This window comes from Vicugna pacos, chromosome 18 (genome assembly GCF_048564905.1).
Source record: "Vicugna pacos chromosome 18, VicPac4, whole genome shotgun sequence".
Taxonomy (NCBI): domain Eukaryota; kingdom Metazoa; phylum Chordata; class Mammalia; order Artiodactyla; family Camelidae; genus Vicugna; species Vicugna pacos.
This window is the reverse complement of record NC_133004.1, coordinates 38307542-38429841: the sequence shown is the minus strand read 5'-3', so window position 1 is coordinate 38429841 and position 122300 is coordinate 38307542. Positions and strand designations below refer to the sequence as shown.

Below are 122300 nucleotides of genomic sequence, written 5' to 3'. Positions count from 1 at the left end.
ACACTGGACACCCTTGGGGTCCAGCCCAGACCACCTGCCCTACCCTGGCGGTACAGGCCAGGCCCATTGCTCCACTTCCTTGAGCCTCAATTTCTGGACTAGGGCGTCCCCACAGCAGCCCTGGATCGATTTTCCTAACCTTTCCATATTGAGATAATGTCGGACATACAGAAGAATTGCAGATGGGATCCCATACACCCTTCACCAGATTTTCCTCACCCCTTGTCCGACCACAGGACGATGATCCAAGCTAGAACACTGACACAAGGAGGGTACCATGGACTCAAGTACAGGCTTAATTTGGAATTCACCAGTATTTCCTCTAAATGTCTATTTTCTGTTCCTGGATCCCAGCCAGGGTCAACCTTGGCATGGATGTGTCCCGCCCCCTTCACCTCCTCCAGCCTGCAGTTTCTCAGCCTTTTCTGGTCTTTCATGACCTTGACACATCTGAAGAGCACTGAATGGCTATCTTATCCAATGTCCTCCAGTTTGGTCCATCTGGTGTTTTCTCATGATAGACAGAGCCCGAAGGTGGTGTGTCCTCTCGGTGCACCGTATCCATGGTACCTGATTTCATGTGTCTCTTATTACCAGTGATGCTTGACCTTGACCACTTGGTTAAGATGATGTGTGCCAGGATTCTCCACTGTCAAATTCCTCTTTTCCCCCCGTTTTAATTCATAACAATTTTGGAGGAGATATTTTGAGATTATGCAAATATCCAATTTCCCCTTAAACGTTCACCACTGATTTCTGCATCCGTGCACTGGAGCTTGCTTGGTGGGGGGGTGATTAAGTTTAGGAGGAGGTACTGGGGATTGAACCCAGGACCTCATGCATGCTAAGCGTGTGCTCTACCACTGAGCTGTACCCTCCTCCTACTTTGATAGTCTAATAGTGGTTGTCTAGTTCTCTCATTCTGTCTCCATTTTTCAACTGGAATTCTTCTGTAAGGAAGAGTTGTCTCTTCTTCCCCGTTTATTTATCTATCCAGCTATTTACTTATTTCACTCGCGATTCATAGATATTTATTCCATACTTTGGGTTATTATCCAATGCAATCATTTACTTTGTTATTTACGTTGTCCTACACCTCGCCATTGGAAGTACCTTCAGTTGGGTCCCTGTCCGTTTGACATGCCCGCATCCTTTTGTTTTGTGAGCACTTTCTTACTTTCTACAATATGCTCCAAACTCATCTTTTATGTTTCCCGCTACAGCCCTAGAATCAGCCACTAAAGCACAAAAAAACCAAAGGGAGAAAAACAGATCAATTGGATTTCACCAATTTAGATCTTTTTTGCTTCAAAGGATACCCACCAAAGGTGAGAAAAAAATGTTTACAAATCATATACCTGCTAAGGGTCTAGTATCCAGAATACATAAAGAACTCTTTCAACTCAACAATAAAAAAGATGAATACCCCAATTTAAAAGTAGGCACAGGATCCAGATACACATTTATCCAGAGAAGGCGGACAGATGGCCCAGAGTGACATGAAAAGATGCCCAGCGTCTCTTGTCATTAGGGAAATGCAAATCCAGCCCTCAGTGAGATGCCACCCCACACCCACTAGGAGGGCTAAATGAAAAGGCAGACAGTAAAGAGTGTTGATGAGGATGTGGAGAAATGGGAATTCTCATACACTGCTGGTGGGAAGCTGAGAAGGTGCAGCCACTTGGGAAAACAGCTTGGCATTTCCTCAAAATGTTAACTGCAGAGTTACCATATGACCCAGAAATTTTACCCCCCAGTATGTACACTATAGGTTAAAACTCGTCCACACTCACAAACACACACAGAAACCTGTACACAAATGTTCACAGCAGCATTCTTCACAACAGCCAAAAAGTGGCAACAACACAAATGTCCACCAACTGATGAACAGATAAACAAAATGTAGTCTATCCATACAATGGAATATTATTCCACGATAAAAAGGAATGAAGGCAGGAGAGAAGAGGGTATAGCTCAGTGGTGGAGTGTGCGCTTAGCATGCACGTGGTCCTGGGTTCAATCAATAAACAAACAAACAAACAAACAAACATAATTACCTCCCCACCCCCAAGGAAAAAATAAAAAGGATTGAAGTACTGATACAGTGTGAATAAACCTCCAAATCATTATGCTAAGTAAATGAAGCCAGTCAGAAAAGGTCACATAACCTATGATTCCATTTATATGAAATACGTAGAATAAATTTAAAGAAATGGAAAGCAGATTGCTGATTGCCTGGGTCTGAAGGGGAAGAGGAAATGGGGGGAAACTGCTGCATGGATAGAGCAGGGATGGAACTTTCTCGAAACTAGATAGAAGTGGTGGTTGTATAACATCATGAACACACTGACTGTCACTGCCTGCCTCTTTAAAATGATTAATTGCATGTGATATAATTTTCACCTCAATAAATTACTTTTTAAAAAAGAAATATTACATTATAATCATTGCCATGTGTACCAGTAAGATTGTGGGAGGAGTGTGATCTGTTCACATTAACACCAAACTGTATTTGGAATCTTTGTTAAGTAGTGATGTGTGAATATTTTTATTTGTTCAGCTCATTTCAGAGAAAAAAAAAGGTCAATCAGTGCACTTTATCATGTCAACGGGAAAAAAAGGGAAAAGCACCAAGAACTGTTTTAACAACTGCACTAGACTTGGGTGGTGGGGAGGGCTGGACAGGGGGTGAACAAATTTTTTTTTCTTTCAATTCTTTTTTTTTTTTTTTTTCTTACCGCCGCCGCCTCCTGCAGGTCCCTTTCAATTCTAATTGTAAAAAAATCACGTAACATAAAGGTGAACATCTTAACCTTTTTAAAGTATACAGTTGGCAGTATTAAGTAATTCACATTGTTTTGCAACAGATCTCTGGAACTTTTTCATCTTGCCAAACTGAAACTCTATACCTGTTAAATAACTCCATCCCTCTCTCCCCAGCCCCGGGCGCCTACCACCCCTGCCTTCTGTGTCTGTGAGTTTGACTACTTCAGACACCTCGTGTAGGTGGAGTCATGTAGTCTTTGTCCTTCTGTGACTGGCTTATTCCACTTAGTACAATGTCTCCTAGGTTCATCCATGTTACAGCAGGTGACAGAATTCCCTTCCTTTTTAAAGGCTATATAATATTCCATTGTATGGTTAGACCACATTTTCTTTCTTTTTTTCATTTGCCACTACCTATAATTTTCTTTCCCCCCTCCAGCTTTCTTGAGGTATAACTGACAAATTAAAAAGTACATATATGTAAGGAGTACTATGTGATGTTTTGATATACGTAAACATTGTGAAATGATTACCACGATCCACCTCACAGAATCAAGAGCATTGTAAATAAAAAGAAATCTATGCCTAGGCAGGCTACGTTAAATCTGCAGAATGCCAAAGACAAAGACCCAAGCAGGACTCACAGGATATAATCATAACAGCAACTAAGTTTCTCCCAATTTGCCATGAAACCTGTTTAAGTGGGGGTGAGGGGGTAAAATTTCCCACAGGCCCCTCACCTCACCGGGCACTCAAAGGTCAGAGAATACTAAGGTCACTTTGATTGCAAAGATAGTCTCAATTCAGGACTTAAAATATTGGGCACCTGACCACTGTGTCCCCCACATTCAAGGAAGGCATAACAAACTCTCCAAGTGGTTTTCCTAAAGCCCCTCTTACAAGGCTTGAGTTAGGAGAGAGCAAACCCCTCTCACCTGTAAAGTGGGACTTCCTACACAGGTCTCTCCAAGCAGGGGGTCCTCAACCCAAGGTGGGTCTTCCCTGCGGTGGCCATATGCCAATGTCTCAAGACATTTTTGGTGGTCACAACTGGGGGGGATGCTACTGCCATCTAGTGGGTGGAGGCCATGGATGCTGCTAAATCGCCTACAATGCACATAACAGGCCCTCAGAACAATTACTTATCAGTACTGCCAAGGTGGAGAAACACTGCTCTAAAGTAATTCCTAATTTTTTATATTTTATATTCCTGATGGGGGTGAATGGCCTAATAGTTTCTTATAGCTCCTAGGGACCCTCATTTGCCAGCAAGTGGTAGCACCATGCAGTGGCTAAGACCCAGGTTCCACCTCTGACTTGCTAACCCACCTGTGGCCTGGGCAAGGCCTCAGTTTCCTCATCTGTAAAATGGGGAGTACAGTCCCCAGGTGTTGGTGGTCACAAAGAAAATGTTGGAAATTGTGAGTTGGGCAGGGGTGGGGAAGCTTCCTCCTCTGGGTTCCTGCTCCTGTGGGACGTTAATCTTTGGGAAGATTATGTAGAACTTGGAGCAGCAGGGTCTGGGTGTGGGACTGAGCCACTGGGGACCGCAGTGAGGAGCAGGATGTCCTCATGACCTCTCAGCCCGATGCTCACAGACCTGGCCCTTGGGAGAGTGGCTCCTGGGTATGGGCAGAGACCCTGAGCAGGCTTAAGAATGAGACAGTCTGGGTTTGAATTCCAGTTCAACCACTTACCAGGTTTCTGGCCTTCACCAGACCCCGCAACCGCCCTGACCCCCTGTTTTTCCACCTCCTGTATGGTAGGGACAGTGGAGTTATTGTGATGATCAAATGTGACATCCCCTCCCCCCAGCACAGGGACTGTCTCCTGGGGATTGTTGGTCTCGGAACTGGGATTTCTCTTGTCCCACTTCCCCTCTTTGCTCTGCCTGCCCGAGGAGACTTCAGCTGGACCATCTAAGTGGATTGCGAGGTCTTGACTGTCTCCTTCTGAGGGAACTGGAGGTGAAGCTGGAGGGCAGGTGAAACACAAACTCCTGACTCCATGAGGACCCATCAGCCAAGCCAAGCCTGTATTGCTTCCCACTCACCACCAGGTGTCACCCTCGGCTCTCTCACCACTGCGTATCAATCCATCATGGATGGATGCAGAGAGGGAGGCTGAGGCTCAGAGACCAAAGGCACATAGCCACATTCACAAGCCAGAACCAGACTGGTGTCCCAGCTAGTGGTCCTGGAGCTCCCTGCCTCTATGGTCTCCCAGTCTTGGTTCCAGCCTCTGTGTCGTTATCCATCTGGGACAGAGGCAGCTGGGAGTGGGTATTCATTCCATCACCAGAACATCACAGATCAGGGTGACTCATCTCCCCCTCCCACCGTGGTGGCCTCCCCACTCTACAGGACTTTAGGTCCTGATGTGCCCCTTCTGACTCCAGGCTCTACCCTCTCCATGGAGCTGCCTCCTAAGCCTGGAATCTCTGTCCTAAACTTTTTCACTCCCCCGCCACCAACCCCAACTCAGTTCTTTTTCTGGTCCCCTTCCTACTTAGAAAGAGTGGCTGAAAAATGTCTTAAGACAGAAATTTGGGGTCCAGTGTAAATTTTGGAGACAACATGGGATAAGGCAAATAACCAGGAGCCTTAGTTCTAGAATCTTCTCTGGAATCTTGGGCAAAGCTTTCTGCTCTTTCCCTTGGGTGTACCAGCAGAGGGAAGGACTTGCTGCCTCGAAGGCTGCCCGACACCCGTCTAGATGCCCCTTACAGCCTCCTCTTCCAGCCACAGCAGCCACCCTCCCCTCTGACCCACACAGACAACCCTGCTTCCAATTTCCCAGAAGCCTCGAGCCTGAAATTTACCAAGAGCATCTTCATTTTCCCCCATTGCTAGATGTGCCTCACTGGACTTCATTATGTTCATCACTTTTTGTCCTTCATCCTCCACCCCAGTACCCCATCCCCCTTCTCGTGACTCAGCCCTCAGACCCTGGCTGAAACTCCACAGCCTCAGAGAAGTCATTCCCAGTGACCACACACACAGATCCTGTTTTTCTTCCTCTGCACTCTTCCCATCCCTTCATGGCACGAACCACAGTCTGGATTTGTGTACCACCTCTCTCTCCCAGGGGCAGGCACTGTGTGGGGCTCACCTACATCCTGCATGTTTAGCCCAGTCCCTGGCACATTGTAGATGCTCAATAAACAGTTGTCAGGGGCAGGGGGTACAGCTCAAGTGGCAGAGTGCATGCTCAGCATGCACTAGGTCCTAGGTTCAATCCCCAGTACCTCCAATAACAAATCATAAAATAAAACTCAAATTACCTTCCCCTCAAAAAACCCAACAAATAAACCGTTGTCAGATGAACCTATCCCCTGGATGTATGCATCTAAATCTTCAACCTTGCCTTCCTCTTTGCCATTTTCCCTGAGCTCCAAACATGCTCAGGTTTGTCCTCCATTCTAACAAATGTAGCCCATTACCAGTCTCTTAATTGTCCTCGTTTGTTTGTAATCTGAGTTCATTTTCTCTATCTGTAATCTCCAAGCTTTTTGCTGTTGTTTCCTTGAAAAACAGCTTTTCTCTTAGTCCTCTTTACTTTCAAGTTTACTTTCTTGTTTAGAAGGTAAACACCACCGTCTTCATTCTCAATGTCACTTCCTCATCCTCGGTCCTCGTCCTCTTGAAACATCTCTCTTCGTCTCGTGGGTGGTCGTCTGCATCTTCTTAAACTCTTACATCTTTACCTTGCTCGTGTTTAATCTTTTAATCTCAGACTTTAGGCTTTGATCTGCAATCTTAGATCACATTTATTTTGTCACTTTATTTGATTATTTTTTTAAACCTCTTAACTTTCATCTCTCGTTAAGGGTAACTTTGAAGCCCGACTTCCTAGTTTTTCACTTTAATTTTGTATTTGTTGTTTTGTATCATACGTACACATTTATATTTTAAAGTTGTCATCTCAATGGTCCTAGTCTTTTATTTCCATCATCTTAATTTTTTTCATTATTTTAAAACATTCTTGATTTTAAATCTTCTATGGCTTTTGGTTTTCTTCAGTTGAAATCCTTGTTTTTCTCAGGAATTGCTTCTGTTTCATCTTCTAGGCATTCAGTCCTCACTAAACCCTACACAACTTGTGTTCTAGGACTGCCATCGGCCCTGTTTTAAAGCAGGTGAGACCCGAGAGGGTGCGGGGGAGGTGATCAGCCTGCTAATTACTGCTCTAAGAGGGCTCAGACCCACCATCCCAGGTCCTGGCTCTGGGAGATGCTCTGCGCTTTTAGAGACTTTTAGGTCACGACCCATTTCTACAAGTCACCCCACTGGTTTGGGGGCCTGGTGTAGAGCCAGGAAGCCCCAGGGCTCACACCCACTCCTCTACGACAGTAAGGTGTGTTCTTCTTTGTTCTCCTTTTATTTTTTAAACAGCTTTCTTGAGATATAATTCACACATCATACAACTCACCCAGTTAAAATGCAATGGCTTTTTGTATAGTCAGTTGTGTGACCATCATCACAATCAATTTCAGAACATTTTCATCACCCTAGAAAGAAACCCCTTAGCCATCACCCCCTCAAACCTCCACCACTTCCAGGACAACTGTATTTACCTGGTAATGGCAAGCTTTTACCTGTTAGATAAAAATGGATCACATTTTGCTCTGTATATCAGATGCCAAAAATTTTGTAGGGAAATTGTGACCCACAAACCGTCACATCTGGATTTATCTTCTTTTCCTGCCCTTATTTTCCTTAACTTCCTAACCTGTTTTTGTTTTATTTGATCTTTGCAAATGTAACTTGGAAAACCCACATTAGGATTTGATTAGGGTGGCATTGAATTTATGGATTAATTGAGAGAGTATTATCTTCCCACCCATGAATTATTTTCCCATCTCTAAGCATGGTGTACCATTCCATTTGTTTAAGTGTTTTTTAAATTTATGTCCCTAAATTAATTTCACGATGTTATCTATTTAGGTCTTGAGTAACTTTTTACTAAATTTATTCCAAAATACCTTGTATTTGTTTTGGACTATTCAATAAATGATGCTAGGACAATTAGCTGTCCATATGGAAAAAGAATAAAATTGGATTCCCACCTCCCACATAAGCAAAAATCAACTCCAGATGAATTGAAGAATTACATGTGAAAAGTTAAGTTGTGAAACTTTTAGAAGAAAATATAGGATAGGGAATTGGAAAAACCCAAAGCAATAATGGCTTAAGTAAATTCTCTCTTATTTAAGGTCATTTCTATCTCAGGTGTAATAAAGAGGTAGGCAACAAAACAAAACTAAACAAAACCAGAAAAACTGTTATGACTGATTCACAGTGACACCAAGAATTAGGCTTCTAACTTTTGTCCTGCCATAATCAGCATGTTGCTTCCATCCTGAAGTCACTGAAAAGTCCAAAATGACTGCTGGAGCTCCATCCATCATGCCTACATTCTAGATGGCTGAATGAAGAAGGTAAGGCAGGGAAATGTCCCAGAAGTCCCATAAAACATTTTCATTCACATGTCATCAGCCAGATGTCAGTCTAATGGCCACATCCGGTTGGAAAGAAGACTGGGAAATGCAATGAGTCAAGGACATCTGGTAATGACACCAACAGCAAAAGTGTCACAAACGGCATCATGTCCCCCCAACATTACAACTTTGCCACCCACCACCTCCGGCCTGCAGGGCCCTTCCCAATAGGTCTGCCACTTCCCTTTCCTGTCTTCTTGCTCACATTTGGGTCAAGCTGGACAATTCATTATTCCTGACGCTTCCTGCGCTGTCTCCTGCCTCCTGGGTGGCACTCAGGCTTTGTCCTCCTCCTGATCCGTCCTTGCTCCTCTCCCATCATTTAGGTCCAGCTTAGAAGCTAGTGTGTCTCTCTCCCTCACTGTTTTCTCTTCTCTTCTCTCCTCTTCTCTCTCTCATCCCAATAGCCTATTACTTGCCCTCCTCAGAGCATCCATTTAATTGCCCGCTTTTTATTCCTGGATGTTCTGTCTCCTGGCTCCAAGGGGACGCGGATGGTCAGATGTCCTTCCTCTGTGGGTCCCAGGGTCTATCACTGTACCCTGCGTGTAGCAAATGCTCCATAAAATGTTTATGGATTCTCATTTTGCAGACAAGGAGACATGGACCCGAGAAGCAAAGTACTTTCAATTCCAGATGCCTTGTTGAGCACCAGCAGTAAACTCAGCCGTGTCCATGGCAATCCTGGAGTAGGACTTGTCATCCAAAATGAAGAGACAAACTTGATCGCTGCCCTCTGGGAACATCCAGTCCAGCTGCGGAAAGAGTGACCTGTATCAGCACCTGGGGGCTGGCACTCGCTCACGTGTCTAGCGCGTGTGGAGTGTTGGAAGTGCAGGTATTTGGGGATGGCCAGTCCTGTGTGCTCAGATCTGTGCTAAGCTACATGTGGGACTAGGAAGCCGGAAGCCCAGGAACTAAGGGGATTCCCTCCTTGCCCTCAGTGAAGCCGTGGCCATCAAGGAGACCAGAGCATCCTGGTAGGATCAGGTGTCAGTGGGCAACGTGGACAGTCAGGGATGAAGTAGCTCAGAGAAGTGAGAGATCTGGGAAGACTTCTTGGAGGAGGCAAGTTGGGGCTGAGGCCTGGAGAACAATAAGAAAGGGCTTCCTGGCTGCCCCGGCGCTCAGGGACTGTGGATTCCTTGTCTTGCCTCACTTTCCCCTTCATTGTTTTCCTGGGAGGGTCTGATCTCCCCACATTCCCTAGGAGCCTGTAGAGCTCAGGAGACCCTATGGAGTGAGATGCAAGGACTGGGTCTGATTCTGTCATGGAAGCCCTGAGTGATGTTGGGCAAATCCCTCCCTTTGGGTCTCAGTTTCCTCATCTGTTAAATGGGCTCCATCACCCTCATCACCCTCACAAATTTGCCAAAGGGAAAGGAGCCAATTTGTGACTTCTGAGCCCGGAGTGAGCAGAGGTCCTTAGAGGTCACACCACCAGCCCCCTCATTTCACAAAAGGGAAACTGAGTCCCAGAGAGGCAGAGGGTCCACCCAAGCTCACACTGTCAGGCTCAGCAAGTTCCTGTCTGGGACTAAGCTTTCAGGGTGATGGCTATGTGCCCCTCGCTGGCAAAGTGGGGTTCCTCCCAGAGCAAGGGGTCCCCGCTTGTGGAGGGTGTGTTCTCTTCTACGGCACCTTAGAAATGTTAATTGAGGGAAATTACGCAAAGGAGCCCAGATTGGAGATGCTCATTTGAATCTCAACAAGGTTCTATATTAAAAACAGCAGAAGGAAGGAGGTAGCTTTGGGATGGAGGGAGGCAGCTGGCCCTGTGCCCTGGGCAGGTCCAGGCTCCTGGGCCCCTGGTGGAAAGGCCGAGACTCAGAGCCTAAGCAGAGACCCAGCTCTGACAGCCCGGGATCCCCACTGTAGTCCTGCTCCCACTAGTCCCCTTGGCACCCTGGACACCGAAACAGTGATTCTAAGAATCAAATCTGACCACATCACTTGTCTGTATGTAACCTGCTGAGGCTGCCTGTTGCCCCAGGAGAAAGTCCGGCCCACCCCAGCCCTGTGCTCAAGGTCCATCCTGTCTGGTCCCTCAGCCTCATCTCCCACCACGTCTACAGGGCTCCCCAGTACCCCAGCAAAGGGAGCATCCTTCTGATCACCCCAGCCTTGGAGCCTTTGCACAGGCCGCTCCCGCCTCTTGGGACCGTGGTGTCTCCTCTTTTCCACCAGGACAGATAGGTCATCTTCAAGCATCTTCAGCTCAAAGGCACCTTCCCAGGGCGTCCTCGCTAGGCTGGTTGTCTCTGTCTCTGCTCTTCCAGACACTTCTCTGCTAGCACCTGCTCTTGGAATTGATGTGCCTGTGGGTCTAGCCACCCGGGCTACATGCTCCCCAAGGTCAGGGACCACGTTAATTGATGTGCCTGTGGGTCTAGCCACCCAGGCTACATCTCCCCAAGGTCAGGGACCACGTTGGGGGCCTCCCCTGGGCTGGGCCCCACCCAGAGCTGGCTCTTCCATCCTGCACAGAGCACACAAGGGTGTGTGTGTGGAATGACAGCAGGGCTGCCTACCTGTGCCCCGCCACGCACCCCTCCCTCCAGAGCTGGCCAAACAGGCCTGGTTGACTCTGGGTCCCCGACCCCGGCCTGTCCTCAAGGACAGCGGGGGCGGGGGGAGAGAGGATGGAGGCTGGTTATTAATTAAAAAGCAAGTCAGGTGCAGGTCCTGCTTCATTCCAATAAAAACCGTCAAGGGTATTAATTACCAGATCTGGTGATAGGCGCAGTTAGGTTTACCCAGGCCGGGTAAGGATCCCAGTGGTCAGAATGTCAATGAGCACCCGGCCTCCATGGCTTGGGTCAGGACTGAGGAGGGGCTGGGAGCTGACGGGCCCCTCCGGTGGACGGATGGTTACCTCCTGCCGAGCAGTCACCAAGTTCAGGCAGGGCCCTCATGACCGCTTTTATGTGCTTCTGTCATCCTATGCCCTACTACCTCTTGAGACTGCTCCTATTTTTGTCTTCACTTTTCAGCTGGGGCCATTTGGGCACAGAGAGGTTTTGCAACTTGACAAGGTCACACAGCTAGCAAGTGGCTGCTGGGCCTTCACCACAGGGGTGTGAGGACGTAGACAGGCTGGCTCTCATCATCGAAGCAGCCCATCATCACACAACTGGGGAAACCGAGGCAGGAGAGGACGCACTTGCCAAAATCACACTGCTTGTTGGTGGAACATAAGCCATGTCCCCAGATGCTCAGTCCAGGGGTCTCCTCCAGACAGCTAAGTGTGTGTGTCGGGGGGTCCTTGCCAAGAAGGGGCTCCAGATGGGCCAGGGCTTCAGGGCCAAGGTCACCTACCCGTTCGTGCCTCCCTTCACACCTCCCTCCCCCCTCCCTCTGCCACCTGAACCCTCAGCAGCCCAGGTGGGCTGAAACAACCCAGTACTTCTTTGTGTCAGCCCCAGAGGCGGCCTCAGCCCAGCACTAGTCCCAGCGGAATTAAAATAGGCCTGACCTAAATACAAGCACAATGCCAGCACTGAAAATACGGCTGTGTCAGCGGAAACTCCAACTGGTAGGAAACCAGTGCACTTTGGGATGAACGCCCCCCCAGCGGGAAGGAGGCCGGGCGGGCTGTGTGACCACGGACACCGACAGTTCCCTAAAATGTCCCTGAGTGTGACAAAGAGATGGGCAAGAAAGTCATCCTGGGTTACATGCTCCCCCAAGGTCGGGTCCTGGCTGATGTCAAGTTCACAAAGCCGATCAGGCAGCCACGCATCACAACTCTCACCCCAAGGAAACTGAGAACCCAGAGAGGGGAGGTGCCCTGCCAAAGGATGCATAGCTTATGGGCAGCAGAGGTGGGGAGGCAGGTCTCTGGTTTCTGGGAAGGAGGATGTGCTGGGGATAAGGGGACAGTAAACAGGCTCCTGAAACAAAAGTTTGGGCCTGTGACCCAGGAGGACCAGGCTGGAGGTGATGCCTTTGACCAGCCTTGAGGTGGGGGCCCCAGGCAAGCCCCTAGGGTTTCACAGACTCCCTTTGGTCACCAAAAAGACCCAGCCCTGCAGGTGGGCACTGATGATGTGCAAACCGGCAGATGAGCAAACTGTGGTCCGCTTGGCAGGGCCCGCTTCCTGGGCCATCCAGGGCCCCGCACTCAGAAGTGCTCCATGCTCGGATAGATACTCTGCTGTTGTCATCTTGAAATTCTTAATAATTCTATCCTTGAACGTTTGGTTTGTAAGTCCAGCAGGACAAGGAGCATGAGCAGGAACAGACTGGGTACCCAGAACACGTCTGTGTTCTATGCGGTGCCCCTTGGGCACGGAATTCCAGTGGACCCATCCTGAGCAGGTTCAGCGAGACTCGAAGCAAGTACAAGGTGAGCGTGTTGTATCAGCGGGCCACTGACAGCCTCGAGAAGCCCTGGACTTGCTTCAAATGCGGAAAGAAGGCAATGACTTTCTAAGAATCACAAAGGGCCAAGCAACCCTGTCATACCCTTTCTTACTTACTACTTTCTTGCAGTAGCCAACCCCTTATGCTGAAAATGATGACATAGAAGGAAAGGAAAAGAGGGCAATTCAGTTTCTTTTCCTTTTGGTCCTTCCTTACACATCATAAGTCAAAGGTACAGGGAGTTGGTTGAACGTGTGTATCAAAAAGTGACGTTAAAACAGTTGAGTTAGTTTTGTGGCGTGTGTCCACTGTTGGAGTGAGAATGAGACACACAGGCGTGTACGAGGCATGACATAAACTGTAAATTCAGTGATTCCACATGAGTTAAACGTGCTTACGCTGCATTACAACTGGCACCGAGCAATATCAAGATGAATGGTAAAGAATGAAACGGCACAATGCTAATAATTTTACATTTTAAGTTTTCTTTACTTAGAATGACATTCAATAGCAAATTTAAAAAAAAGACCACCATGATAAGCTAAAAGAGAGACTGAGGAAGAAAGGAAAAAGTTTTATGTCTTAGTACCGGTAAGGACACATTTTTCCTGTTTACTGAACAGTGTGTTCCCCACCCCCACCCCCCGCACTCTCATTCTGCAGTCCTGTAGCCGGCCGCAGCCCCGGGGCAGGAGGAGAAGTGTGCCTTGTGTGGTTCTCTTTTTCCTCTTTATCCAGGTCTCTACAAACCTGATGGAGCAGGAGCAGAGTGCTGTGAGCCAACGGGGGCCCAGACGGGCAGCTGACCGAGCAGAGATCAGGGACTCCTTCCTGGAGGCAGTGACGTGAGAGCTGGGCCTGGGGAGGTGAACAGGATGCTGGCAGGCAGGCAGGCAAGCAGCCTTGAGGATGCCCTGTGGTCACCCAACCTCGGCGCCCCGGGGTTCTCTGAGTGCCCGGCTGGCCGTGTACACGTGACCACCTGACCGGCAGCTGCAGACGGCCTTGCACTAGCCCCTCACAAGGCAAGGGAGAAGATGGTGCCCCATGGACGGGGGTCCAGGCGCCTCAGGTCCAGACCCTACCTAGGCCCACCCACCCCTCATTCAGTGAACGCACATCTGTTGTACATCTCCAGGCAGTGTTCCGGGCACAGGACATAGAGCAGGAAACGACACAGACCAGAGTCCTGGATATGTGGGGACAGCTGGCTGGAAGTAACCAAGCGCTTAGAAAGACACAGTCTGGGCTGTTGGTGGTGACAAGAAACTCCTGGTCCGGCAGAGCCTCACGTGGGGCAGGCCTGCACCCGTTGTGTCTTAGAGCAGGGCGTTGCTCTACGGAAGCTTGGGCAGGAGACCCAGATGTCCACAGGTGTGGAGGGGTATCTCTAAGGAGGGTCCAGCTGGCAGGGGGCTGGTGGCCTATAGCTGGCGGCCTCTGAACAAGTTAGAAAGTGGCCCTGCTTTGGGCAGATGCTGTGCCGGACTGCCGAGTGTGACGAGCCGACTGTGGCGGCGACCCTGCACCTCTGAGCCCCCAGTGAGCTGAGCGTGGCCTGGACTTCAGCCCCAGCTCGCCTGCCCATGCCCGTCCAAACACTGAGGCCTGGCTCGGCAGGTCTGGACATCTGGTATGCCTGTCCTGGCAAGTGCCTGGCCTGCCTCCCCCATAGGCTCCCTTGGGGCTGAGGGTTGTGGTGGGGGACACACCTGATGCTCTGGAGCCTCACATGTGCCAGACACAGTGCTGACCGCTTAGATGCACGGAGTCCATTTAGTACTGACTCCCATGGCTCCTCCTTGAGGTGCACAAGCTCCTCACCTGCCATCAGTGAAGTCAGTGATGCACAGAGAGGTGAGGTTATTCGCCCGAAGACACACAGCTAGCAAGGGGCAGTGCTGGGATTGGCACTCTTTTTTTTCTTTTATTTTTGGGATTTGCACTCTTAACCATCAAGCTGAACAACCTCTTTCTCTTGATCTCTTGGTCTCCTTACGTTCTGGCTTAGATGGCCCCTTTTACACCACTTAGGATGAAGCCCAGGGAAATTCATTAGAATGTTAGATAACTCCTCCCGTTTTGAAGAAAAAACTGAGGCTCAGAGAGGGAAAGGGACTTGCCTGCAGTAGCACAGTGACTCCCGACTCCCTGCTCCAGAGCAGAGCGAACAGTCTTGTTCTGTCACCTAAAGGACCCTTTCCTTTTGAGATCTCAAAGGGTCCCTTGGTCCCCAGGGACCTGGCAGGTGAGACCTCAGTGACTGGGCAGTTTGTGTGGAAGGGCAGGTGGAGGCTGAAGTCCCGCCCACACTCAGCTCTCAGGTTTGGGGTGAAGCCCTGGGATGCGACCCACCGTTATGCGGATGCAGAGAGGGAAATTCTGAGGGTGAGACCCTGGCTCCCTGCATCCATGCACCCCCCTCCAACCCTTGTCTCTTGTGCAGCAGGAACACGTGTTTTGCCACAGCTCTGCCTCCCTCGGGGGCCGGAGCTGATGAGTTAGTTGAACGTGTTCTTCTGAATTTGCTGCCTGGATCGCTTTCCCCCTCCTCCCTTATCTAAGCAGCCCAGCCCTGAAGGCACAGCTCCCACAGGTCCCTGACCGCCACCTGAACTTCAGATGGGCCGTTCTCAGTCTGCCCGCTTGCTGTTGAGGCCGAGTACGTTTTCTGTGACCTTGGCCCAGAGCACCAACCTCCTTTTTTTTAACGAACATTGACACAGGTTCAGTGGAATTAACATCTCCGTCTTTGATGCACCCTCTGGGAAGGGTCCACCCTAGAGTTCTGGGCCCAGCGCCTCGTGTGAGGGGATGGTGGAGGGGACAGAGGCAGCTCGGGAAGAGGGAGCCTGCAGGGGCCCCTTCCAGGTGATGGAGACAGGAGTGCTCTGCCTCTTATTTATTTTTCAGGCCACAAAAGCCCCTGTTAAGTGTTGGTCTCGCCTGACCCTGGCAGGAGCCAAGGCAGGGCTGCTAGGCCTGACAGCTGCTGAGTCCCTGGAGGATCTGAGACCGTGACAACTGCCCAGCATCCAACAAGTGCCAAGGACCAGGGTCACCTGGGTCACCTGGGTTTCCAGGTGGGCTTTTCCTGGGCGGGGGCAGGTAAAGTGGGCAGAGGGAGCATCTGGCCTCAGACTCTCTTCTGTGCTCAGCCTAGCTTGCCAAAGGCCTCAGGCTCTGCTGGGCAGGGGTCTGGGGTGAGGGGACAGAAATAGGCCGTCTGTGAGTTTTCCCAGGGCCCTGAGGAGTCTGGGCCCATGGCCTCCATGTACGCTGGCATTCTCTGCTCATTTATTTATTTTCAGAGCAGGAAAGTGGATTTGAAACGCTCCTTCGGAGTGTTTATCCCTCAGGGAATGTCAGGCTCATGAATAATGCAGCATGTTGGGGACTGGGGGCCGAGGCAGGCTCCGTCCTGGCTAAGGAGGCTCCGAGTCGCCACAGAGGGGCCCAGGTCACATCCTCGCTGTGTCCCTTGCAGCTCTGTGACTTTCGGAAGTCTCTCTGAGCCTCAGAGCCACCAGCTATAAAATGGGGTGCTGAACCTCACCCCGCTGCCCAAAGGGCAGCCCACGGGGTGCTGGTCGGTCCTTACCGCCAGCTCGGTCCTCTCGTGGGGCACCGCTGTGCTCGCTCCCAGGCCTCACTCTGGCTCTCAGAGCCCCGTGGTCTAGTCTAACCAGGCACTTAATAGCATCAGAGATGGACGGTCACACCAGCTGAGGGAGGGCCAGGTCCCTCCGAGATCAGCTGGGCTCTGCTCACAGTGGGCGGTTGGGTGGCTGCAGCGGGCACATCCCTGTCCCTGGACGAGCTGGGTGGACTCCCCTAAAGGAGCTATTTTACGTCTGAGGCAGGTTGCAGTTCTTGTTCTCATTCTAACCCTGGGCCTCCAGCCTCACTTCTCCTGGGCAGAAAGGGGGGCCTTTGGATGCCAGAAACGTCCTCTGTCCCCCAGGGACTGTGCTTGGAGCAGTGGCCCTGTCCTGCCCCTAAGCCCTCTGCCAAGACCCCTCAGGCCACCTCTGAGCTCCTGTGGGACTGAGTGGCCAGTCAAACCCAACTAGGGTGTGGGAGGATCACCCTTTCTGCCCTGCCTGGCCTCCCAGGTGGAAGTCACACCATGGCTCTGGAATGCCCTCTGTTGGTTGGGGAGATACCCTGCAGGCTTCTAAATGCTTACTGCTGAGCCTAAAGCAGGAATGACTTAAGGTAGACACGGGGAGGATTACTAGGTGTTAAAATGGATAAGCAAAGGGTTTGGCTAGAAGCTGGGGAGGGACCGTGTCACCCCTTGTGGCCCTCCCATCCTCCACCCCATCCTCAAGCTCTGGGAGGCAGTGACCTCATGCTACTCTCTATCATAATATTTACCAACAGTGCTGCAATTGAGCCAGGCAGCTCGGCAATTATAATCATGTTATCATTATTGCTGATAATTCCGATCATAAGCATAAATTATAAACAGGAGCAGGGCACAGCGGGTAGGCACAGGGAGGCTGGGATATCTCTGGGAGGGTGTGTGTTGGTGCCTCCTGCCCCACTTACCCCCTCCCACCCCGCTCCTGTTTCTGGCCAAGGCCAAATGTCCCCTCCAGAGCCTGGCCCTGGGATACTGGTGACTCCAGATGGCCTTTTCCCACCAGGGTCCCTGGAGGTCCTGGCCACCTCACACCAAGCCTCACTCTGCCTCACAGAAACTATTAAGGTGCAATTATTACAGAGACGGTCGTTCCAAATTGATCTTTCAGTTACTCCACAGCTGCAACCATGGAGACGGCCCCAGCTCAATTACATGCCTCTCTCTGCTCTTGAAAGACTCCAGCAGAGGAGAGCCCGAGGAGGCAGAGAGCAGAGACAACAGAGACAGAGGCGCAAGGGGAGAGAGTCGCAGAGCGTGGGGGGACAAGGGCCGCTGAGACAGAGACGGACAGAAACACAGAGACACAGTGACAGAGAGAAATGACAGAACCCAAGATAGCTGGGAGAGAGAAGGGCACAGGGAGAGACAGGTGACAGAGAGCATCACACAACGGAGCTGATTTAGGCAGAGAGACAGAGTCAGAGAGAGACAGCTGGGATCGGACACGGAGACGGTCCGAGAGAAGGGGAGACAGAGGCCAAGGAAGACACGAGGACACAGAAACAGACCCACGCACAATTTTGCTGGGGAGAACTACATAAAAAGACAGCAATGAACAGATGGAGAGTAACCGAGAGAGAGAGAGAAAACAGAGGCCAGCAGGTCACCTGACAGCAGAGAGATGAGGCCCTTCTCATTCATTCATTTAGCAAATGTTTGTAGAGTCCTACTGTGGCAGCTTGGGCTCCAGGGACCCCAAGGTACACCAGAGCCCCACCCCACGTCTACTCTTATGTGAGTTTAATGGGTAAGTCAGACAAGGATCGAATAGTCACTCACCCAACATAAAATTCCAACTGGAGGGCATGCTCAGAGTTTCTCCCCAACTCTTTCCTCAGGAGCTCTGAGAGCCTTGGTGGGGTGGGTGGCCAGGTCACGATGAGGAAGGAGCTGACCTGGCGGGGCAGGCAGGGCGCTGGGTTTAGAAGGACTGTGTGTGCAAAGGCCCATTTGCATGCGCTGATGCAAAAGCAAAGACTTGGTACCAGGACCTGGACCAGACCTCCCCCTGGGGCATAGGGTGGTATGGAGGGCTGGTGAGGGGCAAGGAGACTCTGTGTGAGAAGTCTTCTCCGGGGGTGAGGGGGTGCAGCAGAAAATCCTGGGGTGGAGACAACTATTTAGCATGTGCTGAGGCCCTGCACCAGTGGGCCCATGACAAAGAGGCCAGAAGGGGCTGTGCTGTCGGTTTACTATCCCCATGGGGCCAGAGGAGCACGGCCTCAGCAGCCCCCATTCCCTCCTCAGACTGAGTTGGGTGCCCCCTCTGGCTCCAGTACCCGAGGCCCCTTCACCGCTGCATACATCATAGCTGCTGGCCCAGCGCTCCCAGAGGCAGGTGTCGGCTGGGTCTGCAGGATGCCCGCTACAGAGAGTACACCTGGGTATGGAATCGGGGTTCTCCACTGCAGGGCTGATCTGGCCCTGTCAGATGCCAGGCCTGGCTGCCGGTCTGGGCATTGGCAGCCTGTGACAGAGGAGCCGACACTGAGTGGCCCGTGGCACAAGGGACAGGGCTGTGGGCCGGAACTGCGTGGCTGAGTGTGGTTAAACCACAGAGGCCCGAGCCTGAACGGCCCTTGGAGAACATGAAGGCCAGTGCTCCCCAAACCTGAATGTGTATCAGAAAGAGCTGGGCACTGGGCTCTAAACTGCAAAGTTCCAGACGTCTCCCCACCAGACCCCTCCAGTATCTGAGTCAACACATCTCCAGGAAAGGTCTGGACCTGCGATTCTAACAAGTCGACTATGTGAGGAAACGGAGGCCCAGGTCCCCCAGTCAGTAGCTGGGCTGAGATGGAAGAGGCTCCCACCTGACCCCCAGTTCCAGCTCATCCACTTGCCGCACCTGGTCCCTGCCCTTTGCCATGCACAGGGCTGGGGCTGAACTCACCGTAGGCCTGGGGATGTGTCAGAAACCCCCTCTGCAGATGAGAAAACTGAGGCTTGGAGCGAAGAAACTACCCAGATGAAGCAGCTGAGTTTCAGTTCTTGCTGTGCTGGACATCTAGCGGGGAGGGGGTGTCTCAGGGACATGTACACACAGTGGAAGGCCCCCTAAAGCTTTCTTACCGACCTTGTTTTCTCCCTGTAGTGTCTGGGGAAGTTGTTTTGAAATGTTTTCACCTCAGTTTTTCCTTTTCTGGCCCTGAAGTTTCGAAATCTTCACAAATTTATAACTAAATTCATTTAACAGAGTGGCTGCCTGGAACTTGCTGGAAAACCAAGCCTGCTGGTTCTTGCTGGGGTTGGGGGTGTAACGGGGTAGGGCTCTGGGCCCAGGTGAGGCTGGAGGGCCAGGACCTGAGAAGCAGGGGCCCCTGGTGGGGGGGTGACAGGAGGGGCAGTGACTTTGTTCCCCCTTTCCCAGCTCCTCCACCTGGGTCACAGAGGACTGGCCACCTCAGTCTCACTTCTGGGTGGGGATGGAATTGTAAAGTTGACTGTATTTCTCTAGGTACCTCCCTGAGCCTGTTTCTTCTGCAGAATGGTCATGATAGATGCTTAGCACCATGCCTGCCTCAGAGTAAGCATTCAGTAAAGGTTAGTTGTTGTTGTTATTGCTATTTTCAATGTCCGTTCTGTGGGGCAGGAAATTGGGGGGATGTGAAATGGTGGGGGAGGGCTTCCCAGAGGAACCAGCAGGTGAAGGAACTTGCAAGGGCAGCTCCAGGACCTCCACTTCTGCTCCCACCCAGAGCAGCACACGGACTGAGTCTCTATATGAGTTTATTGGAAAAAAAGGTTTTGTGACTTTAAAAGGGTTGGAAAATTACCCCACAGACCTGCATTGTCCAATATGTAGACACTAGTTACATATTAAAGTCTGTCTTGCCCAAACTGGGAGATGTTGTAAGTGTGAAATAGACACTGATTTCAAAGACTTAGTACAAGAAAGAGAATGTAAAATATCTCACTTTAAAAACATAGTATTACATTTTGAAATGAACACACTTTGGGTGTGATGGGTTAAATCAAATATATTACTAAAATTATTATTTTACTTTTTAAAAACATTTTATTTATTTAATGGAGGTACTGGGGATTGAACCCAGGACATTGTGCATACTAAACATGGACTCTACCACTGAACTATACCCACCCTCCTTTTTGCTTTTTTAACGTGGATACTAGGAAATTTTAAATTTCCTCCGTGGCGTGCATTTGTGGCTTACATTCGATTTCTGCTGGCTGGCACTGCCGTAGACTCCTTACCAGGGCCAAACCCTGGGGCCTGGGAAGCTGGAGCCGCAGATCTGCCCATGTCATTAACAGAAGACCTCCCTGCATCCAAGTTGTCCGCCCCAGCTTGCCAGGATGCCTGAAATCCCAGTATGAGGGCTTCGTTTTAGGGTTCTGGAAGTCTTGGAAGACTTTCCTTTGCTGATTCAATGCCCCAGTGAGGGAGAAGATTTCAGCCATTAGTTTTCTGGATGAACCAAAAATCTGGGAGGATGGGGCCCAGTAAGGGATGAAAGGAGGCCTGGAGGATGGCCCTTTGTTGGGGGAGGTGGTTGGAAATCTGGGTCACAGACTTGGGACCCCCCCAGCAAGCCCATCTCGTACCCTTTGCCCCTTGGCAGCCCCCACATCACCTGAGCACCCTGGTGGGTAGGGATAACGTGTAACTTCTAGGCTCACAGATTCTATGCTCACCTTGCCTGACCTTGTTTTATGGATCCTGTATGCTATGCTGCCTTGAAAGCACATTTCCAACCATCGAATCTCTTTTCCTTTTAGTTTCTATGATGGAATAGGAGATAAGTTTCTCTGAAGAGAAATAGGAGTAGTTAAATCCCGAAACCATTCAAGTCTCATTTTAAACAGATAAATAGTAATTATCAGATAAAATCGTCTTTCTCAAACTCCAAGGAATGCCAAGGAGATGGTAAAAAAGAACAGACAGCAGGTAGGGGATCAGGAGTCCTGAGGTCCACCCCTGCCACTCACTGCTGGGCTGCTGGGGGTCAGTCCTGGCCCTCTCAGTACTGCGGGCTGCTTACCTGCAAGACAAGGGCATTCGGCTCACCTTTGGTCCTTGCGGTCACATCCCAGACTGCAAAGCCCCAGGTCCCCTCTGGGCTGGCCCCAGTGTTCAGAGAAGGATTACCTTAATGGAGGTGGCTGGGCTGTCCTACCTGTACCCCGGCCCCTGGGGAGTCCTACCTCCAAGGAACAAGGAGCCAGAAGTGGCCCAGAATTGTGGGAAAAGAAATGAAGCACAAGGAGATCAGGGACCCAGGACTCCGCCCAAACCCCAGGGGAGCAGAGGGGCATCCATAAGTGCAGTCCTCTCTGGTGGCCAGTCTGCTGGTCAGAGACCCTGAACCAAGTGCACTGGGCCAGGAAGGAGAGACCAGCTCCTGCCTGGGAGCTCCTGGGCTGATGGGGAACAGGATGACCTGGTGCACACTCACTTCCACAAATGACCCACCGTCCCACATTCTCATCTGTGAAATGGGGACTGACAGGCCCACTTGGTTAAGTGAATGAGGTCTCTCAGAAAGGGCCTTGTAATGGGGGGAGTCCTGTGGCTTTGAGGGAGTTAAGAGGAAGGCAGAGAGAGGTGCCTGTTTCCATATCTGCATAGTAGGAGGGACCCGGCCAGGCCTGGGCCAGGATGGGGCAGGGCCAGTGCAGTTTAGGAGAATTTCTGTAGGCGGAAAGTAGCCACCAGCAAGGACTTCTCAACCAAACTCCCCTCTCAGTTTAGGGAGCCATTGCTGCCCTTCTCAGAAGGAATTGAACTTGAGAGGAATGTGAATGCCCATGACTTTGTCCTTAGAATCCCTACTGCCTCACAAAGAGCTGTTCAAGCAAAGACTCAAGTCTGATTTTACCCTTAGATGAAGCCAACACATTTTTTAAAATGAAAATTACCTTTTATCGAGAACTTCCTATGCACCATTCATGCTGCTAAACATTTCCCTGCATTATATGTCATTTAATCCTCATAGCGCTCTTATGAAGAAAAGACTTTCTTGGCTCTGTTTTACAGAGGGAGAAGCTGAGGCCCAGAGAGGCCAATCGACTTAGCTTAGGACACACAGCTAGTGACAGTGGAGCCAGGTGTCACACCCCAGTCACATGTGGCTGGACATGCCAGGCCAGGGCCTCCTGGTGTATCACACTGCACCCAGTCTCTGCCTGTCTCTGCCTGGGTGAGGTTGGGGTCAGGCTAGCTGTTCCTGCTGGAAGGAGCAGCCCAGAGGCAGGAGGGCACCAGCCACTCCCCACATTCCATTTGGATTTCTGTTGCTTGGGATTCTGCCTGCAGAGGGCAGTCCTGAGCACATACCAGGCCCTAGGGTCCAGAGATTTCTGGCACTCTGCCCTTGGATTTGGGGTCTGGGAAGTATTCTGCCTAGAAACCAACAGCCTAGCTAGCGCTTCCTGGGTTAAGCTTCCCCCAGCTGGGCCCACTGAGGCCATGAGTAACCCCCAAACCTCAGGTACCTGTGCAGATGTAATGGAGGGAACTTGGGTCAGTGGGCAGAACCAGGGCTATGGAGTCGGTCCCAGCAGTGCCACTCACATGCTATATGTCCTTAAGCAAGTCACTTTGCCTCATTATAAAATAAGGCCAGTAGGACTGCCCTTGCAGGTTTTGTGTAAGGAACAGTGATTGTATATGTAGCATGCCTAGTCGACGCTTAATGAGCAGCACTCATCCTCACTGTTACGCAGCAGAGCCATATTGCGGTGGACTGAGGCTGCAGGAGGGAGAAATGGAGGCTCTGTGGGATGAACCGCCTTGCCCACCTCTTACACAGTAGTAAGAGGAAGAGTGAGGGTTTGAATCCACACAGTCAGGTTCCAGACCCTGGCTCTTCCCCTTAGTTTGCTACATTAGGGCCAGAAGAGGGTGGGTGGGGATGTGGTTCTGATAGGGACCCCAAAATGGGGTATTTCAAGGTGTCTCTAAGCCTCCTGGTGGCAAGGGGGATGAAGAGTTATCCCCAAGAAGGCAGGGGCAGCATGGGATGGAGGGAGTGTCAGTGGCCTCACTCCCACTCCGTGCTCTGGCTAATGCCCTCTCTGGGCAAGGCCTTTAGTGGGCACAAAGGCCCCTCGGGGCTTGACCTTGGGCTGGGCACTGTGGACATGGCCTGCCAGGGAGGAGCTCTCAGTCTGGTGGGCTTGCTGGGTGGGGGAGGGGGGAAGACCTGGCCAGCCAAGGTTAGCCTTTACCAAGTGCCCATTGTGCGCTTGGCCAGCAGGACCCCAGTGGGCTTTGCTAGGACCCAGTAGATTCTCAGTCTGGCTCTCTCCATCTAGGCCAGGAGCTCCCTGGGGTCGGGGCTTGCCTGGTCTGTGAACCTGCCCACTGTGTCCAGCATAGCAAGGGCCCAGCACAAGGCTCAGGGCACTGTGGTGAACCACCTTGTGATGAATTAAGATGCGCAGCTTTGGAGAGGCTGGGAAGCGTGCTCCTGATTACGTAGAACCGCAGGAATGGTTGGGCAAGGGGGTGGCAAAAGCCTAGGTCGGGGGATCAGAAGCAGGGCTACCCAGACAAGATGGGACCTGGCGTGTCCAATTGGATCTGAATGTCACTGCCTTCCTTCCTATCCCAGGGGACAAAGGCTGAAAGAGGCACCTGGGCCAAGCCACTGGGAAATAACCTGGTCACGGCCGGGATGACCAGCCGCCCCACTTCATTTTCCCCAGCGCACGCCGAGCCTACGGTGACTCTGGGCCCCGGCGTCTCTGGGGATCCTCCCGGCGCCCGCTGAGTGACCTTGACCCTCGGGCCGGGCTCCTGAGCCCGGGTCTCCCGGACCGAGCCAAGGCTTTCTAATCCGCCCTGCCCAGCGCTGGGGAGGCGGAGGGGCGTCGCAGGCAGCCAGGGGGCGCCGAGGCCGCCCCTCCCGCAGGCCCCCCTGGCGGCGGGAGCTGGGGCGGCGCGCGCTCGGGGCGCGGGGCGCGGGGCGGGGGCGCGGCGCTCCCCCCGCGGTGCCCAGGCCGGGGCGCGGGGCGGGCCGGGCGGGCTAATCCCGTATGTAAATGGCAGCCAATGGAGGGTGGTGTTGCGCGGGGCTGGGATTAGGGCCGGGGCGAATGGCTGGCAATCTTACTGGGATTACAGAACAAAGAGCCTCCCTGCGCTCCCGCTCTCGGCTCCGCTCCCCGCGCCGCGCCCCGCCCTCCGCCGCAGCCCGCGCCGGGGGTGGGGGCCGCCGAGCGCCAGCCCCCCGGCCGGCCCGAGAGCCCCCGCCGGGCCCCCTCCCCGCCCCGCGCCCCGCTCTCCTCCCGCCCGCCCCCTCCGCCTCTCCGCGCCTCCCTCTGCCTCTCCTTCCCCCATTCTCCCGGATTAATTAAGGAGGCAGCGGCAGGAGGCTGAGTCCTGGCCGCGGGCCGGGGCCGGGGCGCCGCTGGCAGGAGCGCTTGGGGATCCTCCAAGGTAGGAGAAACTTTTGCGGGGGGCGGGCGCCCGGGCCATTCTCCCCTCTCCTCCCACCCCAGGGGCCCCCGCCCCTCCCCCTCAAGGTGTTACAGATTCTGGGTCCGGCTTTTGGGTGCCTTGGGAGGCACGTGACTGGGATTATAATTCGGGCCGGGGGAGGGGAGGGACGGCCGCCCCCACCTGCCGGGAGGGGGTGGGAGCTGGGAGCTGTCACCCCTCCTGGCCTTTCCGGAGGTGGGGGACGCCCCGGGCGGGCAGCGGGCGCCCGCAGGCTGCTGCAGTTGGCGAATGAGGTCAGTTGTGCTGCCCAGGCAGCGGGCGCCAATGTGGGAGCGGAGGGGGCTGGGAAGGCGATGGCCCCCGCCCACCAAGCCCCCCCACCTCCGCCTTTTTTGGGCTTGACCGTCTCCTGGCCGGTGCCCCCCACTCACAGGCTGAGTTAAACACAGCTAGTACTGCTCCAGCACAGTGGTTCCTGTTAGGGTCCCTGGGGAGGGGGCTGGCCTGAGTGGTGGCAGCTGAGCCCCTGGTGGAGTGGGGCGGGGGAAGGAGACTCAGAGGATGGCATGAGGGGTCACAGAGGTTTCAGAGGAGCAAGTTGGGGATGTCATGCCTGTGGATGGTCTCTTGAGTTCCTGCAGATGGGTGGGGAGGCCCCTGAAGCTTCCCAGGGTGCTGGATGCCCACTCCCCATCCTGAATCTCTGGAAATGATGGGCTCCCCGGCCCCAGCCTGTGGCCAGGGAGAGGGGCGATGGCCTGGGCCCAGGACAGAGGGGAGCTGTGCAGCTGAGAGTTCCGCCCTCCTGACATTGCGGGAGAGGGCTGAGCTCTAGACTTCTGGCCCTGTGACCCAGGCACCCAGGACCAGAACTGGGGTGGGAGGCACCTGTGTCCCCATCACAGCCCAAGTGAGGGAGCTTAGCATGTCCGGGTCTCCTTGCCGGGCACGTGTGGGAGATGCTGGTCTTGCAAGGAGTACGGTACTGGTGATGTGGGGTTTGGGGCAGGCCTGGACAGCTTCTAGAGGAGTGGGCATTTGCGGAGGCTTCTCTTACTGCTTGTAGCAGAAGGAAGGGGTGGCCTTAAACTGCCCTGATGCCTCAGGCTATCATCTCCCTCTGCATGTTTGGTTGCCCCATTGCTAGATCTGCTGCTCCCCAGTACTGGCCTGGGGCCTCAGGGCTTGGGAGGTGCCTGGGAGCAGCCCATTTATTTCAGCAGCGTCATTCCCAAAGGGAAAGGGCATCGGCATTGATTATTTATTCCGAGTGGGAGGCGGTGGTGTCTGGGAGGCTGGTGGCTGCTGGCAGGAAGGGCTGGGCGCAAGGACAGCAAGGAAGGAGGCGGTCAGGTGGCCGTCAGGAGTGGGGCCCAGGGCGGGGGAAGTAGACTCTGACCTCTTCTGAGCAGAGACCTGCCGACCAAGGGGGCAGGATGTCGGAACCTTCAACCTGCTTTTGAGATGTGGGAAGCTTAAGACCACACCCCATTCGGTACCCTGCTCTGAGGGTGACCTAGAAAGTTGTGGCTCTGACTCAAAGGGTCCCAGAGGACCCCAGCGGAAGAAACGAGGAAGAGTTGGGACTCTGCGGCCAATCGTTGCTGGCTCATTCAAAATGTGGGAGGATGTAGGGCGAAAGGTTGCAAAACTGGGTCTTGAAGATACCATTGTAGGGGCGTGCTTAACCTACTTAAGAAGACTGTTCTCTAGATGCTGGAGGAAGGGTCATTTATTTGCAATGTGCTTCATCTGTTCGTTTAAGGCAGTCTCCCAGAGCTGGCTAGCCTTCTGACACGGTTCCAGTTGTCAGTGTTTGATGCTTGGAAATAGTCTAAGAGGCAGACGTAACAATAGGGGTCTTGAGGCAGCTGTTCCTGCAGCCTCCTTGTCTCCGGCAGCCAAGGCGTCCCCAGTTTGGTAATGGCCTGGTTGTTGGAGACTCCAGGTAAGGATCTCAGAGTGATGTGGTGGTGACTGCATGGGGCTCTCATGTCCTAAGCGTGACCTTGGAACCACAGAGCACATCTCCGGGTCCATCCTCATTCTGGGTTCTGGTTCATGTCCTCTGGCTCTCATCTGCCCACCCACTGCCTCCTGGGCCCACTCTTTGAAACCTCCTAGCTTGCAGTTTTCCTGAATGGCCTTTCCATGTGCTGTTCCTCTTACCTCAAAAGTTCTTCCCACCTGAGGGGGTGGGGGCTTCCTTGAGTGTTCCCACCTGGTTAGGATGTGAGAATAGGGGTTGTGGAATTTGCCTTTTTCCTCTCCTCTTTCAGGGCTTAGCTGGCTGTCATGTCCTCGGGCTGGAAGCCGTCCTAGGAACATCCCCAAGACTGGCCAAGGTGCCACCTTTGTGTCCCCATGACATCCTGTCCTTCCTCTGTCCCAACATTGATCTCACTCAAGAGTTACAGGTCCCAATTGCACTGGGGACAAGGCAGGGACTGAGGCTTGCTTTTGATTCCCTGGTGGGAGGGCTGGTCCCCTAATACGTACTGAGTGAATGAAGTCCTGCTCCAGGGTCCAAATTGCTAAGCAGACGCTCTCCTGCTGTTCCTAGATTCCCATCTCTGGGGCAGGTCTCCCACAATGGTAGGAGTCCCAGGGTCTTTCCCTGAGATTCCTGCCTCCCATCCTCCAGGAGGCTCCTCTCCCCGTTACCCCAGCCTATGTCTTCCCCCCGACCTGAGCCTGGGGCTTTGCTCCCCAAGTGCCCTCCATCTGGCTTCTCTTAGTTGTCTGGCTCTCTCTCCATGATGCCCGGCTGCCAGGGACACAGCCAGGTTCCTTGGCACAGGCCAGGAGCATGTCCCCAGCCCCATGGGGCCTCAAGGGGCATCGAGAACAAGACCTGCAGGGTTAATCCCCAGATCTTGGAGAGCAGAGTGAGACCCAGGGCTCAGGATCTCCTGGGAGGCTGGGGGCCTGTGAGATGTGAACCCTTGGGGATACTGGAAAGGAGTTCCCGGCAGGGATTCACAAGCAAGGGCGGAACATGGGGAGGACTGTTTCATGTGGGAGAAGTGGAGGAGATAAGCCTGCTCCAGAGACAGCAGAATGTCACCCCTTTGGTGACACGGTGACAATGGAGACTTCCGGGTGAGTCTCCAGGGGAGCCGGCTTCGCTAGGCACCCCGGTTCCTCATTTGCAGGGATGTCTGGTTGGGACCATGTCACTGGGGTTGATATTTTGTCATTTCAGACTCAGTGCGGTGGGTTATGACTGATGGCAGCAAAGAGTGAGCCCTGTCCACTTTTGGGGTGAGTTCAGTTTCCTGAATGAGCTGGGTGAGGCTGAGCTTTCTCCAGACGTGGGCTTGGGGTGACTGGTGAGGGGGTGGTGCCGGGCAGGGAGCAGAATCCTCATTCCAAACCCCCTTCTTCTTGGTCCCGAGCTGGGCCTGGCTGACCCAGAGCTATTTGTGTGCCCACCTGTCTCCCTCCTTCAGGACCACTTGCTTCGGGTTGCCGGATTTAGCCAATAAAAATAGGGACACCCAGTTAAATTTGGATTTCAGATAATGCAGTGCTGGGGACATAAATTATACTAAAAATTTACTTGTTTACCTGAAGTTCAGACTGAACTGAGTGGGGGGGGTCTTGTGTTTTATCTGGCAACCCTCCAGCTGCAGCCTGTGGGCAGTGAGACTGTTGGGGGCTGGGGAGGGACTCAGGGTGTGGCTGGGGCCAGGAGTTGGGGTCAGGACTCCGTCTGGAGCGAGTTTGAATCGGACAGCATTGATTCTAATTTCCTCTGTTGGGCTTCCTCCAGTCTGGGGTCCAAGGGGCCAGATCTCCTATTTGGCTTGGGGGGAGGGGAATGGGCCACAAGGCCCTGGTCATTTCCTGGCCTTGGGCCCTCCCGCAACATTCCAGGGGCCTCAGTGCAACACAGGGGCTGGGGGGGGTCCTACCTCAGATGGCATGGCAACGAGGTGGTAATTCCCAGCAACCACGGGACTGTACTCACCTGGCGTCCCTCCAAAGGGGCAGCCCTCAAGCCTGTGCACAACCCAGCAAGGACCCTCCCCTGCCAGGGGTCCTAGAGGCCAGATCTCCAAGCCTCGAAGAGGGAGCGTCAGAGAAATAGCCTCCCAGTGCTCAGGCCTCCCTCTGCAAATCTTGGACTGCAGATCGTAATTTGGCTCTGATAGGGTGTCCCCGACAACTTTCCTGTTCCTCCCAACGTCTCATAATATGACTTATGGACACCAGTGGCACAGAAGACCCTGAACACCAGGGCTTCCCAAACTGGGGATCTTTGAGCACCTGCCATCCGAGTTAGGACCCCTCAGCCCCTGTATTACACTGAGGCCCCTGGATTGTTGCGGGAGGGCCCAAGGCCAGGAAGTTAACAGGGTCTTTTGGCCCATGTCCCCTCCCCTGGTCTGGGCCATGTGCTCATATGTAAAGTGGCGATGATGCCCCCTGTCCTGCCTGAGCCCCAGGGTGGTGCTGTGGTAGGGCTCCCTGGAGGTGTATGTGGGTCACCCTGGTGCAGGTCTGGAGTGAAGACGAGGTGGGAAGCCAGAGGTGAGAGATCCCAGCTGGAGGGCTTGGGGTCCTGGGCAGCTCATAGGTGCCCGGTCAGGTTATGTGGTTGGGGGAGGAGGGCCAGCTGTGAGCTGGGGACAGCTGGGACCATGTCTCTCTCTGGCCTGTGGCTGGAGGAGACCCTTTAGGCTACTCCTCTCCTGGAAGCTTAGGTGGGGCCAGGCCTGCTGCTGGTGGGGTCTCGTAGTGTCTCAAGGTGTGCTTTCTGGCCCTTGGCAGAACTACCATGTGGAGGGGCCTGTATCTGTCCAACCATCCATCCTTCTGTCTGTCACTCCACAAGCTGGTGTGAGACTTACGGAGGCACCAGGTCTGCAGGGTCTCGGGTTCTGGCGTCCAGCTTTAGGCTGGCATGTAGGAAGGGCTCACTTCCGTGCGTTATATATATATTGTCGAAGGATAAACAGTGTCTGGTGACAAGCCTGGGTCTGAAATGTGCCGTCCAAAGAGCTCGACCAATACATGCATTCACATGACCAGAGCCCCTATCAAGACAGAACGTTCCATCCCCGCCAAAGTTCCCTCAGGCCTGTATGCAGCCAGCCCCTCCCCCAGGCCCTGGCAACCACTGGCCCATTCTCTGTCTCTATAGCCTTGCATCCTCCAGAGCATCATGTAAACGCAGTCACACAGTATGCAGCCTGAGTCTAGCTTCTTTCACTCCTCCCAGTGCTTTGTTGAAGCATCAGTTGCTGGTTCCTTTTGGTGGCTGAGTAGTATTCCCCTGCATGGATATGTCACAGAGCTCTGCTGCTTTCCTGGTGGAGAAAGTCAAGGCCTGCCGGTTTGCTGAGCTGTTCTCCGGCTTAGGGCCACCCAGAGGAGGGGGTACCTTTCCTCACATTCACCAAGGCACTGCCTACACCACATCCCCACCCCCAATGAGAGCCGACCCTGAGCCAGGATCGCTGCACGCTTCTGTCCGCAGAGCTGGAATTTCATCCTCCGTTTCTGGTGACTCATACCGACGGTGAGCTCCTGATGAAATTACACCTGCCTGCGGCTGCCCTTAGGACTGCAGTCCTTGCCTGCCACACAGGTGGGCTCCGGAACAATGGATGCTCCAGAGGCAGGGGGCAGGCCTGGAGGGACGGGAGCTGTCTGCCCTGTGGTGTTCACCCACCTCTGTGTGCCCCATTCCCCAGGGAGTCTGGGGGTCCTCAGCAGTAAGGCCCTGGTCTCCGCTTGTGCACCTGTGTAGCTTTAAGTAGAAATTCTGTGTTTTCCTGAAACATGGACAGGACTTCTTTGGGAAGGATATGGAAGGAGGGCAGTCAGGAACATAATTTAGAGTCAAACAGAATGGGGCTGTGTGACCTTAAGTGATTGCTACCACGTCTCTGTGCTTTGGTTTCGCCGTCTGTGAACAGGAGAACGGAGGATCTGGTTTGCAGGGCCAGGGCAAGACTCAGCTGGGGTCGCATGAGCCGCTGGGCTCCCACAGAGCCCTGGAGGGCATGGGGCCCCCGAGGGGGAGGGGGTGGGGGCATTTGGGTCTCCTGCTCCCTGTGTCCCCCTCTGAGCTGCTGTAGGGCCACTTCCCTCCGAGTTACCTGTGAGGGCTGTAAGTAAAAGATTGGGTGACAGACATCTGAGATCGCCTGCTGGCTGTGGCCGGTCTCCTGAGTGTTGTGTGAGCAGCACTGAGATTTCGGTTGGTCACGGAAGCTTCTGGTCAGGCTGATCCCACTCTGCCACCTGCTTGCTGCATGTGGCTTGGATGGCCGCCTGGTCGGCTGCGCCTCAGTTTGACCATCTAGAAAACAGAGGAGCCGCACCTTGTGGGCTCACAAACAGCCGTGCCTGAGTGAAGGGGGACCCAAGAAGAGCTCCTGGGTCCCCCAGAGGTTGTGACTTCCTAAGGAAAGAGAGCACTGTGGGTGACAGCAGGGTGGCCTGCATGAGTGTCTTGAGATTTGGCTTTTTTTTTTTTTTTTTTTTTTGATGGAGGTACTGGGGATTGAACCCAGGACCTCGTGCATGCTAAGCGTGTGCTCTACCACCAAGCTATTTCCCTTCCCCTTCCCAACTTGAGGGTTTGAACTTTGTTTTTTTGTGAGGAAGTAATTGACTTTTCCTGATGAGCCTCCCTACCTCCACGCCTTGGCCCCTTGTCTTCAAAGGCTGGACTTCTGAGTCCCACCCTTGGGCTGTACTCAGTGGAGGGAGTGGCAGGCTAGCCCTGTGCAGATGGGCCCCTGAGTGCTTCTGCCTGGCTCCCTGGAACAGACAGGACCCCTGCCCGCCCACCCACCCACCCAGCTCCAAGGTGGTCCTGGCGGGCTCCAAGGGGGTCTGGTGACTGGGCCTGTCTGGTGTCTCATGTTTATCCAGGAGCTGGTTTTTCAGGTGTGGCGACTTTCAGCAGAGAGGCCCAGCTCGGGAGAGGTAGGCCCTTTGGGAAGGAGCTGGTTGCCCCTGTTCTCCGTGTGTACCCTGGTTTTCAGCTAGGGGTGCAGCCCTCTGAGTGGGTGGGCTAACCACATCCTCCCTCTGATCCTGGTCCATCGCCTGCCCAGGGCCAGTACTACTGAGACACTGTTTTCAACACATCCAAAGGAGAGATGCTCTTGGTTGCCCTGGGTCAGAGGCCCAGTGCCCCTTTTTGGGGGCTGGCTCCTTTGGCTGTCTCAGGGCTTCCCCACTTCCCAGCAGGGGACCCTGAAAAGTATCAGGACCTTTGAAGCCAGACAGACAGAGGTTCCAGTCCCAGTTCTATCGCCGACCTGCTGTGTGGCTTCAGGAAAGCGACTTTACCTTTCTGAGCCTCATGTGAACAAAGGAGCATGGTTCTCCTTGCCTGGCAAGGTTCTTGCAAGGATCCGTGTTTTCATTTGGGGAAAGTTGGTCCCCATCCCAGTGAAGAGTGTTTTCTCAGCTTGTCATAGGACAGTCCCAGAGGCTGGCCCTAGGAGAGCCCCAGGCCTGCCCAGAGAGGACCTGGATGCCATCATTCCCTGCTGTGCTCTTAACCTCCTCTGCCCGTGGAGCATGGGCTGTGCCGTGTCTGAGTTTGTTTCTGCAAGCTAGGAAAACCCCAGGGGTAGAAGCGGTTAGTCCTCTTGGCCCATCCACCTCTCAGACCCTTGGAGCGGGTGATCAGGCATCAGAGATGCCAGGCCCTGCCTTGGTGCTGGGTTACCCAGGGGTGTGGGCCCTGTGGCTGGGTTTTGGAGACAGACTCACTCCCCGGTGGGGGCAGCCTGTAGGAGGTGACTGGAGGACAGGTGGGATTCAGAAGGCTGGGTGGGCACTCTGGGGTGGGGGTTGCAACGGTGTGAGTAAGGTCCAGAGACAGGCAGTGACACTCCAGAAGTAGCAGGGCCTTCCATGGGGACCAACTTGGGGCCTTGTGTTGGGTCCAGGTGAAGACCTTCATCAGATGGCCTCACTCCCAGCCTGGGCATGGCCAGGCCCTGCCTGCTTCAGTGCCAGCCGTGATGCGCTTCACCGTTTTCTAGAATGTACTGTGTTCCGTCTTGCTTCTCCTTCGAACACGTTTTACTGCTCCCTGTCCATTTCATCGGGCCAATTGTTGCAGGCCTCAGCTTGGATGTCATTTCTGTCGGGAAGCCTTCCCTGATGCCCCCTCCTGCGTCCGTGTTGGATGCCCCTCCTTTGCTCCTGCAGCACAGCCCTCGCTGCATTCTGTGTTCCAGCTGCCCTTGAGCTTGTCTGTCGCCCTTTCTTGGGTCAAGGCTGTGCTGCCTTGTCCGTCCATATACCTGCCCCCAGCTCCCTGCCTGGCACAGTGAGCGCCCAGGACAAACTTGTTAAGTGAATTAGAAGCAAGCTGGGTGTTGGGGCATTCGGGGTGGGGCCTTGGAAGGTCAAGGGGCTTTTTCCACCCTTCGATACCAAGTCTCACCAGCTCAACTCCATCCTCCCCAGAGGCAGCCAGAGGATGGTGGGTGATGGTGGTGGTTGGTGGGGGAGCACCATGTCTTCCTGTGGCTGGTGCAACCCACTTTGGGGGGGTTCCCCCTCCATGAAGGGCAGCTGGTGTGTGTGGAGAGAGCACAAGTGTGAAGCCTCAGAATAGTTAACCCCCTGGGCTATGTAGACACACACACTTAAGTGCATACACGTGTGTGTACGTCTGTGGGGTGTTCCAGAAGCTGCTGGCGGTGACTGTGTCCAGTAACTTGACGTTTAGCTGGATCCTGACCACCAGCCTCAGACAAGTCCTGCCCGGTGTGCAGAGCCCCCTCTGGTCCCGGCCGGTGGCACAGGGACAAGTCCATCAGTTAAGAGTGCGTTTGGCTCCAGGTAATAGGAAACCTGAGTACAGAGGCACCAGCAAAGAGGGGTTTACATATTCTGCACAAGAAAAGCCTGTGGGTAGGTCCTCGGAGCCTGGGGTCGGGGCTCAGCGGTACCTTTAGGATTTTATTTTTTCCTCTCTAGCATGTGGATTTTTTTTTTAATTTGAAAACTATGTTCTTTCAAATGTACACTTCAGTGTGTTTTCGTATATTCACAAAGTTGTGCAGTGTTCGCCGAGGTCTAATTTCAGAGCATTTCGTCACCTCCAAAAGAAATCCTGACCCGTTAAGTAGACATACACACACCTCCTGGCAGCCAGTGGGGTCTGTCTTTCAGGATGGCTGACGTGACTTCTGCTTAGGACTGGGGCCCGGGGCTTCTGCAGGGGCACCCTCCTCCCTCCCCGACTCCTGCGCCTCCTGGATGGTGTGCCCCGAACTCTTAGAGCTGAAGGGGCCTCAGAAAATGTTGACTTCTCTTCCTTTTCAGATGTGGAAACTGAGGCCCAGGACTGGGAAGACAGTTGGTTAAGGTCCCAGAGTTAAAAGAATCAAGATCTGAAAGCCACATCTCGTGACTCTTTGTCCAGGGCTCCCTGCCCTCCTGCAGCCACTCTGGTCTGCCTGTTCCGGGAGGCTGGGCGGGCGTATCGAGGCAAAACAGCTGATGGAGACCGCGGTGGATGGGGGCCGTAGGGACGTGGGAGTGATCAGGGCATTGGAAACACCCCAGATGAAGAGAGGGGAAAGTCCGCAGTAGGACATAGTGGCTGTCGATTCTGCTTGGAGGCGGGCGGCTGCTGAGTGGTTGATGGAGTATAGGCTGATGTCTGCTGGGACCAGGCAGGAGAAAGGGGTACCAGTTTCTGCCCAGTGACTCACGTGCAGGCTGCCCATGGCGTCACCTGGGGTAACTCTCAAGCCTCATTACGTGTCCAGGAAAATCCCAGCAGATACAGTCCTTGGGGTCTGTGGAATGGGTCTGATGAGCTGGAAGTACCACCTAAGGGAGAGAGCCTTGGAGGCGGGCAAGTGGGATATCTTGGGTGGTGACGCTCCTAGGCAGGTGGACCCAGTCTCGGTGATGCAGGCCCCACATTTATCTGGTGTAATAATGAGTCACTGCCCGTGTGGGCTGCGTCCACCCTCATGGCGCTGCCCAGAGCTGTCGAGGCTTCCATGAGGATGGGGGATGGAGGGCATGTGGCTGTGGCATGGAGCTGGAGCTGGTTTTTGTCCAGGTGCCTTCTGCCCACCTTGGGAGCCAGTTCAGAGCTTTGTCAACCCCATGAGGAGGGTTTTCCTTCTGAAAGGCTTAGAGGGCTAGGACACCGAGACCCCTCCCTGCTAACATGCACCTCTGCAGGGACAGAACTTTGGAAGGAGTGACTTTCTCATCCCAGGCTTCAGAAAGGGTTTCGCTGGGGGCATGAAACCAGTGCCTCCTTGCTCCCGTCTTCTTGGCTCCGAGCCTGCTGCTGCATTCATGGGGGTCAGACTGGGCGATCCAGAGTCTGGGGTCTACAAGGAGGGCTGGCAGCTCCTAGAATTCTTCTTTGCTGTCTCCACAACTCACTCCAACATCCTGGAAGGCCCGCGATCTTGGCAGTGCAGGACCCTTCCCAGCAACCTCTGCCCTGTTTTTGGTTCAGAAAGTGATATCTCCATGTCTGTGGGGTACCTTCTGGTTGTCAGGACCTATGATGCCTCCAGGAAGCCCACCTTGGGCCTCACTGCAACACCAGAGAGGAGGCCTGGCCCCTGTCCTGAAGCCCCTCGCTCTCTGGAGGGAGGCAGAAAAGATAGTTTGGAATAATGAACCATGGGAGAACTACTCAGCCTTTCTGCAAATACCTGCACGTGAGTCACTGGGCAGTGAGCCGTGTTTGGGGCTGCTTAGGGGACGTGTGTGTCGGGGGAAGTCAGGTGCTTGTTGCTCCTTCTGGCAGACTTTACTTTGAAACTGGCCCCTAAGTCTTCCTGCTGTGTGACCGGGGCAAGTTACTCAGCCTTTCTGAGCATCCATGTGCTTGGAGGGTTGTAGCAGGAGATGAAAAAAGGATGCTAACAGCACAGCACTGGGTGGTCACATATGGCTGCTGATGGCTGTAATGTGACTGAGGCTTCTTGAAAAAGTGGGGTTCAGCCAGGCCCAAGGCCAAGGTGGGATTTGGATAAAAAGGCTCCATTGGGGCCTGGCTCTCACCTCCCACCGCTGCTCTGTGAGGGAAGGGGCAGAGTGTCAGGGATGCCTCTACTAGGGGAGGAGACTGAGACCCAAAGAGGGGAAGCAGGTTGCCCAGCGTCACACAGCCCCAGTAGATGGCAGATTCTCAACTACACGGATCTCCCGAGAGTTGGCCCCATGCACGCGCCTGAGACTGTGGGCTTTTGGTGGGGAGCTGCCCGTCAGCAGTGGTTGGGCCCTAGGGAAGGGATGGCGTAGCCTGGGCTGGGTTCCTCCAGGTCCCCGTCCTGGTGTTGGGAGAGAAAAGCCGGCATGGGTCACTTTATTGAATCCCCTGGCCAGAGCTTTGGGCAAGGCCCGGCTTGTTCCTGGTGGATCAAGGTAGCCAGGCTCACCTTGCCAAAATGAGGGCGGAGGTGGGGGCAATACGTTTGGAGAAGGAAATGGGGTGTGTGCACCAGCCTGAGTGTGCACGGGAGAGGAGGGCCAGGGAGCAGAGCAGGAAGGTGGCCTGGAGTGCTCGCTCTCCCAGAGTGCTGTGTAATGGTGGGCAGGTCACCTCCATGCTGAGCCTCGGTTGTACAGCGTAGGATGGATGACAGTCTGTGTCCTGCCTCCCTCCCAGAGTGCAGGGGCCTCAGAAGTGATAATGTATGAAAGCTGTGAGCAGGGAAGGGGTGATTGGTGTGCCCCTGTGTGGGCCTGTGACTGTCTAGCCACAGAAGAATGCGTGTCATCCCCTGGGGACCTGGCCATTAATGTGAACCAACCCCCTGCTCCTGCAGCAGGGTGGGGATTCACCCCCCCACCCCCAGGATAGACCGTGTGGCCCCCTCTTCCCTGTATGGTGGCGTTCCTTGCCTAGAGCACAGTGGGTCTGCAAAAGATACTTACATATTTATGAAAGGGATGAATGGGGCTTGGGGCACCTGCAGGTGTCAGCCGTGACGTGCGTGCGCACGTGCGAACAGAGAGTACGAGGACAGGGCAGGTGGCAGGTGCAGCTGACAAAGACCTAGTGAATGGACGTGTGAATGGAGATGGTCTCCTCTCATGTGTAGGTCACTATTTATGTAACCTTCGACGCGGGGGAGGGTACAGCTCAGCGGTTGAGTGTGTGCTTAGCATGCACGAGATCCCCAGTACCTCTGTTAAAAAAATGATGTTAAAAATAAATAAATAAATAAACCTAATTACCTCCCCCCTAAAAATATATACGTGTATGTATAACCTTCGACTTCTCTTTCCTTACCTGGGAGCTCTGGGCAGGGACTGGGCCTGATTCACCCCAGTGCTGAGTCTGGGTCTTCGCGGGTGCCGTGAAAATACTCGCACTCGCAATTAATTGGCGTCCCACAGCATCCCTCAGGTGGGTGCAAGGCCGAGGCGGGCGGGCGGGCCCGGGACTGGGACTGAGGAGCCCTTGGAATCGGGAGGGAAGGAGGAGAGGGTCCTGGAGGGTGTGGTGTTGGGATTTACAGGAGCAAGAAGAAATGAGGGGGCAGAGGGCATCTGGGTCGGGGTGGGGCCTGTGGGCAGGCCAGAAATGAGGAAGGGGTGTGAGAGGGACTGTGATGAGCGCTCTGGACTAGATCGGGGCAGGTGTGGAGGCTGAGGAGTGGTCGTGGTGGTCCTTCCATCTGGGGCTGAGAACTTCTAGCCCAAGTTCCCAACCTACAGGTGGGGAAACTGAGGTCCAGAGAGGGCTGGTGCCCAGGCTCCATGCTGTACTTCAGGGTGACCTCTGGAGTTAGAAGCCAGCTTCTTCCCTGGGACCCTTGCCCCCCACCCCTAGTGGCTCCGAGCCCAGGGCACCAGGTTGAGTAGAAACCAGTAACTGGGGCAGTGAGGGAGCGCTGGGCCGGGTTACCAGTTGGGGTGGGGGCCGGGAGCCAGCGCCCGCACCGGGATTAGCTCACCCACAAGTGATTAGCTCTTTTCCGCCCAGCCTTTTCCCGACAAGAAAGGGCCTGATGCTCCTCTTCCACGTCGCTCATCCTTCTGAGAAGTCTGTTTACGTCTGGCGAAGGGGCTCTCAAGAGACACGCTCGCCCCAGGGGCTGGCGCTGCCCCAGTGCTGGCTTCTTCCCACCACCTCCTGACACCCAGCCCCAAGCTCTGCAGATGCCTAAGAACCAAGACATATTTACACACCACGCAGGTGAGCTGCCCAGGGGCAGTCGGGACTGGAGGGCCGGCGGCCAGGGCCCCCTGACGCCCAGCTGAGTGCCAGGCCTGCATTTCTCACCTGGTCCCCCAGCACGTAGGGGGACAGAAGTGTCATTGTGCAGCCAGTCAGGAGAGCCAGGTGAGCTGACCTGGAGTTGATGAGACAGGGTGATGTCAGGGGAGGCAGCGCTCAGCAGGTGATGTCAGTGCAAAGCAGTTGTCACCATCATCGTGACTTCTTTAATGAGCCCGTAGGCTCTCCAGCCCTGAGCCAGATACTTTTCACATGTTATCTCACACGTGGTCCTTGTGTCACTGGTAGCACCATTTTGCTCAGATGGAAGTCACAGGCTGGTGATAGCTAGGTGGACGCCTGATTCCAGCTTCGGTTGACCCCAAAGCCCAGGCGTCTCCCCCGTCCTCATGCCGAGAGGGGCAGAGAGGGCAGTAGGGGGACTCAGGCCAGCTGGATGTAGGTGTGATGAGGTTGAGAGTGCCATGGGGAGGGCCATAGGTGCGCAGGGTGGTGGAGTTTGCCCGAGCTCCCTTTTGCATCTCCCTCGCTCTCAGACTTTTGGTTCCTTTTAGCGACTTGTTCATCCACCCAGCAAGTATTGCAGACTGCCTGCTTGCTGTAGTTCTGGGAGACGGCCTTGAACAAAACAAAATCCCTTCCCCCGTGCATGCACGTCCTGTTAGGGAGGCTGGTGAGACTCCGTCCACCTCCCGGCTGGTCTTGGGTGCCAGCCTCTGCTGTCCTGCACACACACACCTTCCCACCCGATGGAATGAAATGGCCACGGAGTCGGGGCTCTTTGTTGTCCTGGAGTGACAGAGAGCCTGGGCATCGGGGCTCTTAGGACTGGCTCCTGAACTCAGAGGGGCCCATCTGGAAGGACCCAGGAGGCCTGGTCCCTGTGGTGAGACTGTATGTCTCCATCCAATCCCAATGGTTCCGGTTTTCTCATCCTGAAGATTGAAGCCCATTTAAGCCCTCCCACCCCTCCTCTACCTCCTTTCTCACCCAGGCCCTACATCTGCCACGCTCTTCCACTCCTCAGCCCTTTGCATCCCCTCCCCTGGGCCCACCCAGTTTGTTGCCCTGGTCCTTGTGTTCCTCTGGGTTCCTTGGCCAGCCTCCTGACCTCTGACCTCCGCTCTTCTCCCCTCCCCTGATTCCCCCTTTGTCTTCAGTTTCCCTCTGATTTCTCCCACTGTGTTCTCCCTGGACCCTCTAATCCATGATGGGCCTTTGCCCAGACCCCCCCATTAAGCCCCCAGCCCCTGATCACCCACGGGTTACAGGTGACCCTCAGGGTCCCAGGCTTGGCCTCTCAGCCTCCTCTCTTCCAGTCTCCCCACTCTTCCCTGCTGGGCTGGGGGCACCGTCATCCACTCCATCATTGGAACCAGAAACTCAGATGTCACCCCAAGGGCCTCCTGGGAACACCCCCATCCACGCAGTCACAAAGCTCTGCCCTTCTCAGTGATCAAATCTAGCTTCTCCATCCTGCTGCCACCATCTGCCTCAGACCTGGTCATCCCTGGCCCAGACTCTTACGGAAGCTTGGTAACTACTGGTTTGCCATCTCCAGTCCTGTCCCCTATAGTTCACCTGCCAGGACCCCCTAAGCACATCTGCTTCAAACCCATTGGTGGTTCCCATCCCCTAAATGGTGACCTTCTGAGGTCCTGGACCTGGCCCCAGCAGCCACGCCCGTCTCTTGGCCCACTACTTCCTGCCCTGACTTGGCAGTTCCAGCCACACAGAGCCAGGCCGGTTCTCTACTCCATCCACCGCTCTGCTCAGGCTCCACCGAGACACGTGGGCGGTCCTGACTCGTGGTTGGGTTTCCTGGGCAGCGGGTAATTTGGCTCTCCTTCAAATGCGTATTTGCTCAGCATTTTATTCCAAGGAGGTGGGCGCTGCAGGGGGCAGGGCAGGCATCCCCCTTGTAGATGAGCAATGTCTGGGTACTGCTCTCCGGGCTGTGCTCCTCCTCTGCAAACTCCCGCTCCCACGTGATGTGACCCTGGACTCAGCCCGGGTGCCACCTCCTCCAAGGAGCCTTCCCTGATTTTCCCACCTACCATCCCATACTTCTGTGTGTCACGTATTTTTGTCTTTGGCAGAAGTATTATTAACTTACAGTAAAATGCATACATCTTAAGTGTCCAGCATGATGAGTTTTAACCTGTGTATATGCCCATGTAACCGCCACTCAAATCGAGAAGTGTCACAGTGTGTTTTAATCTCTTTTTTTCTAAGAGTCTATTTTATTGTAATTATCCTGTTTCCTCCCAGCCTGGGACACTCTCCGGGTCAGGAGCATCTGCTCTCTGTCCCAGTGCTCTGTGAAACAAAGTGGGATGGTTTTGGTGTGTGTGCGTGGCCATGTCCCCACATGTGTGACCATGAGCTGGGAGTGTATGGCAGTGGCTGTGGGAACTTGTGCATTTTGAGCCTGGCTGGGGCACTGCTGCAAGGCCAGATGCCCCCTCCTCAGCTGGGAGAGGGCCTGATCCCGATCCCCGGCCCAGGGCCTCTGCAGGAGCAGCGGCCCCACCGGGAGAGGCCCCTACCGGCTGGCAGCCTGGAGATTAGTCTCCAAGGCCACGATGCCAGTTGCCATAGGCACGCGGGCCCGAGTCGGGATTGCAATTTCTCATCCTGGTCACGCAGGCGGCGGCTGCCCCGTCCGCCGCCAGGAGCCGGGAGACGGGCTTTAAATAACAGGGAGGAAACCTGATCCCAGGGAGCTGTCTGCCCACCAGAGCCAGGCCTCCCCTCCTGCTGGGACAGGCATGGGGGCAACCCGGACACCTCGTGCTGCCAGCGGCACCCACTCCATCTCCTCTGGGGCGGAGCCTGGGTTTGAGGGTTCCCCTCGTTGACCTGACGCCCAGAGCTCAGGCCCTAGCTCAATCTGAGAAGAGTCAGCCCACCTTCATGACCCCCTCCCCCAGCTGAGAGAGGTCAAGTCCTGCCTTCTAGAATCCAGGGCTTCCCATGGCCAGGCCCCAGCTTCTCCTCCAAGAAGGCAGGAGGCCTCCTTCCTTTTTCCAAGAAGCAGCAAGATGCCCTTTGCCCGAGCCTGGGCTGCTGTCCTGTCCCTGAGGGTTGGGCAGCGTGTGGGTTGGTTATTCTTACATTTTTTTTTTTAAGAAGGAGGTTTCTGTTAATTCTTTCCAAATTGCAAAAGTCATACTTCTTCTCTTAGATCGTTTACAAAATATAGACTAATAGAGGGGAGAAAGTCACTCATGGATCCCGCCCATCAGATGAAACGTCTGGAGTCTCCATCCCCAGCGTTTCCGCCCGTATTTGAGGTTGATCGTCTGTACGATGCTGGTGCCTGTGGGGCACTTGGGTTGCCTGTTGTTTCCCTCTTTTGTGTGTAGCATGTGTCTTTACACATAGAACATGGTTTGGTGAAACACCTTTGTATGTAAGTCTTTGTGTTTTGGGTAATTTTCTCTGGATAAATTGATAAAAGAACTGAGTCAAAGGGTGGGAACTTGGTTAAACCTCTGGAGACGTGTCAAGACAACTTTCTTGTCTGCTTCGTAGCTAGGGATCCCAAACCTGTCTTTTTAAAAGTTTTTATTGAGAGGAAAAAAAGAGCTATTTATTATGAGTCAACAGCTTGGTAAATTTTTAAAGAAACCAAGTCACCCAGGTAAACTACCCAGCTCAAGGCCAGAACGTTCCCAGCCCCCCCAGAAAGCCCCTGCCACCCTCCTGTCTAACCACGGCCCGGCCCTGCCTGTCCACCAGCGTGAGCGCCGTCCTGACTCCTGACAGTGGAGTCTGGCCGGTGTTTGAGACACATAAACTGTATAGTAAGGTGGGGTAAAGAAGACGGTAAAACAAAGTTGTGTCCTAACATGGATGCAGAAGTGAATCTCAGTTTGATGAAAATGCACACCGTGGGGTCTGTCTCCGTTAGGAGTGTGTTCAGTTGCAAGTAACCTGATAAACAGAGACTTAAGAAGAGAGGGGTTTGTTTTGTCCTGTAATGAGAAGTCTGGAGGTGTGCAGCCCAACCCTGGGGCAGCTGCTCAGGGGTTTCAGAGAGACCAGTGCCTTCTGTTCCCTGAGTTTTCCATCTTTTCCAGGTGGTGGCTTTGGTCATCCTGGTCTAAAGGAACTGCAGGCCACCAGGCAGCAGGCGGAAGGGGTTGGGCGGCCCGTGCCTGCTCTGTGGCAGGAGAGAAGAGGGTAGAGTGGGACTTGAGCGGACCAGCTACAGCATCGGCTACAGAACCCTAGATTCTTGCTGTGGGTCGATCACCAAATGGGGTGTTGGAAAGGGAGTGTCGGTCTGTTGTAAAATAGACCAGGAGACAAAAACAAATGGTAAAGATTGACTTACTAGGATGCTTTCAGCTGCCAGGATAAGAAACCTTCGCTGGAAACAGCTTACAAAACATGGGCTTTTATTATCAGGCCTGAAGCCCAGAGCGGGCAGACCCCGGTCAGGAGGGTCCAGGTTCCTCCACAGGTCTGCTCTGCTGGCCTCTGCATGTCGGCCTCACCAGCTGGGCTGGTTCCTCTCCTGGTCCTCTTAGTTGGAGATGTCACATTCAGAACATCTGGATATCCTCGTTTCTGTCCCTTTTTAAGAGCAGGGAAAATGTTGCTAGAAACCTTGTGTCTCAGTGGCAGGAATTGGGTTCCATGCTTCTCCTAAACCCATCCCAGGTGAGGAAATGGGATTGCCTTGGTCTAAGCCTTCAGGCGTCACCAAAATTCTCTGCCCCAAGCACCTGCCTTTAGGTGCCATGACACAATGGGGGCTCTGTCAGCAGGATGGAGGGAGAGGACGTGGGGTCAGAGGTGGGATGGGGATTCGAGTGTCTTGACAACAGTTCCAGGCTGCCTTTCACTGCACTGCAGCCAGCAGAAGACCTCCTCCAGCTGCCCTGCCTGGAGCCTGCCTGGGCAGGTGGGAGTAGAAGTCAGGGCCACTGTCTGCTTCGTTCTCTGCCCACTGCCGTGCTGGGTGGACAGTGCGGGGGCAAGGACTCAGGGCCCTCTTGTAATTCCATCCCCACTGGGAAGCTCCTGGGACAGGAGATCCAGTTGGGGGTAGGGCTGCTGGGGAGAAGCGATGCCCCCTCCCCTCCAGAGGGGAGAAATTTCTTTTTTGTTTGTTCTCTCAAGCTTCTTTTTCAAGAAACACAAGCATATGGCAGGAATGGTGCGGGGGCTGTGTTTGGGTGGTGTGTGCTCTTCCTTTGCCTTTTACGTGGTGATAGTATTTTTTTTCCACCAGCTCCAGGGCCCAGCTGGTACATAGGGCAGTGAGACTTGAGTCAGAGCCACTCCCCGGTATCCGGAAACATCCAGCTCTTTCCACTGGTGGCTCCTGGGGTTTCCCATAGGAAAAAGGATTGGAGAACTTGCCAGCAAACCCAGGCCTGAGCTTTGTAGAGGTCTGAGCTGAGGACTGTGTATCCAGGAGGTTGAGGATGTGGACCAGGATTTGTAGGTGGGGTGTGGTGAGTGAAGGGATCCTGGAATCATTCCTGAGGCTGCTGCAACGAATTACCATAAACCTGGTGCCTGAAAACAACCGAAATTTATTCTCACGGTTCGGGAGGCCAGAACCAAAATCAGTACCACTGGGCCAAAATCAGGGTGTCAGCAGGGCCGTGCTCTCCCTGGAGGCTCTTGGGGAGAATCTGTTCCTTGCCTCTTCCAGCTTCTGGTGGCTGCTGGCATCCTGTGGCTTGTGGCCACATCACTCCGGTCTTCAAGGCTGGCATCTCCCCATCTCTCTCTGCTCTGTCTTCACGTGGCCTTCTGTGCCTGTCAAACGTCCTCTGCTTCCCTGTCAGGATGCAGGTGATGGCATTTAGGGCCCACCCGGATGATCCAGGATCGTCTCCTCATCTCAACGTCATTAGCTTAATCACATCTGCAAAAGTGATTTTTTCCATATACAGTGACACTTCAGGGTCCAGGGATTAAGACGTGAATGTCTTTGGGGGCCTTCTGGGGGCTCCTGCATGTCCTTACGAGCAAATTTGAGCAGCCATTCTTATAGAAGGACTCTCTCATAGTGTAGACCAACTGGGGAGAGACGCATAGACGGAAATTCCTGGCTGGGCCCCTGCTCTCCCATCTCAGCTCTGCCCCACACCAGTGGGGAGCCTTGCACACATGCCTGTGGACACCCCAAACACAGAGCAAAGCTCTGTTCACCCTCCCAAACAGCTGCTCCCTGGGAGCGCACCTGCATGGTCTGCCCTCAGTTACTTGTCACTGCGTAACAGCGCCAAACTTAACAATGTCAGACAGCAGTCGTTTCTCATTTTAATGTCTCGCAGTTTGGGGCGTGACGACTCGGCTAGGTGGTTCTGGCTCAAGGTCTCCTACAGTTGCAGTCAAAAGATGGCTGGGGCTGAGGGTCATCTCAAAGACTTCCTTACTCAGTGGCCTGTGCCACTCGTGATCCACTCAACCTCTTCAGCATGGTGGCTTCAAGACAGCCAGACTGCTGGCGTGTTGGCCGGAGCTGCAAGGGTGAGTGTCTTCAGGAGAGAGATGCCGGGAGAAGCCCAGCACCCTTTGGGACCTGGTCTTGGAGGTCAGGGCAGCACCGAGAATTGTGTTGGTGAGAAGTGAGTGATTGAGGCCCGTATTCAAGGGGATGGGAATTAGATGTCACCATTGGATGGGAGAAGTGTCAAAGAATTTGCCGTCATGTTTAAAGCCACCTCACGTGGACACAGCAGAGAAGAGGCCCCAGAAAGGCAATTTGTTTGCCCAGTGGATTCCAGGGGCCTGAATGCCCAGAAGATGGTCTGAGGCAGACGTGGGTTCTGGGTGGGACATGTCCTTTTAGGCTTGTAGGCTTCTTGCCCCTTGGACCAGGGCTGGAGCAGGACCCTCTGAAATTCAGCCCTAGGCTCTGGGGCCAAGGGAGGGATGGAGCTCAGGGTGTTTCCTACGAGACAGCCCCAGAATCTGACCGTGGTCGGTGTTGAAATGTTAGTTGTCTGCCCTCCCAGCCTCACTGCGGACCTCATGCCACATCGTGCTCGCTAGTGCCTCAGGGCCTTTGCCCATGCCGCCTCCTGTCCAGAGTGCCCCGCTCCTCCCCATCCAGCTTGTTCATGCTTAGTAGGCGTGATCTGGCCTCAGGTCCCAGCTTTGCCACATCCTGGCTCTGGGGCGCTCAAGCCTTGAAATCCTCTGTAAAATGAGAGTGGTTTTGAGAATTAACTGCATCGGGGCCCAGCCAGTCCTGGGCCCCTGGAAAGCAGCCCTGTGGCCCCTTCCCTCCCTCCTCTTGACAACTGCTGTTTTGCCTCTGGCCCCCTTCAGATTCCTCTGCGTGTGGCTCCACACCCAGGGGCTCGTGGTGTGGAGACCAGCACCTGGGCTCCTGCTGTCAGGTGCACAAGCTCTGCCTCCATTCCTGTCTGCTTGCCTCCCACCAGGAGCACAGCCAGCCCACGGGTCTCGTCAGCTACCCAGTGGGCCTGTCCCTGTGCCTGCAGTTCCACCCTTAGCCCCACTCCTCTGAATTAGGGGCCCTGCCCCATGGAGGAGCAAAAAGAGAACAAAGTGTGTGTCAGATGCCCTAAATGTCGTCCTGGCTTTGTCACTCACTTTGAGCAAAAGCATCCTGCCTCTGGATCTTGGTTTTTCCATCCTTAAAATGGGCCAGTCCCCTCCATCCTGCCGTTCCTCAAGGGCAGAGGTCACAGGTGTCAGAGTGCTTTCTTGTAAACAGGCTCTCCCAGGGGAGGCGGACAGGAAGGTGGCTCTTCAGCCTAGGAGAGGAAGGAGGAGCTGGCAATAGAAGCAGGGCAAGGAGCGGGGGAGCGGTGGGTATTGAACCCTTGGATGAAGGGAGCGTCGAGGATAGTGGGCGGGGAAAGAGGTTTTTTTAATGGGCCGAGCTAGGAGGTTTGTCTGCAGCCCTGATTATTTTGCCTGCACACCCTTCCCCCACCTCGTACCCCATCAGCTCCATCCACTTCTGCGGGGCCGTGCAGAGCTGGGGGAGGTCAGGTATCCGCCAGAGGGAACACCTGTCTTCCTGGGCCATGGGCAGCAGTAAGGACAGGCACAAGGACATCTGCCCCTTAGCCTCCCAGCTGGCCTGCAGTGCCCTGTGTGGGATGTTTGGGATTGGAAATCCCAGCCGAAGTGCTGTCTTCTCATCCTTGCCCTGGCTGCAGGGCCGGCTGGAGTGGGCTTTCTGGGCCTGACTCCCGTGGGTGCCTCCCTCCTGGAGGCAGGTCTGCCTTGGGCCGGGGCAGCAGTGACTCAGCTATGAACACAAGCACTAGGCTAATCTCTGGCTCGGGGACCGGGCTGGCCTCCAGCAGAGCTGCCACTGTCTGGGCCAGGAATCCTCAGCAAGTGTGGGAGGCAGGCGGCGGGCAGGAAACGCTGAGCTGCTTGGAAACCAGGGTTGGGATGTCGGAGCTGGAAGCAGCCCCAGAAATCATCTAGACTCCTGACCTGACCGCATGTTGTAATCCGCTGGGAACTGGAAAATACAGTGTCCTGGGCCCAATGCAGACCTGTCACCTCCAGGCTTCTAGGGGACGGGGCCCAGGGAGCTGGGAGCAGGACCAGAGGGTATTGGCAGCAGCTGTGCGGCCTGCCCGCCTCGCTCACAGTTGGGCAGAGCAAGGCTGGAAAGCCGAGTGATGGGGCAGGTGTCACACAGTAGTGTCCCCAAATACTGGGGACCAAGAATCTCCCCTCCAGCTGCCCCAGCTCCACCTTCTGGGGCTTTCAAAAACAAGGTCATCCCCTTTGGTCCCTGCGTGACCTTCAGACACATCAAGAGAGTGGCTTCCTCCCCTTCTGTGATCTCTTGGGTGAAGTGGCTCTGCCTTCTTTGGGACACACCCCGCCCCCTCCTCTGAGGAGCCCCCAAGCCTCTGTCTGATCTTTCACTAAGTGAAGTTGGATATTTCGGACCTGAAGGCAGGACCTAATGTCCATAGCGTTGTCTCCTTGTTGGTGTTTGTCCTTGTTCTTGTTGGCCGAGGGGGGCATTTGGGCTCCTGGTCCTGCTGGCCCTTGTGTCATGGGGAGACCAACCGTCCTGCTTGCCTGGGACTCAGTGGTTTCTGTGCTAAACCCAGAAAGTCCCAGGCAAACCAGGGTGAGTTGGTCGGTCTGGCCAAGTGTCAGCTGTGGATTCCATCAGCTGGTCTTCCTGTTGCTGGCAAGTGTGAGTACAGTCCTCATGGTGCATGTCGATGGGAAAGGACCAGGCATGGGGACAGAGACAGATGGACAGACCTCACCCCATTCCCCACTGGCTGAGGGCCTTGGGTGAGTCTCTATGATGGAGTGATGATGGGGAGGCAGCTCACGTGTGCTGATGCTCTGCCCCGGACACTCTGACAAACGTCGAAGTGGTGCTGATGCTTCAGGTCCTGGGACAATACTAGGGGGAGCACCTGTCCAGACCCCTGTCTGAGCAAGCAGCCTCCCTCCCTTTCAGTGCCTGGACTGTTCCTCCTTTGTGATCCAAGTACATCCAGAGTTGTAATCCCTCATGTTGCTGCTGCTGCTGCTGCTGCTGCTTCCTTTTTTTTTTGAGAGCCAGGCAAGCCGAAAGTTGTCAGACACTCAGCATATAGCTTGTGAACATCCTGGCTCCCACCCGAAGTGGCTGAACATCACACTTGCTATTGGTCCCCCAAATATTTGTTGAATGTCCGTGAAAACCCAAGCAGGTGTTTGAGGCATTGGGAATATGATAAACCCGACAGGCATGGCCCTGGCCTCCAAGAGCCACATTCTAGTTGGGAAGTCTGGCAGGAAGCACGTGAACACATCACTTAAGCCTCTGTGAAGGATACAGAAGAAAAGATGGAGGCGAGTGTGCGAGAGGTGGGGGCTCCTGGTGTGGCTTCTAGGTCAAAGAAGGCACACGGAGGAGCTGGCAGTTGGGCCGAGGCTTGATGGACTGAAGGAGGCAGTGGAAAGAGGTGGGGACCTGGCAGAAGCTTCTGCTCAAGTTTGAGGCCCCAGAAGGGAACATGCGATGTGTTGGAGGGACAGAAAGAGGGCAGTGCTGGAGCCCAGCATAGAGGGGAGAGGGTAGACGGGTCCAGGTCACATGGGGCCTGCAGTGCGGGAAGGTGACATTCTGCCTCCAGTGGGAACCCTTGGAACCTTCTAAGCAGGAGAGCCACATGAGACTGATGTGGCTGCTGTTTGCAGGGGGCCGTGGTGGGGGGATGAATAGGGCAGGGAGGCCCATGAGGAGCTGTTGCCCCAGTGTGGGCGAGCGAGGACAGTGGCTTGGATGGTGAGGCGGCCAGAGGTGGGCAGACTTGGGTGCATTCTGGAGGAGAGCTAGCAGGACCCTCCCCAGGTGCTAGAAGTGAGACGGAAGGGAACCTGGATGAGGCCTCACCATCCACCTGCATCTGAGCCAGAAGCAGGAGCTGTGCTCCATTTGAGTTCCTTGTTAGACACTGAAGAGACGTGAAGAAGGTGGCATCTCAGAAGGGGGAAAGAGAAATGGAGAGTCACCAGGATATGGATGGTATTTAAACCAAGAGATTGCCTCGCAGCGAGGGAGGGAAGAGGAGAGAGCCCAGGACCCTCCTGCGTTCAGTGGTCAGTGCCAGGATGGGGAGTAGCCAGGAGGTGGGAGGGAAGCCAGGTGTGTGGTCCCTGGCAGCCTTGGGAGAAGTGTTTGGGGAGGGAGAGGATGCTCACAGTCTCCCTGTTGTCTCTCAACCGTCATAGGCTTGCTCACCCATGAACCAGGGGGTGAGAGGAAGTGCCTTGTCACTGAGGGCTTCCTGGCCACTTGTGCCCCAGGTCAGGAACCAGCCACCCACTACCTGTGATGTCATTTCTGATATGCTCTCCTGGGTGACACAGCAGCACGGCCTTGCCCGGCCACCTGACCTCGCTTGCCAGTGTGTGACAGCAGTGGCCTCTGTTCTCAGCATCCCCTCCCACCGGGGACTCTCTCCTGTTTGTTCTTGGACACTTGCCTCCTGGTCAACCGCCTGTCATGCTCTATGTTCTCTGTTCTGTGTAGTTTGTTGGTTTTACTGGGTGATTTTCTTCTCTCTCGTGTTTGGATTATAACTAGCACTGACTTACAAATGAGGAAACGAGGCTTAGGTGATTGACCCAGTGTGGTCCTGGCAGCCCTGGTCCTGGGTCTCACCGTGTGCATAGTTCATGGCTCCCGGCTCCCAGCGCAGTGCTCCGGTCCCCCTGTTCCACCTGCAGCAGCTCCAGCCACGTGAACTTGCTCCTGTCTCAGGCCCAGGTGTTTGTGGGAGGGTCTCCTGCCCTCCTACCCAGACATACCCACCTGCCCAGGGCTGAGCCTCCTTGGGCACCGGCTCAGAATAGAGGGTTCTGGGAGCCCAGATGGCCAGGACAAGGAGTCAGGGGTTGGCCCACAGCTCAGCCCCCTCCTCCCTTCCTCCCTGAGTTCCTGGTTTTTTCCTAAATGGATTAGGACCTTTGCCGGAAGGAGCCGGCCGCTGTCTGGGGCAACCCGGAGGCCAGAGCTGGAGTGCTGTCTGGTGCCTCCTGCTTTGCGCTGATTTGATTTGGGCTCCAGCGGCTGGGAGGCTGGCAGCCTGAGGCCTTTCTGGGAATGGCTCGAGGGGCTAGGGAGCAGGGGGTGGCCGAGGGGAGAGGGGCAAGACGTGCCCGGGCAGGCGCACCTCTCAGCTGGTCGGTCACACAGCAGACCTGTGGTTGAGCTTCAGGCCCCTCACTGCTCTTGGTGCATCAGTATGTCCCGTTGCACCCTGCCATACCCTCAGCATCCCTGAACGCTGTGGATTTCAAACGTGTGTAACATTGCAGCCTGGGAGGAGAAATACATTTTATAAACATTTAGAGGTGAACCCCATACACATTTCGGGCAACTGCTGACTTGGCCAGTTGTTAAGATCAATATTTATCTGCAGCCAAATAGCAAACTTGGGCCAGGACGGAGTGCAGAGCTGAGCTCTGGCGCATCCCTTATTCCTTTGAACGTTTCTATAACTGAAGTTGCAGGCTTCTCACCTTGTGTGTGATGCACCCTGATATTTGCTGTTCTGTGTCATCGATTTCTTGATCCACTAAAAGGCCACAGTCAGTGGCTTAGACCACACCGAGCTGGACCCTGGGGGCGCTGCAGCGATAGGCAGACTGGTCCCTGCCCTCACAGAGCTTATGGTCCAGAGCTGTCACCCCCCATGTGCAGGAAGCAGGGAGGACAGGATTCACAGGCTCCCTCTGTTGCCTGCAGCTCTGTTCCCTGCTTCCTCCCTTGAACTGGCCGTCTGGGGCCTGTGCGCAGAGCACTAGAGGGTCTGAGTCCAGGGAGTGAAACTGAGGGTCCCTGCCTCTGCTCTCAATCCCCTCATTTGCTTGGATTGGCGAGGGTCAGCTTCCCCATAGGAAGGCACTGGCACCGGGGCCCCCCCAGACCCGACTCGTAGGGTCAGAAAAGGGAGGGGCCGGATGGATCAAGGACTATGGGAGGCTGACCTTTGTATCTAGTGGGAGCCCAGGCCTGCCTGGGTGATGCGGGGGCAGCAGGCCTGTTCCCTGCCTGGGGCAGCCCTGATATGAGGCCCTGATCTGAGGACACCCCAGCAAGAGGGAGGCTACAGCTCTGTCCTCCAGGAGCCTCATGACGGGGGGGCAAAGTCCTGTCTTGGGGAAATCTTGTCGGAGGTGAAGTGGCTTCTGCTCGGCGATAACTTTCTGCACTTCTAGACTGAGTCCCGACAGCCAGGAAGTAGACTGCAGCTCTGATATCTGGAGCAGCGGCCTCGCCCTGGGAAGCTCGTGGCCTGCTCAGAGCTGGGATGGAGGAGCTCAGGGTGGGAAGGGACGAGAGGTGGGGCCATCAGGGGTGCCTTCCCAGCAGAGATGACAATTAAAAGCTAAGGGGCCAGGGAGGGCACTCGGGTCAGGGAGAATGGAACCAGTGACAGCTAGGGAGCCATGAAGGATGTCAGTGTGTTTGCGGGATGCGGATGCTTAGAGGACCCGGAACATGGGGTGTGGGAGGCGCTGGGGCAAGGGACAAGACAAGAGTCTGGAACCTTGACTATCAAGCTGAGGAGTCAAGAGCTAATGTGGGCAGTAGGGAGCCACGGAGAGTGTGTGAGCAAGGGAGGGCCATGGCCAGTGCAGTGTGCGTGGGGAGAGTTGGCAGTTAGGGCCTGCCAGGCAGAGTGTTCATGGTACTGGGGGTGCAGACCTGGGGAGACATGCCCTGGGGCACGCCCCTCAGTTATCCTGCCGTCTGTGACCACATCTGTACCGGCTGTGTGTAAGCTGCTGCGTGTCCAGGCCCATCAAGGCTCAAATTCCATCATGCATATAAGACTCTTCGGTGAAGAGAAGGCAACCTCTTGATTCCTCCCACCTGGGAGGTATAGGTGGCCCTGGGGGGCTGGGGGTCCAGGCGGGTTCTGGGGTGGAGGGTGGTAGCCGCCATGTGTGGCACATACCCACCTCTGCCTCCTCCCTCCTCCATCCAGTTGACCATGGCCTTGCTGGGGAAGCGCTGTGACGTCCCCACCAACGGCTGCGGGCCTGACCGCTGGAACTCCGCCTTTGCCCGCAAAGATGAGATCATCACCAGCCTCGTGTCTGCCTTAGATTCCATGGTGAGTGCCCCCGCCCGCCCCTGGAAGGGTGGGACACCCACCTCGTTAATCAGATATCAGATGGGATGTCAGAAGCTCAGGTCCCGCCTCTGCCACTCACAGGAGCACCCCCCCGACCCCGACCTGGGCCTCAGTGTCCCCATCTGTTACAGGGCCTCTGCTGACGTTGTGGGTGGGTTGAAGATCAAGTGTATCAAATTCAACCCTGGGCTCTGGCCCTCGTCCCTCACCCCTGCACCCCTTGTCCGCATTTCATCACCTCTTGCAGTTCAAGGCCCGTCCCTGGGATGGTCACAAGTCTCCCTCCCAGCAGATCGCCTGGAGGATAATGTGCGGGCAGTGATTCATGAGAAAGCTGTAATCCCTGTTGTTAAAGCGAGGGCTGTAACTGCATCACTCCTCTGGGACCGTTGCCTGCATACCTAAACCTATAGCAGTTTATCCCAAATGAGAAAATAATAGTAATGTTATTTTCCTCTAGCCTTTTCCTGGGGCCAGTTCTTGTTGGAAGGTAGGCAGGTGTTAAGAAAAAAATCTGTCTGGCATCAGTTGGCTGCACCCCTGCATTTTACTATGGTGACGCTGAACTTCAGAGAGGGCAGTTCCTTGCCTAATGTCACACAGCATGACCAGTTTTTTGGGTTGTTTTTTTTTTTAATGTAATTACCTCTACCCTGCTGTAACTCTTCTTTTTAAAAAAAATTTATTGTGTTTATTTTTTATTGATGTGTAGTTGATTTACAAAATTGCAAAGTGATTCAGTTGTACATATACATATGTATTCTTTCTTTTTCAGGTTCTTTTCCATTATAGGTCACTACAAAATATTGAGTATAGTTCCCTGTGCTATGCAGTGGGTCCTTGTTGTCTATTTTATATGTATATTTGTGTGTATATGTTAATCCCGAACTCTTAATTTACTCCTCCCCGTCCTTTCCTTTTTGGTAACCATAAATTTGTTTTCTATGTCTGTGAGTCTATTTCTGTTTTGTAAATAAGTTCGTTTGTATCATTTTTTTTTAGATTCCACATGTAAGTGTATCGTATGATATTTGTCTTCGTCTGTCTGACTTACTTCACTTAGTATAATAATATCTAGGTCCTTCTATGTTGCTTTAAATGACATTATTTCATTCTTTTTTATGGCCGAGTAGTATCAGTTGTGTGTGTGTGTACACATCACAACTTTTTTATCCAGCCATCTGTCGGTGGACGTTTAGGTTGCTTCCACATCGTGTCTGTTGTAAATAGTGCAGCTGTGACCACCGGGGTGCACGTATCTTTTCAAAGCAGAGTTTTCATCTTTTTCAAATATATGCCGGGGAGTGGGATTGCTGGATCCCATGGCAACTCTGTTTCTAGTTTTTAAAGCACCTCCACTCTGTTGTCCATAGTGGCTGCAGAGTTTCCGTTCGCACCCGCAGTGCAGGAGCTGAGGCCGCCCCCTCTGCAGTATGTGTTGTTTGTAGGCTTTTTGATGATGGCCATTCTGACTGGTGTGAGGTGATGCCTCATTATAGTTTTGATTTACGTTTCTCTAGTAATCAGCGATGTTGAGCATCTTTTCATGTGCCTTTTGGCCATCTGTATGCAGCACAGCCAGTTTTTAAAGTGACCTCCCAGGGGCAGCGTCTCCAGTACCCCAAGGACAAAGGGCCTCCCTCCAAGTTGTTCCTGCCGTTGGCAGCTCAAGGGCTGCTTAGGTGGGGTCTGGGGCGGAGGCAGCAGGCACCCCCTGGGAGGCCGGGTGGGTGCAGCCCCTCCCCTGTGCTTAGTGGCCCTCATGAGGAGGGGGTCCCACGAGCTCAGCCCTGTGCCTACAGCAGTCCCAGCTTGTTGGGGGAGGGGGTCCAGCTGATGCAGGCAGCGATGGCCCATGCCGCAGCCACTAGCCATATGTGACAGTTGACATTTAAATTGTAATTCATGAAAATTGAATAAAATAAACAGTTCGGTTGGGTCTGTCACACTAGCTTCATTTTGAGAGCTCAGTGGCCACATGTGGCTAGTGGCTACAGTGTGGGACACTGCAGAAATAGAACGCGTCCATCACTGCAGAAATTCTAATGGGCAGTTCTGGTCTAGAGGGTGTTTCAGAGGCTCCTGGGAGGAGTCAGTGACCTGTAGCTGTCCTGGTGGCATGAACAAGACAGGCTTTACAGGTTTCCTGAGGGACCCTCATGAGCGACAGTGGCAGTGACTTAACTCCAACCTCCTCCAGGGCTTGGACCAGGGTCCTCAGGCGGTCTCCAGGGAATATGAGGCCAGAGTGCTCTCTGTTCATCACCTCCCTGCCTCCATACCCCTTTCTGGGCCATTCTCATTACCCCCATTCTCTGTGCCTTTGGGTGAGTCCACTCCCTGCTGTGGCCTCAGCTTCTTCAGCTGAGAAGTGACCACGCAGCAGAGGCTTTCCTCCAGTCCTGGTGGCCGCTGCTTGGAAACAGCTGAGTCTCTTTGTCTCATTTGTTTGTTATACAGGGTTGCTGCGGGGAAAAAGAGCAGCAGGGTTTTGTTTTAATCTTAGGGAGCAGGAAATGAACACCACCCCCAGGAGATCACAGGGGACAGGCCTGCTGGCCCTGAGATGTCCCCAGCTTCCTCACCATAGTGACTCTGGGCTGCAGCTGGTACTGGAGGCACAATTATGGCCCAGGGAGGTTGAGGAACTTGTCCTAGATCACACAGCAGCAGAACGGTGATTAGGAACCAGACTTCCCAACTGTCCGCAAAGCACTACCTAACTCAGATTAAAACCAGCATTTATCAGTTGCCAACTGCATGCCATGAGCTTTGCAGGCAGGGTTTTCCTGGTGAACTATGTCACAGGCCTGATGATCTTGGTTGCAGGACTTCCTGTGTAGTGGACCTGCCAGTCTCAACTTGGGCTATGCACCGGCATGAGATGCCGGGGTTTAAAGAGTCTTTCCCACCAACCAGGCCTCATTGAATGCCCACAATAAGCCCATTGCAACCCCGGGAGCTGGGTTGCTTGTCCCCATTCTGCAGATTTGGAAACTGAGGCCCAGAGAAGGGTGTGACTTGCAGGAAGAGGCTGATGTGGGACTGAAGCCTGGATCTGTCTGAGTCTTGGTTCTCCTGGAGCCCGTCCCACCTCCTCATCCAGGACTCGGAGAGAGCCCAGGACAGGATCATCCCTGGAGCTGGGGCCGGGTCTGAGGCAGGAAGCCCACCCCAGAGCAGAAGGACCTGGGAGGAGGGAGGGGCAGAGGCCATGCGTGCCTTTGGCCTCCTTCAGCCCCCTTGCCTTCTTCACCTGACCTTGCCAAGCTCGGGGCGGGGCGTCCTTCATTCCTTCCCACTGCGGATTCTGAGACCCAGAACGCTGGAAGGGCGACCTCCCTCTGGAGCTGCTGGTAGGATTTTGGGCAGCTGGGAGCTCACCTCCCACCCTTTAAAGCTGGCGTTGGTGTCCGCAGTGGGGGACCTGCCTCCAGCTCACGTGCCTGCTCCCCCTGCAGTGCTCAGCGCTTTCCAAGCTGAACGCGGAGGTGGCCTGTGTCGCCGTGCATGATGAGAGTGCCTTCGTGGTCGGCACGGAGAAGGGGAGAATGTTCCTGAACGCACGCAAGGAGCTACAATCAGACTTCCTCAGGTTCTGCCGTGAGTACCCGGGGCTCTGGAGGGTAGGCGCTCTGGCCAATCGCTGGGTCCCTGGTACAACACCAGCTGGCCCTGTGTCAGGGCGACAGTGGGCAGGAGGGGCTGGAACAAGCTTCCCAGCGTGGCATTATCAGGGGCGGCCACAGTCTTTGTGGGAATCACACTGGCTGACCGAACCCTAGGGCAGGCCAGACCCAGCTGCCTCCATCTGCTAATGGATCGAAGGGGACACTGGGGCCCAGTGTTGTGGCCCAGTTCCTGTGCATTCCTGACACAGGGACCAAGTGCACATGTTCAACTAGTACTTACTGAGTGCCTGCTATGTGCAGCGCCCTTTACAGCCTCACTTACCCTGATGTCAGCCCCGTGAGGCTGGCAGTGTCACTGTTACTGTGACAAAATTCTGGAGCTGGCCCTGGTGGCCCGTGGGGACCAAGTGACTGAGGACACGTCCAGCACGTAGGAAAAGCTCTATAAATGCCAACAATTGGGGATGTTGTGATAAACAGAGCCGAGGGCCAGGCCGTGTGCTGGTGCTGTGTACTGTTCCCAGCAGGCTCTGGAAACAGTCATCACCCATTCACAAATGACAAAATGAGACGCGGTGAGTGTAATCGGGGGGACACACAGCTGACGAGTGATAGAGGCAGGATTTGCTCTTTCTGCTGCACCTCTTCAAAATGGGAGATGCAGCCAGGGCACCCCGAGACCCCTGTCAAGGGGTCCTGGTCGCTCCTGGAAAAGACCAGTGCTCTGAGCTGTGAGCCGGGAGCCCTGAGGCAGAGGGGTCGTTCTGAAGCCCCCAACTCTTCCGTGCCACCCCAGCTTTCAGGGCCCCTCGTGGCCTCTGCATTCTCTCCTCCCAGCATCCCTGGCACTCACCCCCCGCTGCACTGTGCTGGAGCGCACATTTGCCAGCTCTGTGTGTGTGTCCCTTCTCACTGCTGCCTCTGCCCCTGCTGTTCCCCAGCCTGGGAGGACCTCACCCCTGCCCTCTGCCTGGCAGATGCCTCCTCAGCCTCCACTCACATCCCTCCTGTCCCAGGCCCCAGCTCTGCCCCTTCACCCCAGCACCCACGCCGTGGCTTCGCCCCACACCACACGGCTTCCTGTGCCCTAAACTTCTGTGTGCCCGGTGCCCCAGCTTGGCAGTAAGCTCCTGGGGGAGGTCAGAACCCAGATTCTACAGAGTTTGGGCCTGGTCCCAGCCCTGAAGGCCCACGCCTGAGTGGCATTTGAGCCCACAGTTTGAGACTCAGCTCTGGAGGTGAAGAGCAGGCCCTGGAGTCAGACGCCTGGGGCCGTGCCCTGGCTCTGCCGCCTGCTGGACCTCAGCCTCCTCATCTGTGAAAAGGGAGGGCAGTGCTAGCCTCCTGCGGGTTGATCTGAGGATTAATCAATACATGGTGAGCACTTAGAACGACGCCTGGCACTTCATTCACACTCAGCCAGCGCCAGCTGCTGTTTTCCTCGGCGTTGTTAGCATCCGCACCAGAGTCCGGGGCCTGGACCCTGGGATCAGCTATTCCTGGGAAGGCTGGCCCCCGCCGCTGGGGCATGTCATTGCTGGGGTCCCGCCGCCTCCCCAGCCGTCCGCCTCTCCCACTCGGCCCTCAGAATCTGTATCCTCTCCAAGGTTGGGCAAGGGCCTGGGCCAGGGAAGGGCGGGCAGTGGCAGGGTCCTGTGGCCCTCTCTCACCAGGCTAGGAGCCAGGCTGGGGCTGGGGAAGGTGCACCTGGCTTCCCAGAGCCAGGCAGAGCTGCTATTTATAGCACCAGGGACTCGGCTGGTTTATTTCAAGCTTCACAGGTCCCCGAGGAGAGCAGACTCCAAGCTGGGAGGGGGCCTCCAGGCCCTCTTCTCATGCACTTTACAAAGCAGTTTCTAGCATCTTCACCACCCAAGGATCCACTGATAACTCCCAGGCCCCCAGCCTGGTCCAGCCTGGCATGAACCTCTCTTTGCAGCCCCTTGGCCTCCAAAGGGGACTTGGGGTCCCCATTGTCTCTCCATTTGGCAGAGCAGAAAACTAGGGCCTCGACTGGTTAAGACAGAGAGGGGTGATGGAACAGAAATTCATTGAACCCCAGTTCTGAGCCAGGCCATCTGGTCTCCCATGAGAGCTCAAAGACTTAAGGCCCAGAGAGGGAAAGGACTTGCCCAAGGTCACACAGTGAGTTAGAGGTGACCAGGGATGAGACCTATGCCCTGTGTTGGGCACTGGGAACTCTGAAATGACCGGCCTTGGCCCTGAGGTAGTTGAGGCAGGGCTTACTCATTAATTCTTCATTCATTCATTCATTTGCACTTCATTTGCAGGGCTTAGCAGGGGGCAGGGACATCCCAGCTCACTGGGCAGATGGTGAGATGGGTACTCACCATGGTCCCACATGCTCTGTGTCCCACAGGAGGGTCCCCATGGAAGGAGCCGGAGGCAGAGCACCCCAAGAAGGTGCCGCGGGGTGAGGGTGGCAGCCGGAGCATCCCGCGGTCTTCCCTGGAACATGGCTCGGACGTGTACCTTCTGCGGAAGATGGTAGAGGAGGTGTTTGATGTTCTTTATAGTAAGATCCTTCCTCATTCCATTTGGGGCCCTCAGGTGGGTGGGAGCCCCAGGCCCAGACCTGCCCAGTTGAGGAGGCCCCCTCTTGCCCCACTACGGGCCCTGGGCAAAACCTCAAGACGTGGGCCTTGTCTCCCCTCTGCCCTGCTCTCCCTCATTCTCTTTCCCCAGGTGTGGATCTGCCACCCCAGCCCCGTTTCCTGAACCACCATCCCTGCCCTGATCCTGCTCACTGCACCTGTCCCCTAGAAATGGCCCAGGCTTGCCCTGGTCTCCTCGCCTCCAGGCCAGCTCTCTGCTGCCCCCACCTGCCCTGTGACCAAGGGCATCTTCCCAAAGCACAAGTCTGACCACAAAGCTCTTCCCTCTACTGCCTTCAGGGGCTCCCCAATGCCCGGGGCATGGCATCAGCCCCTACATAGCCCATCCCCCCCACCCCTCCAGCCACGCTGACCCGCTTCCTGTTCTGTTCACTCTGGCTTCATTTCATACCTCCTCGCCTTTGCTCCTCTGTGCCTTTGGGGCCAGCCTTCCCCTCCTCTGTCTGTGGACACTGCATTGCTATGTAAGGCTCAGCTACAGAAAGCGTGTCCCCCTGAGTGTCTGCCCTGAGTTAGGGCCCCCTCGGGGCACCCACCGTGCCCTGTACCCTCACTAGCCCAGTTGCTCTCCAGGATCTGGGACTGTGCCTGCCCTTTCTGCTGTTACTCGCCTGTAATTCAGGGCCCAGCAACAGCATGTGCTCAGAGGGTGTTTCTTGAATGACTGAGTGAAGGCTAACTGGCCAGCTAAGGAACTTCTTATAGGGAGGGAGATGGGGGCAGGCCTGGCCTCCCTTAGGAAATGTCAGATTGCAGAGTCTCTGGCCTTCACATTCCCTGGGTGACCTCAGGCAGGTCCCTTCTGCTCTCAAGGTCCCACCCCATTATTTCTTTCTTTTCTTTTTTTAATGGAGGTGCTGGAGACTGAACTCTGGACCTCATGCATACTAAGCACGTGCTGTACCACTGGGCTATACCCACCCCTGCACCCCGTTATTTCTGACTTGCTTTATTCCTTTCCCTACCACAGCCTTTGGTTCTGTGCAGCAGAGGTCTGGGAGGAAACCCCTAGATGTCTATGTGTCTAGATGTCAGGAGGAGGAGGCCAAGAGGGGGTGTGGGCCCGGAGGTCCTGGTGGGCACGCTTGCCCCCCTGGGATGGGAGGACCTGTCAAGTCTGGTTGGCTGTGCCACCGCAGACCCTTTTCCCAGCTCACTCTGCCCTGACCCCCGTTGCCTGCTTCGGGCAGAGTCAGAGGTGGCTGTGAGGTGAGGGGCCTCTTTCCGGCTCTAGGTGGGGGCAGCAGATGTACGTGAGCTGAGGCCCTTCGGCCATCCCTCCTCTCGCCCTTTACTCATGCTCCCCATCTTCTCAGCCTGTCTTCTCTCCCTTTTTTGTTTCTTCTCTACTTCTCTCTCCCTTCCCTGCCCTCCTCTCTCATTCTCTTTCTCCCTTCCTCCCTGCGGCTTTTTTCTTGCAGTCTCCCTCCCACCCTTTGTTCTCTCTCTCACCCCTGTCTCTGCTCACCTCCTGCCTGCGGCCCCCGGTCCTGCTTTCCCCTCCCCGCAGATGCCTGGAGAAGAGAATGGTGAGGGAGGCAGGGAACCTTCTCGAAGGGGCAGCCCTGCCCTCGGGTGCCCATAGCGGGGCCTGGTCCGCAGCCCGCATTCATCCCACTCACCGCCCGCAGAGGGTTATTCTACATGAGGTTTGCAGTTGAGGGGCCCGTGGGGTCCAGTTTCCTGGGAACCCAGCACCCCAAGGAGCCCCTACCCTAGCCCGGCTGCCCTCTCATTCTAAGCCCTCTCCTCGACCCCCTCCCCGACAGGCGAGGCCCTGGGCAGGGCCAGCGTGGTGCCGCTGCCCTACGAGAGGCTGCTCAGGGAGCCGGGGCTGCTGGCCGTGCAGGGGCTGCCTGAGGGCCTGGCCTTCCGGAGACCTGCCGAGTATGACCCCAAGGCCCTGATGGCCATCCTGGAGCACAGCCACCGGATCCGCTTCAAGCTCAAGAGGTGAGTGAGGCGGCCAGCCTGGGAGTTGCCCGGGGCCTGGTGGCTGTACCCTGAGGGCCAGGCTGGGCGATGCCCCACTTCCATGCTGGCTTGGCCACTCATGGCCGCCTATCCAGCCGAGGGGAGGGGACTTCAGACCCCCACAGGGGACCCTGCTTGTAAGAGCTCCCAGTCTGCTGATGGAGGTGAGGCAGAAACTCAGTCATAGAGCATGCTCTGGGCCAGGTGTCGAGTCACAGAAGCCTTCCTGGTGGACTTCTGTGTTGCAGAGAGGCTTGGTTGGGGAGAAAATAGCGCCAGCAGCACTCCAGGTACCAGGAACAGCTCATGCCACAGTGTGGAGGCGGGGAGCCACACCGTGTGTGCCGGCTCAGTTTGTAAACCCAGGGTTCCATTAAGGACTGATGGGCAGTGAGGTCGTGGAGGCTAGGCTGGGAGGGTACCGATTGCTGGGGCATCCAGGAAGCCAGCCTGAGGGCTTAAGGTTGCCCAGCAGTGCTCAGGCACCACACCCACTGCACAAGCCAGGAAGAGAGGGGATGCGATAGGAGATGGGAGACAGTCAGAGGTGCTGAAAGGACGTGATTGGTGAACATGGGGCACAGAGGCTGAGGGCCAGGGCGCAGATCCTCCGGTGGCCCAGCTGTGTGGCCCTGAGTATGTCACACCTCTGCCCAGGCCTCCACCCCCACCTGTAAAATGGGGACTAGCTCCTGTCCTGCGTACGTTACAGGCTATCATGTTCTGCAGGGGGAGGACTGCGGAAAGAGATACCACTGGTGGGACAGGTGTACGAAGCCGTCACGTGTCCTCTCCTTCACCCAGGCCGCTCGAGGATGGTGGGCGGGACTCGAAGGCCCTGGTGGAGCTGAATGGTGTCTCCCTGATAACCAAGGGGTCTCGGGACTGTGGCCTGCACAGCCAGGCCCCCAAGGGGCCACCACAGGACCTCGCCCCCACCGCCACCTCCTCTTCTGTGACCAGCTTCCTGTACAACGCCACCCTCCCCAACCACACCGTGAGAGAGCTCAAACAGGAGGTGCCCGCCTGCCCGCTTGCCCCCAGTGACCTGGGCCTCGGCCGGCCCGGGCCTGACCCCAAGGCCCTTGGTGCCCAAGACTTCTCAGACTGCTGTGGTAAGCTGCTGCTGGGACCTCTGAGTCTGGGGGTGGGACAGAGGTCACTCATGTAGGGGCAGCTTCCCAGGGCTAAAGAGGGACGTTGAACTGAGGGGCTGGGGCGGGACAGATGGTGTCCTGACTTAGACCTAGTCAGGTCCTGAGCCTCTACCCAGTCGTCTATGAACAGTGTCCTTGGTTTGGGACAAAGAGTTGCCTGAGGGAACTCCAGAGGAATCTAGGGAGGGAATAGACATGCTAATCAGGTACATGCATTTAATGAGCACCTGCTACATACCCAGTGTGGATTAGGGGTATTGAAAGCGTAAGGAGGAACAGCTGGGTATGGGAAAGACCTGTGTCCGTATCCTGGCCCTTCTGCATAGTGGCTGTGTGTCCCAGAAGAAATCTCTACCTCTCTGAGCCTCAGTTTCCTCATCTGTAAAACAGAGATGCCAGCAGCACCTACCTCACTGGGTTGTTATCATGATTAAATGACAAAGCATGTCAGAAATGCAGTCTCGGGCCCAGCCACAGTCCTGCTGAGTCTGGAGCAGGAGGCCCAGCCACCTGCAAATTGACAGGTCCACCAAGTGGTTCCCGTGTGTGCTCGTTTGAGAACTGCTGTATTAAAGCACCAGTCCTGTGCTTGGCACAGAGTAGGTGTTTATTAAGTTCTACTTGCTGTTGTTACTCTGAGAAGGAGAAAAAAGGACATTTCCCCCCCTCCCCACAGATGTATGGGTTAAGCAGGCGGGTGGGACTTGTCTGCCTAAAACCAGTGTCCCCACCTGGAAGAGGTGAGCTCGGACATCCTGCCCTCCCTCATCTGCCATTTGGAGAGCAGACCCTGCTCAAGAATGTCTCAGGCCTCTGATCAGGGAACTTGCCTTGAGTTCGTGATCATAGGGCTCAGTTCTGGGTTCTCTCTGGTGAGTGAGACTGCTACCCCAAAGCCCCAGCCTGTGCACTCAGGCTGGATCTGGGGAACCCCTCTTGGGGCCCACCTCGAACCTGTACCTTTCTGCTTCCTTGTCCAGGACAGAAGCCCACCGGGCCTGGTGGTCCTCTCATTCAGAACGTCCATGCCTCTAAGCGCATCCTCTTCTCCATCGTCCATGACAAGTCAGGTAGGCCAGTGCCCGCAGCAGCACCCCAACCAGAGTGAGAATCTGGGGCTGGGGTGGTGCTTACTGAAGTGAATATGTATCCACTGGGTCTCTGAAAGGTGGAACAGTACTGCACAAAAGCCTTGTGAGTAGAACCAGAGTGTCATAGTTACATATTGCTGTGTAACAGATTGCCCCAAAATGTAGCTTAAGATGACAAGCCTGTATATCTTACAGTTTCTGAAGGTCAGGAATTCAGGAGCAGCTTAGCTGGGTGGTTCTGGCTCAGGAGCTCTCATGAGGTTGTGATCAAGATGTCACCTGGGGCTGTGATCATCTGAAGGATTGACTGGGGCTGAAGGATCCTCTCCCAGGCTCACTCATGTGGCTGTTGTCAGGCCTTTTCCTTTCTCCATGGGGCTCTACAGGACTGCTTGAATGTCATGGCAGCTGGTTTCCTGAACTTAGTGATCCAGGAGAGAGTAAGGAGGGAGCCACATGTCTCGTAGGACCTAGCCTCAGAAATCAGTCTCTTCTGCCATAGTGACCCATTAGAAGCCAGGAACTTGGTCCAGTTCAGACTCACAGGGAGAGAGAGGAATTAAATTCCACTTCATGAAGGAGCAAATGTCAAGGAAATAATGTGGACAGATTTTTGAAAGTACCACACAGTACTGAGAACAGGAAGATCTGGGATTCATTTATACCAAAAAGGGATGAAATAAGACTTTCCAGCAGTTTTGGAGGTCTCAGCCTCACCCTCAGTGAGACGTTCTTTAAGAAACCTAGTTTTCCAGGATTAGAATGGAGACCTCACACTGCCGCATATCAGGTGTGTCCCTGGCAGGGATGTCCAGGCAGAACAGCACTGTGGGAGGCCATGGTGGGCAAGGGATACAAGCTGAGATAGAACTGCACCAGGTACTAGCTGGGTGATCTCAGGCAAGTTACTCAGTCTTTCTGAGCCTCAGTTTCCCTATCTGCAAAATGGAAATAACATCTATGTTTACAAGTTATCCTGAGGGATTAACTAAGATATATATATATATATATATATATATATATAAAGTACTTACCACAGATAAGCTCTTAATAAGTTAAAGATGTTACTTTTATAATTTTAATAACCAAAGAATCCCTCTAGTTATTAACATTAAATTGAGGCAGAAGCTTTGGTTTTATGAGAGAGGCCAGCAGAGCTGAGGGTGTAAGGGACATCAGCACGGCCAAAGCTGGGTGAGACCCCAGGTGCGCAAGGCATGAGGGTTAGGTTTTGAAGGTCAGGACTCAGCATCTCCCAGCGTCCTGCCGGTCTGGGGCAGGAGAGACCCAGGATGGACCAACTGAGCCTGCACGGTACCGGCTGTCCACGGGGCAGACAGAAGCAAGAGGCAGCCAGGCCGCAGGGGGTCCCTGCTCCGATGGACCCTCACTTGTACCTCCTGTGTTTTGATAGAGAAGTGGGACGCCTTCATAAAAGAAACCGAGGACATCAACACGCTCCGGGAGTGTGTGCAGATCCTGTTTAACAGCAGATATGGTGAGTGGGCGGCGCGGCCCGCGGTGTGGCCCCAGCAGCGCACTGAGCATCTCATTATGTGGCAGTCACTCGTGTTCCCCAACACGGCAGCGGGAGCCATATGCTGGCACCCGCGCGCCGTCAACACGAATGTCATCTCCTGCCTGGGTTGGGGGTGGTTGTGTCAATATTTCCTTCCAGATTCTCCAGGGGGCTGGACTGATGGCAAAGCCCCAGAGGTGGACTCACCTATGGTAGGTGGGCCTGCTGGGGGCAGAGCGTCTGTCTGGGGGACCATCCAGAGGGCCCAGAAAAACGACTCTTGGCCTCGCGTGTCTGCAGGTTTTCCAACACACCACGCTGTTCCCTGCCTCCTCCCCGCTGCCCGGGCTGTACCCCCTGCCCGGCATGTCCTTTGCCTGTTTGGGGGACAAACTCCCACCTGTTCTTCAGGACTCCGTCTGGGCCCCCAGAGCCCTGACGGTTTCCTCTCTGTTACACATCGCACACATGACGCACCTTGCCTGTGTCTGTCCCCGTGAGGGCCAGGACCGCGCTGGCCCCTCTCTGTGTCCCAGGTACCCAGGGCAGAACTCAGAGCACATGTCCCCTCTGCTGCACTCTGAGCAGCAGACACAGGTGGTAACTGGGGCAGGGGTGTCCTCCACGTGGTCCTGCTTCAGCCAAGTGGACAGTGCAGCCACTGGTTGGTTAGAAGACAGGGTCTAAAGCAGACAACCCAGGAGCCCTTCCCACTCAGGGTCCTCAGAACCCCGCGGTGCCCACCTATCACCACGGCTACTCTCGTTGTCTCCTGGGCAGTCCTAGCTCACTCTCACTTGCTCAGACTTTGTTGAGCTTCGTCTGAAAGCCCCGCTCAGCGGTCATATGCAGTGTGGCCCTTGCCTGGGTGGGTGGCTCTCAGTCCCTGGGGAGATGACACAGGTACCTTCAGACCACTCAGCACGCAGGTGTGATGTCGTCGAGTCACACCTGCATCGTGCAGCCCCTCTATGGAGAAGTCCCTCTGCGTGGTGGGGCCACAGGAGGTGGGGGGTGGGAAGTACCACCTGGAGCTGCAGGGACAGAGAGGAGGGTCAGGGACCTCGGGAGCTGCCTTCATGTACGGAGTCAGAAAAGAGCACTGCCCTGGGAGTCCACATCTGCTTGCCGGATGCTCTGGAATTGGCCAGTCTCCTTGCCTAACCTTGGGCTTCTCACCATGACCAGACCAAACCTGTGGGGGTAGGGCTTCCCCACCCTTCCTGCCCTCCCCTTCCCTCTCCCTCCCTCTCCCTCTCATCTCTTTTTTCCTCCTCTTCCTCACCACCCACCGTGCCCTAGCTTAGCTAGGTTTTCCACATCAGGCAACTTTCCAGTTCTCTGTGGCCCCCAGCTGGGGGTCCTACAATTCAATTCAGTTCTAGCACTAACTCCCTGGGGTTAAGCAGACCTGAGTCCACAGGTTAAGGGCTCAGTCCCCCAAGACTGCCCCTTTCTTCAGATGCCAGACTCAGGTAGTGTGTCCCCTGGGTGCCCACACTCTGTCCATCTTGGCTACATATGTATGGTCCCCACAACACCTCCTGGTTTGTCAGTTTGCTATATGGCTCCCAGAACTCAGGGAAACACATTGCCTCTGTTGCCTGTTTATTGTAAAGGATACAGATGAACAGCCAGATGGAAAGGTCCATAGGGCGAGGTCTGGAAGCATCAAGGAACTTCTGCCCCCATGGGGTTTGGGATGTACCACACTCCTGGCACATGGATTCACCAACCCAGAAGCTCTCTGGACCCCTTCGTTTATAGAGTTTTTACGGAGGTTCCGTTTAGTAGATGTGACTGACTTAGCCGTTGGCCGCTGGCGATTAGCGAAGTGTCCAGCCCCTCTCTCCTCCCAGGAGGTGAGGGAGCTGAAGGTTCCAACCCTCTAATCACGTGATTGGTTCCTCTGGCAACCAGCCCCCATCCTCAAGTCTACCTAGGGGCCCGCTGAGAGTCACCTCACTAGCATCAACTCAGGTAGGTTAAAAGGGGCTTTTTATGAATAACAAAAGGCCCCCCCACTTCTCCCACTCTGAAAATGGTGAGAGTTTCAGGCGCTTGGACCAGGAACCAGAGATGAAGACCCTGTATCTCCTTCTTACATCACACTTGCTTTCCTCCCCTCGTTTTCATCCTCACACAGTGACTGGTTCACTCACTTCTCAGTCATGCCTTTTGAGCCACCCACCTTGTGCCAGGCATTCAGACCAACTCTGGCTCAAGGGGCTTCAGCAGATGCCCGAGGATGTGTCTGCGGCAGCACATTGCCGTGTGTAGTAGTGTGCAGGGGTGGGGGCCCTCAGAAAGGGAGGACAGCTCAGGAAGGTGAGGTCTCAGCGGACTTGAGGAATCCGTGGTGGCTTCATGGAGGAGGAGGTGTTCTTTGATCCACCCTGGGGCTGGGGAGGCCTGAGCATGTGGGCTTGGGAGGTTGGGCCAGCCGGGTTAGGGTGGGGCTGGGTGAGGCCCAGTACTGCAGAGGGCGGTCTACACGTGAGTCCTCCCCGCCCCAGGCAGGTGTGAGTTCATGGGCTGCAGGGAGAGGGAAATTGGGGAGGGCTGGCTCTGTCTGCCTTGGGTGGGTTCTGCCCTGGCCATGCAGGCAGTCTTCCAGGCTTTTGTGCATGCTGAATGTTTCCAGGATTCTGAGTTTGTTCCGGAGGTCGGCAGTTGGGCCACCACCAGGGCCAAATCCAGGGAGGAGTGCTGGACTTGGAGTGGTTGAGGCCTTGCCCCTCTTCAGGCCAGAGCTCCCTCTGAGCTGTCACTTCAGCCGTCTTGGCGAGAAGCTGCCCCCCAGAATACTGGGGGGTCCCGGGGTGGGGACGTTGTTGGCAGCCTGAGGCATCCTGCAGACCTCGGCCAAGCAGATCCTCTGCCTAGTTCTGCCCTTTCAGCCACCAACTCTGGGCAAAGGGGCCAGCGGTGGGGCTGGGGTGCAGGTGGAAAAAACAGAAAAGAGATGAGAGGACTTCAGCCTTCAGGGAGCCTCAATGTCTCTGCCCCCTGGGGAGAGGTTGAGGCTACACAGGGGACCCAGGATTGTGCGTGGCGGCTCCATCCTCCCCTGCCCAGTGGGCAGCGCCGGAGGGTGGGTGGGCTGGTGCTTCTGGGCACCGGATCTCCTTGCTGCTGAAAAGACAGGCCTGGCAAACCAGATGACCCTGCGGGGAGATGGATTTATGTAGACTTGAAGAACCTATCGCTCAAGTGCTGGGGCTGCGGGGGGCTGGTGATGCTGGAGGCGGGGCAAGAAATGGTTTGACAGCTGTTGAGATTTCGAGGGTTTAATTAGACAACGAGCTAAGTGTGACTTCACAGTGGGATCTGGCTGCCAAAGCCGCCAACGCAGACCTGGGCCGTATCAACAGAAAAACAATCTTGGCCCGGGCCCCAGGGAGGGCCCAGACGGTGACTCTGCCCTACCCTGGTCTGGGCGTGGCTGCAGGGGCGTCTGGCTCTGGACTGGCCCTTATCCAGACACAGACAGCCTGGGATGGCCCAAGGAGCAAGGCCAGGATGGGGAGGGGCCTGAGGAACAGCGAGGGGATGTGGATCCTGGAAGAGGTTGGAGTGATGAGGCAGCAGTGGGGTGGGCACTGACCCAGCTCACATCCCAGGCCTTGGGGAGAACAGGGACCCATGAAAGTCCCACCGAGCACATAATAGGCGCTCAAGAAGTATTTGCTGAGTGAATGAGCAAAACTGAGAGCTGGGTTCTAAGTAAATGACTGAAATGGCAAAGGACCAAACCTAATGGTCTGGAAGAAAAGAGCGAGTAACCACTTCCAGAGCCTGGATCCTGTCTACGCTGTTGTTGGTAAAGCTGTCAGCTCCCAGCAGGGTCTCAGTTATGTCTCTGATGATTGAGCGGAATGCCGGGCCCCTCCCAGAGGGATAGGGCACTCCTGTACCACTGGAGGTATCTCACCAGGAGCCCCCCTTCAGCCTGGAAGCTTCTCTCAGCTGTTCATTCACTCTCTAATATGCAGGAAGCAGCTACTCTGTGTCCCGCCCTATGTGGGTTCTAGACAGTGAACCCATGCACAGATGAATATGTTTGTAACATCAGGTCATGATAGATGGGGGATGAAGAACAAAGTAGGTGGTCTCGGGACAGATGGAGGGGGCTGTTTTAGGCAGGTGAAGTGACATTTGAGCAGACACTTGAATGGAGAGGGGAAGGGAGGGAAGGAAGTGATCTGGGAGAAGAGTGTTTGAATAGATGGAAGAGCAGGTGCAAAGGCCCTGGAGTGGCTGGGTGCCTGGCATGTTAAGGAAGCAACAAGGAGGCTCGAGATATGGGTGAGCAAGCAGAGGAGTGAAAGGAGGGAGATGAAGTCAAGGGTAACGGGGTCCTGGTCACGTAGGGCTTTGTGGGACTTTGGCCGTCTCTGAGTAAGATGGGAGCCCCATTTTTTAAGGGAGAAGTGACATATTTGGCATTGCAGAAGAATCCCTCTGGGTGCTGCGTGGCCAGAGTGGTGCCTGGGAAGCGGGAGGTGGTTGATAACCAGGCACTGGGGCCCTGCATGTCGCGCAGCCTCCATCCTGCGTTCAGCCTTGCCCTTGCCCTTCCAGCGGAAGCCCTGGGCCTGGACCACATGGTCCCCGTCCCCTACAGGAAGATCGCCTGCGACCCTGAGGCCGTGGAGATTGTGGGCATCCCAGACAAGATCCCCTTCAAGCGCCCCTGTACCTACGGGGTCCCCAAGCTGAAGCGGATCCTGGAGGAGCGGCACAGCATCCACTTTGTCATTAAGAGGTACAGGGTCGGGTATAGGGGCCTGGGCTTGGGGTACCAGGGAGTTAGGGTTGCTGAATCCCCGGCACCCAGAACAGTCCCTGGTATGTGGTAGATGCCCAGTGTGTGTCTGTGGAATGAATGGATGGATGGATGGAAGTGCTTGTCCAAATTTGGACTCATGATATCTGACGTTTTAGAGCTTAGGAAATAAACAGGGTAATGGGAGAGAAAATGGTAGGGAGAGGGGAGACTCGTTTAGAGTGGTCAGGAGGCCTGTGCAAGAAAGCCCCATTGGTTAAACTAGAGCTGAAAGGTTGAGAAAGGCGGCCAGTACTGAGATGGGCAGTGTCTGGGCAGAAGAGTTGGCCTCCATGAGCAGCCCAGACTCCCGGGGGTGCAGGAGGGTGGAGGTTGACTGAGACTGTGGGGTTGTTCTAGGGCCTTGGGAAGGACCTCTGCAGGGTTGCTGGATGCCGGGGTCTGCCAGACCCTCTGGCTGCTGGGGAAGCACGGACGCTAAGGAGCGGAAGTGGGCGACTCGTGGGGAGGCTGCTACGGCCTTGGGCCAGGCCGGCGTGGTAGGTGGAGGGAGAGACGTGGCTAGATTTGTGATAGAATCTGAGCTGTGATGGGGTTTGCTGGTGAGTGGAAGTGGGGAGGAGAGTGGGGAGGTGAGGATCACCCCCATGTTCTGAGTTTATCTCGGAGATGCCAACTAACACAGAGATGGAATTTTCAGAGCCTCAGTTGAGATGTCAGAATCTTGGGAGAGAGGTCTGGGTTAGAGAGAAAAACCTGAGAGTTGGCAGCGTGGGCCAGGAAGGGATCACAAGGCAGGAGAGAAATAGAGGTGAGAAGAGAAAAGGGTCCAGATGGACCTGGGGTCCCCGTGTGAGAGGCTGGGGTGAGGATGAAGAGGGCCGCCAGCTGAGGAGGGTGAGAGTGGCCAGGGAGGTGGGCGGGCATCTCACTGCCACCCAGGGAGTTCACTCTGAAAGTCAGCTCTGACCATGGGGGACTCCCACTCAGAACCCTTCATCACTCCCCAGCTCTCCTCTGTCTTCCTAGCTCTCACTGTGCCCTGGTGTCATGGCTCCCTGGATACCACGGCTCTGGCCTGTCTGCGGCCACTCTGCCTGTTTTCATGCCACTCTGCCTTCCCTCTTGCTTGGCTAACATCCTGCCACCTCACCTGCCTCTAAGCCTTTGCTGTGAAGCCCTTCCCTCTGCCTGGAACTGCTCCCTACCCTCCTTCCCACCTGTCTTCATCTTTCAAGGCTCACTTTTCTGTCTAGAAGCCCTCCCCTGTCCTCACTCAGGAGCTTCCCCCTCTGGTAGCAGGTGGTTTCTTCCCCTCATCGGCACCCCTCACCCACCCTTCGTCACGCTGGTCACTTGCGGCAGTGGGACCACATCTGAGCTGTGTCTTATGCCCTCACAACCCCTACTGAGGGGTCCCACTTAAAGAATCTTTCTGGAGGTGATTTGAAATCATTTGCCCTTCTGTCAGGCAGTACCTACTGTTGTCTAGCTTAAATCTCTCCTGTTGCTGCCTAAGTCCTTTTCCTTCAGTTGATTCTTGGTAGGGAGGTAGGGGGCTTGAGGAGCAGAAAACAGCAGGGGCATCCCAGTGTCCCCTTACATGCCTGACTGTGGTATTTGAGTCTTCACCTGGCTGACCTATCTCCCTCCCTCCAAACTGTAGCTCATTTAATTCTTCACCAGTATTTGCTGAGCACTTCCTGCAGTCCCAGCCCTTCACTAGGTTCTACTGAGGACTTAACAAAACAGCACAGTCCCCACCTGCCCCCAGAGGCTACTGCCAGTCATGGGGGGTGGTTACTCCTGTGATGAGTCCAGGGAGCGTCAAAACAAGTTTCCAGGTGTAGACTCAATGGCATCTGAGCAGTAAGCCTGTAGGACTTCCTGGAGGAGGAGGCTTGGCATCAGGCAGAGTGTGCTTGAAGTCACTCGCTGAATGATATAACTTTGAATAACTAGAGTTGATAACCAGAATCAGTAGCTGAAAGGGCAGAACCAGGAGGAGCACTTCTCTTCTGAGCCTCAGTTTCCTCGTTTTTAAAAATAGGGCAATGATAATTAATACCCCTCCTCAGGTTTTTCTCAGCATAAAATGTGGAGGTGGATGTAACACACCTGACATGTAGTAGATGCTCAGTAAACACGAGTCCTTTTCCTTGGCCTCCTCTCCCTCGGATGTGAAGGAGTAGTTAAGTGCTTCAGTGCTGACAGCCTGGGTTCCAGTCCTGACCCTGCCGGTTCCCAGCTGTGTGTCCTTGGGCAAGTTACATAACTGCTCTGTGCTTAACTTTCCTCATCTATAAAATGAGACTAATGATTGTCCATGCCTCACGGTGCTGATTGGAGACTAAATGGATGTCAGGAAGGTGTTAGAACAGAGGCTGCTCCGTTCTGATTCCCGGTGCATTTTCTGCTGTTCCACATCCCTGCCTCACCAGTAAGACATTTGAGATCGTCCTAGTGGAAGTGAGTCGGGAGGAAAGTGGACTTAGGAAGCAGCCAGGAGGTGGAGCTTCTGCCCCAGCCCAGGTGTCTGTGGGGTGGGGGGAGGTCAGGGTGCTTTTCTACCAAAAAGGGAAGCCCCTCCACAAGCCCATGGGTCTTGTTATTAGTGGAAGAGGGAGGGGCAGAGGAAGCCGGTTTTTCCCAGAATTACTCCCCGTGGCTGCTTCTCAGCCTTGGGGGACCCAGATAGAGCAGTAGGGGAACCGGGGCCTCTCAGAATAAAAGCAGGACATCACGCTTGGGGTCACGCCACCCCAGTGACCCACTCTCTGCCTCCTGTCGCCTCCTGTTTCCTCTGTTTGAGTTTCCTGCTCGGCCCACCTTGGGCACCGTCAGACCCCTTGTCATGAACTCAGACAAACGGACTTCATTTGTCCCTTGTTGCCTCTGCAGCCTGAATTTAGTGACTTAAGGGCTTAGTGACCTAAGCCCTGTCCCCTTGTCCAGCCGCTCCATGACACCCAGGCTCTGCTGCAGGCCCCACAGACCAGCTGCTGGGGGCCACCCTGGTGGGGGGCTGGGAGCACAGAGAGACACCAGCCCTGGAGGTAGGCGGCTGGGTGATCCCAGCCCCCTCACCAACCTTTACTCCATCCTCGTTTTCCTAGAATAAGAATTCCAGGTGTCTTATCAGGATGACTCAGGAGTCCCTGAATGGCCCCTGAGCCTCCAGCCCTCTGGCCTCCGATCCATCCTCTGTGTGCTGATGGAGCGATCTGATGGTGCCATGCCCCTCAGGGGCTCCCCATTGCCCATGGGTTAGAGACTACCTGCCTGAGCACCGCACCGAAGGCTGGTCACCTCCCACGAGACACCTCCAGCTGGCCAGGTGGAGCGCCTAGCCCTCCCCTGGGCCTTTGCCTGGAGAACCTCTCCGCTGTCCCACCTGAGCTCACCATCCCCAGACCCCTACCTGCCTGGGCCCCCTTGGCTCCTGAGACACACATGCGGGGTCCCACATACAACCTTATGTGGCTGCGATCTGGGACAAGCTTGGCTTGTGCCATCGATAGAGAAAACTTCTTGGGAACAGGGCTTGTTGCTGAGACACAGGCGGTGTTGGGTAAAAACCTACTGAACCCTGGTGGGAATGGGGTGTGTCATCCACCAGCTGTGGCCCAGGAGAGCTGAGGGCTGGAAGAGGCCCCCCAGGACATCATGATGGGTAGGTTGGACACTCCAGGACCCCCCAGGGGCTAGCCGATTCCTTCCCTGGCTGTGGAGAAATGGTTTTCGGGATCTGGCTCTTTGTGGTTATTTGGCTGCTCTGGACTGTGCCCTCTCCTGCCCCAATGTGTGGCCAGCCCGGTGCCCAGGTCTGCAGGTGGGACTCAAGTGACCGTCACTGTGGGGACTGGAGGCCAGCTCCCCTCTCACGCCTGTCTCTCCTCTCTCCCCAGGATGTTTGATGAGCGAATTTTCACAGGTATGTGAGGGTACCATGTAGTCCATTGTGAAGCTGCCAAGCTGATGTCCCCGGGAGGACACCGCACCCTAGGGTGGGGAGGGAGCCTGGGTGTGGCTTCTGCATCTCAAAGCAGACACGGGGCCTCCAGCTTCCGGCATAGACAGACTGTCAGACCATCCCCTCCAGACTTGGGGTGCCCTGAACAGGGAGTAATAAAGCTAATGTTTGCTGAATACTGATACGTGATAGGTACTCTTCTAAGCTGTTAGCATATTAATTTTAATTTAATTTAGTTCTCAACAGTCCTATAAAGTCAGTTCTGTTCTTTTCCCTGAAGTCCAGCTAGTGAGCGCTGGCGCCTGGCTGCAAAGCAAAGTAACCGTAGCGTAGGGCCGTAACCAGCAGGCAGCCCGCATCTCAGGAGGAAGAGATGGGCTCTGCCAAGTGCAGCAAAGGCAGCACAGATCTTGGAACGGGACATATGTGGGTCCCAATACCGGCCCTACCTCCCACTAGCTTTGTGAACTTGAGCAGGATCATATGCGCCTCAGTTTCCACATCTGTGAAATGGGGGTGGTAAGAGCACCGTCCTGTGGATTCCTAGGATAACTCAGTGAGAGAACAGTCCCCTGGTACAGCCTTGGGGGAGACTCGGCCCCTTTCTCAAGGGCTCTCTCATCCCCAGTAGCGTACGTGAGGTCAGGATGGTCATTTTTGGCTTCTTCCTCCTGCCCAGTCCTCTCAGGTCTCTGGCATCCTCTGGTACTGGGACCCTTATTCCTTCTCCCAGGGGAGGCATCTCTTCCTAAGACCCCCTTCCTGGCTTGGCTGAACATAGAGGCCAGACCACACCTGAGGGGTGCCCCTAGGAGCTTCCCACGGAGTCCCTTGCCAGGTGCCCGACAGAAAGAGGAGGCTGGGGAGCCTTCACCCCGACCTCCCTGTCCCTCCCCGGCTCTCCCCTCAGGGAACAAGTTTACCAAAGACCCCACGAAGCTGGAGCCAGCCAGCCCACCAGAGGACGCCTCTGCAGAGGTCTCCCGTGCTGCCGTCCTGGACTTGGCTGGGACTGCTCGGTAAGGCCACGGCCCAGCTCTACCCCAGCTCTGGGCTGAGGTGGTGTTACCTGCGGGGAGGAGCAAGGCCTAGGCTGGGCAGAGGATGCTGTGTCCTGCATCTCCCTCCACCTGGATACCCCGCACAGGCACAGGGTCATCCCGCACAGACTCCCATGTGCCTTTCCCCACTGTGGGCCAGGCAGAATCTAAAGGGACCCCGAAAGTCCCTTCGATAGCTCAGCTGGTAGAGCGGAGGACTGTAAAGGGACCCAGAAGAACAGAGACTCCGCCGATTTTTCTCCACCTGGAGGATTTGTCACCCCTGGGGATGTAGCCATGTGGCACCCAGTCTCAGAAGCCTTTCCTGGCACCCAGACTAGGTCAGGCATCTGCCCTGTGTATCCACAAGACCCTGCACTCAGCTCACAGTCTGTTCACTGTGCACTAGTGCCCCCAACCCAGGCTCTGGGCTCCTGGGGACCAGAGATGGGTCGTTTATCCTGGAATCTCCATGTCAAGCCCAGGCCTCCCCTGACAGTGTTCTGTGAATGAACTGACCCATCCATCCCAGGGTCCTGCCCAGCCCACTCCCCAGCCCCCTTCCCAGACCAGCTCACCCCCTCAAGGTTAGTGGTACCTGCAGCTCTCAATCCCCACAACAAGCACTGGTCAAACGCCTGCTGTACTAAGTCATGGAGCTCCCAGGCTGGCAAGACCCAGGCCTCAGGAGCTCCCAGCTGGTGGGCACGGCTGGTGCCTAGAAGTCCTCCCCAGGAGAGGGAGCGGGATCTTGGCTGGGGCAGTCAGGAGACTGCGGTCCTGGAAGATGCTGTACCGGGAATCTTGCTCAGGGGAGTCGTGGAGGCATCCTGGGGAGATGGGAGCAAATGTGGTTAGGGGTGTGTCTGAACTGGCAGCCACCATGGGCCTCTGACTGCCTGGAGGGGCACGGCTGGGGCTAGCGCCATGTCATTTCTTGGCTTCTTCCCACAGGTCAGATAAGAGCAGTCTCTCCGAAGACTGTGGGCCAGGTGAGGAGCGGGACCCCGCTGCCTGTGTCTGGGGCAGGAGGGCTTCCAGCAGCCCCGCCCCGCAGCCTGGGGGAGGAGGCAGGCTCGGATCATGATCTGAGCCTGGAGTACTAAGGAATTTCCTCTGCCCACCCCGTTCCCCACCCCCACCGGCCGCAGATTGTACTGGGAGGTGCAGAGCATGCTGGGAGCTCACTGGAGGCCTGGGAGGGGCAGGTGGGATGTGGGTGGCTTTATAGGGGAGTTAGGAGACCTGGATTCTGGTATCACCACTGCCTCCTCATGTGTCCTTGGCAATGTGGGCCTCAGTTGCTAGGTCTGTACATTGTATCTATGGCCCAGACACCAGGGCTGACATGACTTTTCCTGGTGCTACTGACAAGTCACAGACAGGAGAATGTTCTGGAATGACTCACTCTGCCCGGACAAGCTCACGTCCACACCTGATCAGATCCCTTGTTTCCCCTCACAGGAACCTCTGGGGAGCTGGGTGGGCTGAGGCCCATCAAAATCGAGCCAGAGGATCTGGATATCATTCAGGTCACCGTCCCAGGTAAGGGCTGCCCCCGCTGCCCCTGCCTGAACATGCAGAGATCCAGCAGCTCCCGAAGCAGGACCCCTGGGCCTGCCGCAGCCACCACGGCACCTCCCGGGCTGCCCTGGCCAGGAAGGGCTCTCCAGGCCGCTCTTTCTCTGGTCTGATCATGAAAGCAGTGAGGCCTCAAATGTGCTTTCTGCAGCCATGTCTGCCCTCTGTGCTGGGCATCAGGCCTCAGCCCCAACCCTCCCAGAGTTCCCCCTAGCCTTCACTTCTCTGGCCTGGCTTCCCTGGGATTCGGGAGGCAGAGGTGGGAGCAGGAAAGGTCATTGGAGCAAGATGCTTTGAGTTTGACTCCAGACCTGGAACCCTCTGAGCCTCAGTTTCCACCTCTGTGAAGAGGGGTGTGTGCTTGGCCTCTGGAGGCTCCATGTGGGGTAACCACACGGCTCCAGGCCCCTCCGGCCCCTACTGGCCTCTAGCAGAGCTCATCATTAAGGCTGCCTGCTGAAGTCCAAGGTGCTGCTTCCTTAAGGGTCCTGCTCCGGGGTGTGCTGGGCTGGGGGTCCCTGACACACTGTGACGGGGTGGGGTGGACAGAAGATGCTCTCCTCATTTGGAGCTTTGCCTCCAGACCCTTCCCCGACCTCCGAAGAAATGACAGACTCGATGCCCGGACATCTGCCCTCAGAAGATTCTGGTTACGGGATGGAGATGCTGACTGGTAAGAAGCGGGCAGGGGACCCACCTCCCTGGGATGTGATGGGTTAAGGGGTGGGCCTGGGAGCCCCCTGGCTTTTCTTAGTATTGACTGCCCTGCTCAGAGAAAACCCAGTGTATGCCTGACTCCCCTACTCAGATTGACTTCCTTTCTGAAAACTTGAAATAGGCTTTGAGTTCTATTCTGTATGGTTACTGTGTCTTTCCCAGGACTTGCCGTTTGGATAAATTTGTTAATTTTTTTCAGCAACTATTTATTGAGCACCTGCTGTGTACCAGGTCCCATGGAAAGTACTGGGGTCAGAGCAGTGAACCCAACAGACCAGAGTCCCTGCCCTGGTGGGCTAACATCCCAGTGCAGGGAGACAGACAGTAAGCAAATCAATAAGTAAAACAGCAAGTGAGATGGTGGTAAGTACTGTAGGAGACACCAAGCCAGGAGGGGAGGTGGCGGGCGCCGGAGGGGCCGGTTATTATAGGATTTGAGTGGTCAGAGAGGACCTCACTAAGAAAGTGACACTGGAGCAAAGAGCTGAAGGAGGTGTGGGCGGGAGCCGTGTGGATATCAGGACAGAGCTTTCCAGGCAGAGGGCACGGCATGTACAAAGGCCCTGAGGTGGGCTATGCCCAGGGTGTCCAAAACAAGGAGGAGCGGGGTGGCTGGAGCAGAGTGAAGTGGGAAAGGGAGGTGGTGGGGTGCGTTATGCAGGGTTACACACATTAAAGGAAGGATTAGGGAGTTGACTCTAAGGAGACAGGAACCAGTGGGGGCGGGGGTGGCACAAATGGGAGACATCTTAACTATATTAACTCTGACCGGAAAACAGATTGCAGAGGGCAGGGGATAAAGACAGAAACAGACTCGAGAATAATTTAGGCAAGAGGAGTGGTTAGCAGGTATATAACAGCAGGGAGGATGTGGGGTTCTATGTGTTTTGTTTTTTAAACTACATTTTGGAAATGTTTAAAACCACACCATGTCGAAAAGAATAGTTTCATGAACCTCACACGCCCAACCCAGCTCCAGGCATTATCAGCATACGTTGTTATAGATAAGAAGTAAGAATCATTATACGTAGTTAACGCTTTTTGAAAAGTGAGTCATTATAAAGATAGATTGTATGTAAATTACAATATAGAAGGTTTGTGGATATGACGGAATGATATTATTAGTACTTAAATGATTTGAGTTTGGAAAGCGCTGCAATAAGACATGCAGGGCCAGGGCAGTTTTTTTCCCTTGCGTGTGATGTCTGCTGAGGGCTTGATTGGAGGGAAGAAGGGTGGGTATTGCTTAATGATACGGTGCAAAAGCGTAGTAGGCGTTTTTAAAGACCAGTGTCAAGGGATCTCAGAATGTAATGTTCAGTGTGAAAAGCAAGTGCAGAAGGATATGGACGATATAGCATTCCTCTAAATTTGGAAACGTAAAGATAGTATGGCTAATGTTTTGTTTTTTTTTAAATCAGGTGCAAATATGGCAAAATGCTAACATATATTCCTTCCGGCTGGTGGGTCCATGAGTGTTTGTTATAATATTCTGTGTGCTTTATTGCACTTTTTATTTTTTCCCCAACCAAAAATAAGCAGATGACTGGAAAAATAAATAGGAAGGCTCTCTTCAGGCCCAGATGGGTGGTGCCATGTTCACTGCTAACAGAATAAAGGCAGAACGTCTCTGCCCCTCATCTGCTTCCGGCTTCTCTGTCAAGGAGAATGATCTGGAAACAGGAAAGAGTAAGGAGGACCTGGGAGTCCAGTTCAGTAAGGAGGGAGATAGAAAGGGTCTGTGTTGCTGCTGTGGATAAATGCGATCTACAGCTTCTGATGCGTCTAATTTCAGACAGATGACACCTAAGGTCCACCGTCCACAGGACAGAGAAGTCACAGTGGACAAAGATGAGCTGACCACGGAAAAGAGACTTGGAGATGAGGGTTTGCTCAAATTGCAAACAGGTAGACTGTGCCTTAGGCCCACGCACGGTTCTGGAACGGATTTCTGCATGGATGACTGTGAGCCGTTAGACCCCAGTGTGGGTCATCCGTAGCAGTGAGTCAGCTCGTACAACATCAAGATCTTGGGCTGACCCTGGGAGACCCCAGCCTCCACGTGGGGAAGGTTTCCTGTGTTGTCCTGGATGGCTCAGTCCTTCCTTGAATGCTTATTGATTAGTTGGATAAAGGGACCTCAGGCAACGAGATTATGCAGTTTTGCAGATCCTGGGAAAGAAATGCTCAGTCCATCCAAGAATGATGTTCTCCATGGCCTTGATGGACCGGAACACTGGGCTGAAATGCACAAGGAGAATTCACAGCCTCAGGACGTGTGTCAGGGGTTGCATTCCCTGGGGAGCAGTCTCTGAGATGGAGTTTAATGTGTGGGGTGTTTATTAAGGGCTGCCGTTGGGATCAACACCCATGTAAGGGAGGGGGAAGCACGAGGGGGAAAAGGGAGAAGTTAAACTATGATCTGGCTGCAGCAACACCCTCTGCCAACCCCATGGGAACAAGTTGGAGTTGTTCCCACTTGATATCTTGACTTTTATACCCCCTGAACTGGATATCCTGGTCTTTACACCCCCACCTCTCAATCAGTCACGAGTTGTGGCCACCCCAGGAGAGCAGTCCTCGAAGGGCAGCTGCCCCGAGCTGCCTGCTGACAACACTCCCTGCTGTTAAGGCAACAAGCTTTTCCTTGGAAGGGATCTGGGTAGTAAGTACATCCCAGTGTCTGCCACGGCACGAATGGATGATCGCACAAAACAGGAGATGGTAAACAGACACTTGCAGCCACATAGAAACGAGGGATTGAACAGTGTGAATCTCTTGCACCTTTTAATTGGAGAGAACTTTTGCTGAGCACATGGGGAAATGGGCACAGACATGGTGATGGTCAGAATGTGAATTGGCAAATTGCCTTTTAGAGAAATGGGTCAACTTAAAGAGCCAATAAAAATGAGCACCCCCAGCCCGGTACTTCCAGGAACCCAGTCCTAGGACATTGTCTGAAATGTGGACAGTGTTTTCTGCACAGAGATGTTCATGGCAATGTTAACAGTGACCATGAAAAATTGGAATGAGTGGGTCCAGCTGTCAGGGAACCATTAAGGGATCCTCCTGATGGACTATTATGCAGCCACAAAAATAGGCCAAAAGGGAGAATGTAAAAGACACAAAACTGATTGTGTTTGCAACCATGTTAAAAACATAATCACTGGTTAAGAGAAAAAAAAATATCAAAAAAGTAGCTATGTCAGGCTAAGTGAGTTATCTTTTTCATTCCCTAAATCAGTGTGATGTGCTTTTAATACCTTGATAATGAAGAAAGAATATTGTCAGGCATGGGCTGGACGTGACTGGAATTGGCAACAATGGTGGCGAGCCTACGTGGGGGGTTTAAGTGGACCAGAGGAGCAGGATGAGCTGACAGTGTGGCCTGGCTGCGAAGAGGTCCCATGTCACCTGGCTGCATTCACAGCAGTATTAAGAAGACAAAGGAGGTCCCAATCTGGAGACTGGGAGTTGAGGGGCCATGGGCGAGCATGGCACCACTTCTATTAGAAAGGCTTCTCCGCGCTGGTTTGCAAGATCAGGAAACAGACCCGGCAAGGCCAGTCCACCTTTCCAAGGTCGCCCAGCCTTGGGCTGAGACCCCGGTTTACTGATGCCCCGTCTAGGACTCTTTTCAAGGCCCCCACTCAAAACTGATGGATTATGGAAGTTCTGAAGTTTTCAGGACCACCATGGATTAGAGGGGAGAGAGTGTCCATGGATGAGCCATTTCTGATTACACATGTGCCTTGTAAAATAAATGATACAAAACTATGTATCCCATAAAGGAAGAGCTCCCAGTGCCCCCGCCTCGGGCACCTACTAGTTTAGCGTCCATACTTCCTGTGTTTTTTTTTTCACACACTTGTGTTTTTTATGAGTGCTAGCAATGTGTGTTGTTACTACTTTGCACAAATTGTCCCTCGTTTGCTCACCTGGTGCCTGGAACGTCTCCAGTCCTGTTGACTTGTCCTTGGTCATTATTTATTATGACGGTTGAGCACGGGAAAGCAGTGAGCACCTGGACAGTTTCCTTCAGGGTCCGTAGCGCATGCCTGCGGGGAGAGTCAGGCGAGCTCCCCATGCTTGGAATTTGGGCCCCCAAAGTACACAGGCCATCTGCTGCTTTTGAAAGCACCCCTATCCCGGGAGAGAACCCAGCCCTGCTTCCTTCTGTTTCGGGCTGACCCTACAAGGGTGGCAGAAGTCTCTCCTTAGTGGCTCCTACTTCGCAACACTGCAGACTTGAGTTGGTTCCCTGTGGGTGGCTGGGTCTGGTCGTCTCCGGCCTGGCTCCCTAGAGGTGTGCAGTGCCACCCCCAGCTTCCTGATTCCTTGTCACAAGCCCCTGCCCAGGGAAACCCTCCCTGGTGGCCCTGCTTGCCCAGCTCTGTCCCCACCGGACTCCTCTCCTCCTGTCCGCTCCCCTCTCTGTCTAGAAATGGCAAAAATGCACTCTGTTCATTTGGGATCCCCCGGGAGCTGCCCTGGAGACAGGAGCACTTGTTCATTTGGGAGGAGAGCCCGGGAACGGCAGTATGGGGTGAGAAGTGGGCCTGGATGAGACAGCTGTCACCAGGCCTGTCACCCCTTCAGGCAGCTGAGCTGAGGGGCCTCGGGAGCGCGTGTCAGTCACCCACCTGAGTTAACGCAGCTGAGTGAGCTGGGAGCTGGGCTGGTGATCCTCCCGATCACCCTCCACCCTGGCGGAGAGCTGTTCCCAAGGCTTTGATCTCAGCCCTCATACTTGGCCACTTCTTCTCCCACAGCCGGAATAAAGCCTCCAGGCAGAGTCAGGTGGGCGCACTTCCCTGAGGAAAGTTTAGACCAACAGCTCAGGCCTGGCCTTCCACCCTTTTAAGTCAGAGGCTGAGCATAGATGAAACCTTCCAGAACCTTCCGGCTCCTCCAGACTGACCCCCAAGGCTCAGGCTTGTCTGGTGATCCCAGATGCAGGTTCACCTTCCCTCCACCAGTGAGTGGGCCTTGACCTTTGATGACTGCCAGGATCAGCCCCTTGCCCTCCAGCCCCCGATCTGCTCTGGACCAGCACCCTGCATCCCTCATCACTGAGCATCCTCTTCACCAGCTGGCGGGGGAATAGACCTGGGCTCCACCTGCTCCAGCACTCACCAGCTCAGCTTCATGTCATGGGCTGAAAGGGGCCATTTAAGGGTTAGCCCTAAAATAAAAGGAGAAAAGAGTTAGCTCTGCATACGAAAGCACCTGGCAGTACATGGCGCCGGCAAGCTTCCTAAGGCGCAGCTCCCTTCTGGTTGTTTCAAGTGTTGAAAGTCCCTGTGCCTCCCTCCAGCGCTGCCACAAAAGAGCCACTGCAGATGGGGGCCCTGCAGCCCGCCAGTCGAGCCTGGGCCCCACCCCATTCACCCCACTGTCCGCCCTTGTATTTCATCCATTTGTGGAAACCTGTCATCCCTGAGTTTGCCGCCACCCTCCCTACATTGATTCAGCCCAGGTGTTCCCCTCCTTAGCCCCTCCAAAGGCAGTCTCACCTACCCTCGTGTAGCCTGAGCCCTCACCTGCCCTGCACTACACCGCATCTTTGCTGCCTGTTGGACGAGCATCTGGACAAGTTGGACAAAGTTGGGTCCTTTGGGCCCAGATCAGGGCCAGTGTCACCTCGTCAGAGGCCCCTGGATTCCTCCATGCCCTCCGACCTGCCATTCCCTTATCTCTTTATCCGACTCCGTTTTCCTTTGTGACATCACCGCCATCTGGCTTCATGTGTTATGTCTGACGTCACCCCAGGAGGACAAGGCTTTGTCTTGCTGCCATGTGTCCTCAGTGCCTCGAACAGAACTTCACACGCCAAGGAAGGACAGGCAGGCGCAGGGTGGGTTCCCAGGGGGTGCAGGCCGCATGTCACAGGTTGCCTGGTCTCTGAAGCTGCCCTCCACCTGGAGGCAAGGGCTGGTGCCTGTACAAAACTGTGGTCCCTGATCTTATCTGGTGGGCACTACGCTCTGCTTCAGAGTCTGGGTCTGACCTGACTTTGGGGATGCAGAAGATGATGAACGTGGCTTCCTGGTTTCCTCTTCTCTTTCAGACAAAGGCCCCAGCGAGGACCCGCGGCCCGAGGAGAGGCCCGTGGAGGGTGAGGCACTGTCCACCTGCCACATTTCACCCCAACACCCATGTCTCGCCCCTCCCTTGCCCTTCATCTCCCTTTAGTCTCCCCAACACCCACTTTGGGGGTGGGAGTCCTGTGGGCAGCCTGAGTTGGGAGGAGGTTTATAGACCTGTCTTCTTGAACTAGGAGATATGTGGTCAGAGGTCCAAGCAGCTCTTTCTTGTAGGGAAAGTTGCAGGGTTTCCTTTTTTTGTGTTTATATACACCCTGCTGCTTGTCACAAAGGTTTTAAGACTGAGGTCTGAACCTTGTCTTCCTGAGCCTTGTGATGGGGGAACTGTTTTAACATATCCACTGCCACCTGGTGGCTGCGTACTTAATTTGCAGGCTTAGTATTCACTCACTAGTTAAGTCACTTACTGTGCTGGCCTAGAGTGTCATTCATGTAGAAAGGCGCATGGTCCTGGTCATTCTTAGGCTTCAAAACCTCCCATTAAGGCCTGATGATGCCCTAGACCCAATTTCACAAGCAGGTATTTGAGCCCAGGAGTTGTGGCCCTGTTTGGGAAGGTGCCACTTCTGAGGAAATAGGTGACCTGCCACCACCACCCCCTCCCTATCCCAAGGTCCCAGTGCAGGGCCATTCTTGGTACCAGCAGAGCTGGGACATGAGCTGAGAAGCGGGGTCCTGCGGTCCCTGGGGAGGCTCAGCAAACTTCCTTTTGCCTTCCAGACAGTCATGGCGACGTAATCCGGCCTCTGCGGAAGCAGGTGGAGCTGCTCTTCAACACGCGATACGGTGAGCAAGGAGCCTGCCAGGATAAGGGGCATCCTGGCCCTTCCTCCAGTTGCCCTGTTTTCAGAGGGACTTTGGGCCCAACCGCCCCTCCCCCCCAATCCATCCCAGCCGCTCCCTGAACAGGCAGAGGGAAGGGAGGGGCTGGAGGGGCTGGGGCCCTACAGGGACTGCTGCCCAGGCACTTCATCAGCTCCCGGCATCCCACCCAGGGAGACTGAGGCATTGCCAGAGAACCCCACTCTCTGAAACACAGCACCCCTGCCTTTTCCATCAACATGCTTACACTCACAGTCTGCCTCAGCCTCAGCCTGGAGAGGCCACTCTGTCTGCTGTAACTGCCCCTCTGTCCCCACTGACCCCCTCCTTCAGGGTCCTCTGGAGGACGCACATAAGCTCTTTCCTGCCAGAAAGACCAGCGAAGAGGATGAGGAGGCAGGGGGAAGCCTGCTCTTCATTAAGCCCCTGTAGTTGGCCAGGCCCTAGCGAGATACCTCACTCAAGTTCTCCTATCCCATCTCACAAAATCCTGTGTCCTAGAGCCCATTTTACAGACAAGGAAAATGAGGCCTAGGGACGTGACATGGCTTATCTGAGGCCCCATGGCTAGTGAGTAGCAGTACCTGGCCTGGGCATCAGATCTGCTGTCCCCACAGCGTGGTATTGGGCCATGCAGGGGTGTGGCAGGGACCCTCTGGAGGGCCTTTCTGGCAGCGCAGGGACAAGTGGGCTTGGGTGGAGCTGATGCCGGGTCTCACCAGCCCTCAGTGGTTTCTCCTGCACCACCAGGGGACAGATCACGTCCCGTGTGGGCTCTGAGTCTCTCACCCACAGACCGGGGCTGACGGCACTTACAGAAGAGCTCCAGCACCTGCGGCCCCCATGCACACATGGTGGGTGGGAGTCGAGGGTCGTGGCACCTTAGGTCTGGGTGGCCCTACAGCAGCTGTGTCTCTGCAGCCAAGGCCATTGGCATCTCGGAGCCTGTCAAGGTGCCCTACTCCAAGTTCCTGATGTACCCAGAGGAGCTGTTTGTGGTGGGGCTGCCTGAAGGCATCTCCCTCCGCAGGCCCAACTGCTTCGGGATCGCCAAGCTCCGGAAGATCCTGGAGGCCAGCAACAGCATCCAGTTTGTCATCAAGAGGTGAGGCCTGACTGGGTCCACGGGAGCCCCTCTGGGCTTGGCCGGCACTCAGGAGCAGTGCCAGGGAGCCCTCTTCTTCTTTCGATTGGGGAAGGCTTTTTTTTTTTTCAAACGGCAGGGCATGAGATGGGGTTTGGACCCAGTTGGACAGACACAAGGTTGCCCAGGTCTGCCAGACCCAAAGCAACCAGATTGATGCCCTCAGTCTCAGGAGAGCAGTCCCCAGTTTGCCAGGATGTAAAATGGGAATATGCCTGCCAGCTTGATCTCTGGGCAGGTGTGTTGGTGTCCTGGGCCAGGGGGCAGCTAAGCCAAGGAAGATGCCCCATTATCCCAGGATTGGAAAACAGGAGGTGGTGACATTTTGGGTCTCTTTCGTTTCCTTGGGCATCTGATTTTTATCAGTGAGGTTCCAGGGAGCTCTGCTGTATCCAACCTGTGTGCCCCACTCAGGTATAAAGTCCCTCTGGGGGAGATTAAGGCAGCTACTAAATTTTTTTTAAAGATGAAGGAAGACCTGGGGTGACCTGTTTTGTGTTTGTTGCTTCTGTGTATTACTGTGATGTCTTGTAGATTTAGGCTTGGCTTGGTTAAAAGTGATGAGAAAGAGGATTTGTTCTCCCTGGGGGAGTAGGTGACTCCCAAATTGGTAGACTCACAGTATCTTTCACACCTAGAGTGACAGCAGGCTGGTGATGGGGTACGGGGCAGGGAGCTCTCTCATGGGGCCTGGTTTGCACCAGGAGAAGAGGGGGGCTGATGCTCCAGGAAATGCAAACAGTGGATATGTGGTTCCTTCCTTCCACAAATACATCTTGAGTGCCCACTGTGTGCCAGGAGTGGTGCAGCAGCAAATGGCACTGAGTCCTGCCCTTGAGTTGGCTGACCTCACCAAATAAAATCACAATAAAATATCAAGTAGGGATAAATGCTATAATGAAGGTTAAAGGGACAAAGAGGGGCAGGAGAACCCTGTCTATGGAGGGGGCAGTGGAACAGAGACCTAATGAAACAAGCTTTGTGGCTATCTGGTGGAAGAGCATTGAAGCAGAGGGAACAGCAGGTGCAAAGGCCCTGAGGCAGGGACATACTTGTGTGTTTGAAGACTAGCAAGGGACCAGTGTGGCTGATGCAGGGTGAGCGAAGGTTTGTGAGTGACGAGGCCCAAGAGATAGCAGGAGCCAGATCGTACAGGGTCTTGGCCAGTTTAAAGAGTTTGGATTTTATTTCAGACTTAATGAGAACCCACTAGAAGGTTTTGATGAAGGTGGGCAGGGACAGAAACAGACCAGCGAGGAGGCTGTACCCCTCTCAGGGGACACAGTAGCATCTTGGCCTTGGTAAAGGTAGGGGTGGGCTGGTGAAAAGTTGTCAGATTCAGACAATGTTTTGAAGATGGGGCTGGTAGAATTTGCTGATACGTGGGATGTGGGAGGCCTGAATAACTCAAGGTTGGGGGCTGAGCAGCTGTGATGGCCATGATACCCTCTTTTGAGATGCAGATGATGTGGGTAGAGGCTGCAGGCAAGAGTTGGGTCTGGCCTGTGTTTTCTTTGAGGTGCTCAGGGGCCTTCCAGGGAGGGATGGCAGGTGGATTACAGGCCTCAACAGACCCGATGCTGAGGTCATGGTGGGGACAGAACGTGAGGAACTGTCAACATTCAGGAGGGACGTAACACATGGGGACTGCTTCCCTGGTCCGTCCCCTCGAACCAGAAGCACTCGGGTGGCTCACAGTCTCCTGGGTCTGAGTCCAGCTCCTCCTGTGACTCCCCGTGACCTTGGGCAGTTTGCTCGGGGTGATGAACGGGACACACTGTACCATTTATGGGGTGACCGTGGAGGTCAAGGCTTAGCAAAGGGCCTGGCACACCGTACATACTCAGTCAAGATGGGTTTTGTTTTTCTTTATGCCAGGTTTATTGAAGTTTAATTTATATTCAGCAAAATTTGCCCTTTTTAAATGTACAGCTCTTTGATTTTTGGCAAACTCATATGGTCACATCACCATCAAGTTATAAAATAGTTCCATCACCCCCAAAAGCTTCCCTTGTGCCCCTTTGTTGGTTGCCCCAGCCCCTGGCCACCACTGATCAATTTTCTGTCATTTGCCTTTTCCAGAATGTCACAGAAATGGAATCATACAGTGTGCATCTTACTGGGTCTGGCTTCTTTCACTCGGCTTTTGAGATTCATCCATGTGGTTGTCTCTGTATCAGGAGTTCTTCTTTTTTTTTTTTTTTTTTAAAGAAAATAATCAGTTTTAAAAGGTGAATTTAACTGATTCCAGTTCCCTGAAAGCCAAGTGAAGAAAATGATTCAAGTAGGAATGAGTGATTAACTTTGTCCAGGGAACAGTTGAGGTAATAGGATTAAAGACTAGTTTGGGTGATTTTATAAAAGAGGTAATTGGAGGAGAGAGATTGAGCACTAGAGTATATTTATTTTGTTATTCCTCATTTTTAAAATTAGCCAAAAATACTATCTGGAATATTAGTGGAAAATAGCTACTTCTCATTCATCTTACTTTAAAAAAAGGATGCATTCTGAGGTGATGTAAATGTTCTAGAATTAGAAGTATGGCTCATAAACAACTTCGTGAACATACTAAACACCACTGATCGGTATACTTTAAAAGGGTGAATTTTGTGACACGTGGATTACATCGCAATAAAGTACGTGTTTGTGTGTGTATGCATGTATGTGTCAGTTTCCCAGGGCTGCCATAACAAAGTACTGCAGACTGGGGGCTTAAACAATAGAAATTTATTTCGTGCAGTTCTGGAGGCTGGAAGTTCAAGGTCAAGGTGTTAGCAGGGTTATTTCCCCCTGAGATCTCATTGTTTGACCTGCAGACAGCGCCTTCGAGCTGAGTCCTCACGTGGTCTCTTCTCTGTGCACACGCATCCCTGGGGGTGCTCTCTGTGTGACCTAATCTCGTTTCTATGAGGACACCAGTCAGATGCGATTAGGGCCCATCCTAATGTCCTCATTTTAACTTAATCATCCCTTTAAAGGTCTTATCTTTCAATATAGTCGTGTTCTAGGGGTTTAGGGCTTCAACATATGAAATTTGGGGAAGCGACAGTTCAGCCCATTTCTCATGTATGTGAGAAATCATCACTCGGAGGGAATATCACTAGCGATTGATGCTCTTTCCACCTAAGCCTGACTTCCACATCCTTCTAGACCACGCTCCGGACAGCCACTGCCAGCTGATTATAGAGTTGGCAGAGAATCAAATCATACTTTCTAAACCTTTGATTAAAAAATATTCTTGAACAAGTATCCAAATTTTTCATATTCTTTTGTGCATTCTTCTGGAGAGATGGTCCCTTGCTGTCATCAAATTTTCCGAAGTTAAAAAACTCTTGGCTATTGCACTAAGTAAAGTAAGTCAGACTGAGACAGACAGATACTACATGGTGTCACTTGTATGTGGAATCTTAAAAAATAGTACAAATGAACTTATTTACAAAACAAAACAGACAGACATAGAAAACAAACTTATGGTTACTGAAGAGAATGGAGGAGGAGGGATAAATTGGGAGTATGGGACGAACAGATGTGCATTACTGTATATAAAATAATAAGCAACAAGGATTGACTGCATAGCACAGGGTACTGTATTCAGTATCTTGTAATATTACAGCTGTGATGGGAAGGAATCAAAAAAAAGAATGTAGATAAATACATATATATGTATAAACAAATCACTTCAGTATACACCTGAAGCTAACACAATGTTGTAAATCAACTACACTTCAATTTAAAAAAAAAAACCCAAGGCCCCTGACTCCAACGTGAAATGGTGTCAGCCAGAAGCCTCAGACGTTCCCCACGAGATCTCCCCACATAGTCGGCCCCAACTGCTTTCACGCTTCACACCAGCCTGCTGGGAAGTCCCCTGGACCACGTGGTCTGACCCGGGCTGGTGGCAGTTCCACAGCATCCTGGAACCCAGAGTGAGGTGTTAGCTCCATTGGGCCAGAACCAGGCTGATCTCACTCCCGGCTGGATCCTTAGAGCGCACCACAGCCCTCAGATCTCACACATGGGTCAGCAGGACAGCTGCTGGGGGACAGGGACCCCAGACCTGGACTATCTGGAGCCGGGAGTGCCCATTACACAGATGTGCAGACTGAGGCCCAGAGGAGAACTGGGCAGTACTGGGGAGGCCTGGAGAGACCTTGGTGATTAGCCCACTTGTGTTTTGCAGGCCTGAGCTGCTTACCGAAGGAGTCAAAGAGCCCCTCACGGACAGCCAAGGTACCCTGCACAGGGTCATGGGCCGAGGCGCGGGTTGGACATGGGAGGGGTCCCAGGCTTCTGCCATCACCCCTCCTCCTGCTTCTTCCAACCTGGTCCCGTCTCCCTCGGCATTCCCCTCCACCCTCCCTGCCGGGTTTGCCCCCACCAGATACCACCTCTGTCCTGGGTCCCAGGAGCTGCCTGCTCACCCTGGCTTCTCTCCCCCCGCCCCCAGAGAGGGATTCCGGGGACCCTCTTGTGGACGAGAGCCTGAAGAGACAGGGCTTTCAAGGTAAGGTTGCAGCTCAGGATGGGGTCCGCTGTCCCAGTGCCATGACCTTGACCTGGCTTGGGTGGGAGGGGCTGGCTGCCAACCTCAGGGCCCCAGGGTCTGAGCAAGGCTGACGGGCAGTCAGGCAGGGCTGTAGTTTGCCAGCTCTGAGTGAGGGGTTCCACAGGGTGGCTGGGGGTTCTGGGGACTGCAGGTACAGGACACGAGGGCTGGCCCGCTGTCCGTCTGGGGAGGCAGCTGACCTGCCCGCTTTGTGTTAGGCAGTCAGCTGTGCCCTTAGGGCTTTGAAATTGGAGGAGAAGAGGCCACCGAGGGCAAGGAGGGCTCTCCGAGAAAGGAGAGTGTGGCTTCCCACCCAGGAAGGGTGGAAGGATGAGTGTGGTGGGAGAGGCATGGAAGATGATGGGGAAAGCTTGAGTGAAAGAATGAGGGAGCTGTACGAGAGAAACAGAAGCAGGAAGGGGCCAGAGTCTGATGGGGGAGGCTCCATCTCTCCCGACAGTGCTGGCTGGTATCGCTTCTTGGCCTTTGAGTTAAGATCAAGTGAAGCATCAGTGGGGGCTGCGGTGGCTGAGAACAGCCATCCATGTGCACACTGGGGCAGCTCTGGGGTGTGGCTGTGAGTCCCCAAGTGTGGGTGTTCCCCAGGTAGGCCCTGGGTGATCACTGTGACTCCAAGGAGAAGGTGGGATCAAGAGACCAGTGGCCAGCCCCTGGGGGTGGAGGAGTCCAGGGAGCTAGGACCCAAATCCGGAGGGGCACCTGCTCAGTGCCTAGCCTCTCACTCCTTCCTGCGCAGCTGGAACTTTCTGTGATGGGGGAGTTCACATTTCCCCACTCACCCTGTAGTTCCTCATACCCAGTCCTCTTAGCAGACTGGGGTCCAGCAGCTCAGAGAGCCATCCCCTCCCTTCCCCCCTCCTCCTCACCTCTGTCTTCCCAAAAGGCGGTGCCAGGCTCTAATCTCCCAAAGGTCAGGGGCCTCATGGCAGGTGCTGACACCTGGGCTCCTTAACAAATACCTTCTGGTGAGTCAGTGACCATTGGGAACTGCTGGGCTAGTTCCTTGCCTCCATGGGGGCCGCCTGGTCGGCTTAGCTCTCGTGCCTCCTTGGCCTCCCACCTCCCCACTGACCCTGACGGAGGCCCCCTCCACCTGCCGTGGTGCAGGCGGTGCAGGAAGCCAGCCCCCCTTCATGGTGTCTGCTCTCCAGGGCTTGCTTGTTGGTGTGGTTTTCAAATGTCAACAATTAACTTAATCTCCGACTCAATCACTGTTGTCGCAACAGTGTGAGTCCTTCTGGGAAAATCACACATCTCCATCAAGATGTTAGTGCTGGAGGACTCTGAGGGGTCTGCTCCAAGGATCGGATAATTGCCTGAGAAAGAGTTCCCCCTAATTAGAAAATCATATTCCTTAAAAGTCGCCAAGTGTCTTCATTTAACAGCCCAAATCCATAATTGTTTTTCACTGCAGAAAATTACGACGCCAGACTCTCGCGGATCGACATCGCCAACACGCTGAGGGAACAAGTCCAGGATCTGTTCAATAAGAAATACGGTGAGGCCCGGGGCGCCTGGGAGGGAGGGAAGTCTGGCTAGGGCGGGAAGAGAGGCAGGAGCGTCCCAGTTCAGGCTGTGACTGTCTCTCACCCGCCTACAAATATTTCTTGAGCACTGACTATGTTCTCAAGGCCCTGAGGATACAGCAGTGAGAAATACACACAGTCCCTGCCCTCGTGAGCCCTGTAGACCAGTGATGTGAGACTGACATCAAACAACTATACCTAGAATCCAGTAACATGGAGGCACTGTTCCACGATTAGGCAGGAAAAGAGCAGGCTGCTCAAGAAAAAATAGCTTATCTTAGATTGGGGGCCAGGGAAGGGCTCTCTGAAGAAAGAACTGAACAATGGGTAAGAAGTTACTCAAGCAGAGTGTGAAGGAAGGGCATTCTGGCTGCTGTCATTGCATGTGCAAAGGCCCTGAGGCTTGTCCTAAGAGGGAGCCAAAAGCTGAAGCATGAGGGCAGACACTAGAGGAGAGGAGGACCCTGAGGAGCTGGCCAGGAGACAGACCCAGTTGTCCAGGGCCTTGGAGGGAACCATGGTGTTGGGTTTGTATTTGGTGGGAGGATTGAAGGAAATGGAGTAGCTTTGCACTTTTAAAGTGTCTTCCTGGCTGCTGTGAGGAAAGTGAGTGGCTGTGGGAGGGTGGGAGTGGATGCTGGGAGACCAGCTCAGAGGCAGGAGCAGTAGTTTAGGTGAGAGTGATGATGGCTTGGGCAGGCCCTGGCCGGGATGCTGGAGGAAACTGGATGGAGTCAGGATGTGCTTCAGGGGAGAATGGCTGGTGCTGAACTGACAGGGGCAGCAGAAGGAAGGGAGGCGTCCAGTTTCGTCCTGGCTTACAGAAAGCAAGCTGTATTAGTTAACATGCTTTTTTGGTCTCAAGTAACAAAAACAATCTCAAACTGGCTTCAACAATTAAGGGGGTTAATTGTCTCATAATTCGGTTACTGTGACTGCAGAACAGATCATTTCAAAATGTGGTTATCTAAAGTAACCATGACCATTTATTATCTCTGATGGTGTCAGTGAGTCAGGAATTTGGGAGCAAGCTCATCTGGGCAGCTCTCACTCAGGGTCGGTCCCAGGGTTGCAGAAGGTGGCTGATGTGGGGGTCATCTGGACGGCATCCTTATTTACATGTCTGACACCTGGGCTGGGGAAACAGCTGGTGCTGGAGCAGCTGGGCCCCTCGGGCATCTTGCTCAGTTTCTATGTGACCCCTCCACGTGGGCTTTCCAACACCCCACAGAAGCTGGATTTCCTGCTTGTTGGTCAGGGCCCTGGAGTGTCCTGGGAGAGAGAGCCAAGGTAACGCTGTGTTGCCTTTCATGACCCAGCCTCAGAGGTCTGCAGTGTTCCCTCTGCTGTACTCTACTGGTCGAGGCAGTTACAGAATCCCACCCAAGTGCTAGAGGAGGGGATAGACCCCATTCTCTTTAGGGGATGTTGATATTACACTGTAAGAGGAAGACGTAGGGTGGGACAGAGATTCATGCAGCTTTCTTTGCACAGTACAATTAGCCATTGCTCATAGCACAGGAAATCCAGCAGTAGGGTGGCCTTCAGGCTCAGCTGGATCCAGCAGCTCAGGGATGTCCTTGATGTCTTTCCACAGTGTCCACATCATCTCAGCATCTTCCTGCTTGCTAGCAGAATGGCCACAGCAGGTCCAGACACCCCATCCGCACTTCCCAGAAGAAAAGGAGAAAGCTGGCTTTCCCCCTAGGCTTTCTCCAAAGAGCCAGACAGCTTATTTCCCAGAATTCCCTGAGCCTTCCCCTTGTTTCTCATTGGTCACCAGTGAGTCACATGTTCATTCTTTACCCAGTCCCAAGGCATAAAAATACCACGTGCTCATTGGCTTAGGTCTGGATTACCTGGACCTGTCACCGTGACCAGGGCAAGGAGTTGGGAGCACCGGACTTGCCAGGGGCAGGTGGACACTCAGACTGTCAGCCAGAGAGAAGGGGCAGTGCCCTCACCAAGGCAGGAAATTAGAAGGGAAGAGATGATGAGTTCCCTTTGGATGTGTTGAGTTTGAGGAGTGAGCAAAGATACAAGTCTGCTGTTCAGGAGAGGTGTCTGGATTGGACCAAAAAATTAGACCATGGGGGTAGAGGAGACACCCCTGGGAATATGAAGGGGGCAGAAAGAAGACCTGTGCAGAAGTCCAAGGAGCTCCATGTTTAGAGGCCAAGTCCAGGAAGGGGAGGAGTGGCCAAGGGCCAGAAAGGGGAAAACAGGAAAGTGAGGCATCACGGACACAGAAGAGAGGGTTTTAAGGAGGGGAGAGTGATCATTTGTGTTGGATTTTGCCAAAAGAGGGCAAATATCTACTGAGCTTGGCAACCTGGAAGCCATCAATCATTGTAGCAAGAGCCATTTTGGAGGTGAGAATTGAAGAAGTTAAGACAGCAGTCTTCCCATTCGTGGATTATGGATATGTTTTCATTTCTGTCTGATGTTTTTCATTTCAAAAAGGACCTCTTTGCAATAGAATATAGTCAGCAGTAATGTCAGGATAAAGAATTTAAAACAGACTGGAAATCCATAGAAACAGAACGTAGATTACTGTGGACACAGGAGAGGAGTGAGGTGTGACTGCTAGTGGGTATGGGGTTTCTTTTTAGAGTGATGAAAATGTTCTAGAGTTAGATGGTGGTGATGATTTCACAACCTGGTGAGTATACTAAAAACCACTGGATTATATGCTTTAAGACAGTAAATTTTATGGTATGTGAATTATATCTCAATTAAATAAAACCAAACAAACAAGCTGAAGCAATGGCACAAAACCAAGGATGACATGAAGACTCAGAAATTCTGTATTTGCTAGATGCAGGGCATGCATCAGACTCTTGAGTTTCCTAGGAGCCAGAGCAAAAAGGGAAATTAGGCCAGTTATGCCATTCCCAGTGTCCATGAGCTAAAAATTAGTTCATTGCCCAGAAAAAGTTCGGCTGTTTCTCTTAGTGCAAGATGTGCGGACCTTCCTGCAGCACATCTTCATCAAGGGGCACCCTGTAACACTGAGGTTGATGCTTTCAACATGCCCCTTGGGAGTGTCCAGCCCTCTGTCCAGGAGGGGGCACCTGTAGTGGACCCCACCTAAGACAGAGCCACAGAGGTTCACATCAGTCTGACAGCAGACAGCAGGCCTCGGCCCAGGGTGGATCAGCAGTGGACTCAGGACTGCCCCCAGGCTGTGAGATGAAGTCCAGTCCCTGGAGTAGACATGCCACAGCCCTCTGCAGAGGTTTGGTGACAGGAACGAGGCCAAGCTCCAGACATGGAAAGAGGACCCTGAGGTCTAAGCTGCACCCTGGCTGGCCCCAGCCTGGCTTCCTTGCTCTTAAATGCAGTCTGCCCTCTCCAGCCAGGACAGTCCTGAGCCAGGGTGAGACAGAGCCACTGATGGGGCTGATGGAGGGTCAGGTGTTGTGGGGAAGGGCCAGTTGGGCCCGTGAGGTACCATCCTCGAGATGGCTTTCAGAATCTCAAGCTGTGAGGCTGAGAAACATTAGTCGCTGCCCTGTCCCCAGCAGCCAGAGCCACCTGTTCCTGCCCCTCCTCAGTCCCGCCTGAGCACAGAACCACATCCCCCTAGGCCCCCGCACAACACGCCGCCTGCCTCCCAGTCCCCCACGAATTGTGCTTTCTGCAGCGCCACACGACAGCCCTCCTGTACCCCCGTGTGCACTGCGTATCACACCCGTGCATGTAGCACCCCCGGCTTCAGAGCACACTCCAGCACAGCCTCTGGCTCCTGACGACACTTCCTCTGTCCCTGTCGTCCACAGGGGAAGCCTTGGGCATCAAGTACCCGGTCCAGGTTCCCTACAAGCGGATCAAGAGTAACCCCGGCTCAGTGATCATCGAGGGCCTGCCCCCCGGAATCCCGTTCCGAAAGCCGTGCACCTTTGGCTCTCAGAACCTGGAGAGGATCCTTGCGGTGGCTGACAAGATCAAGTTCACCGTCACCAGGTACCCAGGGGAAGGAGAGGAGAGAGGAGTCAGACTAGCATGGGGGGGGACCCTTGTCCTTTCCTTCGGGCAGTCCTGCCCTCTCGGCTGTACAAGGCGGCTCTCCCAGCACCATCCTGGGTCCTGGGGGTTGGAGCAGGGGCTGCAGGCCCCCTGGGGTGCAGGGAGCTCATCGAGGTGAGATTGGCTGCCCCCAACCACCATAGTGGGGGCAGCCTTCACGGGCTCCCATCTGCCTGCCACAGCCCTGCTCACTGCACTCCCAGCCCCCGGGGAGAGGTGTGTGGCCCATGTGAGAGCAGAGCAAATTGAGACAAGTGATGTGCCCCAGCTCGCAGAGCCAGTGAGAGACCCCGCTCACCCTCATGCACAGTGGCCCTGCCGCATCGTCCCAGTGTCCTGTGCACACGAATCACCAGGCATCTTGTTAAAACGCAGATTCTGATGCAGTGGGTCTAGGGTGGGCCCCACACATTCCTAACAAGCTTCCAGGCCTTCTCCCGACATTCCCATCTCTGTTTCTCTTCCAGGCCTTTTCAAGGACTCATCCCAAAGCCTGGTAAGAGGGGCCGGCTGTGGGGGAGAGGGCGGAGATTGGCAGTAGGGGGAGACAGACGGCCATGGTGCTGGGGGCCAGGGGCCGGAGCTGAGCTTGCTGTGGGACACAGGTTCCTGGGACCTGGAGTGGAACCAGGCCCCTGCCCATCTGTTCTCCCACCTCACCTGGGCCCTGGCCCAGGGGACCCATGAAGGGAGGAGGAAGGCCAGGCTGGAACCTGGCCCCAAATTCTGGGAGAGAGAAAAAGGGTCAGTGGGGTGGCAATGGCGGCTTTTTAGCTACACCCACCCGAGGTTCAGGAGGGAGGGGCCTGGCTGGGTCAGTGTCCCCCACTTTTCCTGATGAAGGGGCCTCGGTGAGTGGATGAGGTTGCTGGCTGGTGGGTTCCTAACCTCAGAGGGTGGGGTGTCTGCGTGGGATCCTGCGAGCTTGGTGGTCAAATGTGGGTAAGAGCTTACGCACTTGGGAAAATGCCTCTCCTGGCCCCTTTCAAGGCATCCCGCCCCATCCTCCCCCTGGGCTACATCTTGGCCCTCCCAGACCCTGAATGAGCAGAGGCTGTCCCTGCGGGGGCGACATAATCACCTGGTCAGCTGTCAGGGTTGGCCAGGGCCTCCAAGGAGGCGGCTGTATACATTGACCCCTCACCTGCTGCCTTCCCCCTCCCCTGACTTGGAGCTGCTGCCCTCCTGGTGCCCTCGGGGAGGCTGGGCTGGGAACAGAGAAAGCCTGCAGTACTGGAATCCGATTTCACTCTGAGCACGCTGACCCTGCTGTTCATCCCTGTGCCCAGGCCCGGCTGATGGGCTTCTGGGGAAGGGGTGAACTGGAGAGGGGCTGTGGTGATGTGGCAGCCGCAGGGACCCCAGGGAGGAGGAGCAGGTGGAGGGGTGCTTGGGGAGGGCTTCCCGCTGAGGACGGCTCTGATCGGGCCTCGGGGGAGAGCCGACGCGGACAGCGGGGAGGAGAGGCAGGGGGTCAGCTGGGTAAGCAGCAGGGTCCAAGCCTACACCAGAGGTGTTTTTCCAGAACTCTCAGAGGTGCGAAAGCAACGAGATGACGTTAGTAAGGTAGAGACGGTGAAGGTCACAGCAGCAAAATGCAGCAGAGGTGGCCCCGGCGGAAACCTTGCCGAGAGATTACGGGTGTCCAACTCCGTGCTGACTGCTTCACATGGATTCGTTTTACACGTATTTCCAGAGGTCCGCCTAGGGCCAGGCAGTGTTCTAGGTACTCCGGTTACAGTGACGAACAGAGGAGGCATCTCGTTTACGCCTCAGACCTGTGCTAGGCACGGGAGCCCAACTTACAGGGGGAAACTGAGGCTCGAGTTTCAGTGATGTGCCCACGTCACACGGCTAGCAGGTGGCCTGTCCAGCCTCAGGACCCATGATCTGGAGTAGCTGCGGCCCCAGGATCCGCACTGCACGCCATGGAGAGGTGGGTCTGGGGCTGCCGGGCTTGGACGACCACAGTAGGAGTGAGTGCCTCCCTGGGAAGCAAGCTGGGACTGCAGGACAGGACAGGGAGACAAGGCTCAGATGCTCATGAGAACATCACAGGCCTGTGGACTCCCTTCTCATTGGCCATGGGAGCTCCGGGCCCATCCCAGCTCTGTGACAGGCTGCTCAGCCCTCTGTGGACCTGCCTTGCTCCAGGACGTGGTGGCCGGCCTGTGGCCCATGGCCTGCCCTGCCTGCATCACGGGCCCCGTCACCCCATCAGCACTGTGACCACTGAGTCGGCTTCAAGCCACTGCCTGCCCCGACTTCGGTGTCCGCCCAAGTAGGTGCTCGTGTGGGCAGCAGGAGGAGTGGCCGGGCCTCCCTCTGCTGATGGAGAGTGGAAACACGGCGAGGCAGTCTGTCAGCCTCCTCCTGCCCCCACTGTGCTTCCCGGCCACTCCTCAGAGCAAAGGGCCTCATGGAGGCCTGAAAATACAGGTCTGCCAGGGGCGTCCCCATTTTTTAATGAGTTTGAAAAGCAAGAAAGAAAAAATCACGTATGACACCTGATGTGTACTGGGGCTGTGAGTTCAGCTCTTTGCACGGTCAGTCACCTTTTTCCAGACAAACAGGCCGAGAGAACTTTAGTAACCTGCCTGGGACGCCCAGACTGTAATGAAGGAGCCGTTCGCTCCAGGCCTGACTCCCTGTCTCCCATGGGAGACAGGGAGGCCCACTGATCACAGGCGGGCTGCTTGTAATTCAGAGCAGCCACCGAATAGGGGGGTGTCAGGCTTTGGGGAGAAACACTGAGGGGGCGGAGAGGCAGCCTTCACCCCCCTTATGGGGTGACCTCTTCCACTGACCACGATTTGCCCTCCAGCTTGGGGGTCGGCAGCTCAGCTTCCTGTCTGAGCAGCTTTTGAAATCTCAGCATCACCGCTGTGGTGGCCGCCTGCCCCCATTTCTCTGTGGCAGGCTGCCTGGAAGAGGAGATGGGAAAGTGCTTTTGGCCCCAGCCCTCAGGGATGGAACTGCCAGCACCTTTCCAGGCATTGGCATCCCAGGCAGTGTCAGCCTGGAGGGGCAGACGGGCTGGCAGGCCAGCACTGTGCTGACTCATGCCACTTGTTGCTCTGGGCTGGGAAGGTGTCCAGACTCACAGGAGCCTCTGAGGGTTCACCAGAGGTCACTGGATGCTGTTCTGCCCCAGAAAGGGCTGTTCCCAAACCATCCAAGAGACAGTCGCCAAAGCCTGCTGCGGGCCAGCTCTTGGGGTTCCGAGGTGAACTGGAGCAGGAGGCCAGGTCAGTGGGGAAGGTGGAATGCTGTACCGGAGGCAGGTGCTCTGCGTGTGTAGCACGTTGGTAGATTATCTGCTTTGGGACTGTCAGCTGAGGTGGTGTGTGGGCCATGGGAAAGCACAGGTTGGTGCTCAGAGCCATGTTCAAGTCCCTGACCCCTCTTACTGACCATGTGACTCTGGGCTCATGATTTCACACCCTGAGCCTCCACTTCCTTATCAGTAAGATGGAGATGGCATATCTGCCTCCCAAGGTGATCTGAACTAGATGAATGGTGGGCACTGTAAGACGGTTTTCTCCCTGCTGATACTTAAGAGACGTTTGTAAAGCCCTCGGCCCTGGACCAGCTGCAATGGGAAGGGCTCAGCCAGTCGGGGGGGCGTGGGATGGTTACTGTTATTCCTGAGCTTCAGGAGGGCTTCCTGGAAGAGGTGACATTAAGCTGGGCCTTGGAGGTGAGCAGGATGGTGTGGTGCTGACAAGGTACAGCCTAAGTGAGGGCGTGTCCGGGGGACATGGCTGGGGCACCGGCAGGGGATGGAGCCAGTGTGGCATGCCATGGCAAAGAGGCAGGCCTTACCCTGGGCACAGTGAGAGCATGGAGACTTTCTCATTTTTCTTTCATCTTCTAAAAATATGGGATGGATTTTAGTCTACAAATTCAGAAGTGCAAGACATGTAAACTTTCTTTTTTTTTTAAATTCTCCCAAAATTGAACTAGATTTCTACCCAAAGCCCCCATTACATAATGGCAGAAAGTTAATCTGAGTCCATTTAGGATGTACCTTTTCCCCAGACTTGTCTCCAAGTTCCGGAAGGATTCCAGGATTAGGGGGAGGGAGCCCACCGAGTCTTGAATGTCACCTGTCCAGTTGGTACCCACAAGACATCCAGCTGTCCATTCCGGTGGTTGAAGAAATGCCCCTTGTTCCTCTCTGTTGAGGCTCCTCTGGGGCCTTGAACCTCTAGGAATCCCATCCCTGCAACCCACTGTGGAGGGTTTACACATATGCAGACCATTGCTTGGAAAGCTGCGTCAGTGGGAGGGAAGAAGGAGGTGGTGGAGAGGCGAAGGCAGCATGGGGGAGGAGGGTGCTGGAGAGGGAGGGTCGTGAAGAACGGGGACTTCCCTGGGGAGGGCAAGGGAGGGACCCTGTTAACGAAGAATGGCTGAGATTTTCTAGGTCATTTGTAGAAGGCTCCCATAGAAGTCTTTCTTAACAGAGCCATCTCAAGAAGGTGAATTCTAAAGAAGAAACTATGCTTCGAAGGTGAATTGGTCATTAAATCTGGTGCTTTCACAGTTCAGCCTGGAAACTGTGGGCCGGCCAAAAATGAGGCAAGGGTACAGCTATTCCTGGGCCAGTTTTGTGTGGGTCACGAGATGACCCCACAAGGCCTTTTGGTGTCCCAACTGGGTACATCACATCTACTCTCAGGGCCTCAGTTTCCCCACTGGTGTCTAGTAGTAGCAGTCCCTTCCTGCTCATGCTGAGTGGTGGGTGGGCGCCTGGCTGGGGATGAAGACAGACTTGGACCGAGCCTTGGAGGATAGTGGGTAGGATTCCAAGCTCCAGGTCAGAGCAGCTGTGGGCCCGGGCCTTCACGGGATCTCTGGGGGTTGGGCGCACTGGCTAGATAAAGAACCTGCTGAGGGCCTGGGGCTGCAGAGGGATGGTGGGGCCAGGCCCCTGACTTGTACTAGAGTGAGCTCAGGCCTGGCTTCAAGGAGCCAAGTAAACCAGGCTCAACCCTGGAGGCCTGAGCGAGTGAGGCCTGGGAGAGGTGCACACCATCGGTTCCGCCTTGCCACCTGGCCAGGCTGCTCCCCCATCACCCACCTGCCTGCAGCAGCTCTGAGATAAATTAGGGAAACTGGGCCAGGGGCCAGAGAGGCAGGTGGCTGGGACCAGTCTCTGTCCTTAAAGCCCTGGGGAACTGGCAGGCAAGTGGAAGGGGCTCCGGGTGAGCCTGACACCTCTCTCTGTGCCCTCAGCAGCACCAAGTCGAGGTGAATCTCTCCCCAAACCCAGAGGGGCCCGAGAGCATGCAAACCCAGGACAGCAAAGGGGGCCATTCAGGAAGTGCTGAGAAGAATCAGTGATGACTAAGGAAGGAGAGGCCCTCTGCCCAGGTAGCTGGTGTAGTAACAGCTGCAGAACATCCTAGTAGGTTGGGAAAGGCAAATACATGCCCATGGTGGAAATTCGGAAAATACAGAAATTTACCCAGATGACTGTTGATCTTTATGATGATACATTTCTTCCAGATTTTTCCCCAAGCTTATTAATTTTGTGTCTTGTTCTTTCCGTAAATTTACATACACATACACTTAAAGCATAAGCATTTTCCCATGTCTTTAAAGCACTTTATAATGCTCCCTCATCAGGGTGCATCATAGTTATGTAAGGGCCCTGTCGCCAACAGTGGACACTGGGGCAACCAACTCTTCACACCGTGGACACCTAACATCCAGATTATGCTTATGATTTGCCAATTACCAAATCTTCCCATACCAGCACATTTGATCTCCTCTAATAACCAGTCTTACAGGAGGAAACTGGTTCAGAGAGGTTAAGGAATTCAATGGAGATCACACAGCATGTGCTCAGGTTCTACTGGCCCCACACCTTTCATCCACACTGGGTGGCTCTTTGCTGCCCTCTTCTGGCTGTCAGTATCTATAACATCGGTCTTGTTTGTCTAGCCCTTTAGGCTCACAATCCTTTGAGTTCATTCATTTGTACACCAAAAAATTGAATGCCTACTCTGCCACCCAAGACCTGGGAATATGGAATAAAAAAAATCTATACCATGTGGTGTTTATATTCTACTAAGGAAGACCGATAAATAAGAATAATATCATACTCAATAGTGACAATTGCTGTGGAGACAAATACAACAGAGATAGGACCATCTGTCAAGAGGACAGTTTTAGATAGACCACGAGGAGTTAAGCCTGAATGAAGAGAGGGTATGAGCTATGTAGAAATCCAGGTTGAGACATCTAGGGAGAAGAGTCAGTCAGTGCAAAGGCCCTGGGGCCCTGGACCTATTTTGAAAGTAGGGCCAACAGGATTGCTGATAGTGAGTGTGGGTTATGGAAAAGAGAGATAAAGGATGACATCAAGATTTTGTCCCAAGCAGCTAGAGGGGGAAAGGGAGGGAGGATCTGAGTGGTGGGCAAATTTGACACCCAAGCGGACAGATTGGGTAGGCAGTTAGATCTACAAATCAGAGAGAGTCCCACTGGAAATGTGCAATCGGGAGCCATTCTGTAATTTATGTGTTTGAGTCATGAAACTGGATCACAGTGGGGTTGAGGATGGACAGTCACAAGGAGTCCAGGGGTGAGCCCTGGGGCCCTCCAGAAGTTAGAGATGAGGAGGGAAAAGTGGCACACCTAGAGGGTGTCATGTCCCAGAAGCCAAGTGAGAAACCGCTGAAGGAGAGTGATCACCTGTGCCCCGTGCTGCTGTGAAGTCAGGTGCAGTCCTGAGATGGGACCGGTGGTGGGAGTCGAGGGTGGAGAGCAATCCAGAGGTCCAGGGGCAGCATGGTCAAGAGCAGTTTCAGGGAGAGGAGGGGACCTAAGTAGAATCGTGGGCTCAGGAGAGAATTGAGAGAAGAGAAACAGAAGCCACGAGGGACAGATGATGGCCCTTTAGTGGCAGAGGGGAGATGGGGCCGGAGCTGCAGGGTGAAATGGGATCAGGAGAGGGTTTTAGAGGTGTCAGTAGTGACAGTGCAGCCACCATTCTGATGAGTGTGGAGCCAGCAGAGAGGGCCCATGGCGGAGCCCCAGAGCACACCTCCAAGGGACCTTGAGGAAGACGAGCCCGTGAAGGAACAGAAGAGGCAGAGCCCAGGGAAAGGAGGTGGAGGGATTTGCGGGTAAGAAGAGCTGAGTCAGGCAGCTGTTTGCAAATCAGAGAGAGCAGAGTCCTAGGCAACACTAGAGGGATCAAGGAAATGAACATTCTAGAACTATTCTCAAATAGTGGTGGTTAAAAAAAAAAAAAAAGCCTTGTTAGGTAGTGAATCCCCTGTCACTGGTGACATCTGAGCAGCCACCCACCAGAGAGGGCGGGAAGGGCTCTGCCAGCAGGCGCTGCCTCTGTCTTGTGCGTCTCTGTGCCGTCTGCCTGGAAGCCCAGCCCCTTAGAATCCAGGAGGTGGGGGAGGGTATAGCTCACTGGTAGAGCACGTGCTAAGTATGCACTAGGTCCTGGGTTCAGTCCCCAGTACCTCTATTAAAAATAAATAAATGAACCTTGTTACCTCCCCTTCCAAAAAAAAATAGAATCCAGGAGGGTGCAGAGGGGCCTCCCCACCCAGCGACTCCCTTCCCTCTGCTGCCCAGCTCTGAGCCTCCCACAGCCCCTCGCTGATAACCCCGAGTTACAGGCCCAGCTGCCCTGCGCCAGCTCCCTTCTGGGCGAACCTGGGGTTCCCCCAGGACCCAGGCCAACTTCCTCTCCTTTTGGTTCTCCCTGGACCCAGCAGTGCAGCCCTCCCTGCCAGCTTGAGGGAACTCAGGTGAGCAGCCAGGCCCACTCCCACCCCACTCCCCACCCCAGAGTCGGGGTTCCGGGCCCCAGAGACAAAGCAGAGCTGCCGACTTCCTGTGCGACTCCAGCAAGTCTGGTTTGCCTGCCTGGGCCTCGCTTTCCCTACTTGGAAAGTGGGCAAAGTCCTGCACCAGGGCTGTACTGGGTGCACCACCAAGGCAAGGAAAAGAGGGCTAAATGGCCTGTCATGTGCAGGAGGGGCGAGCCGGAGAGGCCGGCCAGGCCGGAGCGTGGAGGGCCTGGAAGGCCTGGCTTTGCAGCGTGGACTGGACCCTGCAGGCCCGGCCTTGGCAAGCTCTTCCGCTGACGTCCCCGCGGCCGGAGCCCGAGCACCCCCGAGGGCCAGGACCCAAGCCTTGTCTAGGAAGGCCCCACTCCATAAACTCTAGTTTTAACTTAAGGAACTGTGTTAAATTACATCTTGCTGATGAAATAGATGATCCCACTTGACCTACTTCCCACCCCTGGCCTTGTCTGAGGCCCAGTTTGAGAAGCTCAGCTGTGGGTGAAGGGTCTCCCAAGTGGAGGGCTGTGAGCCCATCTGCGGGGAGGGCACGAGGAGGGAATGACCCCAGCCCCAAACGGGATGGTACCTCTTGTCATTGTCCCCGCTGGGGCCTCTGCTAGGTCTCCTGTCACTCACCGGGTGCTGTGTGACGAGGGCTTCCTGGAGAGGGGGCCCTGAGCTGGACCTGGGGTTGACCTCAGCAGAGGGCAGTGTGGGGTCGGGGAGGGACTGAGCAGGAGCAGGGACAAGTCCCCTGCTGCCCCCTAGGAGCTGTGTGACCTTGGATAAGTGAACTTACTGTCTCTGGGCCTCCGGATCACATGGAGCAGGGACACTCTCCATGGTCCCCCCACCCTCAGTCACACTCACTTCTCAGGCCCCTGCCTCCCTCGCGTCCCTTCCCCACACCCTCTCCACCCTTCCAGCTCTGTCACACTCTTGAGAGCTCAGAAAAAAAACCACCCTTTCTCAAGTTTCTAAAGATACCACAATTCCAGCGCCAGCCACATGTTTCTCCACTTAATTATCTCTGCTTTTCTTTGTTAATTAGGCTCCAGTAATGATCTCCCTTCTGCCTTCCCGGGAAGAGCTGGCATCTGCTGGGCGGGGCTTGGAGGCCTCTGTGGGCAGACACCCGGCTGCCAGGCCCAGAATTGGCTGGCTGCCTCCTTTCTTCCAGGCGAAGTGGCCCAGTGGGCGATGAAACAGTGTGATGTCAGGGAGGCTCCTCCCTTTCCTGGCCCGCTGGGACTCAGCTGGGGCTCAGCTGGGTCGTGGCCACCCCATCCTGTCCCTGGGTTGGTCAGTGGTCCCAGCCCTGCCAGGTAGGGAGGGGTACCTCAAGGTTCATGGCTGTCGTTAGCCAGCGGGCTCCTCAGGCCCCAGAAGGGAGCAGTGGGGGGCTTCAAACTCTTCTGCAACATTCCAGAAAACCTCACCACCGAAACCAGTTCCCCAGCTGGGACCACCCAAGCTGATGGGAACAACCAACGTCTTTATTTGGCACTGGAGTGAGATCAGTTCTCAGGGTCACTAGGCACCACGTGCTGAACAGAAGCTCTAGCCGCTGATAAATGCGTCTTTGAGCTACAAAAGGGGGGGGCCTGGGGGTGGGGCACCAAGTATGGCCCAGCACTTGCAGTTTACTGGGTGGACTGGATCTTTCCAACCTCCTGGGGAGGGGTCTGATGGCAAAAGAGGCCTTGTGGGGGTGGGGGTGGGGCACGCAGCCCAAGCCCTCTGGAGCCCCGGACTGAGTACAGGGCAGCACTGCCTGCAGAGGACCCTTCAGGTTTGGGAGCTCAGGGGCAGTTACTTAGTCCGTGAACAGTTCCAGGGTGTCTCCTGGGCTGGGTGCTGCCCCAATGAAAGAAAGCCCCCCTCTTGGAACTGCCGTTCTGGTGTGGACGCAGAGAACAATGAGCGAGGGATAAAGTGTACCAGATGTAAGTGCTGAGCAGCAGGGACGCAGATGGGAGAGGTGGTGTCTATTTTTAGGGAGTTAACAGCAAGAGATGTGGGATGGCCAGAGGGATCGGGAGGAGCGTTGCTGGCAGAGCACAGCGAGTGCAAAGGCCCTGTGGTCCCCTACCAGGGTGGGAGGTCAGGCAGAGGATGTGGTAGGAGACAGAAGTGGGAGAGAAAGCCGATGGTGGAGGGATTGGATCAGAATGCTGATTCTTGTTCTGAGCGAGCTGGGAGGCAGTGCAGGCTTCTGAGCAGAGGAGGAACAGAATCCAATTTAGGATCTAACAGGATCCTTCTGGCTGCTGGGTGGGGACGCACTGGGTGGCAGCAGGGGAGGGTGTAAGGAGGTGTTAGTAGTGATGCATGCGAGGCCTGGTGATGGCAGCAGCGATGGTGAGTCCTGGACTCTGGGCAGTCTGTAGCTGAAGCCGACCAAATTGGCTGATGTGGGCTGTGAGGGGGAGAGGAGTCGGGTTTGATCTCGAGGATTTGGGCTGAGTTTCTGGAAGCATGGAGGTAGGTAGCTGAAGGTGCAGGAGGAGCTGGTGGGGTGGGGGGAGGATCAGGCATCTTTGTGGCATGTTAGGTCTGGGATGTCATCCAGGGGCAGTTCCGGGGCTCAGGGGAGTGGCCCAGGCTTGGGGTATAACAGGGAATCCCAGGCTTACTGCTGGTATTGAAAGCCCCAACAGCGCGTGAGATCACCAGGAGTAAGTGGAGTCAGAGGGCCAGGGCCCTGGTGCCGTCAGCCTTTGTCGGTCAGAAAAAAACAAGGAGGAGCTGGTAGGGGTCGGGGGATCAGGAGGGGCTGTGTCCTGGTGCTCAGTGGGAGAACCCCATTCTCCCTGGGGGAGGCCCTTCTCTTATGGTGCCCATGGTCCGGGGACATGGCTAAGCGTCTTGTTAGGGACATTGGGAGTCCAGCTGTGAGCACTCATGGCCCCAGGCCCCACTGTGCAGGATTACAGATGCCACACAAGGCGTGGGAAGAGATTTCCCCTCCACTCTATGAAGTCGGAAAGCCCAGCGCTCAGAGGAAGAATCTGTTTTCTTGTCTTTTCCATCTTCCAGAGGCCGCCTGCGTTCCTTGGCTGGTGGCCCCGCCTCCGTCTTCAAAAGTGCATCCGTCCAACCTCTGCCTCTGCTGTCCCATCTCCTTCTGCTTTTGACCTTGCCTCCTTCTTACAAGGACCCTTGTGATTACATTTAGGGCCCACTTGAATAATCCAGGATAATCTCCCATCTCAAGATCCTTAACTTAATCACACCAGTAAAGTCCCTTCTGCCATATAAAGAAACTTGTCACAGGGTCTGGGGATTAGGGAACAAACAGCTTTGGGGGCCACTTACTCAGCCCAGCACAGAGTTGGAGGCAGCCGAGGTTTCTTTCCTGAGCAACCATGAGGGAGGGTGGGGCTGGGGACCCACAAGAAGGGAGGAGGACCAGGTTTGCGGGAGACTTGGAGAGTCCATTCAGAGATGTGCAGAATCAAAGGTGCTCGAGGAGACAGGTGGAAACGAGGGCTTGGGGGTTGCGTGTGCAGAGAGAGCACGAAGAATCTGCAGCGTGGCTGGGGTGGGAGCAAGAGCTACTCTTCCCTCCCCTCGTGCAGGAACCCAGTCCTGGTGAGCAGTCAGTAGGCTTTCAGATACCCCTGCCCTGGCCTCGTGGCCAGGAAGGACAGAGAGAGGCTGTGCGGCCAGGTGGTTCGTGGTCTGGGGTCAGCCCTGGCTCTTCCACCAACTCACGGAATAACCTGGGGCAGGTGGCTTCCTTTGTGTGCCTCAGTTTCCGTGTCTGTAGGATGGAGATACCCCTAGGACCAACTTTATAGGGTTGTTGGAAGGATTGAGTGAATGAATCCATGCAAAGTTCTAAGAAGAGGGCCTGGCACGTAGGAGCGTAATTTCTCCGACAGCACTCTTCCGAGCGCCTCTGACGTGTTGGGCGTTGCTGTGGGCGCTGAGGCTGTAACCGTGAACACGTGAAGACAGACAGCAGGCTCAGCCCACGGGGAGCGCCTTGCCCGTGTTGTTGGCAGCAGAGCTCGCTGCTGCTGCTATTGTACATCAGATTGTGGCCTCAAAATCGCCCCCCTCCCCGAGTGAGCCAGCAGAGCCCCGGCCTGTGTGGTCAGCTGCCTCCCTCTGCCCACATGCCCCAGCCGGGCTCTGATGCCCTGCTCATTGTGCTGAGTGCGCAGCATCCACTACCCGGCCAGTTGTGGTCGCAGTTTGGCCTAGGCCTCGATGGCCATGGGTCAGCACTGTCCCTGGCCCCATCAGCTGTGTAGCTGGGACCACGGAGGAAGGGGAGTGGAGAGGGAAGGAGGTGATTTTCCTTGGGAAGGGCCATCGGTGTGTCTGGTCCCAGGATGGTCTGTCCAGGACAGACCTGGCACTTGCTCTGCCCAGCCTGGCTGGCAGGTTCGAGCCGCAGAGCTGCAGGAGCGTTTGGCAGAATGCCCTCGGGGAGGTGCTGGGCTGTTCCCATATAGGAAAGCAGCACCCAGCGGTCAGAAGGCTTGGGTTTGAGTCTTAGCACCACCCATTGCAAACCGTGTGGCCTTGGTGGCTTTGAACAGGCACCTGGACTCCTCTGAGCCTGTTTCCTTATCTGTAAAATGGGGATCATAACACCTAGAGGTCAGGCTTGCCATGAGGAATAAAGCATCAGTATGTAAGTTGCCAGGCCCAGTCCCCAGTGGGCATGTGCAATCAGCAGATGGAGGATTTGCGTCCCCATGTCTGGAAGCTGGGGTCGGGGGGCGCAGTGAAAGGGCCTGATAGCCCCAACAGGGGAGGCCTCACCCAGACAGCCCTCTGTTGGCCGTTGTTCCAGGCTTTTGTGTGCAGTGGGTCAGCTGGAGGTCAGACAGCTGGACCCCAGGGAGGAATATGGATCACCTGCCCAGGCAGGTTGTGGTCCACCCATCACTGGCCTCGCACCCCAGGGAAAGGATGTGGATTGATGGAGGCACAGAGCCCATCCTGAGGGAGCTCTGGAGGAGGAGGCTTGCTTTCTTCCCTCCCCCTCCCCAGGGGACCCCATACATGATCAGATCCATCATGATCCCTGGCTCATGACCTACTCTGCCTTCAATCCTGCATGTAACGATCCATCCATCAGTTGATTGATGGCTGTAACTTTTTATTTTGAAGCAATTTTTAATTTGCAAAGAGTTGCAGAGACAGTAGAGAGTTCCCAAATACCATCTGACCCATGGAGGGTGTTAACTTCTTACATAACCATGGCACATTTGTCAAAGCTAAGAAATTAATGTGGGTGCCATGCGGTTAGCTAAACTACAGGCTTTATTTAGATTTCTTCAGTTTTTCCCGTGATGTCCTTTTTGTGTTCCAGAATCCAGTCCAGGATACCACATTGCATTTAGTATTCATTTATTTTTGTTCTTTTATTTGTGTTCCCTATTCATTTGCTCGCTTGTTAATAAATACTGCAGTGACCGCCCATGAACCCACCACCCAAGTAAGAATCAGGAACTAATGCTGTACACCCGCCCCTCTGCTCTCCCTCATCTTGTCTGCCTCTCTCCCCAGAACAAATATTCTGAGTTTTATGTGTGTCATTCTCTTGGTTTTTTTCCCTGCAAAAAAAAAAAGAAGAAAGAAAGAAAGAATAGTATAAAGACTGCTTGTACATCCTTTCTCTGGATTCATTAATTCTTAACATTGTGCCAGGTTCCCTCCCTCCCTTTGTGTCTCTCCCACACACACAGACCCCACCCCATTTATTTCTCTCTCTCTCTTGTCTCTTTCTCCGTTTGAAGTCAGTTGCCAACATCCTGACTTTTCATGCCTAAATATTTCAACACATATCTCCCACGTCTCCCCAGAACAATGCTGTTCTTTTACATTATCCACAATACCGTTGTAACACTCAACGGAACTCACTGGCTCCCTATCATCTCATAGACAGTCTGCATTCAAATTCCCAGAACTGTTTCTGATGGCTGTTGTCCCTCGTGATTTAATCCCTTCCCACAGGTTGACTTCTTTTAGTATGTCTTTTGCATGTAATACTCGCCTAAACCAAAATTGTTTCGTTTTGCTTTTGTTTGTTTGTTTAAAACTGAGATACCCTATTGTAGCTAGACCTGGACTTGCTTCTGTCCCTTAACAATCATTTTCAGGGCCCTGTAATATTCCGTTGAGTTTACTAGACCACTGACTGGTCTGTCCGTCTCCTGTCCTAGGCCTTTTGGGTTCCCTCCATCATCTTGCTATTTATTACTAAGCATGCTGTTAGCATGCTTGAGCATGTTTTCTTGGGCACATGTACCAAAGTTTCTCTTGGGTACATGAGATCACGGGCTCAGGCAAGGGTTTCCTCACCCCACTGCAGCACAGCAATCCCCTTCTCTCTGAGCCTCGGTTTCGCCATCTGTAAAACAGAGATGATGGAATTCCTGCTTCCCCTACATGCAGGCCCTGGAAGGAGTTAAGAGGTGAACTGAGGGCACCCTTTTATCCTGGTGAAGCTCTGGTGCCAGGAAAGGGAGCTGTTGTGCAAGTCACAGGGCCCCAGGGAGGGCTGAGCAGCCCCTGCTCCCTACAAGGCAGCTGTCCCACCAAGGCAGGGCACCTGTGGACATCCACCCTCTGTTCTCTGCAGAGCCAGACCCACCCGGGTCTTCTCTAGGCCTGGATCGCCCGGCCCAAGCCTGGTAGAGAGGGGAGGGGAGGAATCGTTCCCTCACCCTCCCAGGAGATCTGGTCTCTCCCGGCTGAGCAGCCCTTCCTCACTGCTGGCTGCCGCTGGGCCGTTTGTTATCATGGTTATCAGCAGACAGTCATCCACCTGGGCTGGGGACCTCCAGCTAAGTGGGCTGTTCAGGGCTCTTGTACTTTGCCCCAGGATAAGGCTGTGGAGCCACCCCAGGCATCACCCCAAGATGATTGGCTTAAAATTGTGTACATAGCATGGCTGTGATTTAATAAGCTTGGTTGCTTTCTTTCCCCAGGCAAAATTCAGTTAATCCCCAGGCTAACAGGCAGTAGATTAGAAATGACAAGATGAGAGCTTCTAGGGCAGACAACAGTGAGACAGGAGGCCAGAGAACTTGGAAAAACAGGAAGAGGCGGGAGAAATGCTGGCCCTGGGTGGTGCGGGACAGGTCACTGCTGCTGGGGCAAGTTCAGCAGCACTTTCTGGATGGCCCTGGGGGACAGGTCATGAGGGTGACCCCCGCCCCCAACTGTGTCCTTAGTAAGAACTGGGTACTTGATGCATTTTAAAAAATGTTCTCCCCAGAAGTAGGAAAGCAAACCCAGGGACTTAAGAGAACAAAATTCCATTACCTGGATACGTCTCATAGATAAAATTTCATTTCCTGAGACTACACACAATACCGAGGCATCGATCTGATAATAGCATCATCGGTGATAACTTGACTTTGAGACCGTAAACTTTTTTTATATGTGATGTCATTGGATCCATCGCAACAAACCAGGATTCCCATTTGAGGGATGTGGCAGCTGAGGCCCAGAGAGGCTGAGTGATTTCTCAAACACCACATAGCATTAGGGTTACAATGAGATTGCCTTGCAATCTGCTGGGCCAGGGACCTTCCCTGTCGCTAGCCCTGGGGACCCCCTTTCTGCCCACTGTATATAGGCATTCAAGTAGATACACTGAGGGTACCCACACTCCACACTGAACCCTGTGACATTTCCAAATGGAGAACCTGAAATGTTTGCAGCCATTGGTGTCCTGACAGCCAGCCTGGGTTCCGAGAAGCTCAGGCAGGTCCCCCAGAAAAGGACAGTAATAACTAACTGGCCTTAGGCCATGCCAGGCACAGGCACAGCATCCTCACCGCGTCCTCACGGCCGCTCCCTGTGGTCGTCCTCGCTACTTTCCAAACGAGGAGATTCGGTGGTTGCCCGAGGTCACAAGCTAATGCCAGAGCCAAGATGAGAAACCAGGCAGTCAGGCTTCAGAGCGGGTGGTCTTAACTCCCAGCAACAGGGCTGAGGTCCGGAGTCTGGGAAAGACCACTGGGTTTAAGGCCAAGGCCCCACAGGCCTGAATAATTGTCCCCCGACCACCACCACGTTCTCATGTTTTCTGAGGTGGTTTCCTTGTTTTGCCCACGAGCAGACCAGACTCAGAGGTGGTGGTTGCCTGGGCTGCCCTGCCCCATCCTAGGCTGGGACAGCCACCTCCCACAGCCATCCTCGGGGAGCTCCCTGGTGACCACAGGCCTGGCCACCCCCTCTCCAGACAGTGGGTGTGTGACAGTGGTGGCAGGAGCCTGGCTCTGTCTGGAAGGAGTCTCATGACCCAGCCGCCGCCTGCCAAGAGGCCCCCTTGACTAGGCCGCCAGGCTAGCAGAGGGCATGTTTTCCCTCCCCAACATCGAGGCCAACCGGGACGCGGGGGCCAGCTGTAGACAGTGGCTTCCATTCATGTCAGGGGAGACTGGCTCCGTCCTGGGCACCTCCGAGCCCTGACTCGCCTGTATTCAGATGGACATGTTGCCTTCTCCCCACGTGGAGCCAGAGGGCTGGGGACAGAGCTAGGGGGGTGCCAGGGGGCTCCGCCTGGGGTTCAGGTTCACCTCCTGGAAAGTGGGTCACTCCTTTGCCCTCACGGCCTGAAGAGCAGCCTTCAGTTTCCACTGAGAACACCAGAGGCTAACCTGGCCTACTTCATTCAAAAACTAGTACTTTAAGAAAAGTGGAACTCCCTTCCTCCAAATTAAGTAAAAACAAAAAGGCGGGGGAGAAGCCAGGAGCTACTAGGGAGAAACAGCATCCTCTCAAAGGCCCAACGCTGAGCCCGGAGGACCAGGAGGACGCGTGTCCCGGGCCTGGCAGCCTGCACGTGGGGTGTGCTGGGTGCACAGCAGTGGCTGCCACTGTTGCTGGTATTACCAACAGAGGCCACAGCCCCCATCACGTTCAGGACACTTCCCACGGGTGCCCCCAGCATCCCTCAGGCAGCCCAGGTCCCACTTTCCTGACATTTAATTGCTGCCACAGTTTGCTAGCTAGGGCCCACCCATGTGCTCTTCCTGTTGGCTGCCCCATGCTGCCACCTCTCCCTGTCAGCTGCAGCTTGGTTTGGGGGGTGCTTCCCCCACCCCGCAGATCAAGCAGGATGTAGGAGAGGGGAAATTTTCTACGTCCACTAACATGTTGAGCTCCCACAGGATGCCTGGAGCCCCAGCATGCAGATGAGGCTTCGACCCATGGGGCCTTTGGCAGCGGCCTGGCTGTCGCCTCCTCTGGGAAGCCCTCCCTGATCCCCGGCTGGGTTGGGGTCCCTCCCATGTGCTTTCATGGGCTGTGCACTGACATTTAGCAGTGCCCACGGTGGGGACACAGGAGGAGGATGTTATCTGGGATGCCTGACCTGGGCGGTGTCTCATGAAGCACCCAGATGGCTGGTTGGCCGTGGTTGAAGGGAGAGATTCAGAAACTCTACGATATGGCAGATCTAGATTTCAGAGGCAGGAGTGCAGGCACGAAGGGGACCAGACAAGGGACCATGGGGAAGTGGGTGAAGGAGGAGGGGCGGCAGGCAGTGCGGGGAGCTCTCTGGCTGCGGGGTGACCCCCAGGCTGGGAACGGAGGCTCCTCCCAGTGGTGGGGCCTGGGGAGGGCTGGGCCTCCTGGCCTGGGTGTGATGTGCCAGTGGGGGCAGCAGACAGTGGACTTAGAAATGGCTCAGAGCCCCCGCCTGGGAGACACAGTTGGCCTCCTAAATGGAACCGAGTTCTGTGAGATTTTCCGGATTAAAACAGGAGGGTTTGTTTTTCTCCACAAACCCATTCTGTCTGTTCTGCCCTCATCGCCCAGGCCCTGGCTCCCTGCCTGCCTCCAGCTCTACTCCCCACCCCCGCCCCAGAGGCCCAGCCAGTGTGGTTACTGTGCCAGGGTGCCCTGGCCCTTCCTGGAACTCCAGCTCCCTCCCCACCCAGGCCACAAGCCCACAGGCTGCCCTGCCCCACCCGCCCCTTATCCATCCCATCCACCCCTGGGCCTCCCACTTCCCGCCTCTCCCCTCTCCCCGGCCCAGCCCAGGCCCTGAACCTGGGGCTCCACTGACCCCAGCTGTTCTCCCAAGGAGAGGGGTGAGGGGAGCTCAGGGTCCAAGCAGGAGGTGCCCACAAAGGGCTGCCCTGGACACCAGGCAGGAAGCAGCCCCTGCATTCCCAAAACTTGCCTGTCTCCCTGGTCACAGGCCTGGGTGCTCTTGGTCCACGAGGCAGCCAGATCTGACAGCCGCGTCCAGCATACCATGACCTTTCACCCTTCAGTGCCCACATACGGGCCAGTCCTGCATCTGGTGCCTTTTCCCTCCCCAACCCCATCTGTCACAAACCCCTTCCTGCCTTCCAAGAGACCGCAGTTGCATCCTGCTCTCCCAGAGGGTCTCCTCAGACTCGGACAGACGGGGTAGGCACCCCTGTTCATGCTCCACATCTCCTTGGAGGTGTCCCCTGTGGAACTTCTGGCTGGGCGCTGTGACTGGGTGCCACCCCAACCCCGGTAGGCTGTGAGTTCCTGGGAGGAGGCTCTCCACCTCCCTCCCCTCGGGTGCTCCATGCCTGACATGGAGTCCTGTGCTGGGGAAGCTGTTCAGAGAATGTGGGATGGATGGATGGATGTACAGATAGAGCTGAAGCCAGAAGTGGGAGTGGGTGGGCTCTGGAGAGACTGTGCCAGCAGGAGAGGGTCTGGGACACTACGTGGGAGACAGAGCAGGTACAGTGGCCCAGCTGTGCCGACCCTCACACCCCCCTGTCTTCCTCTCGTAGATGAAGATGATGCCAACAGACTAGGAGAGAAGGTGATCCTCCGGGAGCAGGTGAAGGAGCTCTTCAACGAGAAATACGGTCAGTGCCTGATGGAGGAGGGCAGGGTCTGGGGGGCAGCCTTCCTTGGGGCCCCCCCTTGCAGCTAGCCTGGCCGCCAGTTGCCCCCAGCAGGCCTGCCCACTCCCTGGGGACATAGTTGCCCTACCCGTGACTGATGAGAGCTGATCCCTCATTCTCCCCGTCCAAGAAAGGGGAAAAAAACCCTCTCTGTGGTGCACACAGCAGAGACGGTGGTCAGCATTTCTGCTCTTCTAGGGCTGGGCTGTGTGGCAGAGGCCATGGCCCACGGCCAAGTGCTTGTTCATGCAGACACTTGTCTGTCCAACATGCACTCAGCCCTGAGGATTCTGGAGGCGGGAGTCTGATCCCACCATCAGGGGCTCAGTCTACAGAGGGAGGTGGACATGGAATGGGTGAGCGGCGTGCTGAAGGCATCCAGGTGCCAGGGCAGAACCCAGGATGGCACAGTGGATGATATGGTTACTGCTGATGGAGCGCTTTCTAGATGATTGCGTGCCCGGCTGTGCTAGGTGCTCTACATACATTCGTTTGTGATGAATTTAGTGGTATTAGCTCCACTTTGTATTGTAGTAGAAGGCAGTAAAAAAGAAAAAAAAAAGAATTTCAGAGAGTGACAGAGGAAAATGGAGAAGTGTGGTGAGGAGTGGTGGGGGTGAGAGGGGGTAGCCATGCCTGTCTGGATCAGTGAGCAAGAAAGCGCCTTGGAAGAAGGGACATTTGAGCCGGGACTTGAATGTCAGGAGGGGACAAGCATGAGAGGGAAGCTTGCCAGGCGGAGGGAACGGCTCAGTGTCTGGGGACTGGGGAGGGAGAAGGCTGCAGGGCCGGGAGCGGGAGCCAGCAGGCCGGGCGGAGGAGGCTCCCCGAGAGCTGGGAGAGGCAGGCCGGCCAGGGCTTGGGCCCCAGGAGTTGGGGTTTCATTTTTGAGAGTAACGGGAAGTGACTCTGCTTGTGGTTTGCGGTGTCTTTTTCACTTTTTATTTTGGAGTCAGTTTTCAAACATACACAAAAGCAGAGAGAATGACACGGTGACCCACCATGTAACCCAAACCCAGCTTCTGTGCTTCTGTGCTTCCCTACATTTTGCCAGTCTTATTTCATCCATTTCTGCGGGCACACTGTGAGCACTGTAGCACTTTAAAACAAATCTAAGACATCCTGTCGTGTCCTCCATCAATACCTAAGTAAAGACTTTTCATTTTTTCTAACACAATAGGAGTAGATTTTAAGCAGACGCCAGGTCCTCATTTGTCAGGTCCAGGCGTGCACACTTAAATCATTCCACCAGGTGTGTGTGAAAATACCTGTTCCATTATCAGCGTTAAATGTTGGTTTTTTGGGGGGCTTTTTTAGGTATTGGATTTTTAGTTTTACTAATTGGATTTTAAAAACAAAGTGGTGTGTGTGTGTTGACTTCTGAATTCTCTGTGGTCTGGTGGCTACTAAGCAGGGCTGTGCTGGGTCCCAGCCCTTCCCCAGAGAGCTTGGCTTTGACATGGGACATCTTCCCTCGCCCTGACCCCCTGTGCCCTCTAGGTGAGGCGCTGGGCCTGAACCGGCCTGTGCTGGTCCCTTACAAACTGATCCGGGACAGCCCGGACGCTGTCGAGGTCACAGGCCTCCCTGACGACATCCCCTTCCGGAACCCCAACACGTACGACATACACCGGCTGGAGAAGATCCTGAAGGCCCGGGAGCACGTCCGCATGGTCATCATCAACCAGCTCCAGTGAGTGCCCCGGCACCTGCACTGGGGTGGGCAGAGTGGGCGGGGCCGTGGGAGAGGGTGCTGCTTGGATCAGAAGGGGGAACCCCCAGAGCAGGCCCAGCCAGGAGTTGGAGAGAGAGACAGAGAGAAAAGGAGAGAGAGGGACCTTTCCCTTGCACAGAATCCAGGACATGACCCGGAGTGAGGAAAGGGACAGTGTAAGTCCCTGTGGGTCAGCCGGACTCTGGACCCAGGTATCTTAGTCCGTTCAGGCTCCTGGAACAGAAGGCCACAGACCAGGTATGTAAATAACAGAGGTTTATTTCTGACAGTTCTGGAGACTGACTGGGAAGTCCAAGATCAAGGCTCCAGCAGACTTGGTGTCTGATGAGGCCCTCTTCCTGGCTCACAGGTGGCCCTCTTCTTGCTGTGTCCTCACGGGGTGGAAAGGACTAGGGAGCAACCTGAGGCCTCTTTCATAAGGGCACGAATCCCCTTCACGAGGGCACCACCCTCCTGACCTAATCGCCTCCCAAAGGCCCCACCAACAAATACCATCACATTGTGGATTAGGTTTCAACATCTGAATTTTGGGGGGACATAAGCATTCAGTCTATAGCGCCAGGTGTCCTGATTCCAACCCCTTTCAACTGAAACACACAGCCTCAACATTCATGGGTATTTGTTTATGTTTTCAATTTTAATTAGATTTTACTTTTTCTGACAATATTGTTCATTTTTACCTATTTTACTGTTATTTTCTAAATTATTTATTCCCACTACCCAGAGATTACCACTGTCCATATTTTACCAAATATTCTTACAGTGTTTTTTAAAAATAGACAGTAGTTTATTAGATTATTTTTGGATTTAAAAACAATATACACAGCAAACTTGGGAAATACCAAAAGGTAGAAGAAAAGATAACTCATAACCCTCTCATGCAGACGTAACACCGGTGGTGCATTTCTTTCTTGCTTTTTCCCCTACCTATATTTTCTTTTCATTTTGCACTGGATGTTTTAACATTAAAATAATATTTACATGTGTCCGAGAAAAATCAAGTTATTCTGCAGGGTCTCAAATGAAAAGGAGAGGCTTCCTTCCCTTCCCATCTACAATCTACCCCCTGAAGTAACTTCCAGAAAAACAGGAGAGAATGCCAACCCCATGTAGGCTTGCCTCCCAGAGAGAAGCACCAAAGACACTCTGGGGTTTTCCACCTGCATTTCCACTTTCCTTTTGATGCCTATTAGATACACATTTTGAAAAAGGAAACAGATCAAACAGTATTTATCTGTAGACAGTGAAACTTGCTGTTCCCTCTCTGGCAGTCCTGTGTGTATCTGACCACTGTCCGCGTGCATGAGGACTCCCTTTAATGACTGTTTAGATGGGCCATAATGTCCTCTACTGGTGGACATTTAGGCTGCATCTAATTTTAGGGGGCATGGTTCATATAATAATGCTGCAAGTGAAATAATAAAATAAAAAGTAAAAGATATCTTAAAAATACTACTGTCTCAAATATCCATTTACATAAATCTAGGCACACACTTTTGATCACTTGGTCAGACTTTCTAGATGAAAGCAGGCCCAGAGGGGCGACCTGCCCGGCAAGGCACTGGCAGCACCAGACTGGCAGTTGTCTGCCTGCTCTGGGCAGGGATGCTGACCGTTTTCATCCGGGTTTTACCTGGTTAATGGCAGTCTCTCATCTAACAAGAGATGTCACCCGTATTCAGGGAGCAGGTGAGAAGGAGGAGGGTAACCTCATTTTCTGATTGCGACCTCATTTCTCTCTTTTTTAGACCTTTTGCAGAAATCTGCAATGACACCAAGGTGCCAGGTAAGTTGGAGGCTAAAGAGGCCACCCTTCTGCCTCTTGGGGACCAGAGTCTATGGATAGATCTAGTCCACGTGGCACGCGATAGGTGGCTGACCACTGAGAGGAAAGTGTGGTCCCCCCTGCCCAGTACCTCCAGAGGGAACCTGAAGCCTCCATCTGCAGGGCCAGTACCCCCAGAAGGCCCCAGGAAGCCTGCAGGTGCCCTTCAGAGGGGCCCTGCCTCAGATGGCTGAGTGTGTCAGATCAGCTAGAGAGGATGAGGGACAAGCAGGAACCAGCAGGAGGGGACGTCAGGTAGGATGGTGGAAGCCACTTGGAGAGGGCGGGAGGGTGACATGTGGCCAGCAGGGGTGAGGCAGGCGGATGCTGTGTCAAACTGGCTGGGCCCACCTTGATTTTGCCTGCATTTGTAGGGCAACCCCTGCATCAGACCCCGGTCTTCTAGAACATTTTAGGGCACAGGAACCTGGTATACTGTGATTCTGACTAAGAACACATGCCACAGTACTGGAAAGGGTGGGCCCCCATGATTGGGAGGTGCACCTTTGATTAAGAAACACTGATCTAGTCCCACCCTTCACTGTGCAACTGAGGCCCAGGGAGGGGAAGGGACTTGCCAAAGTCACAGGGTGAGTTGGTGGCCACCCAGAGCCTGGTGTCAGGACCATCCGAATCACAGGCTACCATGGACTGCTGGCCCCAACGTGGCTGCTCAGTGGGGACAGTGACAGAATTCAGCAAGGCTGCCCAACCCTGGCCTGAGACCCGAGACCCCCAAACCCCAGATGGGTCCAGGTTTACCTGGAACTCCACAGCTTGAGGTGGCACAGCCCAACCAGAAGCCACCTCCTCTTGTGTGCTGATGGCAAGGCATGGCACTAGGCGCTTGGGGTATGGAGGGGACTGGGTTTGGGAGCTGCTCCCAAGTCAAAGGCAGACACGCAGAAGGGCACATGGAGGCCTCAGGGAGGAGCGTTTGGGAAAAATTATCGGAGACTGGATACCATCACTTACACGCACCCCACTCCTACACCATGGGCATCTTTGAGGTCTTACCGTGACCCCAGGGTGGCCACAGCCCTGAGCCAGCACCTCTGACACCTTTTGCATGTGAAGCCCCCACAAAAATCCCTCCTTCCTGGCTCCAGAGTCTTCTATTTCCCAGGGTCAATTTATACCACATCACAGACCCCAGGCTCTGGTTTTTCTTCACCAACTAAACAAACAGTTGTCCCTGGGCCAGCCTGCCTTCACTCTGTGTCATTAAGACCCTTCCGGGTGCTGTGTCAGGTTTCCACTCTGTCACCCGTCCCTTCGCTCAGTCAAGCCCCAAACCCCTTATGTAGCAGACAGTCGCAGATCTTTTTGTAAGTCTTACATATTCACATCAATTTAATTCAGCAGCAGCACAACACCTGCTGAGTCCTGCTCTGTGCCAGGCTTGGTCCTGGGCTCTTTCATACACATAATCGCCTTGGAGTCTCACATCACAGAGGTTCCCCCTTTTGGCTCAGAGAGGTTAAGCCATTTCCCAGGGTCCCACACTAGTAAGTGGCAGCAGTTTGAACTTAGGACTTCTGGCTCTAAACCAGGGTTTCTTTCCATTGGGACATGACTTGTCCTCTAGTACCTGTGACCCGTCATCTGTCAGGTCTGGGTCATCACACGTCCGTGGTAAGAGCGGCCGCAATACGATACTAGTTCTCAGTTTCTGAGTATTTCCTGGGGGCTGGGCACAGTGTCTCATGGGACCATCCCAGCAATCCTGCAGGACCTTACTCACATTTTACTTATGATGAAATGAAGGCACAGGGCCATTAAGTGACTCTCCCCAAGGCCCAAGGCCCTGCACCTCTGAGTCTAGGAGTTCTGGGGCGGCCTGGGCCCTGCAGGCTGGATGGTGTGGAGAGGGTATAAGGAGACCCCAGGCCCGAGCCGAGCCTCCTGGTGAGGAGAGGCTGTAGTGTTAGCAGAGCAGACAGGTGAGTGGGAACAGGAGGCTGGGTGAGCGGGGCCTGGGGCCTGGTTAGGGAAGGAGGCTGGAGAGACGGGCCTCAGCTGCTGGTGGGTCGGGAGCCTTGCGTGCTGAGAAGGGGACTTCAAACCTGAGAACAAAGGCCTTCTCCAGGGGGGTCGGCAGGCCGAGACCCAATGGCCCCAGCATCCGGCGTCAGCAGCCCTTTCTCCCACCAGCCAAAGACAGCAGCATTCCCAAGCGCAAGAGAAAGCGGGTCTCCGAAGGGAACTCCGTCTCCTCTTCCTCCTCGTCTTCCTCTTCCTCCTCCTCTAACCCGGAGTCAGTGGCATCCACCAACCAGATCTCACTCGTGGTAAAGTTGCACAGACCTGGACCTGACTCTGGCCTTCACCCGGCACGCGGGCAGGGTCATCTATCCTGGGACATGGGTCTGGGGTGCAGGGGGACGCTGGGCACCGAGTGTGGTCTGCACACACATCTCCCTGCCCTACCTATGTGATGGTCCACCTCCTCTCCCCTCATCGGATGCTCACAGGCACCCGGGGAGGGAGCTCACATCCTCGCCGTGCAGACGGGCCAGCTGGGGCCTGAGAGGGAGGGCACCTCACTACCCAACTCGGCAGGGCCCCCTGTGACTCCCAGGTTCCTGGAGCAGACCAATGCTAGACTAATCTCTGTGCTCACATCACATGCTCTAAGCCACAACCCTGTGAGATGTGGGTGTTACTCGCAGTATGAAGGCAAGAAAAATGAGGGTCGGAGGCCACCTGACTCTGCTGGCCAGTGGTGGATGGAGACCCCACCTCCCAAGCTCCACCTGTCCTCCCACGAGGCTGGTTTTTTCTCTCCCACCCAGGAGGAAGACCTCATTAAGGGCACACACTTGAGGGTTCTTCCCAATCTCAAAATATTAGCTTTGAAATCCCAAGTCCAAATGGGGAAAATATCGGAACACAGTTGAAAATGATTTTAGGATTCCTTTATCCTTGGACCCCTTCCTGGAAGACTCTGAAGCTCACGCTTTGCCTTTATCCCTGCCTGGGTGCTCACAGAGGGTCACTAGCTTCTCCCACTGCCCAGAGACATGACAGCTTCTTTGGAACATGAGGCCTAGAGGGGGCTGGGATTATGGGAGTGATCACCTGTTCTAAGCCAATCCCCAGTTCCCTCCAGCCCCCATGTCTGGCCCACATGGTTAGCCCCTAGGACACGAGGGTAACAGGTCAGAAGGCTCCAGACCAGGCCCCAAGGCTGCTGGTGAACTGCATGACCATGGAGGTCACATCCCCTCTCTGGGCCTTCCACAGCCTTAAAATAAATAGAATCTGAGGAAGCCCTTCAGAAAGCAGAGCTGTGTTCTGGTGGTCTCTCCGCGTCGCCTGGAGTCCTAACCCGGACTATCTGTCCCCCTCTCTCTAGCAATGGCCAATGTACATGGTGGACTATGCCGGCCTGAACGTGCAGCTCCCGGGACCTCTGAATTACTAGACCTCAGTGCTGAATCAGGACCTCACTCAGAAAGACTAAAGGAAATGTAATTTATGTACAAAGTGTATATTCGGATATGTATCGATGCCTTTTAGTTTTTCCAATGATTTTTACACTATATTCCTGCCACCAAGGCCTTTTTAAATAAGTAAAAAAAAAAAAAAAAAAGCATTGCCTTTGTTCTTAACTGTCACTTGTTCTCCTTGTTCTCATTTGTGGCATTAGCTGTCACTGGAACGAAGTCAGGAAACCCGCCCAGGTGGCCTGCCAAGGCTTCCTTCCTTGCCAAAGCAGAAACGGTGTCCGTGACCACTGGGCCCTGGGTACAGACCTCACACGTTTCTCTGCCGCTGGGGTCATGAGACCTCAGGATGAGGAACCAGGGAAGGTGACGTGCCTGGCCGACCCCCTGGCCTCTGGGAACGTGGTTTGGGAGGGGGCCATCTTGTCTTGGCCTCAACAATAACTCAGGTGAAGTCAAAGTCAAGTGTAAATCAAGTATGGAATCTCCGTAGCTGGAGGGAAGGCATCTTAGAGCAGAGCTCTGGGTTGGGCCTGGAGGGAAGGGGTGAATAGAACCGGGGCATTTAAGCAGCAGAGTGGCAGGTCACAGCTGCGTCTGAGAAAGACCACTTTGGTGGCAGGTAGAAAGGTGAAGGAAGGGAAGAGACCAGAGGCAGAAAGAAAGTCAAAAGGCCCTGGTAATTGTCCTGGCCGGGCACGTGGTGGCCGCTCATTCAGTCCCAGGGGGTGAAGACTGGTGTGTGGGCCGAGCATCCTGACAAGGAAGGGCAGGGTGCCCAGGAAGCACAAGGCAGGGCGACCTTTCCCAGTACAGAATCAGGAAACAGTCCTTGAAAGGGAGAGGGTATAGCTCAGTGGCAGAGTGCATGCTTAGCATGCACAAGGTCCTGGGTTCAATCCCCAGCACCTCCATTGAAAAACGAAGATAGAGCAATTTTTTCAAAATAAAGGTGAACTTTAATTTAAAAAAAAGAAGAAAGTACTGCAGGAAATGGTCCTTGAAGCTGAGCCCTGAACATGTTAGGAGCTGGCGGGACAGCGGGGCAGGGTGGTGTTCTGGGGTAAGGCTGCAAGTGCAAAGGGCACGGGGGCTGGACTGAGTACTTGGGCTTTCCAGAAAAAAGGGGTCGCTGGAGCAGAGGGTGTGAGGAGAGTGACGGGAGGTGGGATGGAGAGGTAGGTGAGGGCATCGGCAAGCTGTCCTGCATGTGGTGCTGCAATGAAGGGGTGAAGGGGGTTGCCTGGCTTCTGCCGCCCCAGGCTTGCACCCTGGGGCTGCTTTGCATTCTTTTTCTCGCTGGCCCTGGTGGAAGACCTTGTGGGTTGGGCAAAGGTGATGGGGTATGGTGGTGAGAATCACAGCACAGAGTACCAGGGGAGAACTAAGACCAGATCTGCATTTTGGAAAGGTCTGCCTTCCTGCAGAGAGTAAACACCAGAGGAGAGGAGAAGCTGGAGGCCACATGGGAGGTGCTTGCAGCTGTTCCAACCAGGGCTGGCAGTGGTTTAGGCCAGGTGGAGAGTAACAAGGAGGTCAGCCAACAGGACTTGGAGGTCAATTGGACGCCAGTGCTGGGGCGTGGAGCGGTCAGGGTGACCGCATGGTCCAGCCAAGGCACAGTAGGCTTGGAAGAACTGAGTCCTGGGTCAACTAAGTACATGATCCAAATAGTCCAGGAGATTCTGCCAGCCCTCTGGGTCAGCCTGGTGCCCAAAGCTGGGAGGGAAGGCCCTGTACCAGCCTTCCAGACTCGGCTTCCTCCTGGAAAAATGCAAGCCAGAAACCACAAGCTTGGCAGGCCGCACCCAAACTCTTCCCCTCTCTGCTGGTACCACCACCTCCCTACCACATCCCAGTGGCCCCAGGACCTACCAGGGCCCTACACTCCATCCTCAGATCCCAGGCCCTGGGCCCAGCTGGCCTTTAATTTCCAGGATTAACGGAGCGGCGACCCCCCATATTGACCCCCGCCCTCAAAGCATAAACTGCCAAGGAGTTCAAGGATAGCGTTGCAGCTGCCACCTTGCCCCACTTTCCTGACACCCAGCCTTCCCCCATCTAATCCTGTTTCTCCTTGGATTAAAAACGCCCACTGCTTCCCCTCCCCCGCAGCACTGAGTGCAAACTTCTCACCCTCCCGGTCTGTCCCCCTCCTCTGCCTCTCTTTCCATCTATCTGTCCCCTTTCTTCCCCACGGCAGCCACCGGGCCGTGAGGGGCTGCAGCCTAGGCACCGGCCTCCTGGAGGCCGGCCTGGGGCCTTTGCCCACCTGCCGCCCCCGCTGCTCGCCCGGCGGCCGGCTGGCGCCTCTCGGTTGTCTAGACCGGCCCGGGCCGTCCCCGCCCCCGCGCTCCGAGCTGCTGCCAGAGCCGGAAGCGGCTCCTGCCCGGGCGGGCGGGGCGCGCGGGGCAGCTCAGCCGGCTCCGCGTGCGCGAAGGTGCCCGCCGGCGGCTGCGCGGAGAGGCGGGGAGCCCCGGGGAAGGGCTGGGGAGCCCCGATGCTCTGCCTTCTGCAGAGCCTCTGCATTTGTCATCTTTCCGACGGACGCGTGCAAATAGGTCGGTTGGTGCAACAACCCCTCCCGCCTTGGTTCCCGACCTTACTCTGTAAATGCATAAGGGGGACACCCCCTCCTAAGTCAGAGCCTTTGAACCAAGAGATGGCTTATGTCCTTTTCCCCTCTTGTTCCCGGGAGCGCTGGGCTTTGCAAAGTACAAGATGTGCTTAGGGGCAGCTAACCACCACCCTCCACCCCGCGCCTG

The 122300-nt window shown here is 54.6% G+C and overlaps 1 protein-coding gene and 1 long non-coding RNA gene across 8 annotated transcripts; one reads left to right on the top strand and one right to left on the bottom strand.

Moving 5' to 3' along the window:
• Window positions 1-24285: 24285 nt before the first annotated feature.
• Window positions 24286-119700, top strand: GTF2IRD1 (GTF2I repeat domain containing 1). Of its 6 annotated transcripts, XM_031687350.2 has the most exons (28): window positions 24557-24684; window positions 27893-27951; window positions 51376-51504; window positions 54987-55128; window positions 57538-57693; window positions 59563-59746; window positions 60497-60882; window positions 61905-61994; window positions 63430-63513; window positions 68119-68302; window positions 72232-72257; window positions 73207-73315; window positions 74291-74328; window positions 74801-74881; window positions 75501-75590; window positions 81705-81752; window positions 82462-82527; window positions 83485-83668; window positions 87888-87937; window positions 88155-88211; window positions 89689-89772; window positions 93583-93766; window positions 94297-94325; window positions 112410-112487; window positions 114027-114219; window positions 116010-116047; window positions 118241-118377; window positions 119445-119700. In XM_031687350.2, the coding sequence occupies exons 3-28, from the start codon at window positions 51382-51384 to the stop codon at window positions 119511-119513; spliced, it is 2910 nt and encodes a 969-aa protein (XP_031543210.2). In that variant the 5' UTR covers window positions 24557-24684; window positions 27893-27951; window positions 51376-51381; the 3' UTR covers window positions 119514-119700. The 6 variants fall into 6 exon arrangements, with proteins under 6 accessions (XP_006201428.2, XP_031543214.2, XP_015092439.2 ...); XM_006201366.2 differs by lacking the exon at window positions 27893-27951 and having other exon boundaries at window positions 24286-24684; window positions 60572-60882; XM_031687354.2 differs by lacking the exon at window positions 27893-27951 and having other exon boundaries at window positions 24526-24684; window positions 60731-60882.
• On the bottom strand, window positions 76567-80771 carry LOC140687130 (uncharacterized). Of its 2 annotated transcripts, XR_012061255.1 has the most exons (4): window positions 80556-80771; window positions 80278-80448; window positions 79573-79692; window positions 76567-77875 (listed from the first exon to the last, which is right to left on the bottom strand). It is a non-coding gene; the product is annotated as an uncharacterized lncRNA (long non-coding RNA). The 2 variants fall into 2 exon arrangements; XR_012061254.1 differs by having other exon boundaries at window positions 80278-80771.
• Window positions 119701-122300: the final 2600 nt, after the last annotated feature.

What these genes read in the sequence shown, in the direction of transcription:
- GTF2IRD1 (XM_015236953.3), top strand. Translation starts at nt 51,382, where the DNA reads ATGGCCTTGCTGGGGAAGCGCTGTGACGTCCCCACCAACGGCTGCGGG. An exon ending in AGGACTCATCCCAAAGCCTG is followed by an intron (nt 94,326 to 112,409) that starts GTAAGAGGGGCC and finishes TTCCTCTCGTAG; the next exon opens with ATGAAGATGATGCCAACAGA. An exon ending in CCAACCAGATCTCACTCGTG is followed by an intron (nt 118,378 to 119,444) that starts GTAAAGTTGCAC and finishes CCCTCTCTCTAG; the next exon opens with CAATGGCCAATGTACATGGT.